Source organism: Saccostrea cucullata, unplaced genomic scaffold (assembly GCF_032062105.1).
Source record: "Saccostrea cucullata isolate Sc308-1 unplaced genomic scaffold, CSIRO_AGI_Scuc_v1 ctg305, whole genome shotgun sequence".
In the NCBI taxonomy this organism is placed as follows: Eukaryota; Metazoa; Mollusca; class Bivalvia; order Ostreida; family Ostreidae; genus Saccostrea; species Saccostrea cuccullata.
The window spans coordinates 810,033-954,211 of NW_026938238.1; the positions used below are offsets into that span (position 1 = coordinate 810,033).

A 144,179-nucleotide genomic window follows, 5' to 3' on the forward strand; every position below is an offset into this window, starting at 1 on the left:
GTTTTTGAGTTCCATCACAGACAAGGAGGTCATCAAAATTTCGATCAAAGGGCGATAACTTCCGACCGGAAGTGAATTTTCAAAAAATGAAAAAAACGTATAAGGTTTAGATAAAGATACACCTTCTCCGAAAATTTGAAGTAAATCGGTCGAGTCATCTCCGAGAAATCTTCTGCACAAAAATTGTAAAGAAAAAAAAAGAATAATAATAATAATAATAATAATAAAAGTGAAAAAGAAACAATAGAATAATAGTAGGGTCTTCCGTTGGAGACGGAAGACCCTAATAATAATAAGAAACAGAGTAAAAACAATATGTTCCCCAACTTCGTTTGGGGAACATAATACTAGTAAATCACAACCAAAAAGTATTATGAAATTAGACTTTAATATTTTCTAAAAAGCTTAAAAAATTCCAATGAATTGACAGAAAGACACATACTTTTCTCAAACCACTACTACACTATTGTTTGTTAAATTGAAATTGCTAATTTTAGATAGTGCATACTCATACAAAATCTGCACAAGTCTGTTTTGAATTTGAATTATAAAATGTCTCCCTGGTGTCAGATATATGAAAAATACTGATTACTTTACTTTTATCATATTCCGAATCAATTAATCTGTCAAAAGGATTTAGATTCCATTGGAATACGTTTTGATGGATCAAAGAGAGCTCTGTATCCATTAAAAACGGCATTTTTGTTTGTTTGGAACGCATTTTTAGATACCTGCGTCTTTAGCATCTCTTTAAGCTCTGAGAGCATTTCCTTAATTTCGCCATAACTTTGCTTTTCTTCTGCATCATTCACAACCCGATTCTGCGAGCGGGGCATAGCTGACTTCTTATTTCCGGATCCCTTGCGAATAACATATGTCTGTGGTTTACGCCGCTCAGCTTTTCTACGACCGCCTGTAGTAGTCTGAGAGTTTGAAATGAATTCATTCACGTAGATTCTTAATTTCTCCAGAAAATCGGTTCTTTGTAGAGGGTCTGCCAAGTAATATTGCACAAAAGATCCTAGAAGAAAAAAGTTTTTTTTATGCTTACTAAAATAATAAAATTAAAGAAGCAATGAAAAATGCTTATTTTAGCTAATTGTTATTGATAAGAACATGTAGGTTAACTAGTTCTAATTGTAACGGGGACCGTTACAGATGTTCCCCAAACGCTCCCCAACTCCCTTTTTGTGCAAATTTCCTTTAAAACTTTTTTCAATATGCTTAGTATCGCAGGATTTCATAAAAGAATTTTAAAAGCTACAAATGTACAATGATAACAACTTTTTCTCATTTAACGCGTTGTTCGCAAACGCACGTGCATGCACATGCAAGGTGATCATGACATGTTGTCTAAACCATTAACATATCTTTATATTCCAGAAATCAATAAAAAGTCGTAAAAATATAAATTTTACCGTTTTTCAAACATATCGTTCATTTTACGCATTACGTGTGCGCATGTGCATGCAAGCACGTCCTTGCATTCAATTTTGATAGCAATATCATGTAGGAATCCACAATACCTATTCATACTCTAAACTTCATCCTGTTTTGTTGAGAAACAAGAAAGATATAGGCATGTAAAGTTCCAGCCAATCAGATTGCAGCACACGTGGATTTATGTGCTTTCATGATAATTTTTATATATCATGCGGTAGATCTTCATAATATGTGACTAAGTTCAAAATTTCAAAGGATTATGACGTAAAACAAGAAAGATTTTGAGACTTTAGTTTCAGCCAATCAGAGCAAAGCGCACGTGCATGCACGTAAGATCTTGCAATTTTGACCATGTCATCTTGTCCATACTTTTACTATATTCATGCATTGTGAGTTTCAAAAAATTCCATCAAGAAATAGAAAAGTTACGGCTTCATCCATATCTTAGTAATTTCACATGTTGCACGTGCGCGCTCTTGCCAGCACACGCGCATGTACGTGCTTTCATGAAAATTATTATATATCTTGCTGTAGATCTTCATATTGTGTGACTAAGTTCAAAATTTCAAAGGATTATGACGAAAAACAAGAAAGATATTGAGACTTTAGTTTCAGCCAATCAGAGCGAAGCGCACGTGCATGCGCGTGAGATCTTGCTATTTTGACCATGTCAATACGTCTATAATACTAATATATACTTATATTATGAGAATCAAAGCATATAATCAAAAAATAGAAAAGTTACGGCTGTATCTATTATAGTGGTCATTTCACGCGTTGCACGTGCGCGCTCTTCCAAGCACGTGCGCGCAAAATGACCTTCGTTCCGCAAATCTACATTACATGCCTACTGACCCTAAAAAGGTTTCACCTAGGTCGGGCGTGTACTTTACAAGATCATTCGCGGACAAAATTTTCCCGAGAAGAAAAATAATAATAACTAGACCTTATTTTTGTCGTTCAACAAAAACGGAGGGCTTTTCGACGCCTAAAAATCAAGAGCTTTAAAAACTTACATGATATAAAACTCATAAGGTTCAACTTCACAAAAGTTCTTTTAAGATAAATACTGAACTGAAAACATATCGATTCTTTTTGTCCATCATTTTCTACTCAAAGAGAAATAACTCTTTCATCAATATTTAAAACATATGAAAATGTTTTTTTTTCAATCCACTAAAACTCATATAAGGGGTCAAAAAGTGACCCCACGGGTAGTATTTTTTAAACTGCACTCTTTATGCTTAATGCAAAACCAAAATAAGTTTAAAGATTGCTTGAAAAATAAAAAAGATATGGAGAAGAGGCTGTTTTCTAAATTGAGCCCTAAAGTCCCTTCTATTTAAGGGATTTTTCTTTCCCTGACATTACCAACTGGAGACAATGATTGAGTCATTATTAATGTTAAATATAACGAGAATCGCTTGCTTCCCTTTTGATATATGGGACATTCTATGATTTCATATTTAACATAGAAATCTCCATAGAGAATTTTAAGGGCCTCATAAAACCGGAAGTACTCTTTATATGCATATCAAAATTGAAACATAGAGAGCATATTAGACTGCAAACAGGTTGACAAAGGGAGATAACTCTTGCATCTTTATTTTTAAAATTACTTAAAAATACATAAATTCAGGTCTCTAAAACACCCATAAGGGATCAAAAAATGACCCACGGACCATTATTTTTTAATTGCCCTTTTTACGCTTAACTCAAAACCGAAATCAGTTTGAAGATCTATGGACAAATAAAAAAGTAATAAACAAAAAAACTATTTTCTGTACTGACCCCTAAAATCCATTTTATTTTAAGAAATTTTATTTTCATGACTTAAGCACCGAAAGACAATGCTAAAGTAGTTTTTCATGAGAAATATTATGAGACTTCCTTGCTTCCCTTTGAAAATAATGGACATCGTATGATTTCAAATTTAACATAGAAATCTCCATAGGCAATTTTAAGGTACTTATAAAACCGGAAGTACTCTACATATCCATACCAAAATTGAAACATAGAGAGCATATTAGTCTTCAAATAGATTGCCAAAGGGAGATAACTCTTGCACAATTATTTTTGAAAATACTTAAAAATACAAAATTTCAGGTCTCTAACTCCTTTAAGGGGTCAAAAAGTGACCCCATGGAACATATTTTTAGACTGTCCTTTGTATGCTTAAGTCAAATCTGAAAACTATTTGAAAATTTATTGAAAAATAAAAAAGTTGCAGGCAAAGGTCTGTTTTCAAGGTTGGCCCCTAAAAATCCCCTATTGTCAAAAAGTTCAATTTCATAATTTGATGAAGTCACAACAGTTTCAGAGTCAATCTGCATACAAAATATTACAAGGAAATGTTGAATACTGTAAGAGATAATGTTCCATGATTAATTTAGCGTGATTTCAAACTAAACATAGAAATCTCCATAGGCAAACTTAAGGCACTCATAAAACCGGAAGTACTTTTCATATGCATACCAACATTGAAACATAGACAGCATATAAGGTTCCAAACATGTGGGCAAAGGGAGATAACTCTTCACAAATATTTTCTAAAAGACTTAAAAATGCAATATTTCAGGTCTCTAAAACTCTTTTAAGGGGTCAAAAAGTGACCCCACGGCATATATTTTTTAGACTGACCTTTGTATGCTTAATTCAAATCTGAAAACTATTTGAAAATTCATTGAGAAATAAAAAAGTTACAGGCAAAGGTCTGTTTTCAATGTTGGCCCCTAGAAATCCCTTATTTTCCAAACTTTTAATTTTCTAATCTAATGATGTCACAAGATTATCAGAGTCAATATGTATATCAAATATTACAAGAAAATCTTGATTACTATAAGAGAAAATGTGCCACGATTAATTTAGATTTAATATAAAACTTTCAAGACCCATAAAACCGGAAGTTCTGTTCCGATTGATATGAAACTTATATCACATGTTCTACTAATTCGTTTTAACATATTCATATGCTCAAATTAATTTTTGTAACGTAATTGTGACTTTCAAAAATTTCATCCCCCCTTTTTCAATGTTTGAAGTCTTATATCTCGAAAAGTATCTGTGGTCAAAAGTTACGTACGCGCACTTTTTTATTGGACTAGGTCTCCAAAATTCATATCTTAAATTTGGGAGTCGAAACACTAAAATTAAAAATGTTTTCGGCTTCTTTAGAAATTTCAGTTTCCCTTTAGTAGAAACCGGAAGTGACTTTACCGGAAGTTGTTCTTGTTTCACGCACGTGAAATTTAAATTTGCTATTCAGTGGTTATAAAATAAAATACCTATTATTAAAGGTATTCCCCAAAAGCTGAACGATAGAAGTGTTCAGTATAATAATAATAATAATAAACAAGACGAAAACAATAGGTCTTTTCGACAAAAGTCGAAAAGCCCTAACTAGATATGAAACTCGTTGCGAGCAACGAGAGGTCTTCCGTCCGATTCCGGAAAGAAGACGTAAAATCGAGCTGAAAAAGTAAAAAAAAGATTTGCACACAAGGAGGATTAAACCCAAGTCACTAGCATGAAATTCCAACGCACTAAATATTACGCTATCGGGACCTCTACTCTTAATCTACTTGTATATATTAACGAATATGCTTCTCTCTTAAAATTATGAAAGGCAGGTCACTATTCAAAATTTAGCGCCAAACGCCACGAGTTTATCTTCGCGCTTTTTCTTTGGAATGTTCTATTAAATAGGTGTGATAGCTTCAATGAAATTAAAAAAAAGAACGTTCTTATAGCATAAGATTCCAGATTTAGAAAGTATATTTAACACATTTTAAAAATTCCATATTGTATGTATGCATGTAACACTAAAGCGATGAAACGGTTATGATTTTTTTTTTAATTTCCTGTTTATCCCCAAACTGAATTATCCCGATTAGTTAATTGAAAAAGGTTTAAACGTTTCGCCGAAAAACATGGCTCGCCCTTTGATGGTCAAGGAATCAGAAATCATTTATGCTCAATAACAAGAATCCGGTCTTTGAAACAAGAATTCTAAAATAAACTCCATGAAGCGATCTTTAAAAAAATCATTTTCTTATTTTTGTCTTATTTATAGTTTAATATGACACAAGTGTGCATAGGAAAAACAGTGGTGAAGATTTATACTGACAAAATTAATTGATATTCTTTTTTTAGAAAGTATTACTTATAAGTTTTTCCGTGATGCACAAAAGATATTAGGTATCGAATTTCATTTGCACATTGTGCGCAATCGTCTTTTGTTTTTCTACTTTGAAAACCAGCCAAAACCAATTATAGAAGACGTTAGTTTGACACAGAACTGCAACGAAACTACGACGTGACAATCCAAGTAATCCTTTACATTTCATTTATTCTTATGTTACTTTCGTTCAAGCAAACGCTCGGCTGCCTCCGTAAACCACTATTGCGAAATGTCGGCGTTGACAGAGACAGCCGCCATTTTGGACCCGCTTCAGATTTTTGAATGCTAATATCTAGACTTTAGATATATTAACATTCAAACAAATTAAATAGTAAGCATTATACGGAGGGCTTCTACTACCATACCAAATATAAATGAAAAATACTGAAAAACAAAAAAGTTAGAAAATACGATTTTTTTAAGTTTGCAATTCGTATCGAGCGGAAGTACTGACGACGCACGAAAAGGCAATTCTGCAAACCACAAAGTCATGATCTATCATCTCCAATAAGTCTCCATTTCATATCCTTAGCCATTTTCGATAAAAAGGGGCGACAAAATCGCATTTTAAAATCAGGAAATTGTCCATAACTTGGCACCAGAAGCGAATTTTCCAAATTTCTCTTCGGATGTAACAACTTCATATAATGACACATATTTGGTGAAAGTTTCATGAAAAACCGCTGAATAGTTTTCGAGAAATCGCCTGCACAAAATTTTGTCAAAAAAAGAATAATAATAATAATAAGAATAAGAATAAGAAACAGTAGAATCACTATAAGGTCTTCCGTGAAGACGGAAGACCTTAATAATAATAATAATAAGAAACAGAGTAAAAACAATATGTTCCCCAACTTCGTTTGGGGAACATAATAATGCATGAATAAAGCCTTGAACTATGCCAAAGACAATGATCCGAATATATTACATTTAAGTGCATGATAAAGCTTTCATTTCGATCATTTCGGTTTGGTAGTTTTTAAAACATGTCTTTCCTGAATTCTTTTCTAAATATAGTTTTCAAAAAAAAAAAGTTTGCCGAAATCGCACATTTAACTGGTTATTTTGACACTTTCTCTATCTGGTTTCTGATAAAATGAAATATTCAATGTATATCTGCTTATATGCGCATAACTAATATATTTAGATGTAAGGAGTTTAAAAAATCATATTTTTCTGTGAAAGTTTCCTTAGATTTCATTCAGTTGTAAAAGTGTTTCGGATAAGAGATTGATACCCCAAAGCGTAATAGACGGACGGACATAAGGACGGACAGACTGAGATCCCGATCACTATATACCCTCCTACTTTTCAAGCGGGGGTATAAAAATGAAGTTTTATTACCTTTAATTAATGCAATGAATTAAGAAAAATCCATTCTTAGGGTGTAAAATATAAACCATCAATATAGATTTAAATATAAGGTGAATAAAATACATATACTTACTTAGTTCAATGCCTTTACCATGCATGCGCTGAATATCGTGGGCTGTTTTTAAGTATTGATAGCCAGACAAGGCAGCATAACGTTTTGGCTTTCCAGTTACATTGATTTTTTCCAAGAGTATTTTCAGATCATCTTTAGAAATGTCTTTGTCCAAGCGTTTGAATACATATTCGATGCACTCTACAAAGGAGAAAGAGTTTACTTATACTTTTAAATTACCGGTGTCCGATATATCCATGATTTATACATAATTTTACAATTTTTTGGCATGTTCTTTATTCAAACTACCAAGTATCGCATGTGAACTGGTGTTAAAGTGATTTTGATAAAAAAAAAGAGATATTTTGACCTAACATATAATTCTGATTACCTTCTTTTGCATTTTAACATTGATGGCGACTTATTAATTTTGTGATAATTGAAAAGGTAACTGTATTTTTCCAAGTGATCCGAACCGTTTACATTAATAAGGCATACAAAACGTTGCAACATTCAATCTTTTCTGTTTGTATTGTATGATTTTCTTTTCTTTCCTTTTTTTTTTTTGGTATAATTTTCTTCTGTAGTGTATAATTTTTATTTTTTTTAATTTTTATATGTATTATGTAATTTTTCATTTGAATTTTATCATTTTCTGATTGTATTCTACATTTTCTACTTCCAGTGTATATCAAAATGTATTGAATAATTCCTCCTTTATGCGATGATTTAATTTTTGTATGCGATAATTTTTTCATTTTTCATAGTAGATAATGAGAATATTTTGCCTTACAAGTAATAGCTTTTCGAAAAAGCTTGCCTGACTAATGCCATCAATATCTATAGAACTTATGACTGTATAAGCATGATAAGTTATAAACCTTTACATGGGGGAGGGGGGGGGGGGGTAAACTGATTATTTCACTAAAGTTATGAAGGCGTTACACAAAACATCTTGCATTCATTTTAGGCTGTTTGCTACTCATCAGAGCAATGGAAATGGAACAAATTTTATATAAAACGTAAAATTGAATGTACAGCACATGTACATGCATTAGGTTAACATTTGAATTATAAATATGAGTATAGTTATGATACATGTAAAACATAATATTGAAGATTTTTAAAAACCAAGAAACAAAACAAGAAATTGGGAATTGTAACGGTTATGACTGGCATTCAGAATATGTTAACTAGTTTGTTGGGTATGCCAAAGCATCAACGGTTGTTGAAAACGTGGTGTAAATATGCATGAATGACCCAACAAACTAGACGGTAATATATGAATGGCGAAAGGTGCGGATTCAGTATGTTTTTTTTCCTTGGAGGGGGGGGTCCATATCAAAATATTAGTACGAACAAAAAAGAAATAAACTTCCTCAATCCTGAAATTTGAGGGGGCACTTTTCGAAGTCTATTTTCTGCTTTTGTAGGAGGAAAACCTGGAAAGGGGGGATATGATCAGATGTACATGTATATTAGCTAGTTCATCCTCTAAAGAAGTTTTTGTTCGTTTCGTTTTTATAACTTTTAAATGATGTAACTTCTAAATTACTTCACAATATTTTTTTTCCAAAGCCCGATCGAGATTCCGATAAAAAGAATAGGTTTTATATAATTCATGGAGTTTTCATTTCAATAGAATAGTCCAGGAAAAGGGTGAAAAGACTTACACGTGATATTTGGCGCGAAATGATTGTATCACCCCTTACCTAGAAGACAAATGGACTAATCCAGTAGTACAGAAACGCAAAACAAAGGTCAAACGGACATGTCCGTATGGGAACTTGCATGAAATAATTAACTGCATACGAAAAACTAATGGAAATTAACACATCAATATAAATTGTATCAGTAATATGGTTATTTTTCTGCGAACTGTTGTTGTTGAAACGCAGGTTACAAAATCCGATGATAATCAGCATGCACAAAATTTTGCTGGCTAACTGTGACCTCTTATAGCTTCGCACCTAGGAAATATTGATTCTTAGTAGTGCCTGATGCTGTGACGTCAGGCAATTACTTCAAATAAATGAACCTTTTAAAAATAGTCCATAAGAAGCCACTTGTTCACAAAGTGGTTGACAATTCCACATTTAATCTACATTGACATCACAAGGGTCGACAGTACTTATTGATTATTCAACAGTGTCATCACAAAGGTAGACAGTCCATAATTGGTTACATCTTCGTGTAAACCCGTCGACCTGTCCGCCATTTAACCCGTCCACCTGTCAACCCGTCGACCTGTCAATCCATCGATCTGTCAACCTGTCAACCAGTCGACCTATCTATACTTGTCGATCTGTCTACCCGTCCTCCTGTAGATCTGCAGGAAAAATTATTCTAATTATGTTCCCCAAACGAAGTTGGGGAACATATTGTTTTTACTCTGTTTCTTATTAAGGTCTTCCGTCTTCAGCGGAAGACCTTCTTGTTATTCTTAGGTTTCTTTTTCACTTTTATTATTAAGGTCTTCCGTCTTCAGCGGAAGACCTTCTTGTTATTCTTAGGTTTCTTTTCCACTATTTTTATTATTTTTAAGGTCTTCCGGCTTCAGCGGAAGACCTTCTAGTGATTCTTAGGTTTCTTTTTCACTTTTCTTATTATTATTATTGTTTTTTTTCTTACCGATTTTGTGCACGCGATTTCTCAAAAACGGCTCGATGGATTTCTATGAAACTTTCAGGACTAATGAGGCATTACTTGAACTCGATTCATTTTTTTTCGTTTTGATGACGTCACTTCCGGTTCGGAGTTTTCTGCGATTTTGTGATTTTTAGAGGGTCAATTTGTCCGGCAGTTTTCTCAAAAAGCACTCGACACAGCCGCATGAAATTTTCAGTGATGCTAGAGCAACCTTTGGAGAAGAGTATTAGGTATATCATAACTACCGGAAGTACGAAGCGCCGACGCTCGCTATGGTCCGAAAATAGTCCTATCGCGAATTTCAAAATTTTTAGCACATTTTCTACGATATCTTTTTACCTGGAAATATTTTGTTAAAACGTTTAGAACAAAAGAAGTGTAGAATTTTAAGACCTTTCAAACGATATCTTGTAAAAGGGGCTGGCCCCTAAAATGAAGGGCCTAGAGGGAACGAATGTTTTTTCTTTATATCTCAAAAAGTATTGAGAATTTGTAATACGTCAAAGAAGCAAAGTTGTTTAAAATGTCAAGCTTCATCTATTGAAGTCATCAAAATACGGACGTCGTCGTCACTTCCGGCAAAACCGGAAGTGGTCGGAAAACGCTTTTGTTTTTCCGTTCTTGACAAGTTTTTGGGTTACATATGTCTCTGAGAGCATAAAAAGAAGTTTTTCCGTCCGTTGTCGTCACTTCCGGTCAAACCGGAAGTAGCAGAAAAAGGCTTATTTTGAAGGTTTTAATGCAAAATTGAAATTATTAAGTCACTGGAGACTACTTAGCTTATTGCTGTCTTTTGTTCCGTCACTTCCGGCACTACCGGTCAAAACTGGACGGAAGACCTACTCGTTGCTTTGCAACGAGCTTTGCTCTAGTTATTATTGTTTTTTTTCTTACCGATTTTGTGCACGCGATTTCTCAGAAACGGCTCGATCGATTTTCATGAAACTTTCAGGACTGATGGAACATCAATCAAACCTGATATATATATTTTTTTATTTTTATGACGTTACTTCCGGTTTCGAGATTTCCGCGATTTAGTGATTTTCAGAGGGTCACATTGTCCAGCATTTTTCTCAAAAGTGCTTTTAGATAGAAACGTAAGATTTTCAGCGATGATAGAGCAACATGTGCTGATGTGACATACACCTTTCTTATTCTCCGGAAGTGCAGCACGTCGGCGCTCGCTATGGCTCGAAAAAAGACCTATCGGGAATTTAGAAATTTTTCACACATTTTTGGCAATATCTTTTTACACGTTAATATTTTGTAAAGACATATAGAACAAAAGTTGTGAAGAATGTCACGATCTTTCGAAAGATATCAACGATAAGGGGCTGGTCCCTATAATAAAGGGCCAAAAGGGGCCGAAAGTTTTTCCTTTATATCTCAAAAAGTATCGAGAATTTGTAATATGTCAAAGAAGCAAAGTTGTTCAAAATATCAAGCTCTATCTAATGGCGTCGTCAAAATTCGTCCGGCGACGTCACTTCCGGTCAAACCAGAAGTAGTCAAAAATTGCATATTTTTGCTGTTCTTGACAGGTTTTTGGATATCATATGTCACCGGAAGCTTAAATCTTAATTTTCCGTCAGTCAACGTCACTTCCGGTCAAACCGGAAGTTCCCAAAATGGCTTTATTTTGCAATAATTAACATAGATTTGGAAGATTAAATCATTTTGGGACTTCATTACTCTTTAATATTTTTCAAATGAAAGTTACTTCCGGTCAAACAGGACGGAAGACCTACTCGTTGCTTTGCAACGAGCTCGGCTCTAGTTATTATTATTATTATTGTTTTTTTTCTTACCGATTTTGTGCACGCGAGTTCTCGAAAACGGCTCGCTCGATTTTCATGAAACTTTCAGGACTGATAGGGCATGGAAAAAACTAGATATATATTTTTTTGTTTTGATGACGTCACTTCCGGTTTTGAGATTTCCGCGTTTTAGTGATTTTCAGAGGGTCACTTTGTCCGGCAGTTTTCTCAAAAAGCACATAACACAGAAGCATGAAATTTTTATTGATGCTAGACCAACCTTTGGAGAAGTGAATTTCGTATATCGCAACCACCGGAAGTACGAAGTGCCGACGCTCGCTATGGCCCGAAAATAGTCCTATCAAGAATTTCAAAATTTTTAACACATTTTCTACGATAACTTTTTACCTAGAAATATTTTGTTAAAGCATGTAGAACAAAAGAAGTGTAAAATTTAAAGATCTTTCAAATGACATCTCGAAAAAAGGGCTGGCCCTTAAAATTAAGGGCCTAGAGGGGCCGAAAGTTTTTTCTTTTTATCTAAAAAAGTATTGAGAATTTGTAATACGTCAAAGAAGCAAAGTTGTTCAAAATGTCAAGCTTAATCTATCGAAGTCGTCAAAATATGTCCAGCGTCGTCACTTCCGGCCAAACCGGAAGTAGTCGAAAAACTCGTATATTTGTCGTTCTTGACAAGTTTTTGGGTTACATTTGTCTCTGGGAGCATAAAAAGTACTTTTTCCGTCCGTCGTCGTCACTTCCGGTCAAACCGGAAGTAGCAAAAATATGGCTTATTTTGAAGGTTTTGATGCAAAATTGAAATCATAAAGTCACTGGAGACTACTAAGCTCATTGCTTTCTTTTGTTCCGTCACTTCCGGTCAAAACCGGACGGAAGACCTACTCGTTGCTTTGCAACGAGCTTTGCTCTAGTTATTATTATTATTCTTTTTTTCTTACCGATTTTGTGCACGCGATTTCTCGGAAACGGCTCGATGGATTTCCATGAAACTTTCAGGACATATGTAACATTACTCAAACCTTATGCATTTTGTTTCGTTTCGATGACGTCACTTCCGGTTTGGAGATATTGTCGATTTTGTGATTTTTGAAGGGTCAGGTTGTCCGCGAACGTTCTCAGAAATGGCTATAGATAGAAACGTGAAATTTTCCGATATGATAGTCCTAAGTCTATAGATATGGGAAAATGATTTCATTTTTTTCGGAAGTGCCGCACGTCGGCGCTGGCTATGGCCCGAAACTTGTCCTTTCGCGAATTTCAAAATTTTTGACACCTTTTCTACGATATCTTTTTACCTGGAAATAATTTGTTAAAACATTAAGAACAAAAGAAGTGTAGAATCCCAAGATCTTTCAAATGAAATCTCGAAAAAAGGGCTGGCCCCTAAAATTAAGGGCCTAGAGGGGTCGAACGTTTTTCCTTTATATCTCAAAAAGCATTGAGAATTTGTAATACATCAAAGAAGCAAAGTTGTTCATAATGTCAAGCTCAATTTACTGAGGGATTCAAAATACGTCCGGCGTCGTCACTTCCGGCCAAACCGGAAGTAGTCATAAAACACGTTTTTTTGCCGTTCTCGACAAGTTTTTGGGTCACATATCTCTTTGGGAGCATAAAAAGTATTTTTTCCGTCCGTCGTCGTCACTTCCGGTCAAACCGGAAGTAGCGAAAATGGCTTATTTTTAAGGTTTTGATGCAAAATTGAAATTATAAAGTCACTGGAGACTACTTATCTCATTGCTTTCTTTTGTTCCGTCACTTCCGGCACTTCCGGTCAAAACCGGACGGAAGACCTACTCGTTGCTTTGCAACGAGCTCGGCTCTAGTTATTATTATTTTTCTTCTTCTTCTTCTTCTTCCTGGGTACTTTTTGTCCGGGAGTGATCTTGTAAACTACACATCCGACTTAGATAAAACCTTTTTAGGGTCAGTAGGCATGTTATGTAGATTTGCGGAATGAAGGTCATTTTGCGCGCACGTGCTTGCAAGAGTGTGCACGTGCAACACGTGAAATGACCAATTTAATTGATATAGGCGTAACTCTTTACATTTTTGATGAAATGCTTTGAAACTCATAATATAAGGATATATTAGTAGCATAGACAATATGACATGGTCAAAAGAGCAAGATCTCACGCGCATGCACGTGCGCTTCGCTCTGATTGATTGAAACTAAAGTCTCAATATCTTTCTTGTTTTTTGACGACATCCTTTGAAATTTTGAACATAGCCATGCATTAGGATATCCTACAACAAGATATATAGCAATTATCATGAAAATACGTGCATGCACGTGCACTGCAATCTGATTGGCTTAAACTTTAAATGGCTATAACTCCCTCGGTTCTCAACCAAACAGGATGGGATTTGGAACATAGATATATATAATGGACTTCTACAAGAAGGTATGGTCACCCTGCACATGCATACACGTGCGTGTACGTGCGCTGCAATCTGATTGGCTGAAAATTTAAACAGCTATAACTCCCTTGGTTTTCAACCAAACGGGGTGGGATTTAGAACATAGATAGATGTAATGGACTTCTACAAGAAGGTATGGTCACCATGCTCATGTATGCACGTGCGTGCACGTGAAATGAGTAAAATCAAAAATACACTTAAATGAGCGTATTTTTTGATACTTTTGGATTAAAAACCTAAATATTTAATATACAAAAATATAAAGATTGTGTAGACAAGATGATATGGTCATTACGCACATGCATCTACATGCGCACGCGTGAATTGCTAAAATTTGAATGAACTTGGTAGACTTCTGGGTTAACGTTGTTAAAGTCTCAAATGCATAGAGTTTGTCTTATTTAATAAAGCTTACAGGGAATATGGCACCAAAAGGGAGTTGGGGAGCGTTTGGGGAACATCTGTAACGGTCCCCGTTACAATTAGCACTAGTTTCATATTACATTATAAAGCAACGCGCATTAAGGAGGCTAGGAGGTCAACTAATTATCTTTTTATTAACCACCAGATATAACTTAAATTTTGGGATATGATATCTTAAGCTGTCAACTATCATTTGGCAAAGAAAAATTTCATAAATTTTAGCTTTAAAATTTGATCATTTTATTATATCTTTATATGGAGCTCTTCTTGTAAAGGCGATCAAAATAGTATAAAAATTTGGCGTATGAAAATATAAGTATTTACTGGTACAACTTATCCATATATCCTAGTTGAGCAACAGGAATATCTCGTTCGTTTTCAATACGATCTTGACCAATATTCCGGCTCAATATGCCTATTGCCCAAAGCCATGTGTTTCGATGCTTTATACACATAGGGGACGGTTATTTGAATCTGAAAAGAGAACGCTGGCAGAGGGCATTTAATTCAACTTACTCAGAAATATTAAATTAGAAGCAATTAAATAAATTAACCTTAACTGGTGATACCCCCCCCCCGATATAGTTTTCGGGTTTTGTCAGTTTTTTATTCATGCCCCCGGTCATTTAGAAAAGATGAAATATTCTGATTTTGAAAAAAAATCAATCATTTAACAAAATCGCGACTCATGCATTTATAAGCTATCCCTCAGATACAGCTAACAAGTTCTTTCGGAGGAAAACTGCTGTGCACATGTTTATTCGTTTGTTTTCCCGAACGAAATTGGTTCTGAAATTATTTTTATAAAGCAAAGTAGTCATTAAGCAATGTTATTATACAATTAAATAAATGAAATACATTACCTTCAGGGATTTCCATTTCAGTTCTTTGCTCAATCATGAAGGGTATACCAATATTTTCCCGTAAGGCTGAAAAGCAATATTCATCTCTTTTTGACATCACCTTATCCTGAATCCCGATACCGTGATAATATGCAAGTTTGTCTCTTTCCCAAGAAACCATGGCAAGTTTTCTTTCAAGTTCTCTGATGGTATTTGCAAGATCTACTATAGTTATATCTGATTTTTCATGTTTTTGCCATTGAAAAACCAATGCTTGGGCATCCAGCAAATCGTAGACAATATTTTCATCATAACCCAACTTTCTTACTTTTTCTAGCTGATATCGAAATCGTCTAAGGACACATAATTTCTGAAGACTATCAACAGGATCCAAGGCACACTCTTTCATAAATTTACTTGCTTTCATAATGTTTATATAAACATCATGCATTTGTTGAATCAAAACAGCCAAAAAATACAACATGCATTGAGACCGATCATTTTTCTTCATATCATCAATTTGTGTGGTCAGAGTGGCTATTTTACTGTGTGCCTGTTCTAACTCTCTTTCCATTTGATTTTGTCTGAGCATCAAACTTCGTGCTTCTTCCCCCATATTGTCTTCTGTTAATAGATGAGTATGTGCATCCTCTGAAATGATATCAAAGATCTAATAATTTACTGGATAATTATTTTGAAACACGTACACTCACGTACAGTATAAATTTATACATTTTGTCTTGTTCATTGATATACCTTGCACCCAAACCACATCCTCGTCTAGTCCTACGTGGCTTACAGACACCTCATTCAGCATAGCTAATTTGTGTGGATCTGAAAACAACACTCTGCTTGCAAATTCTTCTGGTACCATTATGGTGATAACTAGGCTGTTTGAAGGTTCGATTCCGGATATGATGATAAATTCCTTTGGAACTAAAAGCAGTTCTGCTACCATTGAGCGAAGCCTTTCCAGTTCTGTTCTTCCATAGTTGTTGAGGTTCTTTCCCCGTATGTGAAATTTCAGATATTTGAAGCCGTTTTCTATGTATATACAGATATTTTTATTTTTAATACAGGAATAAGTAAATTGAATTGTATTATCTGAATAAGCTAAATACAAAGATAAGAGAGAGAGAGAAGGAGAGAGAGAGATGGTAAAAGCACCTGGTGTTTCTTTCGGGACGACAAAATGAATGCTTGAGTCAAGTGAATCCGCAAATTCAACAAATCTCTTTTGAAGATCTTTCCTTGGTAGCATCCAGAGCATGCTTTGAAGTGTTATGATGTTGTTTTCATTGAGCAGTTCTTTCTCTCGTAGGATTTCAAATAAATCCAATGCAGATTTAACCTTTTCAAGCCTTGCCTTTCCAATACCATATTTTCCTGTAAATATTTTTTTTCAATGATGGTCTTTTTCGAAAATGATTTACATCTGGACAATGTACATTGCATTTAAAAGATAAATGTATTAACAAAAACAAATGCTACCTCTGCAAAGAAATTTCAGTTTTTCCAAATCACTTTCAAGCAACTCGTCACTTATTCCAATCAGAAATGAGTTCAATGCATAATCAGCTGAAGGTTTCAGGTCAGCGAGGTCTGTAAGTTTTGAGCCCATTTGTATATTATCCTAGTTTATTTACCATTCTAAAATAAATGTAAAATAAGTAAAACATCAAGTTCGAAACCAGTTATACTTATTCAATCGATATCTGTAATAAAAACAGCCTTGGTAAATTCCACCGAGTGGATTACGTAATGAACCGGGTTGCGCGAGTACACATGATTTATGAAAAGGTCATCAAAAGGAAGAGAAACTTTCTTACGTACACTATTAAAATCAGCGACGTACGCTTAGAATTATTAAGATTAAACATTAATGTTCCATCTATGAAACAAATCAAAAATAGAAGAAATACCATGAAAACTAATTTAATCATTAAAGTAAAATTTCCTTGATCGTTGTCGAAAAGTATGGCGGACCAAGCTATCGATTATCTCAGCTATTGAAATATCAAATAATAGAATGTTCTAGAGTAATGATGATATACTATTACACATGAACAGAAAATTATTATGTAATTTTACATAACTAATATATTTTTAATAAAATACAACGTAAATTAAATAACAATCGGTCTTCATAAATTATCCTACTTTACCAGGACACAATATTTTCAATATCTTACCTTTGATGAGAAAGATTCCTTATCTATGTAAAATAAAAACTGTCTAATGGATCAAAATAAACGTTTTGAGAAATTAAGATTAAATTTTAGAAGCAAAATGAATAATGAAGAATGGGTGCCATGATGACCTAGTGATGAATGGGGTGTAAATCTCATATAAGGGTTTGAGCTAAAGTTTGAGTCCATTGAAAAGGATTCCTTGAATATCATTATTTATAATTTAAATTTTTTACATTTGCAGAACAAACTTGAAGATCATATTTTGAACTGTGTAACGTTTACATGACTGTTTTAGGGTCAAATATTATATTTTGATTTATATTTCTGAATAACAATTTCCCTATGATAACTTTCATAAAGTACTGTACCTAGAGATTCATTATTTCTTCGTAACGATAACGAAACTAACTCGTCAACCAATCATTTTACATTAACTAAATTTAAATAACCAAAACGGTTATTTATGTCAGTTCACAATAAAAACTATCATAGAGTTTTGGGTCTCTTTCAAATTGCTTTGTTTTTGTGCAGTATTCATTTCATGTAGCACTTTCAGTAGACAACAATGCATTGAAAATGTTCAGATATATTTTAACAAAAATATTATAGGCATGTCTATATCAAAGGTACGTTTATGGAATACCTGTACAAACAATGTTCATTCATAATGTGTAATAATTTCTTCAGCTGTACCAGATTTCCATCATGTATCTTTTTAAGCGTTTACAGTTGCTACAACTTAGTTTCTAATTGATGTGGCTTGGACATTCGTTAACCACGTTGTTTTTAGAAATTTATACACTGTACATACATAGAGCATGCTCTTGCGTATCAAATCAACAGAGAGAAATAAATTCCATATGCAGATGAGAAGCCTTATGGTATATTGCTTCTTGAGTAAGGGAAGTTGTGGAGAGAAAAGTTAAAGTCAACGGGTTTAAAATTTGTCATAAAATTGTTATAAGGCTACCATATATACGGTTTTTTCTGGTAAAGTATCTTAAAATAAACGGATATATCAGACTCGGTATCTTTTTTTCAAGTTAACAAGTCGAAATATGAATGCACCTTACTATTAGTCTTCTTCAATCTTTATTTTGCGATGTAGGAATAGAATTGTACAGTTTTGGGTATCGCTGTTCATCGAAGCGTATAAGCATGCCGCATAGAATAGAAGAGTTGCGTACCATTTGACCCACAATTCAAGATAAATATGTCAATTATTAAAAACAAACATTACCTATTAAATATGATTCCTTGATGTTGCCTTTCTGATGAAGACATGCATGTATGCCTTTCTTAGTATTGATTCTATTAGTAAAGCGTTTCCAGAATGCATGAAAAATAAAAGGGTGCTTTGAAACATTAGTATTATCATCTACAGGAAGAATTAATTCAGATGGCTTCCCTGGTGTCTTTACTTGATAAATGGCATGTATAACAGTGTCTGGTATAAATGAATCTTATCAAACGCATAACCTGTCTTTTATAATTGTGAGTTGATCTGTATTGCGAATATTATATTTTGATATCTTTCCTCTTTTCTAAGGCAAACTTAGAACAATCAAACTTGAGTCTTTGAAGTAAATCAACGTAGAGTAGATCACCATGACCTATTCTGTAATTTTAATGGCATATTTAAATATTCCAGATCCTAAAATTATCAAATTTTGTCGATTAATGCATCACAAGTCCTCACAGTGTTTCAACTTAAAAGTAGGTCTCTGTGACCTACTTTTGCTATTTCATGAGTATAGATATTTCATATATTAATTGGCTTACAATCATTAAACTTTGTCATCGTAGACCCACAAAGTGTGTCAATTTAAAAAGTAAGTCATTGTGACTTACTTTTCGAATTCCGTGGCTCTATTTAGATACTTCAGATTTTTTTTTAGCCAAGAATCAACTAAATGGTTGGTCATGGTGAACTCCTCTTAAAATTTCTTGCCTTATATGTATTTAAAATAAGAAAAAGCTTAAACTTTGTTATTTGATCTTGATACAGGTCAATGTTGCATTTCCACCACCCAGAGCTTCACCTACAGCCCGCCAATTGTTCTGCCCACTACTCCACCCGCATATTAGGAGATATCTAATTTTTCAAAATAATAAAACAATTTATTATATAGTCTATTTATAGTCCCTATATAATCTATACAAACGCAAACAGTTCATAACACTACATATTCACCGGATTCGCCTCGGTCAATATGAATATTTTTCTGGTGAATAACAAACCATATTCAACACCAAAAGAGTCCATAATTGTATAATATTAATTTTTTTATAGACAACTTTGAACAAATATATGACTACTGGTATTTGTTAATGTGTATTTGGACACTTTTATTTATAAAAAGTAGGGTTGCTTTTGTTTTGAAAGGAAACCCTCATCTTCATGAATGTTTTAAAATGATACCTTATTATCATTGACACCCATGACAGGGAGGACAGCAATCAATAATCAATAAAAGGGGAACAGCTACAAGAGAAGGGACATACACCTGGTCTGCAGACACCGATATAATGACGAGGAAAATAGTGACTGGGATCTGTTTTATGTTGATGTTAGTGTATACAATTCTCAATGCAGGAAGTATTGACAGGAAGAAAGAAACCATGACATCAAATTATAGATGATGTAGGTATCGACAAACTTAGCACAGAGGATAGGGAAAAGTCACGAAATGGTAAAAAGAAACATGGCAAAAGATGAGCCAAGACCTGTGGCATCTTTGTAAGAACATGTAGCATGCAATACGTCATAATTGTTGTTTGGAGGAGAAGTTATATTAAGTAATGACCTGGTTTAGAACAAAGAGCTTTTTTATTTCAAGAAGGAGAAAGCCGAAGTACTTAAACAATTTAAGACAATAAATGTATCACTCCTAAAACTAGAATGAAATATCGGTATGTCCAATTACATGCTCGATGAGGGTCATAAATGAAGTTAGAAATACACCAGTCACATGGAAGTTATTTACTGGTCGACATGACAACCACAACAAAGACATTTTTAAAGCAATACCGAAGATCGGGAAGAATAAAAGTGAAACCGAGAGAGATTCAAGATTGAAATGGAGATAATACCAACACACTGTAGAACAGACATCTCCATATGAGTGAAAAATTCTCGAGAGGGACGTTAAACAATATACAATCAATCAATAACTGCAGGACAGGCAGAGTGTGAAGGAGACCTACAGTCAGCTGTATGAATAATGAAAGTTGGTTGTCTGGTATACACAAGGTATCATGGATTTACCGACATGGGGTACATGAACACTATTGGTGTATGATGTACCAATGTCAACAGTAGAGGGAATGGATACAACAGCAAGCAGATATCCGAGTAGATGCCTGGTGGTACCGCAAAGCTTCAGCGACATTGATTTATATAACTCTATATAACTCGGAGACAAAGCTACCTCTTTAGTCTATTAAATAAATGAAGAATTTAAAGTAGCAAAGAACGTCATTAGTTAATGTTAAAGAATAGCAATGATCAGAAAGTACGAATAGCAAGAGTAGAAATCAAGATATTTGTCAATAAGGAAAGGAGTTAAAAGATCGATAGGCATGATGTTACACCAAAAGGAAAATTGGGGACAGCTTCAGTGAAAAAGAAAACGAACTTTGGTCCAAATGAAATTACTGACGATGGAGAGAAATTTTAGAATGGTGAAAGCAGTTGGAATAAAGATGCAAGGGAGCTGGTTGAAATGGGGACATACAGTATACGACCAGGGAAGTTTGAATGGAATGATATTTAGAAGACATGGCACCATCCAGACTTCAATTGCAGCTAATATCTGTTTACGATGTTTTTCCCAGCCCAACTATTCTTGTAACATGGGTAATAACAGATAATAGAAAGTATGTTCTCTGTAGAAAAATTTGCAAACTTGGAGTACAAATTATCAGCATGCTCAGAGGCTTTTAAAAGATGGCGGAGACATGATGAAGGTCTAGATAGCCAGTTTACCTGATATCTGGGAAAAAATTATCAAGAATCAGAGTAAAACGGAGAAAGTCTTAAATTTGTCAACTTTGTGAATGAAGGTGAAAAGTACATACATAATGTGTTGAAGGCGATGGTCTGCTGGGGACTGGATACGGACGGTCCTTAAATATACTCGGAAGATTAGAATTTCCAGCCTGAGAAATGAGTTACAAACAGAGGGCTGACAAAGTTATTTTGTAGTTGGCAACAAAATTGACAACTCGCATTAAATTGACATTCATTGGAATACAGAATGGTCAACAGAATGGAAAGTCAAGGGCGATTCGAAACACTGCATTTAATGAAATGGTAAAGAATCAGTAAACAAAAGTGAAGATAGACGCTACTATAAAACTGCGGCAAACTGCAGTTAAGAATTCCGAAGAAATGTTAACTGAAGTATGTGAAATTTGGACACATGAGCCGGTGGATTTCAATGATCAAAAAGATAAAACGGTCGTCAGAAATTTGCACCGTCCTTGGCGACAAGGTCTTACAAAAAGCAATGTAATATTTGCCAAAATAAAACAAATTATCACTGATGATGATGTCTGATTGATTTTAAGACGCAAATATGTTAGACATAATTTTGGGGTAGTTCACACTGTTTTAAAGCAAAATTTTTAACAGTAAAAAAAAAGCTTGGTACGCAATGATCATCCTATGTTTTGACAAATGAGTGAAAACGACAGCGTGTAAGAACATCCAAACAATTATTTTTTTAAAAAATCAAAAATTGTAGCTATCCACATTTGTCTGAAATTCTAAAAGATAATGAAACCTGAATCCACTAATTTGAAACCCAAAGAAATATTTACAACAAGATGCACTTGACCAAAACCAAAACAGCAAAGGTTTGAAAACGGCAAAGAATTGAAGGAGCAAAAAGAAAGTTTTAAAATGCATTTTTCTATAATAGTATTGGTCTTGTTCACATTCTTATATGAGGAGCCGTTCAATTACTGGGCGAGTCTAGAAAGCAAAATTTGCGAAAAATCGCAAGGTTTCTGGGTAGACGGAACCACAAACAGTAATTTGTTGCATTCGTTTTCTTCATGACAACGTCCAAACCAACACGTCATGAACAGGTGAGGAGTTTGGGGGATAAATGTTTTGTTCAGAAACAATATTCGCCAGATCTTTTACCCTTCGACTTGTTTCATTTTCCAAATGTGAAGAAACATCTATAAGAGAGAGAAACCAAGTCCATATATCATATGATCTGAAATATTTCAGTATACAAAGGGAAGACTCAGAAATTGTGTTCTAAAGCGATCAGGAATTGGATAAAAATGTTACAGACCTGTGTTTCAATTAAAGGAGAATATTTAAGTGAAATCATTAAGACGAAACTTTTCCTCTTTTCCGATCACCGAGGACATAATTTATTTTACAATCCTCGTACAAAAAGATTGTCGATTTCTGTCCCGATCACTTACTTTAAGCTACATACATGTTTTTATTTCTTTTTCCAAAACTATTTTGTTTCAGCGCGTGGAGATAGGATTAACCTTTCTGTAGACACGTTTCTTTACGTTTCATTGTGCATAATGGTAATGTCTGTAGTCTTAATTCTTTTCTTGTTTTCTGTTAAAATACATTTCTATGTCTATAATAAAACATGCCAATGTAAACAAAATACATGAATGAGATCCAAGGGCTCGAAAGTCGCGTATCTACTTGAGCGTAATGAATGAACTTTTCAATCGTCAACTTCCCTTACTTATGCAGCAATATACCTTCATCACCTGCATACGTTTATATCTCTTAGTTGAAAAAGACGTTAAAACATTCTTACGAATAAACAATTTCTAAAAATGAGGTAAATTATTGACAAACAAGTTAATGAAACAAGAATATCAGCAGTCTCGTTTAAAGTCATCATTTCGTAAGTTCTACGAACTAAGTTCTACGTAACTGGTTGTTACAATGACCTTGTCAGTAAATACAATTTATCATTAAGTCAAATGCTGACTGGTTTTTCATATTCATTGTTTGGCAATTATTTACACACTGAATTGTCGACGGATTTTTTTTTTATTTATTTCTAGATCAGGACAAGAGGTACACGGCAGGTGTGACGGTCGGCAGGGGATGCTCTCTCCTCCATCCGTTTCATATCAGCAGTCTCGTTTAAAGTCATCATTTCGTAAGTTCTATGGTTGATACAATGACCTTGTCAGTAAATACAATTATCATTGAGTCAGATGCTGACTGACATTTTTCATACTGATTGTTAGTCCATTATTTATACACTGAATTGACAACGGATTTCCCCATTATTTCCCGATCATGACAAGGAGCACACGGCGGGTGTCAATGTTGGCAGGGAAAGCTACATCCTCCATGGCACTTGATCCCACATCTGATGTTTTGGAGGTCAGTGTTTGCTCTGTTCCAATTTTGTATTGTTTAATGGACTTTTGAGAGTGAAGACTGTTCGTTATCTCAATATATTTCATCTGCAATAATTAAGATGGTAGTCTCTCTAATAGAATTAACATCTATTGGGTTACAGACAGGAAGATCCCTTGTCCCCTTGCATATTCATTATATGTGCAGAAATATTAGCAATCCAATTAGATTAAACAAAAATATTAAAGGTATAAACATGTCAACACTGATGAAAAAAATCTTAATTAACCGATGGCAGATCTCTTATCCTCCATGGCACTAAAGAATACTTTACAGAAACACAATTTTTTTAAAATGTACGTATGTCCATGGCCAGGTTATACATTGATTAAGCCCAAAACTCATATAACTGTGGATAGGCTACAAAAAGTTTAGTGATGAAATGTTATTGCCAAATAAATTACAATCTTAACCGGGGAACAGCTACATTTACCCTTTTGATGTGGAAAAGGATAAGATACTAGTATTAGTACTACAACTAAATTATCTCATTTCTACAAATAGGGATATGTAACACTACATCCCAAAATTTAACTTAATAAACTATGTGATTGATTATGTCACACACTTTCTGAGAAAAAAAAGAACAATGTGCTAGGTAAAAGCAAAAACCAGTTCAATATTGAAAAGTTAAAATTTATTATAAAAGTGGGTTCGATGGAGGGGGGGGTGAACAAACTTAATCTACGTTTCTTAAGAATGCTTTTGAATTAATATGACACAAGATATCTTTGCTGTTTATGAAAACTTTTATATATAGCCAAAGTCTTTATATTTCTTTGTTGCGATCAACTTAAATGGCTCCTCTATTCCCCTGAATGATTTGAACAAAAAATCTACAATACCTTTTTGGTGCTTTTAAATCGATCAATCACGTCTTTGTGAAGAATTTTAATGATTTTTCTCATGTATTCCTCTGTAAAACCTTGATCAACCATTCTGGCCCCACTCTACCCCCGTGGGTCATGATTTGAACACCCTTGAATCTACACTACCCGAGGATGCTTCCATATAAGTACATTGTATAACCAATCAAAACTTTGCTGTTCTCAAGAAGAAGAATTCTAAAGATTATTTTCTATGTAATCCTACTTTGATCACCCATAATGGCCCCTGCCTTGCAGAGGTCATGATTTGAACAAACTTGAATCTTCATTACACGGATGCTTCCATATTACTATGACTAGTCATGGCTTTGTTCTTCTTGAGAAAAAGAATTTAAAAGATTTTTTTCTATGTATTCCTATGTTAAACTTTTGTCCCCCATGGTTCCCCTTACCCCTGAGGGTCATGATTTCAACAAACTTAAATGTAGATTTTCTGATGAAGCTTCCATATACTAAGTAACTACAGTGTATGACCAATCATGGCTTTACTGTCTTTGAGAAAAAATATTTTTAAAGGTTTTTCTTATGTATTCCTATGTTAAACACTGATACTCCATTGTGGTCCCATCCTACCCCTGGGGGTCATAATTTTAACAAATTTGAATCTTCACTACCAGAGGATGCTTCTACATGAGTTTCATCTTTCCAGGCCCACTGTTTCTTGAGAAGATTTTTTTAAAAAAAATTCTGTGTATTCCAATGTTTAACTTTGATACCCAATTGTGGTCCCATCCTACCCCTGGGGGTCATGAACTGAAGAAATTTGAATTCACACAATATGAGGATGCTTCCACACGAGTTTCATCTTTCCTGGTCCACCGGTTCTTGAGAATTTAAAAGATACCATCAATTTATCAATGATTCATAATTATCTCCCCTTGAAAGAAGGCGTGGCTCTTCATTTGAACAAGCTTGAATCCCCTACACTCAAGGATACTTTGTGGCAAGTATGGTTGAAACTGGCCCAATGGTCTTAAAGAAGGAGATGAAAATGTGAAAAGTTTACGACAACAACGACGCCAAAGACAACAACGACGACGACAGACAACGGACAAATTTTACCTCTTGACAGAGAATTGAAAACGTCTATCCAAAACTTCTATTTAGTTCACCTGAGCCTTCTTAGAGGAAACCTAAGGTGGCGTTAGCATTATTTGAGATGTTACTTATATGCTCTTTCCATTTAAGGTCTTCGGATATTTGTAATCCTGGGTAAGGATTTGATACCTTTTGGTGACTGTTCTAGAGTGTGGTTTTCAAGGGTGTATTGGCTATTAATTTTTTTCGTAGTATATAACTTACATTTTTTTGCATTGAATCTCATTCCCCAGTCCGATGCCTACTTTTCCTGTTGGTTGAGGTCCTTTTGTAGTATGCTCCGATCTTTACTGGATTTGATTTCTCTGTACAAAAGACAATCATCGGCAAAAAGCCGTACTGGTGATTTTTACAGCATCGGGTAGGTCGTTTATGTGGCAGAGGAAAAATATTGGACCCTCATTGTCATTTTTTTTTTAAGATTTAAAAGTTTGTAAGCTAGGTGTTAATGTCCCTTCGTATCCTATATTGGTTAAGTTTGTGAAGGAGTCTATCATGGGGAACAGTGTCGAATGCTTTGGAGAAATTGCTATGTCCACCTGATGGCCATTATCGATATATTTAAGCTGAGCCAGTCTTTCGGTAGATCCCCAGTATTCCCAGATTCCCAGTAGATCTAGAGAGTTCTGGTATATGAGCGACAGTGATTGTGCTACATGTATGTGGTCTGCACATTGTTCTAGGACTTTGTTTGGGATGTTAGATCAGATCGATCTGCTTTTGATTGATTGATGTTTCTCAGCAGTTTTACCATATCTTCTTCTCTAATGATGATTCTATTTATTCCTGCTTTAAGGTTGATGTTTGTTTACTTTCTCCAGTTTATAAAGACTGCATGATGAAAATTGTCTCGGAGCTTTGCTTTTTTTTGTCTTTAATTAAATGCCCTCTTTGCTGTCTTTAATTAAATGCCCTTTGTCTTTAAGAGGTGTTAGGCCCTACTCCAATATTGTCCTGTTTCCGTGATTTGACTGTGACATATATCAAGAATGGCTTTGATCGATTTGTTCTTTTCCACACCTTCTAGGATTTCTTTGTCTATTTATTTATACATCATATTGTATATAAATATAATAACTTCAATGTAAATAATAATGTAAAAAAAAAAATGTGAATAAAAGAATTAAAGAAACATAAACAAACCCCAACACTAGCTTATAAGACATCATTCCGGATATTTGAAAGCAATGCGTAATAGGCTCTGAAGTTTAGTTCCCTTTACAAGCTTCCTATGTGATTAATCCAAAAAAAAATCTATAAATCGTAAAAAAGTATTTGGAACATATTACGCAAACTATATTAAAAAACATGTGGTAAGTATATTTTGTTTATCCCCAAAATTCGGACACTCCCTTTTCATTTTCTCAAATATCAAATGTTGGTTTTAAAGGTAATACAACGGTATGATGAATTCATCACCTAAACACAAGGATTTATTGTATACTGTAATGACCAGTGACTATTATGTCCAGTCCAAAAACTATTACTACCCATAGGCGTCGGAACCGGGTGAGGGGGGCTTAGCCCACCTCCACTTTTTCGCAAATATATACAGTATATATAGATATTGAAAATTGGGGTTTTCCTTGTTTGGTGGATTAGCCCCCCCCCCTCCACTTTCGATTTGCTTCCGACGCCTTATGTACCTGCGTAGAAATTAATAGCTACATAGATACTATTATTTAAACATAAAAGCTGCTCCTTTTTACTTACTTTTACAAGTACTTTTCCTTGAAAAAAGAAATACAATTCATTGTCAATGCACATCTGAATTCTTTATAAAAGGTCAGATTTGTTTTTTTTTTAATTGTGTTAAGCAGTAAGTTGCACTGCAAAATTTGGAGTGTTGATTTTGGAGAATGGAGGGGGTAAATGCATAAAAATTGTCTCAAAAACCTGTAATTTAAGAGTACCAATCTAATTAAAATTAGATGTTAGATCCGCTCGTGTACTCACTTCACTAACATCTAACAACATCCCATCGAGAGTCACGTCAGAGTTCAAACTCTATCAACCAATCAAATCGTCGCCTGCAAAAACATCATAGAGTGTTGAAACGAATAAGTCTAGAGTTGTTCCGAATTTGACCTCTGATGTGACCCTCTATGGGATGTTGTTAGATATTAGTGTAGCGAGTATGCGAGGGAATCTTACGTTTAATTTTAATTACATTGTTAAGAGTCATGAAGTAATTTTTTTTAAATTGTATAGATTACAAATAGGTTACTTAAGTTACCACATTGCTTTGATCTTATCTCCTAGAAAATGAAACATGATTGAGTTATTGATGCAAAATTGCTGATTTAAAAAATTGCTGATTTAAAAAGTAATTTTAGTCCAAAATCTTTGACATTTTCATTGTCAGTGTGACTGTATCAATAAATTTGGAACTGTTCTTCATAAGTGATAAAGGTGTGATATTCAATTTTGAAGCTTTTTTTTTATTGCATCTATGGATAGAAAGGAAAGTGCTTGTATAACATGTATATCTTTGTCATTAATAATGATATTAAGTTCACTTTTTGAAATCTCAACTTTCAACTACTGGTGACTGAAAGTTTTATTTATAAAAGGTGTTTAGAAATATAGTAAGTACAATCAATTTGAAATGAAGACATAATGCATGTTTTTAATACATGCAATCAATTTTTTTCAGGTAACTACCCCAAGATGGTGATTAACATTTAACAATTTAAGTGGGAAATGAAAATACAGAGATTTGAGATTCACGTGGACGGTCAGACTAGCAGTAATATAGTGGTGTTATCAGGGACAGATCTTAGGGGCACAGTATACATAAATGTTTCCCATTCACTCAAAATTCAAAGTAAGCATTTGAAACCTAAACTTGTTTGTAGCTCATTTATTAGTTGCTTTCAAACATTTGCAAGTTAAATTATGAATTTTTTAACAATGAGGTTATTAGTTTCTCACTTGAATACGGTCCTTAATGAGACAACATAAAATCATGTAAAGCAGTGCTAAATTTCATGCATTGAATGATAAACATATTCTGATGTAAATTTGTTTAAAGAACTATATGCGGTATTAACCAACATTTGCCCCCCAAAATCAAACTTTGATGGAGTAATATTTAATTAAGTCCTTAAACAGGGGAGTATATGCTGACTTCAAAGCACTGAATAATTTCATAAGTAATGACGTCATATAAACGTAATGACGTCACAAATATGACGTAAATTTCATTTTTTTATGAATTTTGCAGAAAAATGTACATATTTCGTCTATATTTTTCACCGAGCGCATGTGTGTTCAGGATAAATATTTTGATATAATGTGTAGAATGATAATAAATATGTCATTTTCTAAAGCTTAAATTGTGAAAATTTGTGAAAAAGGATATAAAAATTTGCAATTTTCTGCTTATATTTCTGTACAATTTATTGTCAGGAAGTTTTCAAAATTTGATGTGGGGGCAAACATTGCAATATAAAAATGCATGTGTAGATATGTTTGTTAAAAATGATGATTTTTGTAGGCATCAGTGTCTATGTATTAGGAAAAGCAAAATGTAAGTTTGATCGTAGATCAGATAATGACAAGAGGGAATTTACAGCCAAAGAAACTTATGTCAATTACAAGCTCTACTTGTTTGGAGGTAGGTATTATTAATGTAAAAGATATTAATTTATAAACAACATAATATATATTCACTTAGCTTTACTAATACTAGAAACATGTATGACGTGTGAATATCTTGAATATAATAATTTTTATTTAGGATCTCAAACCCAGGCTCAGACTCTAGAGGCAGGGGACCATGTGTACCCCTTTGCTATCCCCCTCAATACTGCTGGGGAGCTTCCCTCATCATTTGAGGGCAGGAAGGGCTATGTGAGATACACCCTTCAGGGGCAGATAGCAAGGCCATGGAAGGCAGATGAGAATGTGGTTCTACCATTCACTGTCATTAATCATCTAGATCTCAACGCTTTCCCTGATTCAGTGGTAAGAGTAGCAGCAGATTTAAAGCTTGTGAAATTTATACTATACAGTGTTTATAAATATCAAAATAGAAGGTGATATTTTCAAAGTAGAAGCCTGTTTTGGATTCCTTCTTTGGTGGTGGTTGAGAGAACATTGCCAGAATAACCAGGGGATTATGTTATTTTAAATGGGAAAATTTCCGAGTCATTGGGTCTATGCACAAACCTGCTATGCAGAAAGTTTCTCAAAATAATGTATCCTGTTGACTCTCCATGTACTGGTAGTGGCAATAATATATAAAGATTTTAGCAAACAGCTGTTTGAACATTGAAGAAATCATCGCGGGTATGTTAAGGAAGCATATAAGTAATTTCTCGGAAAATTTAGACTTTTTGAAGAAAATTTAGTTTAATAAATTACCAAAACCACTGATAAACGTAACTGTTATTTACTATTGCATACAGGTAAAAGCGTGTCTAACGCAAAGACGTGCATCACCGCCACGACATCACGTGACTTCTATTAATAGCAAAATTGTCCTTAATAAAAAGGCTTACAGAACAACAATACCCCGGAGTTTGATAATTTCTTTTAGTATGTAATATAGCTGAAAAACATCTATTTTGTCTAAAAAGTGCTGCTAAAATCCAACTATCATGTCCGTAAAATATTTATTCCACACATTCGCACGAAACCTTACCCTTTGTTTTGAATTTTATACATATGAATCGAGATTTTTCGTACAACCATGCTTAACTCGGGATTCTAGCAGCACTTTCCAAGTATGTCAAAATGCAAACTTTCAATCTGTACAAATCGTATGTTTTGAAATATCCAGCTTATTGTTGTTCTGTTGCATTTTTTGGTCAAGAATGACAGACGATAGGCCGACCGGGATACTTAATATAGCTGACTGTCTTCGAAAGAGAATATAATTGATGAAAATAAATTAGCATACCTGTTTAATTAATTGAACTCCATATGAATTTAACACAGTATTTCCGATATTTCCTTTTAAACTCCAGTTTACGTATCTTTGAACATGCCGTCTTAGCCAAATTCTCTTTACAAGACATGATCAATTTCCAAGTTACTCGATGTACACATATGACGTCATCGGTGGTAGATTTCAATCATAATAACTGTTACAGCATAAGAAAATAAAAACATTTTATTTTTGTTAATGTTTACACGTTTCTAATCATTTTCTAGAGTTAAATTACATCGCTAAATACCAATATTCTGAAAACCTGATTTCTAAAATTGACGTCATCTTGCCTACTATGACGTCATAATGCAGCACTGATTTAGCCAAGGTAGAATATTTTGTATGCTTCCTTATTCCCCCTGCGATTGAAATCTGTGTCGTTAGTGTTCCATATGTCACTTGAGAAAGGTATGGATATTATTGTAACTTTGACATAAATGCGGTACAGTTAAATTTTGTGTCATTCAGATGCCAATCATGCAGTACAGGAGACAAGAAATATCAGGGTGTTGTTGCTCAGAAGGGGAGATAATTGCTCAGATGAAGGTGAATAAGTCGGGTTTTGTCCCTGGGGAACCTATTGTTGTAGAGATGGACATTAACAACAAGAGTGAGAATCCTGTGCAGGCCTGGAGTGTAGAACTTATACAGGTCAGATTTTTAAAATTTTGGCTCAAGTCTAAGTTGCTTCAAGATCCTAGGCTAACTGGTATTTTCTATTGTAAACATATCCTTTATTTGACAGTCTTAATCTTTTGCCATTTAATTTGTGCTGGAATTGCTTCTTTTTTGTTGTTGTAGATAACCTTGATTTTCTTTTCAGGATGTGACTTACACAGGATTTTCTAACAGTTTGTTTTCCTCTGGCAATCCAAAGTACAAAACTAAGAGTGAGACTTACACACTGTACGTGAATCGAACATTGGCAGTGGGGGCGGGGCAGCATCAGGTCTTTACCCGGGCAATGCCTGTCCCCTCCCTCCCTCCTTCCTACTTAAAAGGCTGCAACATCATAGACATTCAGTATACTCTAACAGTAAGTACATCATAGTCATACATATACACTTATTGTAGGTAATAGGGTAACATCATAGATGTTCAGTGCAAACTTTTGTTGGTACATGTATCTCCATAGATGTTAAGTATTAACTTACTGTAAGTAAGTTAATAATATCACAGACATTTAGAATGCTTGACTCTTTGTATTTGCAAACACAGAAAGCACTTAAGGTATGTCACTCGTGAAATTTGTTAAATCAAGGATTTTTTGAGAAGTATATTTTGGATAAGTACTCATATAGTATGACTCAAAATCGCAGAGAAAAGAGGGGGTCAGTGCGCGTCTAACTGAGCTACGGTACAATTAAGGTGACCTTTTTGCACTTAAATTTTAACCCTTTGGTTAATTACTTTAAGCTTTATAATATTTTATAAAATGTAAACATGGCAATAAATGTAATCTTATTTTACCTAAAATAGTTTGAATAATATTTATCATTGAACAAATCTTGCAAATTAATTCTCATAAATTATTGTGTGACCTTTTTGCACTAAAAAAAATTATATATTTTGGGTATTAAAAATCTATACAGGCAATAAAATATTTTGTTATATCAAACTTTTTACGACTTAAGTGTTGATCAGTCACAAGTATTGAGTAGTTTAAAATAATGAAAGAAAAAGATGGGGTCAGTGATGTTAATTTTGAAATATTGGTCAAAACGTGTGATTTTCAGACGAAAAACGGTGCAAATTTTATCTTGACTTCCTTAGCATATCTTCATTTCTTGTCAAAGTTTGTTGAGGGAAGGTGTAAATTTTGTTCTAAAAATACAAATTGAGACCTATATTAAATATTCCTAGCATATCTTAACGGAAAATATTCTACGAGTAAAAGTATGTGAGACTTAAGTTCCAATATGTTAAATTTAATAAATGTTCAGATTTGCAGAATTTTCTGCTAAATATCCTTCCACCACAAGAAATAGTCCCTCGTAAATCTTGCTTCTTTGAGGATTTTTGAGCAGTTTTTTCCTTGAATCTTGAATAATATACATTGTTTAATTCAAATATGTTATAAAAATTGAATTATGATAAAAAGTTTTGACATAAGAGGTTCTATGTGAACTTTTCTAAAAAGATGACGAGTGACATACCTTAATATAACATTATAGATATTACCTTAACACTGTACATGTAATTTCATAGTATATGAACATTCTCAGTTGATATTTACGCTAGATAGTTTTTTTTTTAAACTATTAATATTTCCTGTAGTTTAAAATATCCACTGGTTGGAATACAATCTCCTTGGATAATACAGTCATCATAGGGAGTATTCCATTGAGAAACATATCCTCCCAGGTCACCCAGCCAGTCCCCACAGCCCCAGAGGTCCAGGATTATCCCCCACCGGTAGAAAATCAGGACTTCTCACTCATGGCTCCCTATCCTGATGGTAAGTGTATCAATGAACCCTTATATACTTTAATGTAGAAAATAAATGTGCATCTGTTGAAATTTTTTCTTCAGAGCAAGTGGAACAATTACTATTCTCATATGTTTGCCTTTCGTGTTTCTTAATTTTTTTTAGTTCACGTAAGCCAAAGGCTTATGTGAGCTTTTCTGATTTAATAAAGAGTGTCCAATGTTCACATTTCTGTTGTGCTGTGTGTCTGGTAATTTATAACATTCTCAACACCTTACTCAGAACCACAGCTTAAATTCATCAATCTTTGGGTGAAGGGGACTAAGTTTTATTGAGATATTTTATTTCATTTTAGATATAATTTTTAACACTGTGTGTGAAAACAAAACATAAAAAGACATATTTTTTCTTCTTCAGTTGAAACCTTCATTTTTATTTTAAGGTTATATTTGTTAATCATAAAGTAGGTATCAGTTTAGGTACATGTAAAAATATAAATTGTGTAAAAGATGAAAACAAAAGTTGAATATTGGAACACAATTTTGTTCAAGTGAATACAAATTTTTAGAGATAAAAGCAATCTTTTGCACACTCTTTGTTTTGCAGCTCCCCCTTCTTATTCGGAGTGTGTGTCAGGGCCCATCAGACTGGAGGGGGGTGAGGAGGATGAGGATAATGCCGCCCCCCTAGCTAACTGGACCCCTGCCTACCCAGTGTATGACTACACAGCCCAGGTCAATCAGGTCAATGCTGCCATGCCTTCACCTACAGCCCCGCCCACTGCTCCCCCCGCCTACGATGAGATCCAGTTCTCCACCATTAAATAGTAAACCAAGGAATTAATGTGGACAGCTTTGAACAAATGCATGACAATGCGTGGATATGTATTAGGCATTTTTATGTGTCAATGAAGGTTGATTTTTATTTAAATGGGAAACCTTCTGAAGTCAATGTTTCTTTGTTTGCTGAATTATTTATGATGTACATTTATTTTGTGTTTTATCCATTGTAGAAGATAAAAATGTATTTATATATAAACATGTATACTGCTTTTATTATTCTTTACCAATATCTTAATTGGTTTTTTAAAAATATTTTTTTAAATGTTAAGTTTGACCTTTTCATGAATGAACGATATTATTATTTTTATGTAAAGTTCAGAATACAGACATATGAAGTCTTTTTTTTGACTTCCAGGAAGTAATTGAACAGAAAGTGTGTGGGAAAAGGTCATTAAATGTATTTTGTGAAGAAGCATTAAGTTTTTAGTTTGTTTTATTTGAATTTGGGCTTCCCAGTGTCTCAAGGTTTCTGTGTTACGTCCAGTTACATGTAGCTCATCATGTTTTAAGGGTTTTTATGTCACACTCCATCATCACCTGTTTGTTTTATTTCAAAATATTGAAAATTTTTAAATCCTGTAAACCAACTTTTATTCGTGTGCGTTAAATATTCGTGAGTTCTGCAACTGAGGTGAGTTTGCAAATATTAATTGCCATGAACCCATAATTTTCCGTAGTATTTGTAGAGAATGTTTCCTAAGTAGCGAAAATTAATTTCCACAGATTCATTTTAAGCAGATGAATCGGGAATAAAAGATGACACAAATGATATTGGTTTACAGCACTTTAACCTTTCTCTATATGAAATCAAGTTATACATTGTGATATTATGGCTTTAGATGACCTTTTTATGTTTTTGGCTTAAATAAAATGGGAACAATTTTTTGATTCATACTCTTTATACCATGATTATGGGTATTATTAGCTACATAAAAGTGCTCATACCATGCATTGATGAACAAATGATTACCTCATTCATTGAAAGATGATTTTTAAAAATGCCTCATTTAATTTTGATTGAATGAAATTTATGTGACTTTGGGGAAAGGGGGTTAAAAAGGGTTACATATCACCTAGAAAGATGAAAAAATATGATTTTTTTTCAGATTGTTATAGATACTTGAAAAAAAAAAGCTTTTTTGTGCATTGCAATATTTAGTTTTACATAGTGTGACATGTAGTTAGAGTAAAACCAGAGGTGACAGAAACTGTTTCCTTGTGTTCTTAATTTTTTTGTATCCAGGCTTTAATTTGTTATTGAGAGTTGAGAGAAAAATAAATGTCGCTTTGCTCTAGGAATTCATCTTTGCTATGAACTTGTCTAATGAGAGCCAGACACAAAGAAACATCCAAACTTAATTTTTATTTCGTATAAAACTATTTTAATAGGTAGTGTCTTTATCTGAAAATGATTGAAAATTTGAACTTATCCTTCCGGTAAACCATATTACTTTGTTCAGCAAGTACAAAATATCCACACTTTGAATAATCAAGAGTTTTCATTATCTGATGATTAAAAGAATCTCTTATGAATGAAATGTTTTGAAATAGAATCACGTCATGTTTTTAGCTGAGTATTGTTAAGAAGTCATTCAGTACTTATTTATATGTCTTTATTTTATCAGTGCTAGAGACGCCATATCTTTGATACAGATAATTGTGTATTTATTGCTTGCATATCATTTTATTTAATTTCTTGTAGTTTTATATGCTATATATCAAGTTATAAGGAAACAATTTACACCTGATTCATGTTACGTTTTATTTTTTCCTCGAATTGCCCCAAAATGGGGTACTGTATTATAGAGGAAAGGTGCAATTAGATGTATTTTATTGTTTACAGTAATTGTTACATTTGATTTGTTTTGTTTTATGTGTTTGAGGATTAGTCTCAGAATTGTGTCACATAAAGACAAGAACCAATAAAGGAAAAAAAAAGTATTTGTATTAAGAGAAATGCAGGGAATTAATCAGTGTGTGACCTAATACCACAGGGTTAGTGAATTTGTGTGAAGTTTTGTAGGAGGAATGTGTACCACAGTTTCTGTATATCTTAATTAGGTTTCCTTGCAGTTGACTCAAAACCCCCAGAAGTAAATGATATAAAAAAATTATTAGACCGTGCATAAATTCACCAGTAGAATACATGAATAGTTTGCATTAATGATAGTTGTTTGACAGACCTAGAGACCTAACAAACAATTCGTAAAATGAGAAAAAAGAAAATCAGACTTATTCTGACCATTTTGCTTTCTTTTTTTTTGCAAGAAGTTTTTATATTTTGTAAAAATCACATTTTTGGCTAATAAGAAAATATACTCTATTTGCAAAGTATTTTCTCTATTTGCTAATTATACCTAAAATGTATTCAATCAACACTACTTGAGTATGCTTCCATATAAATAATTTAATCTACCTGAAAATGCTTCTGTAATAATAAGATTAATAATGTACGAAAGCTGTATAGGCTCATTTTTGACAAGATAAAATATTATTTAACTCGTTTTAACGAGATAATTATCTTGTTATACCGAGTTAGTTATCTTGTTATAACGAGTTAGTTTTCTCAGGCTCATTATAACGAGTTAATTTTCTCGTTATAAGGAAATAACTAACTCGTTATAACGAGTTAAATATTTTTTTTATCTTCACAGAAATGAGCCTTTGCGGTTTTCGTAATGATGGCTCTGCTGTTCCTAGGAAGATTTTTTAATTCAAATTTTCCTGTATATTCCCATGTAAAATTTTGATCCCCTGTTGTTGTCCTGTAAAATCATTGGGGTCACGATGTGAACAAACTAGAATGTACACTACCCGAAGATGCTTCTGTTTTACTTGGACTAATTATGGCATTACTTTTAATTTCTTGACAAGATTTTAAAAAATTTTCCCTATATATTCCTATGTAAGTGTTTGAACCTCCTCCCGGTTGTGGCCTCATCCTACCCGCATGGAAAGAGTTTTCATTTATTCTTGATTTTTTTTCTCCACTTAGAGAGGGCTTGATCCTTCCTGTGAATACTTAAAAAGTCCCTTTTTCTAAAAATGCTTTGTGACAAGACCCATAGTTTTTGAGAAAAAGTTGAAATTGTGAAAAAGTTAACATACAACACACGACAGACGGACGCCGAATACTATTCGATCAGAAGAGCTCATTCGAGTCTTTGACTTAAGTGAACTAAAGATAGGTTTAGAAATTCTTTCTTGCATCTAATTTAAATTCTTCTAATTATATTTTAACATCAGCATGTTACGATTTGTAATTTAATGTAGTATGTAATTAACACTTGTAAGCGTATTCAGTTTGTCTTTTTCAACATCATCATCAAAAGTAACATTCTATACATCCATGAGTATAACGTCTGTCAAAGCTGTCTTAATTAACAAATACAAGAAATCAATTAAATCACACATTTTCTAGTTGAGGGGGGTTTTGGTTGGCAGCACTCCTTCGCTTCCATCTACTGATGTATCGTTGACCACCATCGAATATGCAGGTGGTGAAAGAGTGTAAAGTGGTGGTGCCTGTTTAAGTGAAGGTGGCACAGACAATACTATCCCTGGTGACGCCATCTTGGTGTCGTTAAACGGCATAGAATGAATTCTGCATTTCTGTAAAATATGTTGATAAAAAGATTTGTTATGAATAAGCAAGATAATTAAGTTAATTCATCGATATCTGAAGAAATAATTCGTTCTTTTTCTTTTCTCTTCGATTAAATTAAGACAGTTACATCACATTGAAACGTCATTTCTCTTCACTGAATTCGTGATGTAAAACACTACATGATTATAAAAAAATACCGTTGATCTACGTTGTATCTGTCCACGTGTTTCCGATTTGTTGCAAAATATGCGATACTTTGGGCAAACATAGCATAGAACGACGATGGTGAGTAGTGATCCAAAACACGTGACTCCAATAATGGCGGCCACCAGTCCGGATTTCCGTTCACACTCGTCCGAGTCGTCCCCACATTGGTCATGGTCGTCACAGTGCAGAGACTTATCGATACACGGTCCTTTGGCACACCGAAACTCGTCATCCCCACAAATACCTACAGCAGAGTACTGCAAATAACCTCAGACGTACAGTATGAAGGTAAACTGCTTCAAATGCACTATGCAAGGCTACCCGTAGAAGCAATATCTTTTCAAACTTTAAGTAGATAAAGTGCATGAAGTGGGTTTTAAACAGTAGATTTTTACCTAAATGGAAACGTGTGATGTACAGTTCAAATCCGTCGTCATTTCTAAAAGCGTCACTTTCAAAGTTTACGATTAATTGAGAAGCGACGGTGTACATGGCCTGCTCTGGTTCGTGTTTTCCACAATAGTATAATGCTGAATAAAATTTAAATAATTAAGCAATGAAAAAGTCGAATATGACAAACATTGATAAAATCTAAAAAAAAAAAAAAAAAAAAAAATAATAATATTTTTGTGAAACACCGATGACCCCGTATTCCAGCTTATGGCGATGGTTGAAGTTTCTCAATTGCCAGTCAAACTTCACGGTCAAGGTCAAAAGGTCAACATTGCTGGTAACAAGAGAGGGCATTTCACAAAAATACACAAGTGATACATGAAAGCCCTAGTACTATCTGCGAAAAAACGAGGTTCGAGTTTTTTTTTTACAAGGGTCAAACTCAAAGGTCAAGGTCAAAATGTCAAATATATTTTTTACTAATTGAAAAGTCTTATCACAATTAATACACATATTAAGTATATGCCCTAGCACCAACGGTTCAAAACTTACGGTCAAAATTAACGTTCTGTATTTCATTGTAAAAGTGGGCTATATTGCAAGTTCGAGGTTAAGAGGTCAAATCTGCTGGTACTCAAATAAGAGTCTTATCACAAGGAATACTCCTGTGAAATATGAAAGCTAAGGCCCCATCCATGCAGTCAAAAGTCATAGTCAAGGTTAAATTTTTTACAGACAAACAGACAGACAGACAGATTCATGGACATGACCAAAACTACATTCCCCCGTATCTTCGACTACGGGGGCATAAAATCTACAAAAATATGTGCACAGGACCCCGGAAATTATGGAGATAGACACAGGTGCCTAGGAGTAGTAAGATTTCCCAGCTGTTGACTCGTCACTCCCATCGTCAGCCCCATGCATCGATCAAACAGACAGTGCATTCTGTTAGTCAAATTTTACATTAAAACAAATGCCTAACAATTGGTATGAAACAAGTCAGCCGAAATAAAACCAAGTGATAAGTTTTATATGCTGAAAAGCTCATTGTTACGATCATATAATTTAGATATGTTGAATTTAAACAAGATTGTCAAATACTCAGTAACCTGTGGCATCAATTAACTTATATGTGAGTAGCCCGCCTGCTAATTAAATATACTAAATAAGTATAACTGTATATACCCATTATGTAGAAAGAATTGGGTAAACATAACATCGTAAGCAGTATTCTATTTCAAACCTTTCAGAGGGGTAGACGTGTTTCCATCCAGCAGTCTAAGTTTATCTCCTGGACATATGGTCTCCAGTTTGTGGATAACCACCATCAGGCGCGAGGGATTTCCCGAGTACGTCATTTCGGAGGTTACAATAGAGGCCGTGCAGTTAAAATTGTCAGGATATTCATCCCTTCTGGTCAGCTTTAGACGGGTCCAGGACCCTTGGATGTTTAAGGTCTTCCCACAGTAATCCTCCAGATAAACTAGGACAATATCAATTTCACTAAATAAGACACTTTTTGATATTCCGTTCATATTCATAGAAAGCCAAATAACACGATACTCAGTAATTGTCTGCCTCTGTTAATTTTCTGTTTCTTTTTCTTACTTATGATGTTTATAGACCAAACGTTACTCATTCAATTGTTTTAACTTCAAACATATTATCCCTTATATTTTGCTTATCATATACTAGTATATCTTTATTTACACAACTTCGCTAGCTCAGAGTCTTCGATCTCTCTGCTCGTCATGTGAGCAGTTTGGACAGATAAAACACCGGAACGACATTTAACAGTTTCCGTTTGTATTTTAGATAAGATTATAATATCTAAAGATTTTCGATATATATTAGGTAGCAATTTATTAAAATTATAAATAAATAATAAAAATTATTACCTTTATTAGTACCTTTACCTTTATGTGAATGCCCATTAGCTATCATCCATAAGGATAGGAGTATAAAACTCCTAATCACTATATGTATCATCTTCCTTCTATGTAATACAAGTACAAACTTAACAGAAAGAGTATGATATCGGGGATTCCTTTAGCCGTTTTCGTCATATGCAATAAAAACCCCCGTTATCAGCTGGTCAACCTAGGTACAGGTAAACATACTTAAATCTGTCTTTTAATCAACACCTGAACGATTTATGTACACTCTTACATGCCAGTAGTCCTTGAGATATTGTTGAAACAAATACCCGAAAATTTACTGTAGTCACTTTTAAAATATCTTGATAACAGAACTCTTCTAGATTTACCATAAAATATCTATAGCATGTCTGTTTTGATGAAAATAACAATGACCAAGCGTTTCCTTTAAAATAAAAAGATTGTCCTTCTATTAAGGACTCCTAATTATCTGTAAATAATTTTTCAAAAGAATTTACAAATTCTTAGACTTTTGACTTTATATTGCTTACTTTACAATTAATTCTAGTAGACACGTATTTCTTTTCCCGGTTGAACATTCAGAATAAAAAAGCAATAGAAATGCAAGTCAGTTTAATACTAGTCAACACAAATTCACATTTAGGGTACAAGCTCTGGTTAAATGTGTGAAAAAATAAAAGTTATTAAATTCGCTTTCTTGTCGACAGTTTTATGCCTGCGAGGACTTTGGACCGTCGTGGCTCATCCTTTCCTCCATACGCCCCCTCTGTAGGTGAGGCGGAAGACTCTTTCCAACAGCAGAACTGTAATATGACAAGGGTGTCAACATGGCCTGGATCTGCTCCTCCGACAACACAGTTCTTCTGCTTAGTTGGTTTTCGTCTATATTGAAATCTTGATCATTTTCAATTTCATGCAGGCTTCCAGATCCACCCTTTACCTCATGCCCTTTAGTGCCAAGTCGTTTAAAAAATAACCGCTTGTTCTTTGTTTCCGTAGCGACAGAGTTGGCTGGTTGTGCTGTCGATAACTCAGCAGTTAATGTATCTAGTGGAAAGTCCTTTGGCTCAGAGTTCTCTCGAGTCATATTTTCATCCCTGATGGAAACAAAATTTTAATTAATTTAAAATGTACGAAAAGGCTATGATTAAACATTTGAAAGTATACTGGTTAGTTGCCCATTTTTTCCCTTCGGATTCCTTACAAATAATCGATGCAGTGCAAATCAAGAAGAGCTCGCATGAATGGACACGAATATGTTTTTATTTCTGTAATTATACCGTTACTGAATAGGTTAATTGTATGTTTGTTTCTTGTTTAACATCCCTCTCAAAAATTTTTCACTTATACGGAGACGCCACCACCTGTGGGAGGACAGCAAATTTTGACCAATACTCGGCACTTAGGGCCATTGAGCAGTGAAATCACCCTCAGGTCATATAGATTCAAATTTGTGCCTATAATGACCCAAAGGGATAGGGTTGAACAATCTTTTACCATAGGGATATATGGGAACATTCTTTATATAAAAAAAAAAACAACAGCATTTTGTCATGTAGGTCATAATTGCATGGAGACATCTTTAGGTAGTGTAGATTCAAGTTTCTTTTAAATCATGACCCTAAAGTTAAGGGTGGGCCTGTGATTGACGAGTTTATTCCTAAGAAAAATTCTTCCAAAATATTCTTTTCAAGTACAACAAAGTATTGATTATTCATATCAATATGAAAGCATCCTCAGGTGGTGTGATTTCAAGTTTTTTTAAATCAAGACCTCCGGGGATGGCGTGGAACTAAATGTGTGATTCATGTTTTACAAACGAATGAATAGGAAGAAATCAAAGAGCGAGGCCTTCGTTATGCAGGTGAGCGCTGTGGTCTAGGGGCCTTTCGTTTAAATAAAAACTGATGACAGAAGGAAATAAAGAAATTATGAATATAAGTACATGTAATCAAAAGGTAAACAACTTATATTTTGGACTGTTTAACGCCTGCATAGTTACCACGAAGCCCTTACTCGTCTCACAAAATATGCATAAGATAATCATAACACTTTTCCAAATAAGATACCGGCAACTTACCAGATATTAATTGGTGCAATTTTGTTATTCAGAGGTCGTTTTTGAATGCATCGTCGGATCAGAAGGACAAGTGTAGCCACAATAACAGTGAAACCTATGGCAAGACCAAAGGATTTAGGACCATTCAAGATGCATTCGTACCGTCCAATCAAATTGTTACAGTCATAAAAAACAGAACAGGGATTTGGAACGCATTCGTTAATGTCTACTTGACACCAGTCACCTCGATATCCTGGATAACAATCACAACGGAAATTTTCGAAACTGAAAGCTCGTGATTTGTCCTTGCAGGGAACATTACTTTTATTCGCACAAATACCATGGATACAGGGATTAATTAAAATGTAAGTACTGATTCTAAATTCCTTGCTGAAAGAAACTTTTCCTCCGTCAAATTCATCATGAGCACGGGCTGCAAACTCTGCAATCCCACTGAATGATTTGTGTATATCTTGCTTGATGCTATATTCCCTATGAACGCCGTTATGACCAAAATTCGCCACATTGTGCCGTTGTTGTTCAAGCACGAAATGATTATTGGGGGTATTATTGTGCATAGTCCCTAAATGTACAGTGTTATTGCTATCAATATCGTCCAATATGAGAATTCCATAGAAGATATGTCTAGTTTCATTTCCATTCAATAGAACTTCCAAGGTGATGTTATTTTTGGTGCATTTCATTTCATGGTACCTTTGTTTAAATGATAAAATAGGTTCATCATTTTGGGGAAGAACTCTAATTGTGATGTTTTTTTCGATTTCGAGAGGCGTCAATGGAGATGTGACATTGACTTCACGGACTCTCACGGTTATGACGTCATCCCCATAGAAATCACGATGAGAGAGGTAAGTTAAGACACCATTTGATGTGAGGTTGGCCGATCCATGTTTTGGTGGCATAGTTAATCTGATAGATAGTGAGTCATTCTCTGGATCACCCATCTTGATCAACTCTGACGATGTTTCATCTTCTTTGTACTGCATTTCAGTTGTTGTAATGAATGGCGGGTTATTTGGGACGGTCTTTGATACCTTTCTTAAAGCAAACATTCTTGGGGATTGCATTATTCCTTTTTCAGCTGTGCTCCGTTTTTGCCTCCCTTCATGCCTCTTGTCAACGAGAAAGATATCGCCGCATACCTAAATTCAAATTTGAAATTCCATCAAATTGACATAAAGAAGATCGGTGTATTTGTCGTGTGTAATTGTGTGAACGAATCATTCATAAATTAATTGTCCTTTCAATATGGAGATTCCATGAGTTGACCACAGCTGGGCAAACTTTACAAAGAAACCACATAGGAAAATGTTATGTCACATTAAAAAATACAGGGAAAAATCGTACTAGAACTCTATTAAAGACGTCTTGTATTAACACATTTAGATACAATAGTATAATTATACTTCACAAAATAAATAATCAAGCATTATAATATAAAAGGGTATAAATAAATGCAAATGTATTTAATAGAAGTGGTTTGGGGTTATTGCTTTTGCTCATGGTACAACAGAAAAAATAGAATTTTCATGTAAGTTCAATTCAGTAAACCGAAATTAATTCTGAAATAAATAAAGACATTTTAATTTGTAAACAAACCAGCTTTGCAACCTTGTACATATTAGCCATAATATGAAAAAAATCCCTTACCTTCATCAAGGAATCTGATACAACGACACTTTAATATCACGTGATGGAACAATGAAATGGTACACAGAACTCTTAAGTTGAAAGAGATAAATTCATGTCGATTATCAGTCAGAAAAAAATGAATTTTCATGTAAGTTCAATTCAGTAAACCGAAATTAATTCTGAAATTTTTTATTTATCACATTTTAAGAATTAGATAACTTGGATGACTAACGTTTTAACAATTAAATTATAAGATGACCATAATAAAAATAAAAACCTCTATTGTCATTGTTCCTGTCTGGTAATCAATGACTGATGATGTCTCGCAGTTTGTCTCAACATCTTCCCATTTCTCATTTTCTATTTGAAAAAAAAAATATATATATATATAAAGAAATTACTGAGTTTATATATCTCAGTTAATTCGATACGTAAGAGCATGCTCTATGTATGAACAGTTTTTTAAAACGAGGTAAATTATTGTAAAACAAGTTGATGAAACAAGAATTTCAGCAGTCGCCTTTCACGTCATCATTTCGTAACTTCTATGGTCGATACCATGACCTTGTCAGTAAATACAATCTATCATTGAGTCAAAAGCTGACTGACGTTTTTCATGCTAATTGTTAGTCCATTATTTATACACTGAATTGACGACGGATTTTTCTGTTATCTCAATATCATGACAAGGAGCACACGGCGGGTGTGACCGGTTGGCAGAGAATGCTCACTCCTTCATGGCACCTGATCCCACCCCCGATGTTTGGATGTCCGTGTTTCCTCTGCTCCTGTTTTGTATTATTTAAGGGATTTTTTTTATCTTGAAAACTGTTCGTTATCTTCTATGTTTCTTTAAGGTAACATACAGTTAACAACTTTAGCACTTTCATTATAATCTTCAGACATAAATGTGACGTACCTTTGTTCCAGAAGATCAAAAGGGGGCGCTCCTGATTGACATCGTATTTGTGATGGTTGAATGGCAAATCTAATATAAACTTGGTCTCGATATTCGTTATTGGTGACAGGTAAAACATATGCTCCGTATTGCCAATAAATCTGTTTTCAAAGCATTCGGAATAAACACTCTCGTTCAAGAAAATGAAAAATGTAAAAATATTTCAGAAACTGATTGCATTTTACATTGTATATTCATTGCTTACCTTTTCTGAAGAATTCTTTCAGTGTTGTTCTGAGTATCAGTTGGATCCACTATATAACGCTTATAACGATCAGAAGCTGCAGTACCATAATCACGCATGACATCGGACTTTGAAAGCATTCCAGCAAGAATTACATTATCTTTACCTTTAATTGAAAATATTAAGTTTTGAAACATATAAAGATAATTTTAGGCTTTCAATCTAGATAACTTTACATAAAGGAACAGATTTAACGATTTTTGAGTGTCAAAAAAGTGGTGGTAAACAACCTAATCATTACCAGTAAAAGACAATGCAGGCATTAAAGTCACTGGATCTTTTAACGTTTCCTTTGTTGTTTTGGTAAAATCAATCTGTTCATCTTTGTCACCTGTAATTAGTTCATCAATCAGAAATAAAAATCGGAAATAAACATTTTCCTTGATAATTATATTTGAGTAAAATGCAGTAATGTTTTGACATTCCAAATGCATGTATTATTGTGCTTACGAATAACGCATGTCGGTTTAGGATTTACGCTGCTCGACAGATGTGATCTCCCAACAGCAAACAATTTAATATGCAAACATAATCCTGGCTCCATATTGAAGAACGACTGGTTTGGTACATCTTTTTGATTAGTTTTGTTTTTTGAGGCAAAAACACCCACTGTTGCATTTAGAGATATATCATCAATCAAAAGTTCACCATTCTGAATAGATGCTTTCTTGGAGTCCGCAAGCCCAACTTTTATTCTTGGAAATATGTCGTCAGTATCTTTCTCAGATCCAATTTGCCATTCTAAAGTAGATGTAAGAGTTTACATGATATGTATACTTACACAGTTACAAAAGGCATATTTCTATAAATTTAATTTTATTCTTACCATAAAATTCAACGTCGTTTGTTCCATTTTGCCATTGAAGTCCAATTTCGTTGGTTGACAATGAAACATCGAAAGTTTCTTCATCATCTTGAGTAAACATGTTTTGCACAATTAGATTTTCGACATTAGGTGGGGATAGTTCCACTATAATATTGCAGGACCCCTTTCCGACCATACCAGCAGAATTCACAGCCCTTACAGTAATATAATACGTTTTACCGTGTTCCAAAGGAGTCTTCAGATTAGAGTATAAAAACTTCCTTCCTTTTCCGACTGGTAGGTCACTCAATATGTCATTATTTTCTGCAATCAATTAATTCATGAGAAACAAACATTCAATAAAAAGAAGAATTAAGATGTAAAAAATATGTATCTTCATACCTGGTGATGTGCCAGCATCTATTTTATAGTCGACAATTTGACCAACATCTTCTTTGCAATCCCAGTAGGCTCTTAAGCTATCATTTGATCCCTGATATAGAGAGGGTTCCTCTGTTGATGACAGGGGATCGACACATCGGACATAATTAAATTCTGGTGGGGTGTTATCAATAATTACACCCTTAGAAGCGGAATGAGTAGTGATGCCTGCAGAATTGACAATTAGAGTATGGATGAAATAAGTTGTAGAATCGTATTGAACGGCGCTTCCATTTGTCCTGTCACCAGACATTTTTGATGCTGTCAGGTTAAGATTTTCAATGGTGAATTGCAATATTTCAAACTCTGTCATAGAGGGCTTGCAATCTTGCCTACATCCAATATTACAATTTTCAGTACATTTCTGGCAGAATGAAGCATATAACAAATAATCATCAAATGAAGTATCTGTCTCATTCTCATACTCAGACACCTTAACCCAAAACTCTTGAATAAAACTGTCCTTTTCAAAAAATGACGACCCGAACATACAGGGCTTGTCAGCCGGAATCGGTTCTTTCATTATCTCTATGGTACTACTAGCTTCAAATGCAACAGGAAAATCGATATTTTCTATAGGTGGCACGTATTCATTTTCGTTCCAGTTATAGACACCAAATGTTCCATATTCTTCAAATCGCAAGCCATTAAATTCTGCAATCTGTTCAGATTGTATGAAATATTTAACATTCCAGACATTTTTTCCAACAAATGTGCTGTTTGTTAATTGGATGGTATATTCTACATTTGAAACGGTTGGGTCAAAGTCTATTGGTATTTGTCTAGATGTTGAGATGTACTGGTCGAATACCCATACGAAAACAAACCACTGCTTATCTTTTGTGTATCCTGGTATGTGAAATCCAATGCCAAAAATATCGTTTAATCCTAAAACAGAACTCTTTTCGACATTTGATGTATGGTTTATATTTTTGGACATGCCGGAGTTCACTGTACTTTTATTCAACATTTTCGAATCATTTAACATTTCCATATTGGAAGTTTCAAAATTTGTTATGTTTGAAAAGGAATCAGATAAAGTATTGTTTAAATCATAATCGATGTCAGTTTGATTTTCTTTAACTTGAAAATCTAATTCTTCTTTAACAAATTGACTTCCAGTTGCAAGAAAAATTGAAGTCACCATCTGTTTACCTCTAGCAGTTGTGAGTTTACTGGAATAATTTCCTGCTATTATTTCTTTCTTTATCGATTTTACACCTCCTTTAATGATGCCACGTAAATTATCATCATGACGGATTTCAATTTTCACTTTTGAATCTGACGTAATGACACATTCAGTTCGGAAACGTCCTTTCATAGGTTCCAGTTCATTTTGTGCGTCCAATGGTCTTTGACTTTGACACTGATATGCCATTTCGGAATGTGCTAATGCGATTGTTCCATTTAATTTATCTGTAAAAGGCTGGAATGCAGCTTCTTTGAACCAGCTGTCACCAACTTTAACTGTTCCTTTCGTCGGTGGAGTTGTATCGCATTTGATGTATTCCGACAAACTTGAAGTCTGAAGTCCAGCTTTACTTTTAGCTGTCACTTTGACAATGTATGTTTTAAATTGCTTCAGAGATAATTCATAAAACGTAATTTTGTTCTCAGTTTTGACAGTTACAGCTTTTTCTGGTGTATGAATATCTGTATTTTTTTCTGGGTCACTACCGTCATCATAGCATGTTGTTGAAGAATACAACTTTATTTCATATTCCAATATACCAGATTCGTTATCTTGAAATCCATTCCATTCAATAGTTATCTGATCATAATGTTTGATGTAAACAATATTATCAGAATATTTTCCTCGGATGGTAACGTTTCCCTTTTCAGGGGGTGATGTGTCAATAATGACCGCTTTGCCAGTGCTTCCAACACATTTGCCTGTAACATCTGCCGCAATAACAGTGACGAAGTAACTGTGACCGTGAAGAAGAGATAACTGTTTTAAATCTTTGAAAGTGTCTTTCCCCACTCCTTCCATCTTCTTGGTGTTAAAAACCTCATCGAAATCCCTAAATGTATAACAGTCATGTGTTCCATTAGGATATAATGGCGGTCTTGATGAAATACCAACCTCAAAGTGATCAATTCCCATATCTGCCTCAAAGCCTGACCAGGAAACGGATATTTTGTCAGTCATATATTGGGCAGCATTATATTCGATATTACCTTCTGTTAACACCTCTCTGAACCCAACCTTAATTCCATCAGAAATCCCATCTTGGAAACTTCCAGCTTGGCTATATGCCCGAACTGTTGCGTAATATGTCACAGTTTTTGATGTAAGGTTAAGTCCTTTGAAAACATAATTGTTTGAAAGTCCTGCGTCAAGAAAATAATGAACATTACTTCTAGTCTCTTCGAATCGAACATCATTTCCCAGAGCAACCTCGTACCTGACAATTCTTTCTGTTGGATCTTTACAATTCGGTTTACCAAATGAGTCCCAATTGATCTGCAATTCGTTAGTTGACTCTTGATAGTCCAAATCGTCGTCCGATCCATCCCTCACGGTTGCAGGGGTTGGAGGTTGAATTTTTACAGCCAGACCATTGGATCTACTCTCACGAACCCTTCCAAGTGCATCAATGGTTCTAATAATGTTTATATAAGTGACGCCATTTTGTAGGTCTATTAGATCCGAATAGAAATGATGTAAGGCGGATGGCACAGGTTGAAATTTTTGAATGACTTTACCGTCGATACTTTCCACTCCCCATTCAACCGATTCGATGTGACAATTATCTGAATATCGCCAATTCCCCTCAATGGAAGACAGTGACTTTTGGTAGTCTATATCAATTTCCGTTGGACCATCATAAACATACAGTTTGGGATTTGGACTTATAATGACTGGATCGGATTTCACTTGTCCATACAGCCCTGCTTTATTGAACGCCCTTACAGTCACTACGACCCTACTTCCTGTTATCATATCAAGATTAGGAATTAATATGACGTCATTTATAATCCAATTACTAAATTTGAGAATATTGGTAGATTTTCCACCACACCCAACAGCTACTTGATACCTAGAAGAAAAAATGAAAATAAAACAGGTAGTCAAACAACTAAAATACTAAAATCTGGTTTAAAAAGAGAATTCAAATTAATTTCATTTCACGCTCATATCAAAACTAAATGGTTTTTTTTAATTCTCTATAAGTTTCTAAGAATTAATCTTTACATAGTAAAAGGGAAGGATATTGTTTTTGACCTACTAGTATTACACGCCTAAATTTTAGCAATTATCTTTTTTCCCATAATCACAACAAAAATTATCCCTTACTAGTTGCCACATATTGTCTTCATTTGCAATAAATTTACAATTAACTCGAGCATGTAGTGACTAGGAGATGACCCCCCCCCCCCCAAACCTTACACATGTAATTAGGAAAATGTGTTCAGTAAATAACTTTTAGAATAAACTCAATAAATTGTTAGGCCATTATTTACACACTGAATTGTGTAAGGATTTTCCCGTTAATTTCCCGATCATGCCAAGGAGCACAGGCCGGGTGCGACCAGTCGGCAGGGGATGCTCACTCCTGCATGGCACTTGATCCCATATCTGATGTTTTGTAGGTCCGAGTTTGTTCAGCTCCAAAATTTTTCATTCTTATCAAATGGATTCTTGTACTTGAATAGTGTTGTGTTCATTATCTCCACATATTGCATATAATGGCCATAGGTCTGTTTGTCTTAAAGATAAGTTCATAACTCAGCCATGATTTCGTTTTAAATCATAACTCTGGTTATACTTTTTATTGATTACAATAAAAAAAATTAAAAACATTGCTTTAAATATTGTTTTCAAGAAAGTTCTATCGGAAGGCTGAAATCGAGCAGGGAGACAGCTTTCTAGTAGAAAAAGAGAAGGATAACGGATAGTGATTGATCTCAAAATAATCTTTAAACAATAAAAAATCGTGGACTTGGAATAAAAACGGCCCCCTGAACTTCCATAGGACTCCATGGTGTCTTTTTATCACATTTATTTGAATTTATAAACTGAAAATTACTGTTGTTAATTAAGCAACTAAAAAATAATGTAGTCATAAAATTAATGTAATATGGAGATATCGAATATTAATCAAGTTAAAAAGTCAAATGAAAAATACAAATTGGGAGCAGAGTAAACATTGACCTCTAAAACACCAGAAAACGATGAAGTGCCATATGCATGGAGTAGTAGGCATTACCTGTTGACCGATCACATCTGCTGTGTGTGTATTCCTTGTCATCGTGCAAATGGAAAGTTTATATACAATCGATGACTGTTTTAAGATTCTTTTCCACTTCAAAATGGAATAGTTTACCTTATATTCTTTTCATCCCCCGAAAATATAAAGGTACCATAAGAAGAATATGTCCCAAAGCTTCAAGACATACTGAGTAATCAATAACGATTTTCTTAAGCAAAAGTGTAAAAATGCTGCACTAAATGTTTTAGATTCGAATAATTATTTTTATTTTAAATAAAATCAACCATATTCTTCATGATGTTTTGGGACTTTTTTTTACTCTTTTTTTTACTCTTTACTTAAAATCATAAAATCATAAAACAAGTTTTGGATGATGGAAAACCAAACCATTGCCTTGGAGGATTGTGACTTATAGCAATACGTAGTGCTTAACATAATTTCAGATTCAGTACTGCTCCTAATATAAGATATACAAACCTGTCAATTCCAGATTCAGCATCTCCCCAGCTGGCAACTCGAGCTTCTAAATATGTCTGGGGAATTTGGCATCGTTGAACGTTTCTTGATGCATTTGTTGCTGCAGTTGTGGTCACAATTTGTACAATTCCTCCAGATGGTGGAGTTGAATCCACGACTATTTTGAAAGATTTGTAAGTCTCTAAACCAGCCAAATTTTGCATTTTAACTATTATATGAATATGGGCAAAGTTGTCATTCTTTAACCTCAAGCGAAGATCTCGAGTCCAGCTTCTCGTCAGTTTTGAAAATGTATGGAATTCTGATATATCCGGATAGGTTTCGTTCCTACCGATGCCAATAGCAGTGTTTGCTAAAACACTTTCCCATTCTTCTATCATAGCCCAGGTGCAGACGACTAAAGACTTACGCAAAGAAATAAAGGGAGTACATGTGAAATTGTGAATTTCAGGAGGAGTGGTATCTATAGTAATCGGAGGTGAAGACGTAATCATTTCATTTCCAGCTTTATCCTTAGCACCAACATTGACATAAAATGTTTGTCCATGAGACAATTTCAAAAATCCACTAGGAATAAAATTGTCCATGGTGTTAATTTTCTTCGAAACATCTTCTTGTTTTGGAAGGCTTCCAATCGACCACCACGATTCTGAGATCTTTGACGAATCCTTGATCTTCCACTTTAAATTGACAGAATCCATACTGGTCTGATAGAGAGGCATTGAATTTGGCGTAATTGTGTTTTCTTCATAGCTCATACCAATCTGCGGTTTTGTGGTGTCTAATTTGATACCATCGGAACAAGATATGACGTATTCACCCATTGGGCAATTGAAACCAGTTTTTGCTCGAACAGTTATGAAATATGTGGAACCCTCGTATAACGATACATGTATTTGAGCCTGACCAAAGGTTTGATTATGCATCACAATTCCATAGTCGGTAAAAGGTAAAACATCGTAGGTAAATGGCTTGTATCCAATGGCCCATTCATACTGAATAAGATTACACGCCTCACTTTCGAACCCATTGAAAGACATGGCTAGTGATGTTCTATCATAGGTAAAGTCTTCATCGGATAATGCTTCACGTCCATCGAACACGGTTCCGGGTACATTACTCTTCATTACGTAAACTGGTTTAGAATTAGCTTGTAATGACAACAAACCTGCTCCATTCATTACTTTTACCATTACATAGTAATACTGGATTTCTGTGTCACTGATCGATGAAGGAGTTAAGGAAAGGCTATAATAAAATCGAAAGAAAAATAAAGAAGAACCATGGAGACCTTAAAATTATTCAATATGAGCAATGTCATCATATTAAACAATCAAAATGTTATTAGAAAAAGATTAAATACTCAGAAAGTCGCGCCACATTTCCATCTTCAAATTCTTTGAACCCGTTCGTTATTGACGTGTCGTTAGTATTGAGTCCAATTGCTACCCATGCCTTCACAATTCCACTCTGATAGTCTGCAGCTCTCCAGCTGACTGTCATCGCAGACTGATCTGCATGCATCACTTTTCCATCTTCTTCTTCCTCCTCGACCCCTGGTAGTCCGATATGAACCTAAATATGTCATTATACATTACATATCTTAGTTCTTAAATCTAATATTTATCAAAACTGTTCAAAAATTTTTTTTTTTTTATAAATCAGGCGTTAAAATCAAATATACACAATCAGAGTTCAAAATTTTGCCGAAATGCAGTACAAACTAGAGGTACTGTGAGCAATGAGCTCTCTAAATGATATCCCCACCTCTCATATGATTATATTTGCAAAGTGCATGTTCTGCTCTGGGAAACCCGAAATAAGTGTCAGAACAAAAAGTAAAATAGGAGGTACACAATGGCATTATGTAACAAACATTCTATAAAAGTCTCATTTAATTTCATTCATTGGTATAGGAGGAGTTGCGGATAAGATATGGGTACCCAATAGTGAAACAGACAGATGGATGGATGAACGGACGTACAGACAGACGGAAGGACGGATATCCCGATCACTATATACCCTCCCACTTTTCAAGCGGGGGTATAAAAAATATGTCATATATTTCACAAGCACACTCATATACTGAGTATAACAGTTATAATAGGAGTACATCTATACAAAAGGTTTTAAGCAAACGGGTCTCTCTGTAGTTTATTTTCTTTAGTTATATTTTCAACACTGTTGTATCATCTAGTCTGGAGGATGAATATTAAAAAAAACCTAGAGGTACTGTGAGCAATGAGCTACTAAATGATACCCCCCCCCCCGCTTCCCATAATGTCAATGTTTCGCTATATATTGTTTTACGGTAATGTGTAAAGAGGAATAACTCGTCGTATCAAATGTTATCCAGAAGCCGGCATATGTGACGTCATAGGTAAGAATATAATGACAATGTCCATGTTTTGCTATGGGAAACCTAAAAGACAAACGTTAAAACAGACTACACTAAATTAGAAAGTTTCGTGTTAACATGTGGATAAGCAATGCGACTGACAATTGGCAATTGATTCTGCTAATGTGAAATACCCAACTATTAAAAATAAATCTCCGTGAGACGCTTATCCTGTCTCTCAATTTTTCATCTACAGATTCAACCAACCTTATGTTTGCAATGCAAAACTTGTAACTTGTTTTTTTTCTTAATTAGTCAAAAACTGTAGATAGAGTAAGACACTTTGAGAGACATTTTTGAAAGATTATTATTTGTTGCTCTATTCTTTTTATAGATTTATAGACAGAGAAGGTATATCAACAAGGCACAAATTGCGATGATGATATTGGAATGCTATACTTTTTGTGTCTATGAACCAAGCTACAGTGGATGTAACGATTCTACACGATTGGTTTGTCAACAATAACGTTGCAGCCACTGTAGCACAAAACATTTTTTTAAATGTTCTTAAAAATGTTCATAGTGGGAGAAAACAGAGAGAATGCAAATATAAGAAATTGAATTTACCTGTGAGATGACTGGAGCTGACGTATCAATTATCACGCCCTCTGATTCATGTGATACAGGCATGTCGGCATTATTGAAAGCAACAATTTTGACGAGATACTTTCTTCCATTTTGCAAAGAAAGACCAGATAAAGTAATATTTTCTGCATTGGTACAAATAAAATCTTCGTTTGTCGGGTAGAATTTAATTTTCATTCCTTGATGCATTTCAAATACTGTAAGACGATATTGTTTTATGCCTGACTCTGGATCTAAGAATTTCCAGGCATATGAAAGGGATTGAGAGTCACTTTGATAGGATAGTCCATTTTTTGTGTCATGAATGTATTTCAAATTTGGCGGGGTTAGATCAATGATAAATCCACTTGATTTCATTTTCACTGACAATCCGGCTCCATTATATGCTGTGACAAGTGAATAAATACGATCTCCTTGAGCAAAACTCATCGAGAAATCATCCAACGCTTTTTTAATACCAACGTCAAAAGTTCTAGCTTTTACATCATTTACGAAAACATCTACAACGTAATGATTTATTTCACTTTCTTCATCTGAGAAGTTTCCCCATCTTGCTGATATCAAGGCAGATTCAGAGGAGAAATTCTGGTCCTTTTCTGGGTCATCTCCATCATTAACCCATCCAGCGTTTGGTTCAGTCATATCCACAAGAACTACAAAAAAATCCAAAAAAATAAAAAGTAAACATTTTTAGCTCACCTGAGCCGAAGGCTCAAGTGAGCTTTTCTGATCACATTTTGTCCGGCGTCCGTCTGTCCGTCTGTCTGTCTGTCTGTCTGTCTGTCTGTCCGTCTGTCTGTCTGTCTGTAAACTTTTCACATTTTCGACTTCTTCTCAAGAACCGCTGGGCCAATTTCAACCAAACTTGCCACAAAGTATCCTTGGGAAAAGGGGATTCAAGTTTGTTCAAATGAAGGGCCACGCCCTTATTCAAGGGGAGATAATTGGGAATAAATGAAAATTTAGTGGCATATTTTAAAAAATCTTCTTCTCAAGAACCACTGTGCCAGGAAAGATGAAACTTATGGGGAAACATCCTCAGGTAGTGTATATTCAAATTTGTTCAAATCATGACCCCCGGGGGTAGGGCGGGGCCAAAATGGCCGACCAAAGTTTTACATAGAAATATATAGGAAAATTCTTTAAAAATCTTCTTCTCAAGAATGACAAAGCCATAATTCATCATATTTATATGGGAGCACGCTCATGTAGTGTAGATTCAAGTTTGTTCAAATCATGACCCCCCGGGGTAGGGCGGGGCCAAAATGGCCGACCAAAGTTTTACATAGAAATATATAGGAAAATTCTTTAAAAATCTTCTTCTCAAGAATGACAAAGCCATAATTCATCATATTTATATGGGAGCATGCTCATGTAGTGTAGATTCAAGTTTGTTCAAATCATGACCCCCCGGGGTAGGGCGGGGCCAAAATGGCCGACCAAAGTTTTACATAGAAATATATAGGAACATTCTTTAAAAATCTTCTCAAGAATGACAAAGCCATAATTCATCATATTTATATGGGAGCATGCTCATGTAGTGTAGATTCAAGTTTGTTCAAATCATGACCCCCCGGGGTAGGGCGGGGCCAAAATGGCCGACCAAAGTTTTACATAGAAATATATAGGAAAATTCTTTAAAAATCTTCTTCTCAAGAATGACAAAGCCATAATTCATCATATTCATATGGAAGCATGCTCAGGTAGTGAAGATTCAAGTTTGTTCAAATCATGACCCCCCGGGGTAGGGCGGGGCCAAAATGGCCGACCAAAGTTTTACATAGAAATATATAGGAAAATTCTTTAAAAATCTTCTTCTCAAGAATGACAAAGCCATAATTCATCATATTCATATGGAAGCATGCTCAGGTAGTGAAGATTCAAGTTTGTTCAAATCATGACCCCCAGGGGTAGGGCGGGGCCAAAATGGCCGACCAAAGTTTTACATAGAAATATATAGGAAAATTCTTTAAAAATTTTCTTCTCAAGAATGACAAAGCCATAATTCATCATATTTATATGAGAGCATGCTCATGTAGTGTAGATTCAAGTTTGTTCAAATCATGACCCCCCGGGGTAGGGCGGGGCCAAAATGGCCGACCAAAGTTTTACATAGAAATATATAGGAAAATTCTTTAAAAATCTTCTTCTCAAGAATGACAAAGCCATAATTCATCATATTTATATGGGAGCATGCTCATGTAGTGTAGATTCAAGTTTGTTCAAATCATGACCCCCCGGGGTAGGGCGGGGCCAAAATGGCCGACCAAAGTTTTACATAGAAATATATAGGAAAATTCTTTAAAAATCTTCTTCTCAAGAATGACAAAGCCATAATTCATCATATTTATATGGGAGCATGCTCATGTAGTGTAGATTCAAGTTTGTTCAAATCATGACCCCCCGGGGTAGGGCGGGGCCAAAATGGCCGACCAAAGTTTTACATAGAAATATATAGGAAAATTCTTTAAAAATCTTCTTCTCAAGAATGACAAAGCCATAATTCATCATATTCATATGGAAGCATGCTCAGGTAGTGAAGATTCAAGTTTGTTCAAATCATGACCCCCCGGGGTAGGGCGGGGCCAAAATGGCCGACCAAAGTTTTACATAGAAATATATAGGAAAATTCTTTAAAAATCTTCTTCTCAAGAATGACAAAGCCATAATTCATCATATTCATATGGAAGCATGCTCATGTAGTGAAGATTCAAGTTTGTTCAAATCATGACCCCCGGGGGTAGGGCGGGGCCAAAATGGCCGACCAAAGTTTTACATAGAAATATATAGGAAAATTCTTTAAAAATTTTCTTCTCAAGAATGACAAAGCCATAATTCATCATATTTATATGGGAGCATGCTCATGTAGTGTAGATTCAAGTTTGTTCAAATCATGACCCCCCGGGGTAGGGCGAGGCCAAAATGGCCGACCAAAGTTTTACATAGAAATATATAGGAAAATTCTTTAAAAATCTTCTTCTCAAGAATGACAAAGCCATAATTCATCATATTTATATGGGAGCATGCTCATGTAGTGTAGATTCAAGTTTGTTCAAATCATGACCCCCCGGGGTAGGGCGGGGCCAAAATGGCCGACCAAAGTTTTACATAGAAATATATAGGAAAATTCTTTAAAAATCTTCTTCTCAAGAATGACAAAGCCATAATTCATCATATTTATATGGAAGCATGCTCAGGTAGTGTAGATTCAAGTTTATTCAAATCATGACTGCCGGGGGTAGGGCGGGGCCAAAATGGCCGACCAAAGTTTTACAAAGAAATATATAGGAAAATTCTTTAAAAATCTTCTTCTCAAGAATGACAAAGCCATAATTCATCATATATATATGGAAGCATGCTCAGGTAGTGTAGTTTCAAGATTGTTCAAATCATGACCCCCCGGGGTAGGGCGGGGCCAAAATGGTCGACCAAAGTTTTACATAGAAATATATAGGAAATTCTTTAAAAATCTTCTTCTCAAGATTGACAAAGTTATAATTCATCATGTTTATATGGAAGCATGCTCAGGTAGTGAAGATTCAAGTTTGTTCAAATCATGACCCCCGGGGGTAGAGCGGGGCCAAACTGGCCGACCAAAGTTTTACATAGAAATTTATAGGAAAATTCTTTAAACATCTTCTTCTCAAGAATGACAAAGCCATAATTCATCATATTTATATGGAAGCATGCTCAAGTAGTGTAGATTCAAATTTGTTCAAATCATGACCCCCAGGGATAGGGTGGGGCCAAAATGGCCGACCAAATTTTTTAAAGAGATATATGGGAAAATTCTTTAAAAATCATTTTCTAAATAATAGCAAATCCATGATTGGTCATGGGACTACTTTTGGATTTAAACTTTACAATAAAAAGCCATTTTCTACTTTTTCCTACCCTTAGTGCTCAGGTGAGCGATGTGGCCCATGGGCCTCTTGTTACACGTATTATCTCGTTTAAGTCAATTGATAGTTACCTCCATTGGATGATTGCTTGATCGTTTTTGAGTTCAGTGCACTATTTTTTGCTTCTATGACAGAGTAGTAAGTTGTATTGTGAGCAAGGTTTGCAAAGGAACATTTGTTTTTAGTGCTTCTTGATAATGTTTCCATGGCAACAATGTCATCAAGCCCCGGGAAGGTTCCAACACCCCAGTGATATCTACAAAAACATATATTTTCAGAAAAATGACAGTAGCTTAAAAGACAGTTTGAGTAAATTTGAATTTTTTTCTCACATTAACCATTTTGTATTTCGATACAGCCACCAAACTGTATATTTTGCATCTTTAATTACATATATAAATATTAGATATATGTATCTATTGCTAGGTACTCTTCGATTCCAGATTCTGGGTCATAAAAGCCCTTCCAGCTTGCACATATCCGATTATTTTCAGGTTGATAAGTTTGGTCTTGTCCGATAGTATTTCCATCCAACACCTCCCCTGCTATAGGATTGGTTCTATCAATAAGTATAGGGTCATCACTATGCCCAGCTTTTGACAATTCGACTACAAAAGACAAAAGCTTACTTATCTTTATAAATAATTATTATCAATAATGGTGTATAATCTGATTATTCGGATCAAAATTTAGAAGAAGGCTCATAGCTGCGTGACAGATTAGTAGGTATACATGTAATTGATTTAAAATTTACCATTATTTACAGCTCTAAGTCTTATCCAAGCCGGTTCTCCATCTGTTATGTTTAGATCAGTTATCAAAATGTAAGGGTTCTCCCTTTTTGGATACGAAATTTCCGAATAACCTCGAACCTCCACATCATGTTTTGTTTTTCCGAGTCCAAAATCAATCCGCGACAAGAATGATTCTTTGTCTTCTGCTTCAAAATATATGGCCATAATATTAAAGTCTTCGTCAAATAGTATATCGGAGACACCTTTAAATAAAGGCGGTGTTGTATCAACAACTATAGGGGTTGAGTGACAAACTGTGGTTACTAGGGAACCACCGTGAATAACATTGTTGATGGCCTGCACGGTGGTGTAATATTTTCCGTCAGGAAGATGTATATCTCGAGCATATCCCGTATATGTCCAAAACCTCTTGTCGGAAAGATGCTGATGAGGATTTTTGAAGTCAGATATGTCTGTTCTACAAACTGATGTACCAAATGCCCACGTGTATCCCGATATCCCACTTTCTTTATCAGTGAAAGGTCGCCAATTCGCTATAAAATAATAAAAAATATTCATTTAGTTCTACACGAATGGGACCTTTATTCATAGAAATGGAGACGAATGGACAACTATCAAACCTCTTTAACAAGAGGCTTATCATCTGAGCACTGTGGCTAAGAAAAAGGCAGAAATTATTTCAATATTAAAAAGCACAAATGCATAAGTGCCCCCGACCCACCCCTAAAAAAGGGGGGTTCTGATTTGTCATTTCTTTGCCGAACTGTAACTTTTTTCCATATGTCTTTTAACTTTTGTTGTGGCTTCAACCTATTCCCAGAGGTCATGATTTAAACAAATCTGAATCTACACTATCTGAGCAGGTTTTTATATAATAATCATGGTTTTGCTATTCTTGAGAGGCCGATTTGCATAAGAATTCCTTTTTATCCCTATATATAACTTTGTATGTCCATTGTGGCTCCACCCTATCTCCCGCGGATCATGATTTGAACAAGCTGGAATCTACAATACCTGATGAGGATGCTTGCAAATAGTTTACGACCAGTCATGGCCTTGCTGTTTATGAGATTTTTTCATGTATACTCTGTTTTCTTTTGTTCATTGTGGCCCCGCCCTATCCCCCGGGGTTAATGATATGAACAACTTTAATTTACACTACTTGAGGAAGCTTCCATATAAATGACCAATCCTAGATTTGCAATTCTTGAGGACAAGATTTTTCTTATTTAGTCCTATGTAAAACTTATTGTCTATTGTGGCCCATTCCTACCCTTGTGGGTCATGATTTGAACAAGCTAGAAAGACTGGAAGGTAAATTACCAGAGGATGCTACCATATATATGGCAAGATTTGTAAAGACGTTTCCTATATTACTAAGAATTACTTTGGTCTTCCATTGAAGCCCAACCCTACTCCCGGTGATCATGTTTTGAACAAATCTGAATCTTCACTACCTGAGGATGCTCCATATAAATATAACCAATTATGGCTTAGAGGTTTTTGAGATGCTGTTTTAAAAACAATTCCTATCTATTCCTTTGTAAAACTTTGCATGTTCATTGTGGCCCCGCCCTACCCCGGGGTGGTAATTTGAACAAATCTGAAAATACATTACTTGAGGATGCTCCACATCAATATGAAAATCATGGCTTTGCTGAGTCGAAGAAGATTCCATCAATCTATTGGAATTCCCATTGGTACCAATTGTGCCCCGTTATTAGCAGACCTATTTTTGTATTCATATGAAGCAGAATTTGTGCAAAATCGTATGCGTAAAAAGAAGAAAATACTTGTTGTAGCCTTCAATTCGACATTATATAGATATATCGACGACGTATTTTCAACTAACAATGGTAATTTCCATTCTTATGTCGATAAAATATATCCTAGTGAGCTGGAGATAAAAGATATCACAGAGTCTGACACACCTGTTGCATATTTGGATATTTTACTTGAAAAAGACGTTAATGGTAATCTAACAAATAAGCTCTATGATAAACGGAATGACACTAACTTTCCTATCGTCAAATTCCCTTACTTATCCAGCAATATACCTTCATCACCTGCAAACGGAGTTTATATATCTCAGTTTGATTCGATGCGCAAGAGCATGTTCTACGTATGAACAATATCTAAAACGTGGTAAATTATTGACACACAAGTTGATGAAACAAGAATATCAGCAGTCTCGTATAAAGTCATCATCTGGTATAAAGTCATCATTTCGTGCGTTCTACGGCCAATACAATCACCTTGTCAGTAAGGAACACGCGGCGGGTTTGACTGGTCGGCAGGGGATGCTCACTCCTCGATGGCACCTGATCCCTCCTCCGATGTTTTGGATATGTTTTGTTTGCTCTGCTCCTATTTTTTTTTGTTTTATGAACTTTTGATCTTGAATCCTGTTTGTTACCTCCATATGTTTCCTTTCAAAATTTTTCCTATCTATTCAAATGAAAAACTTTGATCCTCCAGCGTGCTTCCACCATATATCGAGGGTCATAAATTAAATCGGCACTACCTAAGAATTTTCTACATAAGGCTTATCCTTCCTGGCCCAAATGTTCTTATGAAGAAGATTTTTAATAGATGCCAATCACTTTCTATTTATTTGTAATTATCCCCCTATGAAAGAGGGTGCGACCCATTCATTAAGCAATTTTAATCCCATTTACCCAAATATACTATGTGCCAAATTTGATTGAAGTTGACCCAGTGGTTGTGGAGAAGAAAATGAAATTGTGAACAGTTTATGACAACGACGACGACAACAACGACAGATTACATACAAATTTCGATCAGAAAAGCTCGCTAGTACGGCGCCGCTGGAGGGCCAAGTAAAAAAAATATTTTTATTTGTTAGGACAAATTAGAAATTCGTTCGGACGAATTAGATATTCGTTCGGACAAATTAGAAATTCGTTCGGACGAATTAGATATTCGTTCGGACAAATTAGAAATTCGTTCGGACGAATTAGTTATTTGTTCGGACGAATTAGATATTTGTTCGGACAAATTAGAAATTCGTTCGGACGAATTAGAAATTTGTTCGGACAAATAAGTTATTTGCTCGGACAAATAAGTTATTTGCTCGGACAAATTAGATATTTGTTCGGACAAATTAGAAATTCGTTCAGACGAATTAGTTATTTGTTCGGACGAATAAAATATTCGTTCGGACGAATTAGAAATTTGTTCGGACAAATTAGTTATTTGTTCGGACGGATTAGATATTTGTACCTCTCCAATAAGGACAGGGGGCTATAATTATGCACTGTAAATCAATGGACTAGGGAATATACCAGATTGACCGGTTGACATCTTAATTCACCGGCTCGCGAGTCATAGGAACAACCTGAGATCAATACGAACAGGTTCATTTTTGTGAAGTTTTCTTAATTCACAAACAGGAATATTTAATTAAAAACCCATTGAGGACCTTTTTTTCATTTTATACACCGCATATGTACCGATTGATTGATTGAATGTTTTACGCCGATTCGGCAATATTTCAGCTACATATCGGCGACATATGTATCAGAAATGTATTTCATAAATCATTTACATGTCATGATTAATAAATTGCAGGGTAGTGAATATGTACATAAAATTATAAGAAGGAGATCAACATTAAAACGACTTATCTTCAAAATATTTATTGATAATGCTGTTCATTAAAGTTATTTTGCAAAGAATCAAAGTAAAATGAACCATCTTGGTGCAAATCGCACATTAATCGCGGTGTCCTGAAAGTTGTTCACATTTTCTCTAATTTAACTAATTCGTCCGAACGAATTTCTAATTCGTCCGTACAAATAACTAATTTGTCCGAACGAATTTCTAATTTGTCCGAACGAATATCTAATTCGTCCGAACAAATAACTAATTCGTCCGAACGAATTTCTAATTTGTCCGAACAAATATCTAATTTGTCCTAACAAATAACTCATTTGTCCGAACAAACTTCTAATTCGTCCGAACGAATTTCTAATTTGTCCGAACGAATATGTAATTCGTCCGAACAAATAATTTATTCGTCCGAACGAATATCTAATTCGTCCGAACAAAAGACTAATTCGTCCGAACGAATTTCTAATTTGTCCGAACAAATAAAAATATTTTTTTACCTGGCCCTCCAGCGGCACCGTACGCTAGAGCCTTCATAAAAAAATTGTGATGTATAATTTGACAGCAAAGTGTGTTAAAACCTGGATAAAATCAATGCACTTTGAAAAAAAATTCAAAGTGCTTTAAATTTAGGATACAGTGTACACTAAACGCACTTTGTAATTTTTTTTCCAATTGCGTTAAGAGTGTACCTCGACACCTTTTTACCACTGAAATATTTAACGCACTTTGAAAAAATATGCTTAAAACAAAAATTCTAGACTTAGATTTTAGTAATTGATTTGAAATCAATTTGTAATAATTATGTCTTTTGAAAAACGTTTTAATTTACAAATATTGATTAACCCTCATGAGAACAAGGAGACGACGAATAGAGGGTCTCTCAGCCAAACTCTTTATTTTCTAAAACATATCCGTCGGTAGCAAATTGAAAGTGTACCCCCCCCCCCCCAACACACAAGGTAAGCCCAAATTTTCAATGCCTATATTATGTATATCTTTGCAAAATATTTTTGTGCCTAAGCCCCCATCCACCCATCCCGTACAATGCTTATGCTACAATCAAATATATACTCAACAAGAAAAGAAACACACAAATTAAACATGATAATCTAAGTTTTCAGTTTAATCCTTATTTTATTAAAAGTGATTTTAGAGGGTTTTGATTAAAATCAAACATGTCCTTTGTTGCAAGTAGAAAAGTGAAGTTTATGTTATTGTCGACGCCTCAAAATTCTAGGGGCATACCGTCCTAACCAATCCATATGTCTTTGCGACGCGTAAGCGCTGGTGGATTTCCAATGTATGGATGCCGTGCACAAATAACAGCTCCTCTCAGTCTCTTGCGAAAAATTTATGAACTTTAATGCTGATTTTTTCACCCAGCAATTATAGCAGCAGTTTTTACAGCGTTTCTGAATCGCTTGTGGTGCTGAAAAAGAGGGGGGAGCGGCGGTTTGACGGTCCTGCATGGGTGTGGTTACCTGTGAACGGCCAGTTCTTGGTCTTTCGACGTACGTATATATGCTGCAAAGCCCACTGATGTATTCCATATACAGTTGCAACTTCCTGTTGCGTAGCTCCGACTAGTATCATCGTTAGCACGGTTGCGTTCATCTTTGTTGAGGCGTGGAATTGCAGCATCAACATTGAAATCAAATCTTATATATATGGGTTTAAAAGGAGGGTTTATTGTGTCTCTAAATTCAAAACATCAATGAAAATAGACATCCGATTTAGAAGAAATCATGAAAAACACTACTTTCACAAACACGTTTAATAAAGGGAGATAATTCAACACTTGGGATTTAAAACCCAATACTGTCCATTTAATAGGTCACAGGTATCCAATGATAAAAAAGATAGTTGTTCCATGTACATTTTCAAAATATCTTTGACGAGTAAAACAATATGCGTTTCTTTTTTTGTTGAGTATATGTATTTGCATAACTGGCATGACGTTGAAAATTTCAATAAATTTTAGTTTACATAAAATGCATGAAACTGTAAAACTTTAAGCAGAGTAAAACATTTGAGAGAGAAAGAATTTTCAAAGTATGGAAAAATCAAAATCGCTCACTTTCACACCCTGAAGTGACCTTATCAACGAAAAATTATCCAACAGGTTCATCATTTATCTATCTATCATACCTAAGATTTGCTAGAATATTGACAAAGCCATACCCATTTTTTTTTCTCAATGTGGGCAAATACGGTCGATGTTAACGCACTTTGAAAAAAAAATTATTTTTTCAAAGTGCGTTGATATTGTCCCAAATTTAACGCACTTTGAAAAAAATTTCAAAGTGTGTAATTTTTCAAAGTGCTTTGTAAAAATGCAGGTATAACATTGATATTGGATTTGCAAGGACTTACTTTTTAATTTAAAATCTTTACTATTTTTTTTTAATCTTAACTAATTTTTTTTAACCCTAGAATATTATTTTTTAAAACCTTTTAAGAACATTTGTTTTACCATATACATTTTAAGCTGTACACAGCATGATTTTGATTGGAAATTGTTATTGATAATTTAAAAAATATACATGTATATATGATTAATACTTTGATCTTGATAAAAATAAAAGGGATAAACAATTGTATGCATTAAAACATGGGGAATATATGGATTCAAACAGATTGTGCTTCAGATGATCTAATAACAGAAGAATATACATGTACCTGACGCAAAGTGATTAGTCAATGTAAACTTTGTCTCTTTTTCCGGGTGATGCCCATTATATACAGTAGCTGCGTCTTTCCCGTCTACTATTTTTCTGCCAAAAAATAATAATAATAAAACATACATGTATACAGAAAATACTGAAGAAAGCAAAATAAGAAAACTTTGTAGTGGCTTCAACTTGACATTTAGCTACATGTATATCAATGACGTATTATAACCAATTACCAATAGTAACTTTTATTCATATGTCGACTTAAAGTGAACTTGAAATAAAAGGTACAGCAGAATCTGACAATATGTTTCTTATTTTGATATTTTACTAAAATAATTACGTAAAAAGTAACCTTACATGAAAACATTATAATTATTATGTTGGCTGTAGCTTTTATTTTTTTTTCACAAACCTTCTTTACTTTAGAAGGGATATATACTTATCACCTGCATATATATTTTACGTCTCCCAGTGGATTCGATATGCAATAGCATGCACTGCGTCGACCAATTTATAAAACTAAGCAAACTATCACAGAACAATTTGACGTTACCAGACCATCGAGTCTCCTCGCAAATTCTATGGTCGATGCAATGGCCGTCTCAACAAATACAATCACATTAACTTTAATGCTGAATGACCTCTTATACTAATAATTAGGTCATTATTTATGCATTGTCTACAGAATTTTCCCGATCATGACAAAAAGCACAAAGCCTTTGGCAGGGGATGCTTACTCTGATGTTTTTACAGGTCAATGTTTGCTCCTGATCTGTATTTCTTCTATGTATTTTTGAGTTTGATAACGATTTATCTCCCTGTTCGGTTCCATGGCTGAAGAAAATCATGCGTTAACATTAAGACATGAAAGAATATACCTGTGATTTTGTCTCCAGGTTACTTCCTCACAGCTTTGGAGTATTGATGCATGACATTTATCAGCAAAAAGCTCGTCTTGGGAAGCATTGCCAATAAAATGAGGTTCTGGAGGAGTGAAGTCAACAATAGTACCTTTTGATGACAGAAGACTTTTATACATCAATGAATTTGTTACTTCTGCGTTTATGTAATACCTTTCACCATGTAGTAAATCAAAAGAGTATTCAAAATTATGAGTATTTCCGACGCCAATTCGTTCAAAATGCTTATATGTCCCGCTAACTTTAAGATCAGCGCTTGGTCCTTCAATTACTTCGTGAACATCACAAGTTTCAGAATGGAATTCGTAATCAAAAGAAATACACTTTTCACCAGTATTGACACATACTAGAGCACACTCCTCATGATCTTTGGTTTTTAATGATTTCATTGGTGTAACACTCAGTTTACCATCTTTTCCTCTACTGAAAGATTCAATGTTATCAAAATGTTTGACCACTTTTGTAAAGTTGAAAACAGACCAATCTAATACTTGATTTCCCTTATAACCTGGCGCTAATCCAATTGCATAAGTATGGTTTTCTTTTAGAGGGGAGTCATCAAACACGATAATGGTAGCTGCAATCCTCTTTGGATGACTGGTATAGGGATATAACACATCTATGCGTCCACTCGGAACTGTATTGTCGTACGTTGAAAGACTACATGACCTTACCATCGAATTGCCATCAGTTGTTACTCCTTTAACAGACCAGTATAGAGGAATTCCGCTAGGTAACTTAAGCGGAGCAAGCAGAACAGGTTTAGTCATTTTAGACCAAGGAAGAACATCCGTGCCTCCGGGTGTCGTACCGACAGAATACGATAGGGATAATTCTCCAAGTGAAGCTGCTAATTCAGTAGACAACAGAAAGGCAGGATCTGTGGGATCTCTTCCATTAACTTGCTGCACACTGCATCCATCATTTATGCTTCTTTTTCGTAAAAGCTTTGTTTTATAATATGAAAATTCTGAAGAAGGTTTCTCTATTATGGCTGGTTTTCCTTTCTGTTTAATAACCTTTATCAGGTTGGCATGAAATGGAAAGAATTTTATGCTCCAGATGTTTTGATCGAAAATCCTTTTTTCCACAAAGAAAAATCTGATGTAAGCGACAGCACTTAACCTTAGTTCCAGAGGAACTATATTAAGATCAACAGAAAATCTGAAAGTAGAAAAAAATTCTGTGGTACACAGCTTAACCAGATGATGTCTTTAAACTACAAAATTAAAAAAATTAAATTCGATGATTAATCCCAATTCTTAATCCAGCTACGTCTAAAGCAATATCAGTGGAGGGTATGGGGCAACTTAACGGAAAATCTTGACAAAAAAGAGGTCCATGGGCGTGAAGGGTCACCTGATTATAATACAATACTCTAAGGAATCCATTAGAGTATTATATAAACAAGTAACAAACTGGCAGATAAAAATATTTTGAACAAAAGCAAGCGAGATAGGATAATCAGGGATAAATAAAATCGTCTAGTACTCAACGCAACTTAGTATGTAATTTTCCAGTCGCATTGTAAAATTTTCCATTTGTAATTTTAAATTTTATTTGTACTCCGTAATTTTCCATTTGCATGGCAAGATATTCGGTTTCTGTTGTATAATTTTCCATTTGAATTGTATATTAATTATTTTATTTGTTTCTATATATGTAGATTTGTATTGAAAAAAAATCATTTGAATTGTATACTTTTTCATTTCCATTCTATATTTTCTATTTGCATTTGTATTATTTCTTATTTGTAATGTAAAATGTCTTATTTGCAATGTAAAATTTCTTATTTGTAATGTAAAATTTCTTATTTGTATTCGATAATTTATCAAAAGATAGTTTATTAATTTCGTTTACAAGTACTTTATTGGTCAAGATTTAGCCCATCCTTTCATGCCACGGTCCAGAGTTCGCATTAGCTCTCTCCAAGTACGGAAGATAATCGTACATTTTGGACGTGGCCTGCGACGATGGATTTCGTCTGTATCCTGTTGAAAACGAGCAAGATATTCCGGGTGCTCTTGAAAAGCAGACTATTCAAGACAGATGCATGAAATTTTAGCAAACTCTATGTTAAGCCATGTCATACAGTGGGATACATTGTTGTAGGAATCCATACGTCAACTTCCTGTTTATCAGTTTGTCTTTCCATACTCATTCCAATCAAAGCGCGGGTATTACTAATGAGGATTGGCTCACAGACTTTTTGTTTAAAGATTTTCAATGGTTATTGCGAAATAATATATAAGTGATGTTAAACCGGATGCCATGGGCTTTCGTCAAGCTACGCATGCGCGATAATGCTAGATAGTTTGCCAACCTCTAACGAGAGAGCGCGCTCTGCAATCTTTACCTTCACGTGTTGTACAGAAGCGTAAAACGCCCTCTGGTGAGAGATGGGATAGTTTGACTCTAAGACAACTTGCCCTTAGAACAATTCACCCTTTCCAAAATAGATTATGCCAATCATTGGCAAACTTCGCTCTATAATGTCTGTACATCGAATTTTTGTATTCTTTGGCGTAACCAAGATCTTATTTTCTCTTTCATACATACATTCTTATAATCATAGATTCAACTACTAAGTGTTAAAAGATTGCGTTTACCATGTTTACCGGTATTAGTTTTGTGCATCAAGGTTTGCAAAATAATTTGAAAGACAACAATCCATATACATGTACAGGCCTGTAGCAACATTTTTCCATTTGGTGAATTCCCGAGGGAGAAGCGTAAAAAAAATCTTGTTACAACAAATCTGTGCTAAGCGTGTTTTATTTATCTTTCTGGTGATAGAATCTTCCGTATAAATATAGTACAAATGCCACGTCCCAGCCGTTATGGGCTACTAAGAACATGTATCGAAATATCCCGATTTTAAATGACAAAACTGTAGGCCAGTTTTACTATGAAAGTAATATCACATCAGTGTAGAAATGTTTATGATTAAGGTAAATCTGTGCCACCTTTCAGAGTAACCAAATAAACTCGCGCATTAATGCATCGTTGTTACGAGAATAGATATGGGTAATCCCATATCCAAGAAAAATACGAATTTTCATTGTCCTCGGATGATTTTTAAGGAAAAAAAGCTGCACATAACTCATGTTACGAAACTGGTGTAAATGCTTCATATCCGTAGCAAATATTATCACCAGTCTAGGCGTCACTAGCAAACAGAACACAAACCTGTGCTTGTAAGACCAAATAGCTCTGGACATTTAGCGATGCACCTAAACTAGCAGACATTGCTTTCCGCCAAAGGCGCTAAAAGAGTACATGACAAAATGTAATACGTTTAGGGTAACTTGAGACCCTCTAGTACTCGAGAACAGGGTCGTATTTATCAGTTTTTGAAAAAGGGCATGGGTTCTAGGTCACAACGGGGATACTTAAATTCAAGATTTTTTAAAAAGAAAAAGTGAGCTCCCTCCCCCAAAGACTACGGGGACATTTTGAACTTTTCTATATCAAATAATATCAGGAGAGAAACATTACCTTATGCATTCTTCCTTTCATGACTTTTTATTATCTTCCGAAATAATCAACGTGAAATCTTTCATGTTACGTGTGTGTGGTCGAGGCCCGGGGCCGGGGTTGTGAAGGTACACAGAAGAAAGCAATACACAAAACTCTATCTAGAGACAGACAGGGCAGAGACTGAAGTACTTATCTTATATTTAAAAAAACACTAGACGTAAAAATATATATGTTTCAGAAAAATAATAATTCTCTCATTCTCTCCCTTTCTTATAAAATAGGGGGAGTTCCAACGCTCAGAACTCTCCTCCCTTCCCTTGATCAGCCAATGGAGTTAAAATTCAACCATTTCGATACCTGCACGCTTTTAATTCTGTTGTTAATATTTAATAAGCCTACATTAGACTTGTGATATATACCTAGATCGACATGTCATATTCATATCAATTCAAAGTCAAGTTTTTTTTTTCTCATTTCCTTTAAACTATACTCCATGTTAACTCGGATCAACCACCCTAAACCTCTTTGCAATGATTAGCAGAAATTTGAACGTACATATTTTGTCGAAACATGCATATTCATATGTACTGCATCCTGTATTTTAAAAGATATTCTAAAATTCTTTTGCTATATACATATATCCCCAATTAATTGATTTCTTAAATTTGCGCAATCCTATCCACGGGGTCATGATTGGAAGAAATTAATCTTCATTATCAGAAAATTTGCACTATTGCATGATTAATCATGGCCTTACTTTTTAAAGAAGAGGTTTTCCACAAATTTTCTATCGAATCCTACGTAAGTCTTCGTGCTTGTGCCAAATTCTATTCCCTAGTTTTAGCAAACTTGAGTTAGCACTTACTAAGGATGTTAACATATTAATATGACTGATAGAAATAGAACATACGTAACGTTCAGAGACGGACCGACATCGATAGAACAAAAAGGAGGGAAAGACAGACAATGATGATCAGAAATGTTCACTTGAATTTAAAGCATGGTTGGTCTTAAATGTGGAAAGTTTATACCAGATATGTAGTATCCATGCATGGAAAAAAAATCAGATTTGTATAAAGAATCCTAATCAATAAAATATTTCAATACTGAAGAAAATAATTTTTATCATCAATGATCCATATTCCCATTTATCAAAATTTAAAATGTAAAAGTAACATATGTGATTTTGAAAATTTACATGAGAGTTACGGGTGGTTTATTCCAGGTAAGTGTATTCGAGATGTCAAGACTTATTTGAAGAATCCGTCCCTCAATCCGTATACCACCAAATGCAATCAGTATATCAATGCCAAATTCACCGTAGGCAACCCCACCGAGGAAAGCAGTTGCTCCAATCTTAAAAAAATAAATGTATTACTTTTTTAAAAATATTTAAAATGATACTATCTTCTTTGATAATGTATTCTCTCTTTTGCAGAAGTTCAAAACCGAAGGAAATCATCTACACGACAGTTAAGCAATGGCGAAGTGTGTAATGTCATAGCTAAGCTATTTTTAGATTGAATATTGAACATTTTGATTTTGAAATTTTATATATATATATATATATATATATATATATATACATATATAGATACAAGGTCACGGATGGATATTTATATAAAGCACTAAAAATGACCAACGACACGAACAATAAAAATTGTCAAATTTTCGGGACGCCCTGTCCCTTCCTCAGGACAAAGAAAAAAGTTAAAAAGTCATAAGAACAAAGGAAAAAGAGAAACAAAAACAACTAGCACAACTAGCACTACTACTAAACTACTAAACACTAGATATTTACATACTTAATTACATGTTGAATTGGAAATTTTTTAGATTTTTAAGAACACTAATAAAGAAAGAAATTCGGACCGCTATGAAATGCGTCCGGTCTATCGGATACCCGATAGACCGGACGCATTTCATAGGGCGTCCCGAAAATTTGACAATTTTTATTGTTCGTGTCGTTGGTCATTTTTAGTGCTATATATATATATATATATATATATATATATATATATATATATATATATATATATATATATATATATATATATATATATATATATAAGAAGTATTTGAAAAGGATAGTTTTAACTCATACATTATATAATCACTTTGATAATTTGACATTTCTCCTCTTTTCATTTTAATGCCACATCTCCGTAATAAAAACATTGCATTAGACATTAATGCCAGGGCAAATTTTTGAAATTTCTTAATTTGAATCTTCAGATAAATGTTTTTTCTCATAAACTTATCCTTAACGTGTTCGACGATATCGTTTTAAGGACAGATTATACAAATAAATTTTTGTCATAAAGATTGAAAATAATTAACAACCATGGTTCAATAAAAAAAAAAAACTGAACAAGTTTAGCCGCGTAGTTTGTAATTTTTCATTCGAAGTTTCAAAAAAATTGAATTTGAAGTGGAAACTTCAAAATTGTTGGTATCTAAAGAAAGGCCTTTTCACAGCGAATATACCTGTGAATTGTGAAAGCATTTATGCTAATTGTTTAAAAAAATGGCACCAACAATTCAACAGTCATGTCCAAATTAAAGTTGTCAATGGATATTTTTTGCAAAAGTAGATCAAAGTCTAATACCATGGACAAGAGGTCAAATATGTTAGATCCAAAGAAAGACCTTTTGAAAAGGAATACACAAGTGAAATATGAAAGCCATAGCTCCTAGAAATCAAAATTAAAGTTATTGGCAAAATAAAGTTTGTTCGGACAAACCGACAGAGAGACAGACAGATGGAGGGACGGACAGGACAAAAAGCTATATACCCACAAATCTTCGATTACGGGGGCATAAGAAAAACTTCAATATAAATTCTTTTGTTGTCAAGTTGGTGTTCTTATACAGTTGAGATAATTCATAAGCGTACAATATACGCGGTGGTGAAGGGTGAGGGTGTGTGTGTGTGTGGGTGGGTGAGGGTGTGTGTGAGGGTGTGTGTGTGTGTGTGTGTGTGGTACGTGAGGGTGTGTGTGTGTGTTTTGATATCATTGATATTTTTTCGACAAACACTCAAACTTTGTACAATCAAAGCAAGACTTTTTAAAAAACTTTTTTATGATTTAAAATAGAAAAACTCACCCTCCAATATTTTGAATATAAACATGACTTTGTATCTGCTGAAAATCCAATACTTGCGTCTGCACCAAGTCCTTTTACCAAAAAAAAATCACCATATTGAATAGAAATGGGAACAACTATCGTTTTTTAAAGAATTTTTTACTAAAGAATATATATATAAATATACAAGAGTCTCATGGACCTGAGCATCATGTATCAACTTTCCAGCAATTGAATGTGGTTCGTGTTTTAATCCAAATTCACAATTTTGAAAGAGGCACCATTGTTTATCATAACTATGCGCTTAGAATACTTAATTTGGTTACTTAATACCCATAGGCAAATTAGGGGAACAAAATAATCCATTTTAACTAATCAGTATAAATAAGCAATAATCAGTAGTGTCTCGAGACCAAATGAACCCCTAAATCCAGGACCATACATTTCACAATTTTGGAAAAGGCACCCTTGCTCATCATGAAGGTTTGCTCAAAACAAGGAGCACATTTCAAAGCATTAATTCATTTTCAGTGTTTAATTATTAGAGCCCCCTCTACGGTACCCCTGAACCAAGGGCCTTAGAATTCATAATTCCGGAAGAAGAATCCCTGCTCAGCATTACTATGAAGCTAGAATGTTTAATACACGGAAGCAGATGAGATTTAAAAAAATCAATAAATAATCAATAAAGCCCCAACCTAATATCGGAAACCCTTACCCTGGGACAATGAAATTAACAATTTTGTAAGAAACATCCTTGCTAATAATAACTTTGCACTTGGTTAGTTTATTTGATACCTAGGAGCAGAGGAGACGATTTTTAAAGACTTTACACTTTCACTGTGAAATCAATAGAGCCCCACGCCTACACCAGAATCCCTGGCCTGACCCTGGGGCAATGACATTCACAGTATAAATTTTGGAATAGACATCCTTGCTCATCATAACTATGCAGAGGAGAAGATTTTCAAAGAATTAATGCATATTCCATATAAGCAATATAAGCCCCACGCTTACACCAGAACCCGAACCTGGGCGGACGATGAAATTAACAATTTTGTCTTGTTTATTATATCTTTATAAGTTTGTTTGTTTAATTCCCGAAAATAAGAGAAGAAAATTTTAATGCACTTTCACTATACATTGTATAATCTATAGAGCCCAGAACCTGGGCCATGAATTCAACAAGTATGGTAGAGAACTCAGTGCGTATTAATATCCTGCCAACAGTTTGACTGCTGGATTTTCAAGATTCCATTGATTAGAGTGGTTTGATCCACCCTTCAGGGTCTAGGATCAGGGACCATGATATTCACAATTATTGTCCTGTTTTACCCATATATGCTATATGCCAAAATTTGTATTTGGTTGAGCGGTTTTAAAGAAGAAGCTGAAAATGTTAAATGTCAAATATATCGTTTTTGGCTGAAAAATCTAAAGAGAAAAAACTAGGAAAACTGTTCCCATCGTCTGTCCCTACTAAAACTTTGGTTGACTTTGGTTGATTGTTTATCAAAGAATGACAAACCATGGATTAAGCATACATCAAAATATGTTAAATATTTGTCTTTTCTTTTATTCTCCCTTTTATTTAGTGCCACACAAAGTTAAATAGTTGACCAAGAAATGTTTGACATAACATTTTTCCAGGTAAATATATTTTAGGTACAAATTTAAAAAATAGAAATTTAACTATGATAGCAGATCTTTTCTTTTATAGGAAAGCTAACCTTTTTCCCACCTGTATTCAGTCAGTTTCAGAGGCAAAAATGATATTCAAATTATACCACATATGCTTACGAAGTGCACACTAGCGTTCAAGCTTCTTACATGGCACAGATACTATATATATATATATATATATATATATATATATATATATATATATATATATATATATATATATATATATATATATATATGTATCTGTGTGTGTGTGAGGGTGTGTGTGTGTGTGTGTGTGTAACACAAAATTGACAAATAATCACTTTCAATGACTTTTGTCTGATTTATCAAATGAGCTGAATTACAAAAAAGTATCATAGCCTGCACTTCATTAACATTGTGAACAAATTCAATAATACAAATTTCATTTAGCCTCTAAATACCCTTTTTTGAAATATTTTTATATAACAAAAAGCATTTTAATTTGTTATGTAATTTGTATCTATAATATCTCTTCTATGGAAAGCAGTGAAATAAAACATTTTTTGTCAGCTTCACAACTATGGTTTGCAGGGATGAAACAGGTTATAACAATGTAGTCTAATATTTAAAAAAGGTTGCCAATGTTGAAATGATTTCTACAAATAATGACTTGCTTTTAGCACATATTTAAATTCCTGGAGTTATAACCAGATTTGAGCATTTCAACTGAGATAATTACAAATTTGTGGCATTTAAAAATAGAATGGAAGAGTGAAAGAAAGAACAATCTGTAACAAATTCACTGATTTATGAATATCCAATGCTTTATAATGCTTTAGATAAACAATCAGAAAAATCTTTTTTAAGTGTGAATTGAAAACCATATATTTACAAACACAACTTTGGCTCCACTTGGACGAAAAACATACATTTTCAATTACCTGCAATGCATCGCAAAATAATTATACAGGAAAAAAGTGTCGATTCCAGAATATAAAACTAACAAGAGGCCCAGGGGCCACATCGCTCACCTAAGTACTGTGGCTAGGTTAAAACAAAAATCAGTTTAGTATTAAAAAGCTTTATGCATGAGTGGTCCCGACCTACTCCTAAATGGCAGAAGGGGTAAGGGAGGATACAGTTTCATCAAAAACTTGAATCTACCCTATCTGAGGATGCTTCCATATAAAATGGACAAACCATGGCTTTGCTGTTCTTAAGAAGAAGATTGTTCCTAAATACACCTATGTTAAACTTTGATCGTCCATTGTGGCTCCACCCTACCCAGGGGGTCATGATTTTGAACAAACTTGAACCTACACTACCTGTGGATGCTTTCACATAAATATGAACAATTATGGATAAGGTGTTCTTAAGAAGAAGATATTTGAAGATTGTCCCTATATACTCCTATGCTATACTTTCATCGTCCTTTGTGGCTCCACCCTACCCCAAAGGGTCATGATTTGAACAAATTTGAATCTACACCACCTGAGGACACTTCCATATAAATATGACCAACCATGGGTTTGATGTTCTTGAGAAAAAGATTTTTTAAAAGATTTTTTACTATATATTCCTAATTAAACCCAAGAACATCCATTGTGGCTCAACCTTACCTCCGGCGGTCATGGTTTGAACAAACTTGAATCTACACCACCTGCAGATGCTTCCATATAAATATGACCAATAATGATTTCACACTGTTCTTGAGAAGATTTTCTTAAAGATTGTTCCGATATTTTACAATGTAAAATTCAATCATCTATTGTGGCACAGGTAACGGTAACCTAGTGGTAGAGCGTTCGCTTCATGATCGGGAGGCCCGGGTTCGATTCTCGTTCGCGGCGCCGCGTCATTCCTAAGACGTAAACTTTGGTAGTGACTGTTCCTTCGCCATGTGCTCGACACTAGAAATGAAAGACAGGTCTTTCGAATATGACCTTAAAAACGTAGGTCCCGTGTCACGGTAGGTGTTGGCACGATAAAGAACCCTCACTGCTCAATGGCCCTGAGTGCCGAGCATAGGTCTAAATTTGAAGCCCTTCACCGGCATACGGTGACGTCTCCATATGAGTGAAAAATTCTTGAAAGGGAGATGTTTTGAACAAACTTGAATCTACACCACCTGAGGATGATTCCCTATAAATATCACCAATCATGGCTTTGCTGTTCTTGAGAAGAAGATTTTTAAAGATTTTTCTTATGTATTCCGATGTAAAACTTTGATCAGCCATTGTGGCCCCGCCCTGACCCCAAGGGGTCATGTTTTGAACAAACTTGAATTTACACCACCTGAGGATGCTTCCATATAAATATAATTTATTTATATGAGTGTGTTAGCGCTATGACATGGCAGCTCCACCTCTGACTATTTAGCTTGTTTTCTACTTTATTGCTATAGTTCCAGTTTTGTTGTGCATTTTTGCAATAGACGTTTTAATCAAGAGCAGATTTCCATTTTTCTCAAAAACATTGCTTTTTTTAGTAATTTTTTAAAATAATGTTTGGTTATTATGTTCATTGAACCGTGACTTTATTGCAATTCTATTGGTACGAGCTATCTTGTTCTTGTGTTCCTGTTGTGTTTTAAGTCGTTCCATATATTTTCGTACTCATTTTAGATATATATGTTCTGTGTGACTTTATTCTGGCTCTACTGGTACGAGTTATCTTATTCTTGTGTTTCCATTGTGTCTCAAGTCGTTCCACATATTTTCGTACTCAACTTAGAAATATAGTTGTCGTAGGATGTGTTTTGTAAGACCATGTGTTGCTAGTGTACCAGGTCATACGGAAACTTCTCGTTTCAGAAGGGGGACGAAGGCTGGACGCAGGGTCATCAGGCATATCCACACTGTCTGTGGTGGGCGGTTGAGATACGAAGGACATCAACTGGGGGTTAATGGAGATAACCTGGTGTATATCTTCGATGATATACTAAGGAATCCTTCATCTCCCTTGAAAGTTTCTGCTGAACCATGCGAAGCTCTTCCAATCCCAACATTGATTCAAAATCGAGTAAAGAGAATTGACTATCCGAACAGTCGTAATGATTCGAATTTGTCAAGACCAAAGATCTTTGACCTAAACACTTCCTACGGTACGGATGCGGTGTGTAAGATAAACAATCGCATTACGTATGGTAAACCAAGAAAAGTTGGTATGGAAAACAGAATTCAAACACTCACGAAAGTAAAATTGAAAAACATAAGACCAAGTTCAAAGCTGTTTTCATTTTCTTCTCTTAACTGCAGATCAGTTAAAAACAAATCACTATCAATTTTGACTATATACTTACAGAGGACTTTGACTTAGTCGCATTGACTGAAACTTGGTTAGGTTCCTCTGTTGATGAAGCTGTTGTGAATGAACTGAAACCATCATGCTACGAAATCATTCGTCAAGATCGCAACAGTGGACGCCGTGGTGGTGGAATAGCTCTTGTCTTTAAGAAGGGAATTGATGTGACCGTTCTGAACACAAGCTCGGATATTTTCACTCAATTCGAACATCTAGAAGTTACAGTCCGAATAGAAGACATGAGAATGAATCTATGTATCATTTACAGACCGCCACCTTCTACTGTGAATGGTTTAACTACCAGTCAGTTCTTCTCAGAATGGGACACCTATCTTGATCAGAATACTATATTTCCCCAAGACCTAGTAATCATAGGTGATTTCAATTTTCACGTCGACAATCGTAGTGATCCTGAGGCAAGCAGGTTGTTACAATCCCTTGATGATCGCAACCTTATACAACACGTGGACGAGCCGACCCATGTTCACGGACATATCCTACACTTGCTTATCACACGATCATCTAGTGAAATACTACATTCACGTCCTCAAGTCAAAAATCCTTCATTGAGTGATGTGAAAGGAAACTTGTGCTGTGACCACTATGCTATACATGCAACGTTCAACTGCAGAAAGCCACAACATCAACGTAAAGAGATTACATTTAGAAGGCTCAAGAATATCGACATACATGATATGAGTAAAGATATCAAAAATCAACTACAAGATGAATCCGCACGAAATGAGAACACATCTGTTGACCATTTAGTACAAGGGTACAACAAATGCCTCTCGCATATTCTAAACACTCATGCGCCTCTTGTTAGCAAGTCAATTCTTATAAGAGCTAACACATAGTGGTACACAGACGAGCTCAAGAAAGCGAAACAACAGAAGCGGAGAACGGAGAGACTATGGCGTAGATCTAAACTAGAAATACACCACCAGCTTTTTAAAACGGAATGTAAGCAAACAGGTCAATTACTACGCAAGGCAAAAGAAGAATTCTATTCTGCTAAAATTCAGGAATGCAGATATGATCTGAAAAACTTCTTTAGGGTGACGAATTTATTGTTGGGTAAGAATCAGAAGAGTCCCCTACCAACATCATCATCAGATGAAGATCTTGCAAATAAATTTTCAACGTTTTTTATAGACAAAGTAACATCCATCAGAGAGACACTTAAACAAAAAACAGAAAAAGAAGACAGCTATTTAGGCACAGATGTATACTATCACGGGCCTCTATTAGCTGCTTTTGAACGTACCACTGAAGATGAAGTACGATCCCTAATAATGAAGGCACCCAGTAAATCATGCGAACTGGATCCAATTCCAACAAAGTTACTGAAAAAGTGCCTGGATCCGGTAATACCGCTTGTCACAGAAATGGTTAATGCATCTCTCGATCAGGGAATTTTTCCGTCTGCATGGAAGGAGGCCATAGTTCGTCCACTTCCTAAGAAACCTGGACTAGATAAGGAAGTGTTGAAAAACTATCGGCCCGTATCAAACTTGAGTTTATCTCAAAAATATTGGAGAAAGTTGTGGCTCGTAGGATTGATGCCCATTTGGATGCGAATTCTCTTCGCGATCCACTTCAGTCGGCATATCGTCCGAGGCACTCCACGGAAACGGCCCTCATCAAGGTCCACAACGATATTGTGACAGCCCTAGACCAACAATCTTCAGCAGTCCTTGTCCTTCTGGATTTATCCGCTGCTTTTGATGTTATTGACCATAATATCTTGTTCCAACGCCTAACTGTGTCTTATGGTTTCCGTAATGGAGCTCTTGAGTGGATCAAGTCTTACCTCAAGAACAGAAAACAATGTGTCACAATTGGATCCGTCCGATCAGAGTCTAGACAGCTGCCTTTTGGTGTCCCCCAAGGATCTGTACTCGGACCGAAATTGTATTGCCTCTTCTCCAAACCCATTGGAATCATATGCCACCGACATGGAATGATATATCACTGCTATGCAGATGATACACAAATCTACATGATCATAAGACCACTGGAAAATTGGAACAATTATTTCTCTCGACTTGAAGCGTGTCTTAGTGAAATTGGTTCATGGATGACATCAAACCTACTCAAACTAAACCAAGAAAAGACCGAGCTAATAATCTTCACCACAAAGCAACACCAGAAGTATCCGCCAACATTACAACTAAAAGTTGGTGATAATATCATTGAAAGCGTGCCATGTGTAAAAAATCTAGGTGCATTTTTTGATCAACACCTTACTATGGAAAAACAGGTATCCTCGGTCGTCAAGTCATGCTATTTTCAAATAAGCAATATTGGACGAATACTGCGCTTTCTTACAGAAGAAGTCTGCAAGACCATAGTGAATGCCGTTATCACCGCCAGGCTGGACTATGGGAACTGCTTTCTATATGGAGTGTCAAAGGCCTTACTAGACCGGATTCAAAAAGTCCAGAACACGGCAGCTCGTTTAGTTACAAGATCATCGAAACGGGAGCATATTACACCTATCCTAGCTGATCTTCATTGGCTACCTGTTTCTTTTCGTCCACAATATAAAATCTTGACATATGTCTACCAATCCTTACACGGGTTAGCTCCATCTTATATCAAAGATCTTATAATGGAATACAAGCCTACCAGGTCACTGCGATCTGAGTCAACATCACATTTAGTTGTTCCTAAGATCAGGACGAAGACATGGCGCACGTCGACTTGGTTGGGCAGCAGCATTTTTGTGGAACGGCCTTCCTAATGATATAAAGCAGGCCCAGTCCCTGGATATTTTCAAAAGACAATTAAAGACGCATTTTTATAGAATAGCGTTTTAAATTTCAGGTGCTCAATTTTTAGCAGCAAATCATAAATCACAAATGAAGTTCTTTTATTGAGTTTTATTGATGGCGTAATTGTATTTTGTGTGTAATTTTTAGTATTTTAATGTTATAATTTCGAACACATATATGAGTATGGGTTAAGTTTTCATAGCTTTTAAATTATGTTTACTGCGTTTTATTGTACAGCGCTTTAGAGTTAAATTATTAATATTTAGCGCTTTATAAATTCATATATCATTATTAAAATTCATATATTATTATTATATCACCAATCATGGCTTTGCTGTTCTTAAGAAGAAGATTCTTAAAAAATTTTCTTATATATTCTGATGTAAAACTTTGATCGCTCATTGTGGCCCCACCCAACCCCAAGGGGTCGTGTTTTGAACAAACTTGAATTTACACCACCTGAGGATGTTTCCCTATAGATATCATCAATCATGGCTTTGCTGTTCTTGAGAAGAAGATTTTTCCTGTATATTCCTATGTAAAACTTTGATCAGACATTGTGGATCTACCCTACCCCCTGGTGTCATGAATTGAACAAACTTGAATCTGCACTACCTGAGCATAATACCACATGAATTTCATCATTCCTAGCCAGTGGTTCTTGAGAAGAAGATTTTTAAAAGATGCTATTAATTTTTTGCTAATTCATAATTATCTCCCTTTGGAAGAGTGCATGTCCCTTCATTTGAACAAACTTGAATCCCCTTTTCCCAAGGATACTTTGTGGCAAGCTTGGTTGAAATTGGCCCAGTGGTTCTTGTGAAGAAGATGAAAATGTGAAAAGTTTACAACGACAACGACAGACAACGGACACATTTTGATCAGAAAAGCTCACTAGAGCTTTGGCTCAGGTGAGCTAAAAAATGAAAAGGGAATAGGAGTATTTCATGTTCTGAAAAGTTTTGCTTACTCATTGAAAAAAGTATAGGACCACATGGGTACCACAAGCGAAGCATGAAGACTGGATAATCATAACTGCCACCAACAGCAGCCCCTGCACACACATCGTGAAGAGAGAAAGTCAAAGACAAAGTTGCAGATGCGCTAAACTTGGCTTTCTTCAGAGTTTCTGAATCCTTTATATTTTCCTCATCACTTTTCGATTTATCGTCTCCGGCATTATCCGTCTTTTCGGAGTTATCCCATTGTGTTTGCAGTTGCATTCCTTTTTTCGAATTGTAGAATTTCCATTTAGCTTTATATGCGTCTGTAAACTTTTTAAAGATTGATCTGTCAGCTTTACCTTCAACAGAACTGCTTACTTCTTGTGCCTACAAGTTATAGAATAAAATCAGTCACAGGAAAAAAAATTACATTTATGTTTGCAATTTTGTTCTATTGGATTTTTTTCACACTATTTAAAAATGTTATACGATATAAGGTCAATCTTTTATCCAATCAATTGATGTGGATAACTAAAATTAAATTATAAAAAATATATATAAATATTTAAAATAAAATATGTTGGTCTGTATATTTAAATACATCAGGAAAGATTAAATTTGTGGGGACTAGAATTCGTGGTAGAATAGTTGTTTAGTAAATATGAAATTTTACTTTTTCTGGTGGACTTAAACGCGTGGGTCTCTTCTAAAGTTCATACCTCAAAAACGAGGAAATTTCAAGTAGAGAAGCTAATTTTAGCTTTCGGTTCAGATGAGCAGAAAATGATTAACGTACTTACAGGCGGAAACTCATACAAAGTAGTTGTTTGTGTTATTTCAGAGGAGTCCAATAATTCATTCATGAATTCCTGGAATGTACCACCTTTTTTCAAAATTTGGTAAAGAGCAGAATAGTTTGTACTATATGAATATTTCGAATCTGTAAAAGAAACCAAACCAGTTTAATAATAATAATAATAATAATACTTTATTTATAGAAGGTAACCCGATTAGTGCAAGCACTAGTCTTCCTCGGGGCCCTCTTTATAACACATATACAATGTATATACACAATAAATACAAACCACAATAAGGAGACAATAAAAAAATGGACAGTACATGCATGTTACCAAATAGATAAATAAATAAATAAAACATATACATTTAAGCATAGAGAGAGAGAGAAAAAAGAAAAATCACGTAGAACCATTGCGTTTCACGAGCAAAAAATTTTTAACACTTTTTTTAAATATTGTAAGGGATTGGGAATTCCTTATACTTATTGGTAGCTCGTTCCAGATTATAACTCCTGAATATTGTAAAGAATTTTTAAATAAGTTAGTTTTATATTTTGGTAATCGCAGTTCGGAGTTTGTTTCAGAGCGTAACGTGTATGATCCAGAGCTTTGAAATTCAAAAAGATTATGCATATAATCCGGAGACATACCATTAAGTATTTTGAACATTAGAATGCTTTTCTGTAAATATAAAAGTTCATAAACCGTTAACCAGCCTAAAGTGTTAAATAAAGGCATTGAAGGTGTATCATATTTTTCATTTAAAATAATCCTAGCCGCTCGTTTTTGTAATCTGTAGACTCTATCCACGTGCGTTTGAGGACAGTTGCCCCATATGGACAGACAATATAAAATTGATGGTAGAATAAAAGCATTATAAAATAGTTGTCTAGTATGCATTGGAAGAAACTTTTTAATTTTTCGTAAAGTGAATATTTTATATGTAAGAGTTTTGCAAACTGCATCTACATGACAAGTATATTGTAGATTATGATCGATGTGAATGCCTAATAATTTGTGCATTTCTACATTTTCAAGAGTATGTCCGGAAAGTTGTAAATGAAAATTAACATTTTCTAATTTAGATTTCTTTTGTTTTGTTCCCATTAACATACACTTTGTTTTATCAGTATTTATAATCATCTGATTTTGTTGGCACCATTTTTGTAGTTGATTGAGTTCATGATTTAGAGTTGTTTCAATATGTGAAATACTATTGCCATGAAAATGCATTGTAGTGTCATCAGCAAACATATCAATATTACAATGTTCAACACATAATGGTAAATCATTAATATACAATAGAAACAACAAAGGACCTAAAATAGAGCCCTGTGGCACACCTGCTGTGACTGGCAGTGATTCAGATATGTATGCACCAATTTTTACACTTTGTGTTCGATCATATAAGTATGATTGAAACCATTTAATTGATATTGGATCGAAATGATAGCATTTAAGTTTTCTAATTAGTATATCGTCTATAGTCTTATAATACTCTTTGAAGTGACATGAAGTCAATGGACCAAAACGCTCAACAGAGTTGAAAGGGTCCTGTTATTCATCAGCAGATTTTCTTCTACATACTCAATATGTTAAACATTAATTTGACAAGAAAATTGCCCTCGAAAAATTCGTCTCATTTATATAATAAATTATAAAGTGAAATAGATAAATGAGACAATAGGATGCACTCGAGACAAAGATTAAGTTTCACCTTAATCTTTGAATTGGAGACTTATCTAAGTCTCTTTATACATTCCAATGAAATGAAATGCTTCTTTAAATTCAAAAAGAAAGAGCAAATTAAAGAGAAAAATTAACTTTTCGCATGAAAGGCTAATTGAACAAATAAATATACATGTATTGATCTACAGTGTATGTGACTTTTCATTCCATGTTCTTACAATCAAAACTAATTAGTAAACAAGAGACCCATGGGCCACATCGCTCACCTGAGTAACTTGGTTGATGCAGTTCTTTACCAGATTTCCCCTCTTGCTATACCTATCGTGACTCCCTACCCCCTCCCCTTTCATGATTTTAATATTTTAGAATCTACATTACCCAAGGCTGCTTTCACATAAGTTTCAGCTTTCCTGGCCCAATGGTTCTTGAGAAGATTCTTAAAAGATTTTTCCTAAATATTTCAATGTAAAACGTGTGGCCCCGCCCTACTCCCGGGGGTCATGCTTTTAACAATTTAATATCTACACTACCCAAGGATGTTTCCACATAAGTTTCAGCTTTCCTGGCCCAGTGGTTCTTGAGAAGAAGATTTTTAAAGATTTGCTCTATACATTTCTATGTAAAACTTGGATTCCCTATTGTGGTCCCGCCCTACCCCCAGGGGTCATGATTTTGAGAATTTAATATCTACACTACCCAAGGATGCTTCCACATAAGATTCAGCTTTTCTGGTCCAGTAGTTCTTGAGAAGAAGATTTTTAAAGATTTGTTGATCTATATTTCTATGTTAAACTTGGATTCCTTATTGTGGCTCCAACCCTACCCCCGGGCCCGGGGGTCATGATTTTGACAATTTAATATCTACACTACCCAAGGATGCTTCCACATAAGTTTCAGCTTTCCTGGTCCAGTGGTTCTTGACAAGAAGATTTTTTAATTAGCCCACCCTATTTTTTTCTTGATTATCTCCCCTTGTAAGGAGACTTGGCCCTTCATTAAAATAATTTAAACTCCACTTTACCCAAGGATGCTTTGTACCAATTTTGGTTAAAATTGGCCCATTAGTTCTTGAGGAGAAGTCGAAAATGTGAAAAGTTTACAGACGGACAGACGGACGACGAACAAAATGTTATAAGCCTTAGGCTCAGGTGAGCTAAAAAGTTTATAGCGCTGTTTATTATTTGTAAATTTATGTTTTACATCCTTTAATATATTGATCAGCTTCCAAATTTTACTTACCTAATCCATCCTGATCACCACTCTCTGCTTCACGACGTTGACGATGAATTATATCCTGATTTTCCAGTTTTGAGTGTTGAAGATCTTTAAAAAGTATCAGCTCTTCATAGCATTCAAATTCAGATTCAATGCACAATTGTCCTGATATCGATAATTTCGATACATTCTCCTCTTTCATTATGGATATCATAAATATTGCATGATAACTGTCGTTAAATTGCACAGTTAATGCGTAAGCTCCTGGAAAATAAAAAAGATATAATTTTTACAAATTTTCTAATGTAGTACAAATGTAAACATTAAAATTGAGTATGGGTGCTTGTTTAGTATGGCAGTTTGTTACAATCAGATCTTTTGATCCGCTCACCTAGATCGCTACCCTTGTATAGCTGATTTGCTCTGATTTTAACCAGACTGGGTTCGGTTACTACGCACTTGTAACAACTAAGCACTTTACAAAAAAATGTTCAAATTGCATTATATTTGGGACAAAGTTAACGCAGTATGAAAAAAATAATTCTTTTCAAAGTTCTTTATTATCGACCAAATTCACAACCTTTGACAAAAAGTACACATATTGTTCAGTATTCTAGCAAATGCCTCAATTATGTCAATATTTGCTAAAGAAAAAAGGCGGACCCCCCTTTGCCCCTCCCTCTCCCGTTCAAAGGCTTAATGCAGGTATGAAGACAATGAACACTAGTTGACTTTCAATTTTAAGAGAACTTAAATTAAATGTACTTATGTGGGATCAGGCGCCATGGAAGAATGAGCATCCTCTGCCGACCAGTCACACCCGCCCTGCGCTCTTTGTTATGATCGGGAAATAAAGGGAAAATCCGTAGTTAATTCAGAGTATAAATAATGGACTAATGATTAGTATCAAAAATGTCAGTCAGCATTTGACTAAACGATAAATTGTATTTGATGACAAGGTCATTGTATCGACCATAGAACTTTCGAAATGATGTCTTAAACGATACTGCTGATATTCTTGTTTCATCAACATCTTTATCAATAGCTTACCTCGTTTTAGAAGTTGTACATACTCAGTGCATACTCTTGCATATCGAATCAACTGTTAGATATAATTCTATATGCAGGTGACGAAGGTATATTGCTTCATTAGTATGGGAAGTTGACGCGTATGATTGTAAAGTTTAAGTCATCACATTTATGATAGAGCTTAGTTGTTAGATTACCATTACGTCTTCTTCAAGTAAAATATCCGAATATGAAATAGATGTGTCATACAATGTTGTATCTATTTGAAAACATTGATATAATATATTTTCTCCAAGTTCAAAAACACTTTTTCATTTGTGTTTAGAACTTCCTTAAAGAAATGATTGTTGGATTACAATGGTTTTAATACTGCAAAAATATTATCAAACTAATATCAAGTGGTAAAAAAACTATTTTTATATTATACAGAAAACAAGACAGGTTCTCTAAATAAGAATCAAATTTTGCATGGTAACATGAGCCTCCACCAAAACTTATTGTCTACGATACTGTTTACAAGCTGAATTGTTTACTGATTTTTTCGCTTTTTTCTGATCATGACAAGGAGCACACGACAGGTGTGTAGTCAGTGTAAATCACCACATCACTTTCACTACAAAACAAAGAGACTTGTCACAGAAATCCAAACAGCTTCCTATACACAGTCACTAAACAATCAACTAAAATTATAAGAAAAGGTTTTATAGATGAATTAGAAAAATTCAAACAACCAAAAAAGATATGTGAGAGAGGATTTTTGGAATACAAAATACACTGCAGCTGGCTACGAAACACCGTTGAACGCCTTGAAGAGAGCTAGCAATTATTCATTAATGAAAAACTAGTAAAGGAGGAAAATTTAAACAACAATATATATAAGAGTCAAAATCAGCAAGCATCGAGCATTTAGTTAAAAAATGTGGAAAGTGGCATAGAAACAGATTTGGTTAAAACTCATATATAAATTTTCAGAACAAAGGGTATGATAAAAAAAAGCAAGCCAAAAATAATTTTTCGCATTGTTGCTATGGAAACCACGCGCCTTTCAAATAGCGTGTTTTGTACGTTATCATGACACTTGAATTTATGGTTAAACAAATATTTTTTATTACTAGTCATTAATAAAAGCTTTTTAAATTATTATTCTATTTATCTAAAAATACTCAATTTTAACAACTGTTGATTATTGAAATTCTCTTCACCTTTTGATAAATAAAACTAGTTTTTGGAGGTTTATTTTGATTTAAAAAAACAGCAAATTTGCAGTACTCTATAAGAAATCTACAACCACATTAAAGCTTATCAACATAAAATATATATTAAACAGTATTTGTCCTACAAGAATCAAGAAAAAAATCTGCAGGCAACTAAAGCATTTATATATGATAACTGATTTAAATCCATAATTTTTCTGTCTTTTTTGCTTCAAATTACCTCCCTTTGGTATAGCTCTCTAACATAGGAGGAATAAACGGTAGTTTGCTTACCTTGTTTTCAATAACAATGTACAGAAGACTAGAAGAAAATAACAAACTTGGAGCAGTCTGAGCCTCAGTTTTGGCGTTTTCATGAGTCCTAATTACGGTTAGTGACTGAATTTTTTACAATTTACCATTACAACAGTTTCTGAAGAATGCATAACAAAAATTAAACATGCAGGAAAATATGTAACACTTGGCAAGTGTTTTTTTTGCACATTTCAATTTAATTCTGATTGATTATATATGTTAGCATTACTTTAGTATTTTATAACTAAAAAGAAAAGATTAATGCATGGCCTGAGGAACCAAGAGAAGGGGGTATGCCCCCTCTCCCCGATAATATTGCCGATATTAAACTATAATATGATAAAATGAAATTAAATTCCCCAACTTAGATTGTTTATGCGGGCCGAACGTGAAAAAGTTGGTCATGATCAGTTACATAACTGTATCCCAAATTATAAAGTTTAATTTGAATTTAGTTTAATTTTGATTTGTCTTATTCACAGCATGTGTGTAACCAAGTCAAGGTTTTTGCTGATGTCATCCAGTGTTTACTTATGAAAGAAAATTCATATTCAGCTAACATTTTCACCGGTACCACTGAACTAATTTAAGTCAACTAGGTTCAAATAATAAGCATCATTAGAATTACAGCACATAAATTTTTGAAAAGAATTTCTATACTTAATTTTTTCTTGGGGGGGGGGGGGGGTATTGGAAAGAAAAGAAAACCACAATTTAGAGTTTTGACAACCAATTGACCTTTTTATTACAAGTTTATGAATTTAAAGAATATCTAAAATCAATACCGTCTCAACTTTGTGTTGTATATTTCTGTTTTTAGAATGAAATTCGCCACTTTGAAGCCAAACTCGGAAAGAAGCAGAAACAGAATTGGATGAGCTGATATAGAATTAGACAGGAAAAACGTGTAAATAATACATTTAGTAAAAACGTTAACGTTTTAAAATAAAATGATAAACTAAACCATTGAGATCTCTTGGAATTTAATTGATTCCAATAAACATGCTTTGCATTCGTCATCATTGCTCTAGCTCAACTAGAAATGGTTCTTAGTATTAGTATCTGAAGGCAAAGCTGTATAATATTATTACATTTTAATTTCATCACTTTTTCAGATTATCGTTATGAGAACACATCATTACAGTACAGACCATTGATGCTGGAAGTGAGTTGATAGTGTTACCGGAGACTCAGGGATCCAGAAAATAGATCCATAAATTGTACAGTGTATTCATGAAAGTGGATCAAATAAAAATGTTCAATCCAAAAGTAACATTCTTTGTCTGTTAGCATTTTTTTATTGATGTAAATCTAACAAGCTAATTCAGAGAATTTGTGTCCCCCGCTTAGGGAAAAAGTAAACCATGCGCAGTTCGGGGCGGGGTGGGGGTGGGGGGTGGGGGTCGGATCCCCCTAATTGAATTTGTAGAATTTTTAAATGTATACATGTATACTGAAGCAAATAAAATATGTCAATATTGATATAATGATTTGATTATGTGTATAGAAGATTCTTTTTTATGTGGATTATTTATCACAACGTAATGATGATTGCATGAGTTTGTACAAGCTAGACCTCATAATTTTTTTTCATTTCACATGCTGAATACTATCATTTAGTAAAAAAGAATTTCGCATGTGAAGCGGGAGACATACCACTGCGCCACGGAACTGCTGTAAAATTTCGACAATTATATGCAAATATGAAGTCACATACATGTATATATTCACGTTTGATATCGTCAAAAATTTACACAAAACATGGTGTCTAATTCAACCTTTATTAACCAGTTCTGGTAGATGTGATAGGAATATAAATTCTGCCGTGAACCTGTTTTATACGCAATAACTCTCCTCATGCCCCTGTGCTAAAAATAGCGACATGTAATACTATAAATACTAATAAAACAAACGAGGCGGGACACTTTGAGAGAGGTCCTAGGAAGTTTTGGTATAAAATACATTGCATAAGCTCAAAATCTTCTTGAAATATCGCCCGGAAATGATAGTGTTACACACAGAGAGAATGTATAAATTTACGACCTTTAACTTTGACCTTTTGACCTCAAAATCAATAGGGGTCTTCATAATGTCACGGAAAGTTGTTATGTAAAATTTCATTGCAATAGCTCAAATGGTTCTAGAGATACTGTGTGGAAAGGAAAGTGTTATAACAGACAGAATTTGTTTATTTATGACCTTGACCTTTGACTTTTTGACCACAAAATCAATAGGGTTCTTCTTTAGTCCATAGGGAGTAACTGTTGCTATGCTAAATTTCATTGCAAAAGCTCAGAGGGTTCTCGAGATATCGTGTGCAAACGAAAGCGTTCCAGACAGACAGAAAGACGGCTAGACGGAAGGACAAACGGACAAACTCGGGAGGGGGTGTGTGTGGTTAAACATTAGGGTACGTTGAGAAAAAAGTTGGGTGGGGGATGTCATCCCCCCTACCCAACCCAAACCTGATGCTACATGCCTGATTGACATGGTTTTACTTTATAATTATGTGAGCTGTCATAGTGACTCTCTTTCATAAACAAGAATTATTGTGAGCAAGCTAATAAAATGATACCAACCCTCCTGCTATTGCATTAAATGTTTTTTATTACAAAAAAGGTCTAAATACTAATTTGAAACCTTTTAAAATTTTACTTGTGCAAATATACTTACCAAAAATGACTATGACAAATACTCAAGTCATAGGTAGTAAAACCGATGTGTTGAGCACAAACTTCCAATTTCCATTCATTCGAAGTTAAATATGTAAATGTGCCAAACTCATATAGTACACTTTTACTGCAGTGACCTTGAAAAAGCTATGTCCTTGAGTCAAGGGCAAACATGTTCAAATGAATTTTGGTCAAGGTAATGACAAACCTAAAGCTTAAAAATAATTCCCAAGATGAAACCAAGTCTTTTCATTAGAATGTTACAGAATGGGCAAAGGTTGCACTTTTCTTCTACCAATGACCTTGAACTTGTTCAAATGACCTTGAGTCAAGTTTTTGACACATCTCTCGATCGCAAGCAATCTTAATATCAAGTATGAACTTTCAGTGGCACTTCATTGAAATGTTATGGACAAGTCAAAATTTTACATACATATGGATCGGTGAACAAGGTGATTCCTAACCCCCCCCCTTTTTTTTCCAAGTTTCGTTTGTGAGGAATATAAAATTCCTTTTGAAATTGAATGTGCATTTATTTATTAACAATAGTAAAGTTATGAGTATGCTTTGATCAGAACCAATATGGCCAATATAATGGACACTGAACATGTATTCAAATTACCCCCACCCCTTCAAAAAAGCTTATAAATGCCAGATTTTCACTCATTTTAACCATTTGTAACTTTTTTCTGCTAAATTTGCCTGCAAATTTTATTGTATAGATATGACATATAGATAACCCCTAACAAGATCATACCATTCATTTTTCCAGCAGTGGTTGTAGATTTTGTAAATAAAGTGATAAACATATGTAATTTTTTTCAAAAATAATAAGCATTGACGCCATGTTCTTTTGCCGTTGTCATGGCAACAATATGACAACAGAAATTTTGTTTTTCCTATTTTTGGATAATTAAATAATTCCATCTTTTAACAAATAAAGTAACCAAAATACCTTATCTTATCACGTTCAGAAAACATACTCGTAGAAAAATGTCTAAAAATCATTGATTTTCATGAGGATTTATGAACCCGTTGCTAAGGAAAAGAATTTCCTTGGATACCAGTCCCTTCATACGTTCGAAAAAAATTTTAATTGTGTTTTAGCATTAGGTAGGACAAAATCTTTCATATACCAAAAGCTTTTGAAAAAATAAAATTTTGACTTTCCATTCAATGCTCGATGCTTGCTGATTTTGACTCATAAGAACTTTTAAAGACAAGAGGCCCATGGGCCTTATAGGTCACCTGAGCATTATGCAACAACTTTCCAGTGATTGAATTTGATTCGTGTTTTAAGCCAGATGCTATGACATTCATAATTTTGAAAGAGGCACCAATGATCATCATAACAATACACTTAGCAGTTGCTTAGTTTGTTTACTTAATACCCATACGCAGGGTAGGGGAACAAAAATGCATTTCAACTAATCAGTAGTGCCCTACCACACATGAACCTCTAACTTTAGGTCTTGATATTTGATTAATACTAAGGAGCAGATTTAAAACCATTCATTCATATAAGTACAGCCCCCGCCCCCCTCTATGGTACCCCTGACCCTGGGGCCTTAAAATTCACAATTCTGGAAGATTACGGCCCTTGTCCTTCATAACTATATAGGTAGTTCATCTCCTTAATACCCTGGAGCAGAGAAGAAAATTTTCAAAATTTAATGTATTTTCACTATATAATCAATAGAGTCCCTTACTAACACCAGAACCCCTGACCCTGGGGCTACAAAATTCACAATTTTGAAAGAGGCATTCTTGCTCATCATAACTATGTACTTAGTTAGTTTATTTAATTCCTAGGAGCAGAGAAGAATATTTTCAAAAAATGCATGTATTTTCACTATATAATCAATAGAGCCCCGCCCTAACACCAGAACCCCTGACCCTGGGGCCATAAAATTCACAATTTTGGTAGAGGCACTCTTGCTCATCATAACTATGCACTTAGTTAGTTTATTTAATACCCAGGAGCAGAGAAGAAAATTTTCAAAGAATTCATGTATTTTCACTATATAGTGTAAAACGAGAAAATTTGGCGCATATGCGTATTTTAGCGCAAGTGCAAGTGGGAATGCATTGGCGCAAATAAATTTTAGCGCTTGCACTTGTCAGTAAAATATATAAATGTGATATTTTGTTGTTTTTTTTTTATTCACATCCGTATTTGCCTTTTTGGTTAGTCAAGCACGGAAACACATTAGTACTCCCGTATATCAGTAAACATTCGTTACCTTTACCGCGGTACGTGTTGCTAATACGTGGACGTTGTACAATGTTAAAATTTATTTTATTTCTATTTTCAATTAAAAGAAATGGAGTATTTACTCATTTAAATCACATTAAAACAATGCATGCATCGACAGAAAATTACTTAGACAAGAGGCCCACGGGCCTTATAGGTCACCTGAGTATTGTGTAACAACTTTCAAACAAATAACTTTGGTTCGTGTTTTAAACCAGAGGCCATGAAATTCACAATTTTGAAAGAGGCACTATTGCTTATCATAATTATAAACTTAGCATGCTTACTCTATTTACTTAATACCCAGAGATTGATCGGAGTATAAACAAAGAGAAAATGCACTTCCACTTTATAACCAGTTTTGTATCTCACCCCAAAAGAACCACTGACCCTGGGGCCACATATGTCAAAATTTTGCAAATTTTATCATAAAATGGTTGATTAATGCCAAATAGCAGATTTCAAAGCATAAATTTAATTTCAGACTATGTAACACCCCCGGGGGGGGGGGCATAAAAAATAACCATTTTGCTAGATGCACCTTTCTTCATCAGAAATACATATACTTGGATCACTGGCATATAACCCAAAGGAGCAAAGGAAAAGATATTCAAAGAATTAATGTATTTTCACTATATAATCAAAAAAGCCCCGCCCTAACACCATAATACTGATCCTGGGGCCATAAAATTCTGAATTTCGGAAGAGACACTCTACCTCATCATAACTATGTGCTTAGTTCGTTTATTTAATACCCAGAAGCAGAGAAGAAGATTTTCATAGAATACATGCATTTTCACTATATAATCAATAGGGCCCCACCCTAAAACCAGAACCCCTGACCCTGGGGCCATAAAATTCACAATTTTGGTAGAGGCACTCTTGCTTATCATAACTATGTACTTAGTTGGTTTATTTAATACCCAGAAGCAGAGAAGAAGATTTTCAAAGAAATACATGCATTTTCACTATATAATCAATAAAGGGCCCCGCCCTAACACCAGTACCTCTAACCCTGGGGCCATAAAATTCACAATTTTGATAGAAGCACTCTTGCTTATCATAACTATATACTTAGTTGGTTTATTTAATACCCAGGAGCAGAGAACAAGATTTTCAAAGAAAACATGCATTTTCACTATATAATCAATAGAGGGCCCCACCCTAAAACCAGAACCCCTGACCCTGGGGCCATAAAATTCACACTTTTGGTAGAGGCCCTCTTGCTCATCATAACTATGTACTTAGTTGGTTTATTTAATACCCAGGAACAGAGAAGAAGATTTTCATAGAAATAATGCATTTTCGCTATATAATCAATATAGGGCCCCGCCCTAACACCAGAACCCCTGATCCTGGGGCCATAAAATTCACAATTTTGGTAGAAGCCCTCTTGCTCATCATAACTATGTACTTAGTTGGTTTATTTAATACCCAGGAACAGAGAAGAAGATTTTCAAAGAAATAATGCATTTTCACTATATAATCAATATAGGGCCCCGCCCTAACACCAGAACCCCTGACCCTGGGGCCATAAAATTCACAATTTTGGTAGAGGCACTCTTGCTCATCATAACTATGTACTTAGCTGGTTTATTTAATACTCAGGAGCAGAGAAGAAGATTTTCAAAGAAATAAGGCATTTTCACTATATACTTATTTAGCCCCGCCCTAGCACTAGAACCCCTGACCCTGGGGCCATGAATTTCACAATTTTGGTAGAGGACTCAATGCTGATTACAATCATGCAAACAGTTTGACTGCTTGATGTCCAGGAGTAAAGAAGAAGATTTTTAAAGATTTCATTAATTTTAGTGGTTTTTGCCCCACCCCTCAGGCCCCAGGGGGGCAGGGACCATGAAATTCACAATTTTTGTTCCCCTTTACCCATAGATGCTTTGTGCCAAATTTGGTTGAAATTGAATGAGTGGTTGCAGAGAAGAAGCTGGAAATGTTTAAATGTTAACGGACGACGTACGACGACGGACGACAACGGATAGCAATAGGTCACCTGAGTTTACTCAGGTGACCTAATAAAACGGTAATCCTAATCAGGTATTGTCTGCAAGCTCAATCGCCATGCTTGATTGCACTGTTTACCTCGAGGCGATAGATGATTGACACACCGAGAAGCCAAACTTTGAAGGTGCTAATGATAATAATCGGGTAACAACTACCGGGGTAACAATAGTTTAATTAAATTATAATTTGGCAGAACTTTCTGTCTTCCGAACATGTGCAGTGCTAGTTTGTATATAAAATCCAGTGACCCTTCGACATTACGTAATTGCGTGTTCCGGTTTACATGTACTTATGTAAAAGCTTTGAACACACACAAAAAATGATATTTAGAAATCCTTTAGCGCACAATGAATTTTAGCGCTCAGGGGCTTTTCGCCAAAGGCGCTAAAATTAGTAGTGCGCTAAATATTCTCGTTTTACAGTAATCAATAGAGCCCCGCCCTAACACCTGAACCCCTGAACCTGGGGCCATAAAATTCACAATTCTGGTAGAGGCACTCTTGCTCATCATAACTATGCACTTATTTTATATGATACCCAGTAGCAGATAAGAATATTTTCAAAGAATTAATGTATTTTCACTATATAACCAATAGAGCCCCGCCCTAACACCAGAACCCCTGACCCTGGGGCCATAAAATTCAAAATTTTGGCAGAGGCACTCTTGCTCATCATAACTATGCACTTAGTTGGTTTATTTAATACCCAGGAGCAGAGAAGAAAATTTTCAAAGAAATAATGCATTTTCACTACCTACTTATTTAGCCCCGCCCTAGCAATAGAACCCCTGATCCCAAGGCCATGAATTTCATAATTTTAGTAGAGAAACAGTTTGACTGCTTGATGTCCTGGAGTAAAGAAGAAGATTTTTAAAGAATGCATTAATTTTAGTGGTTTTGGCCCCACCCCTCAGGCCCCAGGGAGGCAGGGATCATGAAATTCACAATTTTTGTTCCCCTTTACCCATAAATGCTTTGTGCCAAATTTGGTTGAAATTGGTTCAGTAGTTGCAGAGAAGAAGCTGAAAATGTTCAAATGTTAACGCACAACGCACGGCGCACTACGACGGACGAAAACAGATAGCAATAGGTCACCTGAGTTTACTCAGGTGACCTAAAAATAGAGGAAGGAATATCAATTATGGTTGAATTACAATTATGAAATAGTCATATTTCGATTATCGCTTCGTGATCGGGAGGCCCGGGTTCGATTCTCGTTCGCAGCGCCGCGTCAAACCTAAGACGTAAACATAGGTAGTGACTGTTCCTTCGCTAAACCCTCGGCATTAGATGCGAAAGTCACGGGTCTTTCGGATATGACCTTAAAAACGTAGGTCCCATGTCGCGGTAGGCGTTGGTACATTTAAGAACCCTCACTGCTCAATGACCCTGAGTGCCGAGTATAGGTCTAAATTTGAAGCCCTTCACCGGCATAAAGTGACGTCTCCATATGAGTGAAAAATTCTCGAGAGGGGCGTTAAACAACATAAAATCAATCAATCAATCATATTTCGATGGACAACTAACATATTTTTAGTCATCTCAAAATACAATCTTGATGCACATCAATAGAATCTTCCAACCTCAAAATATAGCAGCTAGGATAATCTTAAATGAAAAATACGTATCACTTTAGATGCCCTTATTAAACATTATGCCCTTATTGAGGCTGGTTGATGATTTATGAACTTCTTTATTTACAAAGAAACATCCTCCAGTTCAAAATATTTCATGGCATGTCTTCTGCCTATATACATGTTTTTGTTTAATTTCAAAGTTCTGAATACTCTCAGAGACAATTTCAGAACTTTGATTACCAAAATAGAAAAAGTTCCTTACAATATTCATGGGTCATTCACTAAAATTAGTTCTCTATTAGTAGCAGGAAATCCCAATTAAAAGTATTGAGGAAAAACTTTAACTTAAAAAGGTATTGGTTGTACGTGAAAATTTGTTACTTTTGATAAAAAAATCTTGTTTCGTGTATTTTGTTGTATTGTAATGCTTACATGGTATTGTCAGATATTGTGATTTGTTTTTATTGTATAGATACATTGTATAATATATGTAGAAGGCCCCGCTTAAGGATGATAGTTCTTGCACTAATCGGGTAAGACAATTTCAAGTTTTTTTGTGTTAAGCGTCTGCGTGTGCCTTGGTTTTGAAAACGAACATCGGACAAGAAGCCCAGGGGCCCATCGCTCACTTGAGCAACTGGTTAGGAAAAAGCAAAACTTAGTTTGGTATTGAAAAGTTTAAATATATAATAAAAAAGTGGGTTCCGGGGAGGGGGCGGGGTATTTAAACAAAGGTAAATCTACACTTTTTTAGAATGCTTTTGACTTAATGTGACACATAATAGTTTTGTTGTTTATAAGGTGAACATTTTTATTGATATAGCCTTTGTATTCCTTTGTTATTATCCAGTTTATGGCTCCTCTATTTTATGAATTCCAAATCTACATTATCTTTTCTTACGATTTTAAAATGATGATCAATAGAAAAGGAAACTATTAAGATGAAACTTGTGCAGAAGCATGCTTCGGTAACGAGATTCATGTTTGTTCTGAAAAGTTGACGACGAAGACAACGACAACAACAACGCTAACAACGACAGACAACGGACAAATTTTGATCATAAAGGCTCAGGTGAGCTAAAAAAGCAAACAAAATCAGGAGTGCTGAAATAGATTATTCTAGTCGAAATCTTTTACTACTTTCATTCTCTTTTATGATCTATTCAAGATGTTTCTAGAGTTGGGTATATTATTAGCATCCAATGCTTTGATTTTGTTAAAAATGTTTTTCTAAGAGAAAAAAACTGTATTTATGAAATCAAATCCTTTGAATGATGTCATTTTTATGATTATTATATTTGTGTTTTATTTTTTGCTTCGTGTGAAATTTGCGAATAGATAGGTAGGTTTTTGAAAGAAATGTGGACGCTAAACAGAGTAAAACTTGCTTTGTTCTTACCTTCTGTCAATAAATTACTATTATCATTTTTATTATTTGATGAGACCATTTATCATTATTTTTTGTATAATGTTCAAATTTTCTCAAAAACTGTCGTAATGTCTTATGTTCTCCAAATCTTCTCAAATTCATTTTTATGTTCATATTATCTAAATTACGTGCCATTTAAAGCGATATGAGCTGCATTTTTGAAAATTTAATTTTGCTGTTAAAATGTATTATTTTAAGAAATCTGTACGTAACTTAAACCTTTATGATCAATTAGACTAAAATAAAGCAGAAGAAAGACTTCTATATGCAATCCCATCTACAGTTTTATATAAGAAATAATTATTGTAAAGGATGACGGTAATGTAATTTTTATTCAATCGAAGCTTAAAAATAGTTCTTCCATCGCAAATTTGAATAACTGAAGTTTATTAACCTTATCTTTTTTTTTGTCATTGAAATAGTTATTTACAATTTCGCAACAAAAAATTTTGACATCAAAGTTGCAGCTCATTTTGCTTTAAATATAAATGACAATTATTTAAACTAAATTTATCTCATTTTATCTGGCAAAAACCATCCCAATATAGTCATTAGGAAAAATGCATGTTGATCTAGATAAATCTTGTTTATATTACACCGGAAAAAGAAAGGCACAAATAAATTTCAATCATTGCACTTAAAACCTTATAAAATAGATTTGTTGTGAGACAGTTTTTGTTCATTTTATACAATAATTAACCCCATACATATCTCGTTTTACCTGAATCTTTTTCGATTACATGCTCGTCGTTTACATTCAAAGTAAATATTCCACTAGTAGCATTGAATCTGTAGGAAAGTCTGGTTTCAAACATCTGAACTTCATTTAAAAGAGCAACCCTACACGTCAATCCATTACAATCAATGTGTGTTTTACACACAATATCCGTGGCATGAGTGAAAGAATCCAACAACGTTGGGCATCCTGAAAAATGACAAATAATTTAATGTCAAAGTCTGTAATCGCATAACAAGATCTCCGATCTAATAATTCAATTTATCATTCAAAAATCTAAATTAAAAAAAACAATGTTAGAAAAAAATCAATAAAACCCGAATGAATATTAAACGCTTAATCTGACATACATTTGTTCAAAACCTAACTTTTTGAAAACATTAATCAAAATATAACTGATAGACTAAATAAATGATTTTATTACCAACGGAATGATTTTTTTTTTTGACAAATTAACAAGATGAAGAGTGATGACAAAACAATATTTCTATTATTCTAGAAATTTCTTTCCATAGAACCCACAGTTTGTTAGAGAATAAAAAATACAATATTTTAGAAATGTAATATGAGTTTTGGAGAGAGAAGAGAGGAGGAGAGAAAAAATATTTCTAATATTTTTTGTAGAAAAAGATAAGTTTTAGCACATCGATTATATTGTAACTTACTTTTTTCAATGGATTTTAAATGTCTTTCTATGAATTCAACTTTTTGAGACCTTGTCATAATACTGAATAAGCTATCGTTTCGGAATGCTTGTTGGTCTTCTTTCATTTTATGTGCTAAGAGTGAGGTTAAAGTGTCAAGGAATTCAGTTTCTTCGTTTTGGGGTAAAATTCCAAGTAATTCAGGCAAGGTTAGGTTTTCAATGTCACTGAAAACAAAAAGAAATCTACAGGTAGAATAACTTTAAATACTATATAGTAGAGAATATTACATACCCTTTTCCATATCACATCCTGTATCAGCCCGAGACACCAATATCAGCCAGAGGGCCGAAGGCCCGAGGGCTGATACTGGTCGAGGGCTAAAACAGGATGTGATGTGGAAAAGGGTATGTGTTATTATGTTTATTACATACTTAGTAATAAAATACAGTACACATTAAGTTGGGAAGAAGATAAGTAAATAATCATGCACGAACTTCTACATGTAAATGGTTTATTGTCTCATACGGTTTGGGTTTGTTTTTACATGTACTTTTATTTCAAATGATCCGTAATTTGAAAATACATGTAATCTATTAGTTGTCAATTATTAGATTATTATTAAAAAAATTAAAATTAAGAGAATATGTAATCCCCAAACTATGTGTATGATCACAAGTACGGTTTTTTGAGGTTTAATTTTCAAGGATGTGAAATTGATCGGTATCAGCCCCGCAAACCATATCAGCCCTGCAGGGCTGATACAACTATTGTGACGTCAGGCATATCGCATATGCAATAATCCTGTATTAATTACTAAGTATGTAATAATAAGTAATATTGTAGTGGTTAATTAGTTTAAAATTATGATATACCTGAAGTTCAAGTTCATATCATCTCTGGAAAGTAGTTCAAAAAGGTTATTCAGAAGGCGCTCCGTTTCCGGTGGTTTGTTATTTACATTTCCAGACCTTATGACTGTGATGTTATCCCATTTTTTACCATGAATATCTTTAGTTATACTATCTCTGACCCCCTCTCTGGCAACCTTTGAATCTTCAGACGTTGGATGTGCTGATGCATCACCCTCTTGTGCGACATGCCCTTTTTGTTCAAGAGTAAAATCATTGCAGTGTTGTTTCCATTTTGGAATTGGAAACCGTTTTAGTAAGAAGACAGATGGATCTATGTATCTATATTCATTATATTTGTCTTCCAGAATGTTTCGCTCTTGTACTGCTATACTTATAAAAGGCTCACAATCACTTCTCATATTTGGTTGAGCAAGGTATGTCCCAGCTTTAAAAATAGTGCCAACCTTGTCTGACAAACGATTATTTAAGAATTGGACATTAGAAATAAAAATTGTATACATTTGCATGCTGTTTGATTCAGGCATAATAGCAATGGTGTTGTTTGTAACAAGATATGCAATTCCACTCACTGGTATGACAACAATCTATGAAAATAAAAAAAAAATGTCGTGATTTACAGAAGAGAAAGGAATTGCATTTTAAGAATGATTATCGAACACCCCTAGATACACCTGAAGTAAGCCATCGTAACAATTTTTTGAACGGTCAGTTATATCGTCAATGCCTTTGATGGACGCAGAGTCGAAATATGAAATAAAAGATCTGTTTTTGGTTCACGTGATTCTGAACCAAAGCTTAGGCAAACACGCTCATTCTCTTTTTCATGAAATATATGGAGATAAGGAGTAGTATTCAAGCTCACAATGCATAATATGAGCAATGAAACAGGGACCTCCAAAACATCAGAGTGAAGGATATGGAGATAACAAACAGTATTCAATATCAAAGTCCATAAAACAATGCAAAATAGGAGCAGAGCAAACACGGACCTCCGAAACATCAGAGGTGGGATCAGGTACCATGGAGGAGTGAGTATCCCCTGCTGACCGGTCACACCCGCCGTGTTCTACTTGTTATGATCGGGAAATAACGGAAAACCCGTCGTCAATTCAGTGTATAAATGATGGACTAATAATTAGTATGAAAAACGTCAGTCAGCATTTGACTCAATGATAAATTGTATTTGCTGACAGAAGTGAGATCAGGTGCCATGGACATACTTTAATATCAGATGAAGAACAAAAGAACTCTGTCGGCAGGGAATACTCATTTGTAAGCAACTGAATAGTGGGACAGCTCTATTTACAGTAAAAGGAGGAGAAAACATTGATTAATTACTTACGAATATAAACTTACATTATCTGGTTGATCAACAAGAAGATCAATACCCCTTGATCTATTCCTCTCGTCAAAAACACCACATCCACAACCTTCTCTGCAAGATGCGATTTTACGAGGAAACCCACCGTGGAATTTTGTTCCAAAAATCGATTGTGTTTGGAATCTCCCCATTTGAACACTAAATATCAAAGAAACTTATGATAATTCAAAAAGGATGTACTTACATGTACAATATAAATTGTAGTAAAACTGTTATTTGATTTTATGATTAATTATAAATCGTATTACTTACGAGTCTGATAATGATAGAAATCTAACTTTGGCTTCTCTTGTAAAATGGAAAAGCTCGTGAAGTTTGGAAAAGAAGTCCTTCGCTTTCGATTTAAAGTTCAGAAGCTTTGACACTGTGATTTGCATTGTCTGGCCTATCACTTCCGTTATGTTATGATAAACCTTTAACATGACATGATATTAGGCAAATATATTTATGAATTATCACTTCTAACAGAACTCTACGTTTCATCTATAAATAATTTCATCAAACCTTTGTTTTTTCGTTTGAACTCCATCCTTTAAGAAAAAGATGATCGCTCTTCAATAGTTCGATTATTGCATCAAAGTCTTTCTCATTTAAAATCCAGGTAGGGTGTTGCTCTGAAAAAAAAATCAAGGTAACATTTGAGTTAACCCTTTGTGCAAAAAATGAGGTTGCTTATTTGCTTTAATACACGTCGAGAGAAAAATTAGATATGCATGACTTTGTAGTTTTATTGCGTGGACCCTGCGGTCCACGCAGTAAATATATAAGCGAAGTTAAACCGGATGCCCTGGGCAAACGACAGGCTACGCATGCGCGCGAATGCTAGAGCGTTCGGACCTTAGGTAACTTGCCCGTAGAATAATTCGCCCTATTCGGATTAAAATATGCCATTCATTGGAAAATCACGCTTTTAAATCTGCATATCGCTTTTACATATTTATTGGCAGATCCGATTTCCTCTCTTTTACATATACTTTTATACTAAACATTGATTCTATGGTACAAACATTTTAAGAAGTTACAGTATAGATACATGTAACTTAACAACTTGAATAAGAAACGTCACTCAACGAACAGATATACATGTAGCTTTTAAAGCTTTTAAAGTAGAGCAAGTTTTCACCGGCATTAGTTTTGTGCATCATGACTCGCAAAATAATTTAATATTTCAGCAATCTAATTATTGTTTGATAAAGGTCTGTAGCAAGGGCTTTTAATGAGTGTGTGTGTTGGGGGGTGGGGGTGGGGGCTCCGACAAAATAAAAAAAAAACAAATCTGCGTTGTACAGAGGTGTGCTACACGTGAACCATCAGATCTCCATTTTTCCCATGATAAATTTCTTCCGTAAAAATCTAGAACAGGTGTCAAGTCCCAGCCAATATGTGTTACACGTGTCAAAATAACCCGATTTTATAAACATGTTAAAACTGACAAAACTAAAGATCGCTAATCGTAGATAAAATTTCACATTTGCGCTTTGAGACAACGATCAGTTATAAGTGGCAGATAATTTTAGAATAAGTGAACAAACCTTACATGAATATTCCCTACACCTAGAAATTTTTTTAATTGAATTTCAGTTAGAAAAAACAAGAATATGGTCCACGTATTGCAGTCCTTTTTTAAAGGACAGCAACTTGTTTGTATTTAAATGCAAGTCGTCACTTTCAGTGATGAAACACGCTGAACTCTCAACAGAGTTTCTCATTATTTTTTTCCATTAGCATTTTGATGTCCTATTTCAATTCAAAACTAACAGATCAAATCCAATGGATTAAAGTAATGATTGTTTTATATTGTAATATTTTGCCTCGGAAAATTTAATTCCTCAATGACAAAAACAAGAATGAAGACTCAGATTTTAAGGCTAAGTTTGAACCTACAGAGGGAACTCAAATTTTAACCGTGCACAAAATATGACTTTGCTTTAAATATTTACGGGATAACTCCTTATTGCTAGGCATATCTCTCCCTTTTTATGCCATGATCACAGGTCTGTATAGTTTTTTAAAATATTTTTTTTCAAATTGATTACTGTCGTTATCTTCAGTTATTTCATATATTCATGAAATACATGTATGAAGATAACAAACAGTAATTAATCTCAGAAGCCCATTAAAACAATACAAATTTGGGGAAGAGCAAGCGTAGGACCAGGTGCCATGTCGAATTAAAGTTAGGAGGATCACAATTCGCTCAACATTCTGTCGCAGGGGATGATCACTCCTCCATGGCACCTGATCCCACCTCTGATAATTTGGAGGTCCTTGTTTGCTATGCTCCCATTTAGAATTGTTTTATGGACTTTTGAGTTGGAATACTGTTCGTTACATCCATATATTTAGTTCTCAGGAAAATTTTTACAATTTTTTTTTTGTTTTTGTTTAAAGATGTCGAATATCTTTTTTGTATGAAGCGAGGTCCGCGACCCGACATTTTGTTAGGATATTATACATAACTAGATATAGCAGGTGAAGTCACGTTATTACTATTACTCAGCCTTACTTTCCTTTATCCTTTGTTGAGCTGAGATTTTAAAATTCGTATTTTCGGAATCATTATAACCTTGGCTGTAAAGGAAAAATATATCTACATGCATATAATATGTAATATTAAAAAAGACAATAAAAAATTGACATTGTCAAAAAACAAGTGTTATTATTGATTAAAGACAGACATTTTAAAATGTTTATAAAACATATATGCAATATAAAAAAAAACATATTAAGATGCTACACAGTGTAAAAATAAACATACCATTAGTACTGTACATGCTCTCTTCAACATTTGTTTGCACTTGTATTAAATCAGAAACTGACTCTCTTAATCTGGTAAATAAAATTGAAAAATTCTTCAAAACATGCAAAAACTCGTGTCATTATAGAAATTCCGATAACCCTCAAGATATTTCATAAAAGTTTTGCTTTATTTACACAAAAATGAACATTTACTTTAAAAGTACCTTAACACTTCAATTTCAATTTTTTGAAATGAAGCTAAGGGGTCTTCAAAGAAATTCCATGACTTCTCTAACCCAAGAAATAGCTGTTTCATGTTTTCATAAATCAAGGAAAGGGTTGTATTCACAGAGTGTATCACTTCCTACATAAAAAAATAAAAATAAAAAAATAAAAAAAACCCCAAAATAATCAGCGATCAAACGGCCAAAAAATTCAAATCTTAACAAAACGGCGAAATTCTATCATTTTACGTCGGTTATAAAAAAATATATTAAAGAAATCCTGGATTTCACTTATTTTTCCGTTAATGTAATATCATGTAATTGTTGTATATTTCTGGAGAGGCTAGGGATAATAATGTATTTTTTATTCTTTTGATAGATTCACATTCACAAGTTGTATATACTACTTTTATTTTAAGCCTACCTCATGAAATAGTTCTACGTCACTTTTAACGTCCTGTACAAATGACTTCGTTTCCAAGATGACATCAAATGATTTCTTGACGGCTTGATTGACATTAAACTTGATAATAGTTGATAAATCTTTTGTGATTTCGTCATTGATGCGCAAAATTGACTGTTGGCATTGTTGTAAATCCTCTGAAATATCATTTATTGATTTTCTCAGTTTATTTTCAGTAGATGGCCCAAAAATAAGATCATTTAATCCTTTCACTGCCTCTTTTATGGGCCTAATAATTCTTCTTTGCGCTTTATCGTATTCAGTCATGATATCCTGTGCATCTTTAAAGCCGTAATCCTGTAAGTATATGGAAATAATTGTTGTATTCATTTTTTTCTGTTTACAATGTTATTTTAAAATAACATATCTACAGACAGTATCAATTTGTGTTTACTCATAAACAACTTTTTTATGGGTGAGTTTTACCTTTTTTTAGTCCAATTCCAAGCATTTTCTAATCTTGCTCTACACATTTGTTTTTTCATGATTCAAACGTTCACATTCTGTTTAACGATTCTGAACACCACATACTTTAATTTAAAAGTTGAGCCAATTCATAAACTAACTATATAGCAACATATTATCTCTCATCAGTGCTGAGTGACGTTACCTGCAATTTATTGTCAATTTATGTGTATTTTTCAACCATGCAATGAAACAGTTAAGAGTAAATAACGAAATTTAATTTTATAGCAGAAATATGTCATGGATCAAACAGCGTCAAGCAATCTGGATATTTAATCCATATATCATCAACCGCCGTTAAAAATATTTCCTAGCCACCGTTTTCAAACTAAATGAAGAAAATAGTATCCAAAATGGGCATAAATTGTGAATTTTGCAATTATTATACCCCAGAGCCCCGGGGCGTTGGAAAACCTGCTGAAAATAGCCAATTAATTAAAAATCCTCTTCTCTTCTCATGCACATTTTGAGAGTAATCTGAGTGCATGGTTAAGAAAAATGCAAAGTTCCCTACAAAATATTTTGTTTTTTCTTGACCAACGAAGAAGGGATTCTGTCTCAAGTGTCGTGCTAGAATAGTTATACAGTGAAAAAATACCTAATCCTTAATATCTTCTTTTCTTATTATACATATCTTGAAGGAAAAGAGAATGCATGGAAAGGAAGCATAAGACCCACTTTAAAATTGACAAATCTATGACTTGTTAAAGCCTTTCGATGGGGTTAGTCTGAAAAACAATGAAAAAGTCATGAAAAGTTTGAAAAATTTCTTTAACTCAATCCCATTGAGCTAACTCTTTTGCCAAATTGAAAAAAGTGACATTGCATGTATCTGTAAGAAAGCAAATTCTCGTTATTTGCATTCCTAGATGTAAAAATCCGTACAAGTTTAGTTTAGGTAGAAATTACAGAGACTTTGGTATAACTTGGGAATCGCTCTATTATAGAAAACAGTTTACCGGTAATCATCAAATCAAATCATTTTAAAATCTAGCATATGAATAGTCCAGGTTGAGTATGCTTCTGATACATGCACATCATTAGTTACTTTGAAATCGGTGTGTTCCAAAAACATGCACCTGTTCAATCAAAAATGTATGTCCTATCCAACATCTGTTTGTCTGTTTGTCCGCAAAAACTTTAACTTTGCCCATAACTTTTGATTTAGTGGAGCTATGACTTTCATATTTCACATGTGTGTTTCTTGTGACCTTTCTTTGGGTACCACCAAATTCGAACTTTTGACCTTGTCCTTGGAGTTTGACCCACTTTTACTTCCCATATGTGATCTTTGAGACAATGCCTTTCTTTAGAAACCAACAACCTTGATCCTTTGACTTTGACCCCAGAGTTTGTCCTACCTTTAAAAACGTTAACCTTGGTCATAACCTTTGAACAGATGGTGCTAGGGTTTTATATTTCACATTTGTATTTCTTGTGAAAAGGCCTTACTTAAGGTACCAAAATACTTGATCTGCATTTGAGAAAGCTTATCCTCCGCTATGTTGCCATACGGGGGCAAAAGTGTTTCACAAACTCAACGTGTTTATTTACTTATGGACATCGAGCGGTCAAATTGTTAACATGACAGTAAAAAGTAGCTATCCCTCTACAAAATTAAAATTCAAGTCCTTCGGGTTTAGACATTAGTTAAAAGTTGCCGTTTGGTATGGGACCAAAAAGGTCATAGCTCATGATACTGTGGTGACTGCAAATACTGTAGAGACTCTTTAGTTTCTTGTTCAAAAATAAATCTATGTACATATTTAATTGTATTGAAAGACGTTTAAACTTACATTGAGAACATTTAAATCATAGTGATATGACTTTTTATCGCATATCTTTGTTCTATGGTTATCGAATCTTTTTTTTGCAAAGCCTGCATTCGCCTTTGAATGGGTCTGTTTGTCTGCCTTGAGCGTTACAATGCTTTCAACTTCAGCTGCAAAAAATGGGAAAAAAATTCAAAATATTTTTTTTCATCTGAAGATAGCCGAGGAGTCAATAATTAATTTCAGTAATTTTTTCTTATATTTGTTTGCACAGTTAAAGGAAAATAGATATCAAACGCCATGCAATACCTTTTTTTAATTCTATTTACCAATTATATACTATTAAAGTAGTATGTTTATAACAGCTTGCGTTAGACTGTAGTTGTAAATGTCAAAAAAAGAGAATACTGCAAAATCACATATCTTCTTGGGGTCAAATTTTGAGGAAAGTATTGATTTATGGGAATTTTATTTCAAAGTAAGAGAATGTTTAGTAGTAATGCATATGAAGATTTACATTTAGTCGTGGTCATGGATTAGTGGGTCTCTCCACGCCTCAAAAACATTGAATGTTAAACCCCCACGAAAAAAAATGATTTCACAGTAAAAGAATAGAGACGAACAGTTGTCTGCTAGCTAAATAAGCAAGCCATGTTTAAGTCCCTGTTGATTACCTTTTCAGATAAATCCTTTCAACTGGAACTTTACTTGCTTGACTCACGTATAAACTTATGTACTTGTACTCACTCATATGGAATTTAGCACTTTGATCAGAATCCATTCCCGATGATGATCCAATATTTCCTGATCCTTGATTTTTACCCCAGTTGTATTGAGAAAGTTTGACATCAAATTCATTTTCTTGCAACAGGTTTTCAGCAGATCTCTTCCGAATGCGACTGATTACAGGGTAAGTGTATTTTCTCCTTGAAATTTAAGCACTTGATTTCTTTTATCTTATCAAATAAATGGATTTAAGTGGCAAATGCATAAAAAAAATTATATACTAGCAAGATGCGAGGTCTTTTGACCCCAACTTCCTTCAACCCTGCTTTTCTTGATTTTTTTGTCCCCCGCTTTCGCGAAAGCGAGGGGACATTAAATCTCATTCGTCTGTCCGTCTATCCGTCTAGCTGTCCGTCCGTCTGCCCGTCAGTCTGTCTAGCTGTCCGTCCGTCACAAAAACTTTAACCTTGCCCATAACTTTTGATTCAGTGGAGCTATGACTTTCATATTTCATATGTGTATTCCTTGTGACAAGACCTTTCTTTGGGTACATCAACTTTGACCTTTTGACCTTGACCTTGCAGTTTGACCCACTTTTACACAAAATTCCAAACTCTTACTTTGGCCATAACTTTTGAATGGTAGGTACTGGGACTTTCATATTTCACATATGTATTTTTTGTAGCAAGACCTTTTATTGGATACCAACAACTTTGACCTTTTGACCTTGATCTTGCATATAATTCTTGCGAGAAGACCTTTCATTGGATACCAAGAACTTTGTCTCTTGACCTTGGAGTTTGACCTACTTTTCAAAAATTTGACCTTGTCCACAACTTTTGAAAAGTAGATACCAGAACTTTCATATTTCACATACTGTAGACGTACTTTTTTTCACGGGGTCATACTTCCGCGGAATCTCAATTTCTGTTTAATCTGCGAGTAGAAAATTACGCGGATTTCCTAGACTGTCGCTATATGCCTTACATTTATATTAAGTACGCTTGGACAAATTTCCGCGGAAAATTTGTGACCGCGTACATAGCGTAAATTAATACCACGCGGAAAAATGTACTTCTACAGTATGTATTCTTTGTGACAAGACCTTTCATTTGATACCAACAATCTTGACCTTTTGACCTTGACCTTGAAGATTTTTTGTACTTATGAGAAAACTTTAACCTTGACCATAACTTTTGAATGGTAAGGGCTAGGTCTTTCATACTTCACATATGTAATTCTTTTGAGAAGACTTTTCATTAGATACCAAGAACGTTAACCCTTTGGCCTTGACCTTGGAGTTCAGTGATAATTTTTAAATAGATGACTTATGATAGGGCGTTCATATTACACAATATCATACAAAATGACATCTCACCCAAAAAGACACCGAAAGCGGGGGACCACAATTCTTTGAATTTGCTTGTTCACTTTATTTTCCTATGTTTATCTTTAATTGTGTTTCCACTCTAATCAAAAGGGCCATGACTTCATTCTTTTTCCACAAGTTTTTAAATTTCTGTAGATATGAGTTGAATATTTGAAAGTGCTAAATAAATAAGGAATATTGCTTAAAGAGAGGTCATCTTTAATTTTTTAATCACCTATTTCTTAACTTTAAAAAAAAATATCGAAAAGGGTCCCAACGTTCACCTGAGTAAGATATAACAATTCAAAGCATAGAGGCTGAAATAAACTGAAAAAGGAAGCTTTGTTGTCCAAAAGCAAGAGAATAGAATGATCAAGATCAACGAAATAATTTGTAAAGGATTTCTAACAACTCATCAATCAATTTCTGATTAAATTCTTGCATAAGTTTCTCATTCTATTGACCTTTCAAATATATTATTTACAGCAATGAATCATTGAAAGTGAATGGCAAAGGGAAATAACTTCTCTGTATTTGTAGAATATAAACAAATAGAGTCTTGCCCAGGACCAAACACTTGCCAAAATTGGTTATATGTGAAAACAACTAGTACAGATACCCTTTCTAATTTGAGTTTTAACGCTGTTCGCCTCTTATGTATCCAGAAGCAGAGGAGAATTTCACAAGAACAATTTATTTTCACAACAAATTAAAAGAAGCCCTTACGTAACAAAAGAACCCATGACGCATGATCATGAAATACACAAATTTGGAAGACAGGATTATTCAACAAAACTTATGCTTTCCTTTAACTATATCATGAATTGAATCCCATCCTTTCACCAGAATATTTGACCAAGAGGCCATGAAATTAAAAATTCTGGAATGAATTACGAAGATAACGAACAGTTATCTAAAAATTCCGCTGAAACAATACAAAATTGGAGCAGAGCAAACAGGTAGATGGGATAAGGTGTCACGGAGGAAAAAAGCATCCCCTGCCCACCGATCACCAACGCCGTTTGCTAATTATCATGATTTGGCAGACAAAAAATCCGTAGAAAGTTCACTGATTAAATAATCCTAATAAAAGATTTGTGTTTCATTTTATTACTTATCTTTACCTTGGGCTAAAGGTAAGCCAACATTTTACGTCTAATTATGGGTAGACGTATGTTTTGACGTAAACGTAAAAAGCGACTTTACTGATTACCCTGGGTATATACATCACGCACTTTTGAATCTTACTTTAATACAACGACATTACCCATGGATGTGCATGAAACATATGGAGATAATGAACAGCACTCAAGATCAAAAGTCCATAAACAATACAAAATAGGAGCAGAGCATCACTGACCCCTAAAACTACAGGTACTTGTGAACAGGACCCCCCATCCCCCACCCCCGATATTCAAACCCGGGGTTTATTTGACATTTTTCACAAATTATATTTATTACACTAATTCTTATTCATCATGTGTAAAATAGTAAAAATCGTCTAAACCTCAAAATAATCGCCAAACTAATTAAACCCCAATACACATTAAAAGAGGGTATGCCACTCCAGTTTGTTTACGTAATACCCCCACTGGTCTTTCTGGGTTTAAAAAACATGTATTTATTTATTTCAACCTAAAATGTCGATTCACATCGTCTCTACTTATATTTCTGTCTTAGTCCATGCTATCGGATTGACTCTGCATCTCGTTAGAATCCCACAATATCTCCTTTAACAGCATTCCAGTCAGAACGTTAAAATTTCCTTAGTTAATTGCAACGGTAGTGCATGGCGAATCTATTACCTATTATGAAAACACCCGAGAGAGATTATTACGTCAAGCCAAAACTCTATCAGGTTTTATCGTAATAAGTTAAATATTCTAAATGCACTTCCGTTGCGATTACCTGCGGAAATTTCAACGTTCTGACTGGTATGTTGTTTTATGAGATACTGTGGGATTTGGGGGTCCTGTCCACAAGTACCTGTGCCCAACACATCGGAGGCGGGACCTTTGAGGTATTATAGGGACCGTCTCAAAGTACATGTACATGTAGGATTATGTAGTAGAGTGTCAATTTTTCGCACTTTAAGGCAAATTATACAAATACTACAATAGACATTTTGCTCAAACTATAATATATGATGAGTAAAACTATTTTGTAGATTATATGTAAGAATCACAAAATTCTACCGTCATCTTTGCAGAAGGTCCATCTCAAAATGCCAAAAATCAACGATTGTTCCTGTTTTTATAGATATTAACCATAAAATATGACGAATACAAAGGATTTATACAAAAATAAAAAATATTATGGAGAGATTCTCAAATTTATATGTTTTAAATTTTTCAACGTTTAATTTCTTAATTTTGATTTTTTTTCTTTCTAAGTTAGATGAAAAATTTGCTTATAAACAGTAAATATTCTTCATTTCACTAAGATGCGCGAAATAGCGCGCAATGGTAACACTAGTCGGCCCCCTTCAAATACGCAGTTGCGTTCTGCGTCCTACTTTTCAACTTTATACGAGAAATGCCATTTATCTGGAGAACATTCTTATAATGAAAAAATCCCCCCCAAACCGTCAAAAATTTACATCTCAGTAAATATTAGTGCAGCCAACAAACATCTATATATATTCATCAAAATACAGTATGCAGGGTTACATTTTCGCCCTTTTGACACTTTCAAACAGATTCGTACCATTTTAATTTGCCCAGTTACAGTTTGTACTGTATTCTTTGAATTCTCCCCCTTTGAAATTCGCCTGATTTAAGTAAGGGCGAAATTATACGGGGGCAAAATTCTCCCTGTATACAGTAACATCTTTTTTTCAATAATTTTAAATGACGAATGGTTGATCTTATCTCTTAGACACAATAACTTTGCAAATATACATGATATACTCTCAGTTTATCGTGCCAATACTTCGATGTTATATTTTATATCATTTTTTAAGTTTCAGAAATTGACCTTTTACGGTATATAAAAAAACATGTACCAAAAATGAGGCCTTATAAATTAAAACTGAGAATCCTTGTCCCAACAGGCGTTGGCACGAAAAAGATTCCTCACTGCTCAAGAGGCCTGAGTGTCTATTAAACCATCAGAATCTGCTGATTTCTAAACAACTTAAAAATTACTTCTTGAGAGACTTTGATTCTTTATTTAAATTGTTTGTATTTTATATGTAATTTTTCTTACATTTTTACCAAACAACGCCATTAAATACATTTATGTAAACTTTAAGATAGGTGTTAAATCAAATAAGAAAAGTAATGACCGATTGTTACATGTACATTGCTAGATGGGACTTATAATAGCTTTAAAGAAGGGGTTACAACCCCCTTACCCGCTCTGATCGAAACTCGCTACTTGATTCTAACACAATGTGTTACAATACTTTTTTGTATAGTTCTGTATATACTAGTATTTCTAATAGCCTCCTAATACATATCGCCAATAATAATAATAAAAAAAAAAATATGTAGACTGACAACTTTTTTTTATAATGCAAACATTTGGTTTTATTCTAGTGATAAAGAAAACCCCCTCAAATCAAGACTAGTAACTAGAAAGTGTAAAAACGATACTACTTGTGTCAATGTTTGGTATATCTTTTTATTAATAATTTTTTATGCAACAAACTTCACTTTATCAAGGTTTTCAAAAAACGACAGACGACATTGGTAAAGATTTTAAGCTAATCAGTCTTTGTGTCTCTGGTATAAGAGCAGAGATAGTTCAATTTAGTGCTTTTTCGCTAGTTAAATCAAAGGTTAAACGTTGAACTTCTGAAAAAAACTAAATAAATGTTTTAAGAATTTATTTCGATTTTTGCAAATTATTTACCAAGGGTAAAAACAGAGATTTACAGTTATGTTTTTTTCTCAGAGTTTTTCTTCTGACACCAATAAAGAAAATGACATTATTTTTTTGAAATAAAAATGACAACTGTAGAAAATTGCTGTGTAAAATTTGATAAACAAATCTAAGAATGCGTGTATCTTTGCTCTTATAGCCTTTAGTACATCGTTTCCTTTCATGGAGATAAACAGTCGTATTTTTTATGTTAGATATAGCCATAGACTTAAAGCTTTATAGGTCTAGGGTAAAGTTTCAGAAATGAACACCAAATCATAAGGCTGCTTGATTGTACTTCAAATGCATTCGATTAACAAGGATACTCCTTCCAAAACCTAATTCTGTTTTGCATAAAAAATGCCAAGGGGTCATTTATTCTACGGGATCATTTTTCTACAACACACACGGAGAAAAACGATCCCAATGCTATGATTTGTACAAAAAAATTGGTCATTTTTCTACATAGAAAATCCGGTCACACCCGCCGTGTGCTCCTTGTCACGATCTGGAAATAACGGAAAAAATCTTTCGTCAATTCAGTGTATAAATAATGTACTAACAATAGTATGAAAAACGTAAGTCAGCATTTGACTCAATGATAAAAGGACATTGTTTCGACCATAGAACTTACGAAATGATGACTTTAAGGAGGAATGCAACACCAAAATTTTATTTTTGAGATCTCCAAATCATCCCTTTTAAACAATGGTTTCAGCATTTATTATTAGAGATATTAGCTCTGAATTATTTATATGATTTTTTTTTATTTTTGTCTTTTTTTTCAGGTGCTTTACAATTTAACATTTGCAGTAAATAAATTCATGATATGTCTTATAAAACATGTAAAGAAACGCATGCTCTACTTATGAACAATTTCTTTAAACGAGGTAAATTATTGACAAACAAGTTGATGAAATAAATATATAAGCAGTCTCTTTTAAAGTCATCATTTCGTAAGTTCTATGGTCGATACGATGACCTTGTCAGCAAATACAACTTATCATCGAGTCAAATGCTGACTGATGTTTTTCATACTAATTGTTTGTGCATTTTTTATACGCAGAACTGACGAGATTTTTTTCGTTGTTTCCCGATCATGACAGGGAGCATAAGGCGGATGAGAACGGCATGCCCACTCCTCCATTGCACCTGATCCCACTTCTGATGTTTCGGAGGTCCGTGTTTGCTCTGCTCCTATTTTGTATTCTTTTAAGGACTTTTGATCTTGAATACTGTTCATTATCTCCATTTATTTTATTATAATATCATAAATAACTATGGCATTTCACACAAAAACATAAATAAAACATATTTTATCTGGAAATTATTGAAAAATTTTATGTGTTTTGATGAAAAATATTAAAATTACAATCCAGAAAATTCAGAGTAGACATTAGAGAGTGCTCGCCGGTAAAGCTAATCCGCGCTCTGTTTTGTTTGCAGAGTTTAACAAATTGAAGACACTCGGTGAAACGTAAACTGATTTTGCAAACAAGACACAGGATCTGCTTTTCTTAATGTTTAAGTTTCATCGGGTGTGTTCGATTTGATAAAGTCACCACACATCATTGCGCACGGACTAACAATACTGGTGAGTTTGTTTTGATTTCTCGCACTTGAATTTTCCTGATAATAGTTTTTATATTTTTCATTAATACAGAACAAAATTTGCACGTTCACAAAGTTAAATTTATCCTTATTACTTAAATACGGATAATTTTAACTTTGTGAACGTGCAAGGATGTGGCAATCTAACGTCCCAAAAAAGTTTTAGTTTCAATAACTTCCAGACAAAATAATTTTTTTTTACATTATATTTCCGTGTTAAATATTATAGTACCAAAAAATCATTAGATTATACTGAACATTTGAGAAAATATTAACTTCAAACTAGCTGCAGAGCTGTAGCGTAATGGTTTTATATATTAGTCTTGACCATCCCGCAATGCAAAAACTAGGCAATTTACGGCGCAAGATTTTTTGCGCACTGTTTAGGAGAATTTCTTCACTATTCAACTTAAGTAAATCATCTACCTTTTACCACTCATTCCAGACACATTCTTAAACCAATTTGTATATATTATCCTAATCTCAACCCTTTATATATCGCCTCTACAGGCTATAAACTGGATTGAATTGAATTGTCAGATGGAATGCTGAAAATTCTAAGTCAAGCGGAAGGTCTATAAAATATACAGATTGATTAAAAATTGCATCTAGAATTATGGAGGGAAATGTAGATAATTTACCAAAGTTGGAAAGTAGAAAAATTCTCCCTAATAGTGCGCAAAACATCTAGCGCCGTAAATTGCACATTTTTGGCATTACGGGATCTGTAGCTCTATGGTCAAAGACTACATGTAATATATAAAACCATAACGCTACAGTTCTGCAGCTAACTTCAAACCTGAGTTTAATAAGCTTTTAAATCCAGGAACAGAGAAAAGAATCTTATTTTCAAAGACTAAATGCATTTCATAATGTAATCGATACCGTTCTTACATCAAAACCCCTGACCCAGGAGCCATGTAATTCAAAACTATGAAAGAATCAGCCTTTTTCATTATACTTATGTATTTAGTTATATTGTTTAATACCCATGAGAAGAGAAGAGGATTTTCAGAAATATTACACTTTCATTATACATGTATGATCTATGCGAATGCAGATAGACGCCGAACACTTCTCAATGACAAGAGGCCCATGGGCCACATCGCTCACCTGAGCAATGTGGCTAGGAAAAAGCAGAATTGGTTTATACTTAAAAAGCTTAAATCCAAAACTAGTCCCAAGACCAATCATGGCTTTGCTATTCTTGAAAAGATTTTTAAAGAATTTTCCTATACATTTCTATGTAAAACTTTGGTCGGCCATTTTGGCCCCGCCCTACCCCTGGGGGTCATTATTTGAACAAACTAGAATCTACACTACCTGAGGATGCTTTCATATAAATATGATCAATTATGGCTTTGTTGTTCTTGAGGAGAAGATTTTTAAAGAAATTTCCAATATATTTCTATGTAAAATTTTGGTCGGCCATTTTGGCCCCGCCCTACCCCCGGGGGTCATGATTTGAACAAACTCGAATCTACACTACCTGAGGATGTTTCCCCATAAGTTTCATCTTTCCTGGCACAGTGGTTCTTGAGAAGAGGATTTTTAAAACATGCCACCAAATTTTCTTTAATTCCCAATTATCTCCCCTTGAATGAGGGCGTGGCCCTTCATTTGAACAAACTGGAATTCCCTTTACCCAAGGATACTTTGTGGCAAGTTTGTTTGAAATTGGCCCAGCGGTTCTTGAGAAGAAGTCGAAAATGTGAAAAGTTTACAGACAGACGGACAGACAGACAGACCGACAGACGGACGCCGGACAAAATGTGATCAGAAAAGCTCACTTGAGCCTTCGGCTCAGGTGAGCTAAAACAAGAGGTCCAGGGGCCACATCGCTCACCTGAGCAATTGGCTAGGAAAAAGCACACATCAGATCAGAACTGAAAGTTTAATGAGGGGGGGTGGAGGAGGCTTCTATTTTAACCCCCTAGGGGGTCATGATTTGAACAAAGCTTGAATCCACACTACCTAAGAATGATTCCCTATAAATATCACTAAGCATGGCTTTAAAGTACTAGAAAAGAAGATTTTAAAAGGTTTCCCTGGAAATTCCTATGTAAAACTTTTATCGGCCATTTGGCCCCACCCTACCCCTGGGGGTCATGATTTGAACAAATTTGAATCTACACTACCTGGGGATGATTCCATAAGAGTTTCATCTTTCCTGTCTCAATGGTTCTTGAGAAGAAGATTTTTCCTATATATTCCTAATTTCCTATGTTAAATTTTGATCGGCCATTTTGGCCCCATCCTACCCTTGGGGGTCATGATTTGAACAAACTTGAATCTACACTACCTAAGGATGATTCCACATGAGTTTCATCTTTCCTGGTCCAGTGGTTCTTGAGAAGAAGATTTTTAAAGATTTTTCCTATATATTCCTATGTAAAACTTTGATCGGCCATTTTTGCCCGACCCTACCCCCAGGGGTCATGATTTGAACAAACTTGAATCTACACTACCTGAAGATGATTTCAAATGATCTTCATCTTTCCTGGCTCAGTGGTTCTTGAGAAGAAGATTTTTAAAGATTTTTCCTATATATTCCTATGTAAAACTATGATCGGCCATTTTTGCCCCACCCTACCCCTGGGGGTCATGATTTGAACAAACTTGAATCTACACTACCTGAGGATGATTCCACATGAGTTTCATCTTTTCTGGCCCAGAGGTTCTTGAGAAGAAGATTTTTAAAGATTTTTCCTATATATTCCTATGTAAAACTTTGATCGGCCATTTTGGCCCCACCCTACCCCTGGGGGTCATGATTTGAACAAACTTGAATCTACACTACCTGAGGATGATTTCAAATGATCTTCATCTTTCCTGGCTCAGTGGTTCTTGAGAAGAAGATTTTTCCTATATATTCCTATGTAAAACTTTGATCGGCCATTTTGGCCCCACCCTACCCCTGGGGGTCATGATTTGAACAAACTTGAATCTACACTACCTGAGGATGATTCCACATAAGTTTCATCTTTTCTGGCTCAGTGAAGATTTTTTAAAAATGCCATTATTTTTTCTCTAATTCATAATCATCTCCCCTTGGAAAAGGGCGTGGCCCTTCATTTGAACAAACTTGAATCCCCTTTACCCAAGGATACTTTGTAGCAAGTTTGATTGAAATTGGCCCAGTAGTTCTTGAGAAAAAGATGAAAATGTGAAAAGTTTACGACAACGACAACGACGCCAACGACGACGACGACAACGACAGACAACGGACAAATTTTGATCAGAAAAGCTCACTTGAGCCTTTGGCTCAGGTGAGCTAAAAAGCCACCAAAGTTTTCATTTCACTTTACCATAGCAAAGAGCTCATGGTGGGTGTTGGCACCTTATTTATTTATTTATTTCTTTATTTATTTATTTATTTATTTTTTTTTTTTTGAGGTTCTTGTTTGCTACCTTGCTCATAATTTGTATTGTTTCAAAGGAATTTTGAGCATGAGCACTGTTCAATATCTTATTATATTTCATTCAATAAATCAAATAATAGTTTCACATAGACCTTCAAAGTAGTGCATTTAATTTTGGATATAAATCAACTTAATATCTTACTCCAGTATCATATCCTCCTGATCTTTTGTGAGTGTTTTTCTTTGTGGGTGCCTTGAGTAAACGTCAAATGAAGTGTGTCTCACAACATCCTCAGGGTCATACAATGAAGCTCGAAGCAAACTAGAGGCACTCTATAAAAAGTTATAACGTTTTTCTTTCCTTTCATATTTTTAAAGTAGTATACTATATTGCTGTTTTTTTAATACAATATCTTAAAATTAATAATTAATTTATTATGTTCTCTCAATCTATGCAAAGAAACTATGATTAAAGTAATACAATCTTTACAAATGTTAAAATCATTTATAAATAAAACATGGTTAAATTCTAAAATCATACTTCCTGGCAAGTATAGTGTCTTAGAGCGTGCGATGCCGCTCTTCTCAGGGAAGGCATTCCCTCGTCATGTTTCATATAGGACTGTAAATAGGGCAGTGAATCAGGGTGTGCTGCGTTACCAAGGGCATGAATTAAGGTTCGCTTTATCCTTGCATGATTGTCCTCCCTCTCATATGATCTGTCCAATGAGCGCTTTTCTCGAGGCCGATAAATCTCTTGAAATTCGCCTGTAAAATTATCAGATTTAAGACTCAATGCTGTTTACTAAAACATGCACTTTTTTATAATCAGCACACTACCTGTTTACATGGGATGCTTTCCATGCCAATTGACTTACTCTCATTGTGGTATCGCAGCCAATCTTCAAGTTTCGATGTTATTCTTTTTGCTTCATTCAATCGGCCCTCGTCGCGCAATGCTTTGGCCAGGGCTCCAATAGTTAAACAGGCTCCTTTTTGTATTTCATTCATGACAGTCATTTCTGAAATAATAATCTACATGTAGTTAAAAGATAGTTCTACTTTACATTCCTTATATGAGAACAATCTTTTTAAGCTTTAAGTATTAGATTAATAGGGTTTTATAGTGTTTAACGATTTTATATTGTTTAACGTCTCATTTGAGTATATTTAACGCATATACAGACGTAGTTTAATGTGAAGCTAGGAAATGAAACAATTTCAATGGAAAATATCCTTTTTCGCTCTGTATGACGAAAATATTTCTTTTTATATTGTTGACTCAGAAGTACGTGTTTTCTCAGAAGTGTTAATCCTTATAGGTTCTACGGGATTTTTGTTTGATTTTTGTATAGCTGGTATTTAAATTCGATATTTTAGACAATTATCACAATATGGTGATTAATGCAAAAAATTCCAGATACACAACTATTGACTACAAATCAATTAAACTCAATTTATTATTGCAGCCCGGAGGACCGAGCTGCTCTATACATACAAGTTTAAGTGTTGGTATATGGGGATTGGGGTGGGAGTAGTTATTTAGAATGAAAGGTTTTCTAAACATTGAAAAGAATGTTAATCAGAATGTTCTTTCCGTTTATAAATTACGAGATTCATAATATATTTACTTCCATAAAGTGAATCTGTAAAAATATATATGTTTTTCATATTTAATATATAAAAGTTGCTTATCATTTCGAAAAAAAACGACAGGTCCCTTTTTCTAGAACATCGAATTTTACTTGTCGGATAAAAACGTACTCTGCACAGTTAGTGTTTTATAAATATTCTAAAATTGGAAATTATACATTTTTAAATATAGGTGATGTGTGTGTCTAACTTCAATTTATATTTTATGCAGCCAACATTTACTTGAGGAATTGATCAAGTTTAAAATGGTATCGTTTTTATTGATTTTTATCCGACTTCAAGTTTTCAAAATATTCGTCTCCATCAATTAGACGCATGCCTTTTCACACATATCGAAGCGGTTTGATGATCAATACTCATTTTCTTTGTTTACTTTATATATTTCCTGGGCGACAATTGATGGTTACATCAATGTTTTCTTGTTAATACCGGAACAGCATTACCATTTCACGGCACGCGTTTTCACAATCTATTTATACATTATATCAATGAAAGTAAACCGGCGGAATCCAGGGAATCGCTATACCTGCCTACCGGGATGCCCTCCCTACTAACCTGGCGCTATAGCGCCCCATCAGGGAAAATAACTGTGGTGGGAACAGACCTTTTGGTACCAATTTGCAGCAAGTGACTGTCACACACGAACAGGGAGTTCAAGTTCTGACTCGGGGCCTAACTCTAAATTGTCTCCCCTGGTATAAAACAACTACCAGGAGATAATGTTCCCAGGGAAAGACCCCCAAAGCCTGCCCTTGGTACCACAAGAATCAAGCTGGTCCCTCAGGTACCGCTGAGGTAATCCCCGAATCTTCCCCAGTACGGATAGTTTATCCAGAGTTTTGAGTCACACATGGTATATCATTGCATCCGAAAAGCTTATTGGCTTAAAAATAAATACAAATAGGTTACAGCAATAATACGTACCTTTCACGCTTTCCATGTGTTTCCCAAAGCAAATCCCTTCTATTGTGTCGATAAGTTCCTAATCATATATGATAATGAAGAGTTATACTGAGTATAAATAAAATGCAGTTTGAGTTTTTAAGCAGCAGATATATTCCACTTGATACAATTATATGTACTAGTAGCTAGATGAATAATTTCACTTTTATTCCTCAACTTCGTTATCAATTGACTCAACCTACTAGTAACTTTTGAAACTATTTGTTAAATAAATTAAATCTTGCAAGGTTCCTGAAAACTTGATTTAGACATGTAAAAAAGAATGCTTTTCGGGAATATGTTAGCAAATAAGCATATCGATGTCAGAAATGCATCGTTCTGAAAAGAAAAACCAAAGCTGGAAATTACGGAAGCTTATTAGTGCTACTTGAATATTTAATTTTTTTTGTTTCTACACTTTAATCTGTAAAATTTACACTATAATCTGTAAATTTTACACTTAAAGTATAAAATTTACACTTTAATCTACTAAAATTTACACTTGAAACTGTAAAAAATGTACATTTTAATCTGTGTATAATTTGCTTCAGTGTTTTAAGTATACACACAAGGAGAAAAAATATTGAAACTTGTAATATCAGGATTCGGACCCAAAAAGATGGATTTCATTCCGCACGAACATTAAAATAAAAAAAGGTTTACTTATTTGAATATGACGTGTTGGATATGATCAGTTTCAAAATATTTCAGTTATAACATTTCATTTGACTTTTTACTTTTTGGGTAGCAAGTTCTCTGTGTTTATTATTTTAAAAAATCTTTGCACTGTGTTATAAACGTGAATATCTTTTGCATATGCATTTTATTACATTGAATTTTTTTTTTTAATTGAATTTTTAAGTACCAGTCCGTATAAAAATCATGCAAAAGTGATATTTGAGTGATACACTCAGGTTCTCAGAATTCAATGATTTTCCACACATAGATTTCTCTTGACCTATGATCCATGTATGTAAAATAAAAATGTGTTGGATCATGGTTACTATGGAAACCTGATCAAAGTAATTTCCTTAGCAACCAGCCAATTTTTCTATTTGAAGGCACTGAAAATCACTGATCTTTAAAGCCTGAAATAATATATAAAAACTTTAACAATAATTCTCATTGACTGGTATGGTAAAGACACACACTTTATTTGTTTAAAACACACAGGACATTGATATTTTATCCGAAGCTAGTACTATGGTAGACATTAGAATATATGTATGTTTTTGCATTTTTGCTGAATCAGCATTTTCCTTGATTTTGACAATATTCAAGGTCAATTTAAAAAAAATACCAAGCTAATACAGATTTTGCATGACTTTCACAGAAAAGTAGAGAACTTTCACTTTTATAGATTGACTTTGAAAGCGTGAGTTTTTTGAAAAATCCTATTCGTTGCCTAGCAACAAAATTGGATGTTTTGATAACTAAAAAGTGAAAAATGGTAAAGGGTTGGGTCAAAAATCTGATAAATTTTTATCTTTTTGTGGCATATACAATATTAAAAGTAATAGATAATAACTCTCATACAATTTTAAAATGAAAGAATAATTCATAATCATAAATCTCCATGCCAACAGAAAATTTTCCCTAGCAACAATGCAAAAACAGTTATTTTTTTTTTTTTTTGGCCTTTTTGGTATAGATTTTGATAGATAGAATAGATATTTTTTCTTTAAAATGTAATTGGGCATAAATTTCAATTTAATATGGGTCTGATAAAGTTATTTTGGTACTTTATTAACCCATAGGTACAATTCTGAACACTTAACGACCACTTTTGTATCTACAATTTACTTTTACATTCAGGCATTTTTTTCGCTAAATTTTTAGGGCTGAAATGAGATCTTCCACAAAAGACGTTATAAATGAAAAATAAATAGCTTCAGATACAATATTATTATGTAACAAAACATTTGTATGGATGACAAGATTCCATAATCAAATCATACTTGGGTTGCCATGGCAACTTAATGCATAATGATCAGACAGCAATCTATCTGTGACGAAAATATTTGAAATTTTAGCTTCCATTAATAATTACTAGTAATACCTTTGCTAGCATTGCAATAAGCAAACAGTCAGAAAGCTTTAAAATTCATAATTTAAGAAACTTTATTTTTTTTATGGTTACCATGCATACGCTTTGAAGCTAGTGTTGCTTAGCAACTGCGTAATATAACCAAAGTTTGAAATTTTTAAATGTTTCGGGTTAAAAAAAATTATCATCATTGAGATTAATTCATCATTTAAAAATTCTTATTTAAAAAATTCTACAGCTTTACTTTCTAGAAAAATTTCATTGGTGTATAAATGCTTTTCTGTTAACATTTTGTTTGTTATCTGCCTGTCTGTTTGTCTGTAGACTTTTCACATTTGTAACTTCTTAACAACCATTTCACCATAACTTTCCACAAGAGGAGTTCAAAGTTTAACGTATGAATGTATAGTAAATGTTTTTTTAAGTCTTCTTCTTTTCGAGAACAGCAAAACCATGATTAGGCATAGAAGAATCCTCGGGTTATGGAGATTCAGTGTTATTCAATTCATGTCCCCTGTGGGTAGGGCAGGGCCACAACAGGTAGTTAAAGTATACAATTGGAATATAAAGGAAATACATGTATCTTAAAAAAATCTTCTCAAGAACCGCTAAGCCAAAATTAGACATATAGAAAAGTATCATCAGGTAGTGTAAAATCAAGTTTCTTCAAAACATGACTCCTGGGGTTGGGCACAGACACAACAGGGCCCAAAAATTTTACATAGGAATATCTAAGAAACATCTTATTTCTTCTCTGGAACAGCAAAACCATTATTAGTCATTAATACAGAAGTATCCTTACGTAGTGTAGATTCAATGACACCTGAGGATAGTTCAGGGCCACAACAAGGGGTGAAAGTTTACAAAAGAATATATTGGGAAAAAGTATTTTGAAAATTCTTCCCCTCAAGAACAACAAAACTGTGATTTGTAATATTGAAATGGAAGCATCTTCAGGTAGAGTAAATTCAAGTTTGTCCCCCATAGACATTTCAAACTGATCTGCAAATGTGCTTAAGTGAGTAATGTGGGCCTATTGGCTCCTTTTTCTACAAAATAACGCACTTCTCTCTCCTAAAAATGAAGAAATTAATATGAAATCAAAATGCATATTGAAAATGACAGTACACGAATAGATATCTTGAGTATCGCTTTTCATAATAATCACACAAATGATTAGACGAATTAATTTTATATAATTATCAAATTAAAAAATAATCAAACATATATTTCTATGTTTCCTTTACAAAGGCACAGAGAGTAATGTAGTGCATATTGACCTAATGTAGTTCTCTGGGGTAAAATATTGAAAAAAATACAATTGTGAAATATAAAACCCAACCACAACCTGTTCAAAGGTTATGATCAAGGTTAACGTTTTTAAAGGTAGGACAAACTCCAGGGTCAAGGTCAAAGGGTTAAGGTTGTTGGTTTCTAAAGAAAGGCCTAAGATCCAAAGATTACATATATGGGAAGTATGAAAGTGCTGGCCCTTAGCGTTCAAAAGTTATGTTCAAGGTTAAAGTTTGTAAATAGAAGTTCAAACTCCAAGGTCAAGGTAAAACTTGCTTATATTTGATGAAAGGTTTTGTCACAAGGATTACATATGTGAAGAATGAAAGCTTTAGCTCTTACTGTTCAAAAGTTATGCCCAAGGTTAAAGTTTTTAAATTGTAGGTCAAAATCCAAGGCTAAGGTCAAAGGATCAAAGTTGTTGATATCTAATAAAAGGTCTTGTCACAAGGATTACATATGCAAAGTATGAAAGACCTACTCCTTACTGTTTAAAAGTTATGTCCAAAGATTTTGGTAAGTATGGAAATGTCCAAGGTCAAGGTCAAAAGGTTAAAATTGTTGATTTGAAATGAAAGGTGTTGCCACAAAGAATTCATATTTGAAATATGAAATTCTTAGTACATGTATTTACCGTTTAAAAATTAGAGCCAAAGTGAAAGTTTGGATTTTTTGTGTAAAATAGGGTCAAACTCCAAGTTCAAGGGGTCAAGGATCTTGATATCAAATGATGGGTCTTGTCACAAGGATTGAATACTTGAAATATGAAAGCCTTTGTTCTAACCTTCAAAAATTATGTTCAAAGTTGTATTTGAAAAGTAGGTTAAACTCCAATGTCAAGGTCAAAGGGTCAAAGTTCTTGATATCCAATGAATCGCCTTATCACAAGGATAATATACATTTATGTGAAGTATGAAAGCCCTTACTGCTCAAACGTTATGGCCAAGGTTAAAGTTCTTTCTTAAGTATGGAAATCTCCAACGTCAAGGCCAAAAGGTCAAAGTTGTTGGTACTCAATGAACGGTCTTGCCACAAAAAATACATATATAATGTATAAAAGTCCTGGTACCTACTGTTCAAAGGATATGGTCAAAGTAAAAGTTTGGAATTTTTGTGTAAAAGCGGGTGAAACTCCAAGGTCAAATTTGGTAGTACCCCCCCCAAAAAAAGATTTATCACAAGGAATACACATGTGAAATATGAAAGTCATAGCTCCACTAAATCAAACGTTCTGGACAAGGTTAAAGTTTTTGCGGACAAACAGACAGACGGACGGACACGACAAAAACTATATACCCCCCCCCCCGAAACTTCGTTTACGGGGGGGGGGGGCAATAAAATGTATATAAAGTAACAGTTACTCATAAATCATTTGATATTCTTCTATATTAATTATCTTCAGTCTTTTCATTCAATTCTTTGTTATTATAATGCCAAGGCTGAAGAGATCAGTCATTTCTAGAATTATAATAAATACCTAGCTTTTACTACCTCACTTGATCAATCTGGCAAGTTCAGAATTACTAGTATAACCAGGGCTATTTTTTTTAGCTTGCTGGAAAGACCCACGAAGATGCAAGGACAAAATGGTAGCGCACTCGAATATCATAAACTAGGTGCCCATTTGTTCTATTGGTCTCTTATTTTTCACCCCAGATTGAAATAACAGTAAAACACAGAATGCTTATATAGCAGAATTATTGAGCTGTGTCATTGTCAAGTCCACTCAAGAATTCATTATTCTGAATTAAGACCACCACCACCCCCTTACAGTAACTTCTTATTAATAATTTATCAATTTAGCAAATTAAAGTTCCAGTGGTTCTGATATCTACCTCAGACTGTGTTTTTTGATGGCTACAGAGCTAACTCACCTCTCTTTTTAAAAGAATTGTTTGTAAATACTAAAAAATAGTGATATGGTAATGTCTTTTTCCATTTCATGATCAGTCGCCCGCGTGGCGCAGTCGTTAGAGCATCTGCTCTAGAGATGAAAAGTAAGGAGCTGATTTTTACATCGCGAGGTCGAATCCCACTGTGGGACGTGGAGACTGGTCCTTTGGATGAGACTGTATAAACCGAGGTCCCATGTCACAATAGTTGCCGGCACGAAAAAGATCCATCACTGCTCTTGAAAGGGCCGTAAGTGCCGAGTATAGGATACAATTAATATTTGCAGCTCTCCACCGGCAAGTGGTGGCGTCTCCATAAAAATGAAAAATTCTCGAGAGAGACCTTAAACAACATACAATGATTCAATCATTCTTCCATTTCAAAGTACAGCGATTGATTTCCAGATACTTTCAAAACCAATAGACCTTTTTACACAAAAAATGTCATAAATAAGTTTCAACCTTTAGAGAAATCTTAACGAGGTTTCACAAAAAATCGTAGAGGTTCTTGCCTGTAAAATTTAACAAATCTTTATTAGAGCCTTTATCTTTCAGAACTGTACTCTCTGCTTGAGAAAATTCGGACACATAAAGCAGAGAGCTACAGATCCTAGCGTTGTAAAAACCTTCGATGTACGCCGACGATTTTTTGTCGCTTTTTCAGGTAATTTATTTCGTGTAGTTTAAACTTTCTCTGGCTTTAAGAATTGTATCCTATGATTAATTATATATTTAACTCTTATTTTTTATAATTAATTAAAGTTTATTTACCTTTTAACGATCCAAAACAGTCCTGTATGTAGTTTTGTAGTTTCATAGTTTGTCGGTTTAAAGGAGTTCCGTTTTGACGTCCGTAACCAAAACAGCTATTTATGTTAGCGTTGAATGGTAAGTAAATTATCAAGAATTTAAGTTAAATGTATGATTATAATTATAAAATATCTTTTTAAAGCTGAGGGAAGTATGAAATAGAAGAAAAAATACCCGAAGTGAAAAAAATCCTCGGCGTAAATCAAAGGTTTTTACAATGCTTGGATCTGTAGCCCTCTGCTTTTTCTGTCCGAATTTTCTCAAGCAGAGAGCTAAAGTTCTGCAGCTAATACAATAGTACCTAATTAAGCTACATTAATTCAATATCACGTTATTATATCCATGGTAATCATAAAAAAAATATACTTTATGTAGAAAAACGAATGCTAAAGGTATTTGAATAACCAGTTAGTTTTGCCCATTAAGCAAGAACTGGGAGCCAAGTACAGCTGTAGTGTACTTTGCAAACAAAAAGTTAGTTTTTTGGCCTGTGTGCAACGTATTACCATGGCAACCCAAGAATAAGTTACTCTATGGAATCTTTTCATCAACAGAGATATTTTGATATATATACTACTTGTATCTATTTGTTTTTATTTTTCATTCAGAAGGCCTTTTTTTGGGAAATGTCATTTCAACTCCCAAAATAAATGACTGTATGCAAAAAGGTAAAGTGGTTACAGAATTGGTTGCTAGGTATTCAGAATTGTTGCTATGGGTTAATAAAGTAAAATTTACTTATTTCAAACCAATATTAAATTGACAATTTGCCCAATTACAATTTTGAGAATATTTGTCGATTTATTTCTAATACACATATTTTTAAAGGGCAAAAAAATAACTGTTTTTGCATTGTTGCTAGGGAAATTTTTCTGTTGCCATGGAGATTTATGATTTTAAATTATTCTTTCATTTTGAAATTATATGAGAGTTATTTTCTATTACTTGTAAAATTGTATCTGCCACAAAAAGATAAAAATTTATAAGATTTTTGACCCAACCCTTTACCATTTTTCACTTTTTAGTTATCAAAACATCCAATTTTGTTGCTAGGCAACGAATAGGATTTTTCAAAAAACCCACGCTTTCAAAGTCAATCTATAAAAGAGAAAGTTCTCTACTTTTTTGTGAAAGTCATGCAAAATCTGTATTAGCTTGGTATCTTTTTTAATTTGACCTTGAATATTGTCAAAATCAAGGAAAATGCTGATTCAGCAAAAATGCAAAAACATACATATATTCTAATGTCTACCATAGTACTAGCTTTAGATAAAATATCAATGTCTTGTATGTTTTAAACAAATAAAGTGGGTGTCTTTACCATACCAGTAAATGAGAATTATTGTTAAAGTTTTTATATATAATTTCAGGCTTTAAAGATCAGTGATTTTCAGTGCCTTCAAATAGAAAAATTGGCGGGTTGCTAAGGAAATTACTTTGATCAGGTTTCCATAGTAACCATGATCCAACACATTTTTTATTCTACATACATGGATCATAGGTCAAGAGAAATCTATGTGTGGAAAATCATTGAATTCTGAGAACCTGAGTGAATCACCTTTTGCATGATTTTATATGGACTGTTACTTAACATGTCAAACTTTTTCAAAATATACTATGAATCAAAACGTACTATATCTGGATTGTGCAGATGGATACAATGTACGAGACATTGGCGAACTTCCTCTTCAGTTGATTTAGGGTTTTTGAATATCAGTCGATTTATCATCTGTTGACTATTTTCCCTTTCTGAATGAACCAAAATACCAATCATCATATGTTTCTCTTTTTGGCAGAAGTGGTCTTCAGTTGAACAATTCACTGACAGAATACGCTTCATTAAATCTTTGAAGTCTTCACTTTTTAGTCCAGAAATATTGTGTCGAAGGTAATGAAGACATTGGATTCTATTGGGATGGTCTAAAATGTTAGAAAAGTAATAAAAACCAGATTTGATGAACAATATATGGACGAAATAAACAGGTCTTCTCAGAAACATGCCTACACATTTTTAGCTCTACTGGTCAGAGACCAGAAGAGCTTATGCGATGGTAATGCGTCCGTCGTCCGTCCGTCTGTCTGTCTGTCTGTCCGTCTGTCTGTCTGTAAACAATTTTTCAAAATGCTACTCCTCCTACAGTTTTGGTCTGATTTCAATATAACTTGGCACACAAGTAGACTACACTAAGATACATAATTCTGTGTATCGGTTTTTGATTTCGATGAACGGTGTTGCCGTGGTTACTAAAAATAGAAATTTCTGTGAAATTCTTTCAAAATGCTACTCCTCCTACAGTTTTGGTCTGATTTCAATATAACTTGGCACACAAGTAGACTACACTAAGATACATAATTCTGTGTATCGGTTTTTGATTTCGATGAACGGTGTTGCCGTGGTTACTAAAAATAGAAATTTCTGTGAAATTCTTTCAAAATGCTACTCCTCCTACAGTTTTGGTCTGATTTCAATATAACTTGGCACACAAGTAGACTACACTAAGATACATAATTCTGTGTATCGGTTTTTGATTTCGATGAACGGTGTTGCCTTGGTTACTAAAAATAGAAATTTCTGTGAAATTCTTTCAAAATGCTACTCCTCCTACAGTTTTGGTCTGATTTCAATATAACTTGGCACACAAGTAGACTACACTAAGATACATAATTCTGTGTATCGGTTTTTGATTTTCGATGAACGGTGTTGCCGTGGTTACTAAAAATAGAAATTTCTGTGAAATTCTTTCAAAATGCTACTCCTCCTACAGTTTTGGTCTGATTTCAATATAACTTGGCACACAAGTAGACTACACTAAGATACATAATTCTGTGTATCGGTTTTTGATTTCGATGAACGGTGTTGCTGTGGTTACTAAAAATAGAAATTTCTGTGAAATTCTTTCAAAATGCTACTCCTCCTACAGTTCTGGTCTGATTTCAATATAATTTGGCACACAAGTAGACTACACTAAGATACATAATTCTGTGTATCGGTTTTTGATTTCGATGAACGGTGTTGCCGTGGTTACTAAAAATAGAAATTTCTGTGAAATACTCTCAAAATGCTACTCCAAATAACAGTTTTAGTCTGGTTATAATATAATGTGGCATGCAAGTAGACAACACTAAGAACATAAAGAGACTTAATCAAGGATCATTATTCTATTTATTGCTGTTGAAAAGTTTCAATTTCTAACTTCTTAAGTACTTTTCTCTTCCTTTGCTATAAGTACAAACCAGTAGAGCTTCAGTCTCGACAGAGACTTCTGGTTTCCTAGGTAAATGACAAGAAAGATAATAGGAAATTAAGACAAATATATTTCGATCTTACGATCTCAACCTACTAGTTTCGTTATGTGAAAGCACGCATTTCGTCAGCCTTTGTATTTCATTCTCAATAGTTGACAAGGGAATTCGAGTTGCAGGTTTCTAAAAGTAAAAATGTAAAAAATGATAACATAATTTTTGCATTCAAGTAATTTTACGATCGTAGAGTTTTTCTTATATTTTTGATATAGATAAAACAAAACAGATGGTTATAGTTATCTGAATATAGTAAGGCGTACTGGACGAAGAGTTGTTTCGTCTCGGCGAAGTCCTTCAAAAGATCTTCTATCTGGATAGTTTTTAGGAAATTTTCTATATAAATATGAAATAAATTTTAAAAATCTCAGTAAATAATCAGTGCTTGAATTTTAAAAATTTACAAAACTTTATCCTTAAAAAACTCACTGTTTGCTTGTCAATCGAACTTGGCTTTCTGCGAATGCATTGATCGTTGGAAAAGCTGAAAATGAAAGCCATTAAATGAGCAATATAAATGCTTCGGTAACTTATAAATATAATTTAAAAATACGCGCTAAAGCAAAAATATGTATAGATTATATAAATTATAAGTAATATGAACAGATTGATACCTCCTGTTTTTTCTGGTGCTTTCTCACTATGTAATGTTCTTAAAAATAAAAAAAAAATATTCAACATATTTTTTTTCTTTGAATATCATCTCATTATGAACATTTGTTACATACAATGTTGTTATATATATACACTGTATATGTACATGATATGTTTCAAGGGAAAAAAGGTACATTTTTGCTTTATTTCAAAAATCTTTTTTTTTTTGTCTGAAAGAAAATTCCACTGAACATTGAAGTCACTTGCAACTTTTGAGATAAAAATATGAAAATATGCACAAATTTATCAAACCAAAATTAACATTTAGGAGGTCATATGAGTAAAACTATTTTGATGATTTTAATACTTGGAATTTGAAGAAGTCAGAAATCATAAGCTGTAATTTCTCATACCATTATCATATTTAAGAGATCTACACGGCTAGATTTTGTTTGATGCCATACTTTCTCCTCAGTGGAATTTTTACCATCCGATATTGATCTAACTTGATAAGTTTTCAAACAGCTTACTTATAAAAGTCATCTTCATCCTTAACGTTATGCGTTGTTAAGTTGTCAGTTGCATGAACATAGTGAATCAGTCCCTCATTGTTGTAGTGAATAGTCTATGAATAATAATGACAGTAAATATCATATCCACTGTGAACTAATTAAATGCACATTTTTGATTTAGATGTTTTAATATCAAATAAATGTACAAATAGAAGATGGCGAAATTTGCAAGTTTCTAACAGCATTGATATCCATGCTAAATTTCTTTTCTAGGATTTAGATGCTCCAACGTTTTTACGAACGTCACCATCTTGCGATTAGTTTTCACAAAACGTTATCAGAATTAAGTGCAATTCCTATATTGAATTGTCTTCAACATGAAATTTCAATGACCACTGGTATGATTTTAACGATGTCTTTGATATGGATTTGTTAGAAATCAATTGATAACGCCTGAAAAAAATTGTGTTTTTGTTTCACGGGGGGGGGGGGGGGGGGGGGGGGGGGGGACGGGGGAGGGGATCAAATTATTTTCTTGTTTCCATTCATTACCAAAATAAAAAAAAAAACACGTGCTACCAAAAGTTTTGTTTTTCTCTTTTCGTTTTCCCAAAATAAATTATATTTTGTTAAATTTTAGAAAAACTATATAAATATAAAAAAAAAAATCAAATTTATTTGCTTTTGAAAACTAACTCTTCTAGGTAGGCGGCAGAACCATACTATCATTCGTAGATCTTTCACTTGAAATATAATTGAAATTAGATCTGTTTTTTATGACCGAGTAAACAAATTTTCGGGGTTAAAAGATTTAGACCAGTCAGTCTGTCTGTCTGTTTGTCTGATTTTGTCTGGGATTTTGGATTAAAAAACTAGGGACAGCCTCTCCCTATGGGTGTAATGACAATGTCGAGATAGTGTTGGAAATCTTTCCAGTCAACAGTATAACAAGGTAAATGTGTTGGGACTTTTCAACCATACACAGAGATATACACATATGAGTGAAAAATTCTCGAGAGGGACTTTAAACAACATACAATCTATGATAAATGTGACGACTTTAACTTTTCTATCGTCAACTTCCCTTACTTATGCAGCAATATACCTTCAACATCTACATACGGAGTTTATATCTCTCAGTTGATTTGATATGCAAGAGCATGCTCTACATATGTAAAATTTCGAAAACAAAGTAAATCAATGACAAACAAGTTGATGAAACAAGGAAATCAGTATCAGCAGTCTCGATTAAAGTCATCATTTTGTAAGTTCTATGGTCGATATAATGACCTCGTCAGCAAATTCAATTTGAGTCAAATGCTGAATGACGTTTTTCATACCAATTGTTAGTCTATTATTTACACGCTGAATTTACCACGGATTATTTCCGTGATTTCCCGATCTCGACAGGGAGCACACGGCTGGTGTTACCGGTCGACAGTGGATGCTCACTCCTCCACGGCACCTGATCCCACCTCTGATATCTTGGAGGTCCATGTTTGCTCTGCTGCTATTTTGTATTGTTTAATGGATTTTTGAGCTTGAAAACTTAGTTATTTCATAAATTACATGTATACTCTGTGTGACAAGATCTTTTATTTGATTCAAACAATTTTGACAATTTGAACTTGACCTTGGTAGTTTGACCTACTTTTAACAATTAAACAAAATTTAGAAATTATAGGCATAAAAATGTAATTCCAATTTTATATAACTGATTTTTTTAACCGATTTTGCAAGTGATAGGTAGGTTGACGTTGCTACAGTGTGTTTTTGACGTTATGATAATCTGTAGATCTTAAAGATAGGGGTAATAAAAGTATTATTAAAGAAAAAGTAATAAACATACGCCGTTGAAATTTTAAACATAGAAATTTGAGAATATCTCCATTATCTTTATTATGTTTTTATGTGAATCCATAGTGTCCGTCATATTTTGTAGTACTCGATAAAAACAGTAAAATTCGTTATTTTTTTTTTTTTTTTTTGCATTTTGAGATGCCCCTCAGGTAACAAGACGGTAGAATTTTGTGTTTCTTACATATATTGTATAATATAGATTTACTCATCAAATATTATAGTTTGAAGAAAATGTCTATTGTAGTATTTGTATAATTTGCTTTAAAGCTAAAAATTGGCATTTTCCTATATAATCCTATAGTAAATGTACCTGTATTTTGGGACGGTCCCTCAAACATACCTGGACGGTAGATTTCCCTCAAACTTTGCATGTACACTTAAGTTAATGTAAGTTATATATGGTATAAAAATGAAGAGTTTCGCTATTGTAGTTTTCACACAATAAAACCATAGTCGGCCCCCTTAAGGTAGGATTCTTCTCTTTTTTCTGACTAGATGGAATATTCAAAGTACATTTGTTGATATGTCTTATAAATTTAGACGTAAGAGATTTAAAAGTCCATATTTTTCTTTCCTCATCACAATTATACAAGTTTAAATAGAAATGGTAAACTGCGTTTGAAAACTAGCAGGGACTACATTTTTTGCGGAATGGTGGTGTATGAATATATATCTTCTTTTCTGTCTCTCAAAATTATTATAGAACATTGAATTTAGTTATAATTTTTATGCAATCAAAAACTAGACAAAATTTTCAAATGTAAGTTAAATTAATAATAAGAGACTAAAGTTTCAAAATATATAAACAAGAGGCCCACGGGCCTTATAGGTCACCTGAGTATCATGTAACAACTTTCCAGCGATTATATTTGGTTCGTGTTTTAATCCAAAAGCCATGAAATTCACAAATTTTGAAGGAGGCACCATTGCTTATCAAAGGGCAGATTTCAAAGCATTAATTTATTATTAGTCAAAGAACCCCCTGGTACCCCTGACCCAGCGGCCCTGAAATTATCTATTTTGAAAGAGACCCCTTTCTTCATTATAAGGCCAGCATTTTTTTTATGTTTAGGTTTAGTTATGAACATGTGAATAAAAAACTCCCGAAGGAGAAGGAAATAATTTTTTTTTTGGATAAATCAATTATTAACATTTATACATTCTTTTTTTATGCTATTCTAATAGGCTCCTTACCACTGGACACATAATGCTTACAAATAGGAAAGTAGAACATTTAATTGCTTATTTCATCATCTGCCAGTTTGGGCCAGTTATATAAATTTTGTGATGTTGGTCAAAATATATTTTAAAAAAACAATTCTTTAAAAGTCTTTCAATATATCTTCATTTTTTAAATATGTGTAGTGTTAGGTGAATGTGTAGACATTGTTCTAAAATTTACTTGATGCCTAAAATTATAATTCCTATCATAAAACAGACAGGGGGTATTGGGAAGTAGGGTGAACATTTTTTCAATTAAGTGTAAAATAATTTTTCTGGCTGATACAAATGATACTACATGCCTGTATATGTTTGTATATTCTTGCCGCCTTTTAATAGTTGATTTTTTTTTATTTCTTCAGGTTATTGTTTATTTCTTCCTCAAATGGACTTAACTTCTCCCATAGTTTTATTCATTACATCTGATGCGTAAGCAACCCTTTTCTGAAGAATAATGCTTAGACTGTAAGCTATAACAGAGACCTAAACTGTAACAATGTCGCTGGCAATATGCAATAGCTACCACGGGCAGTTTAAAACCTGGGGGAGGAAAATAATTTACAGACAGATACTTTTGAACATGTTGAAACGAATATATAATTATCTCACCAGCATGTCATTGTGCAGCAAAGTCGTCAGCATTTTATTTGTCCTTTGAACGGGTGAAACATTTTGAATGGCACTCGTATCGATGAATTTTACACTAAACCAAGCTATCTTCTCAGATCTAGCTTTATTTACCCGCCGTTTCATCTTAAAAGCGGAAGTGCGAGTTCGTAAATTTGAAATCTCGATCCCGACTCAAATTTGACATCGGAAAGAAAAAATTGTTTTATTTTTTCTGAAAATTCAAAATCTTGAGCTGAGGGTTTGTGAAACTGAAAATAAAATAAATCCTGGCCTTAAATATGTAATTAGATTATTAGTATATTAACCAGGAGCAAAGGATAAGATGTTCAAAGAATTCATGCATTTCACTATATAATCATTAGAGCCCCACCCTAAAACAAGAACCCCTGACCCTGGGGCCATAAAATTCACAATTTTGGAAAAAGCACTCTTGCTCATCATAACTACATGTATGTACTTAGTTAGTTTATTTAATACCCAGGAGCAGAGAAGAAGATTTTCAAAAAAATCATGTATTTTCACTATATAATCAATAGAACCCCGCCCTAACACAAGAACCCCTGACCCTGGGGCCATAAAATTCATAATTTTGGTAGAGGCACTCTTGCTCATCATAACTATGTACTTAGTTGGTTTATTTAATACCCAGGAGCAGAGAAGAAGATTTTCAAAGAAATAATGCATTTTCACTACCTACTTATTTAGCCCCGCCCTAGCACTAGAACCCCTGACCCTGGGGCCATGAATTTCACAATTTTGGTAGAGGACTCATTGCTAATTACAATCATGCAAACAATTTGACAGCTTCATGTCCAGGAATAAAGAAGAAGATTTTTAAAGATTGCATTAATTTTAGTGGTTTTGGCCCCACCCCTCAGGCCCCAGGGGGGCAGGGATCATGAAATTCACAATTTTTGTTCCCCTTCACCCATAGATGCTTTGTGCCAAATTTGGTTGAAATTGGTTCAGTGGTTGCAGAGAAGAAGCTGAAAATGTTCAAATGTTAACGCACGACGGACGACGCACGACGCACGACGACGGACGAAAACAGATAGCAATAGGTCACCTGAGTTTACTCAGGTGACCTAATAAATAAGATTTTTCGCACATACTAGAACTATGTTGGCTTTTAAATGGTTCAAATCTAAGTACAGATTTAAGCCAAAAATCTATAAAAAGTGTTTTTCTCTCTTAGTAAACGATCAAAACGTTTAGTTTTTGTATCATTTTGTACCTGTATGTGAAAACTTTACTATATGTGAAAATTGGAAATAGATAAATATAGGAAGCATATCAAAATAACTTATAAATCCTAAGATTTTAAGAAAAGTAGAGGAAATTCGGATTAGCAAATATCCATTTTATTTGAATGTCAGTTTGGTAATATCAATCTTAAAGGCCATATATGGTAGTATCTTTTTACGCAAAAAGAAAAACATTCAATCTTTTGAAATACAAGTAAGAATCGCATGATTGGAAAAAGTATAATTATTTATTCTTAATGTCCAGGAAAAAGGTAATGACCTTGACCCGACCTTGCCTCTAATATTAAACGGTCAAATTAAACAGGTCTGGATGATTTCTAAATAAGGAAGTCAAGAACGATAACTGTGAATTGCTATTAATACACAGAATAAGCTAGTCCTTCTGACCAATCAGATAACAGCATTTAGACAAACCCATGAGAAAATAAATAAAACACATGGTTTTTAAGTTTATTACTCAAAAGATTTTTTTAGAATAAACTTTTTGTAAACTTTACGCGCATTTGGGAATAATATAATATTTATGACAATTCTACCGTGAACAAACACGACTTAAAACCTCAGAATACGTTTTAAGTGGGATAAAAAAAAATCTGTCTCTAGAAGGTAGCCATCCTTAAAGTTTAACTTAAGTTAAAATTTGATATAAATACGGTAAATTTTCAGTTTTTAGAGCCTGACATAAAAATCTTATCGAAAAGATATCAGTCTTTATCATTTTTGAGTGTTTATTACAAAATAGTCCATGCAGTTTCTGATATGCGAGGTAAGATATTGGGATAAAACGCATTCATGTATAATTACAGGATTCTCTTTTCTCCACGTTATACGCCTTTCCTTATGCCAATTCAAAGTCTGCATAGCTAAGTATTATGAAACCCGTGATAATTTAAAACTATATGTGTATTGTCCATACAATAACCACTTGTGTGAGTTGATCTATACACATGGAATTTAAGCATTATCGATGAAAATCGGACGGCTAAACAAAATTATATTTACCATCATAAAATATATTTTAGTAAATGTTATAATACAACTTGATAAAAACTTGCTGGTGCGATCTATACCTCTGTAAACGATTACATTCTACTGTGCATTTTTTTTTCTTTACCGAAATAAAAATGTCAAGGTTGTTCACGGTAAAAATGTGGGGAATACCTTATTCTTCAAAAGTTTTCATCTTACTTCTACAGATTTTTTGTTAAAAAAATCTTTTTGAGGAAAAAAAACCACAGCACGTGTTATCTTTTTGTTCTTTTAAGATATGCTTAGGGGTGTGTAAAAATGCTGTTGTCTGATTGGACAGAAAAAGAATTACGTGTACTTGATGTACATTTATAGCAACTTTCGGTTATCGTTCCTGACTTTCTTATTTAGAAATCGTCCAGACCTGTTAAATCTCACTTATACCATCACTTAGTGATATTGTCCTCTTGATTCTGTGAAAATTTCATTAATTTTTAAATACAAGAAATGTGAGAAGAATCCAACCTTAAATAATTATATACTAGTGTCTTCTTAGCAAGTGTTTTTTGTTTTGTTTTTTTTTTTTTGTTATAAAGGTAAGACTGTATCCCACTCTTTGATTTCTTATGAGAATACTTTTGTCATAATCATAAAAATAATATGTTTTACGGCGTGACCGTTGGGGCGAGCGCAGTTGTACTATCAAAAACACTTTAAAAATAGATCAGCGACTTCAAACATCAAACCGCACGAGATATCTCGGCTAGCTATGACGTCACATGACGTCACGGAGCTCGTCAGAGCTTACGGAGACAACCGAGCGTCTGGTTGAAACTATAGACCTAGTGCAATTTTGTTCGAAAAACATTGCAGAATCATTTTTTGTTTCTTTGAAAGATTTCTACAAACTGAAAGCCTTTTATGCTTTACGTTATTATTTATTTATTTATTCGCGCAAAGAACATTGGGTAGTAAAGGAATTCTGGGAATGTTTCACAAGAAATTTTGCCTGACGTACGTACAGATTTCATTCCGAATTTCTTCTGTTCTTACACGTTAGTCAATTGAGCTCGCTTCTCTAGCGTCACTGCGCTCGCTATAATACTTGCTTATGCACCAGGATTCATTATCACAATACATTTAGAGGAAATGTCCATACCCTGTCATGTTGTCTATGGATTTCATCACTACTTCTATGCTGCTTATGGAGAACAACTCCTGTTCTCGTCTTCAATCCTCTGTAGTTATGTGAAAGCTTTCCTAATATAAAAAAAAATGAATGGTGCAATTATGATTCTTATACCTTTAAATATTATTCCTATACAAATCTATACGAAAAAAAGTCTAACATTTCTAATCTTTTACTGAGCGGGCATAAAAAGTCAATGTTTGAGCGCTGAGTGAGATGTTGGACCTGTAGATGAGATGTTGGGCCACTTAGTCACACAATGGTCGGAGGTTAATCTCATTTTTAGCCGGGCTTATTGCTCAAAGAGCAATTGCCGGCTTATGTGATCCTGTTCAAGGCAGGATGTTGACCCCATAGTCTCCATTTTAAAGTTACGTGCAAAAATATAGTTCTTACTTTCAACCGCTTTTGAGATAATACAAACGCTAAATAAAGCAACAAAAATAAAACAAAGATTTATCTATATAAAATAAACATTAGTAGTAATGACTTTGAAAACTTAGTTCATTAGCGTAAGGATTTTTGATAATCAGTGTTACCGTAGTTCTCTACACATACACAGTAAAGTAGGAGAGGGAACCAGACTGGCCTGTTTGTTTACATTCAGCTGCGATACCAGATTAATTCTGATTCTGACAAAAAACATTCTGATTCGGACCGTGGTATTAGGATTGAAAAACTCACTGTCAGTGTCTTATCATTTATATTGATAGTTTTAAAATAATTTTTTCATCAGAATATAAACGTGATTCATGTAAGAAATCCATTCTACTCTGTAAATGAGCCCGGCTCTCTGTACTTCTGAGTACTTTGATAATTCCTTGGTGTTCAACATCGACGGACCTGATGTTACATCACGGAAGACATTACAAGATACATGTATGTCCACAAAATAAAAAAGTGAAAGGTATAACAAACATTTATTGACTGTGTGTTCACGGGCAAAATGCTTTTTGTCGACCCTCGAACAAAACTGTTTGCTTAATAGCCTCCGGCAGACAGTTTTGTTCATGGGGCCGACAAAACGCATGTTGCCGTCGAACCTAGTCAATAAATGTTTAATGTTTTCCAAATAATGTAATGCGTACAAAAATGTGTAGTTTTGAATTATTCTTAAATTACGTATTAAATTGATTGAAGTAAGTCTTTACCTCCGTGGTCTATTTCTGTTGATTTGTATTCCCACGTATCCTTATTTTCTACCTTAGAAATAAAAAAAAACTAAATCAGATCAAACACTGGGACTTCCTTATTTCTAGATCATGCAATAACTAAATTCAAAATCTTACAGACCTTATAATTTGCTGATAGTGTTCCAGTAAGAGCCTTTTTCATTGTCATTAATTCGAATTCGTCATCGGGATGGACATGGACGAATTGAATTAACCCTGATTGTTCAATCTCAAAGAGGAAGCTAAAATTAAGTCAAATCATTTTAAATAATTGAATTTACAGAAAAATAATTCATTAAATTTATATTTTTAATATTTAATCTTTTTGCATATGCAGTATTAACACAAAATTTGCAGCAAAAGACTCAAATGCAAACCTTTTTGTTAGATCCCACTTCTTCGGATTATCAAAAACTACAAAACATAGTGAAATTGGCATGATACAGCTGTTTGATATTTTCAACTTTTTGTTCAAGGAAAATGTGTTTTTTTTTAAATTAAAAATTTAAATTACATATCGATAAAAATTTATGTGTGATTAATAATAATTTTTTTTAGATAATTTAACGTACAATAACCGTCTTGTGTTCTCATAGTCACAGCATCGAAATGAAGTTGGTGTAGAGAGGCACCATTGTCAGTTCTGTTGACATTCCTGATTCGAAACTATGAACACAATGTAAAGATTTTTTTTATATATAAGACATCCAAATGCGAGTTTTATCTACTGCGAAAACTAGCCCAACTGACGAAATCTAACAAAAATGTATAAATTCTCTTTCGGGATGGTTTAGCTTGAGGACAGCGCCATAGCAAAAGTATTCGCGATTTTTAAAAATGGCGACGGCTCATTTTCGCGTCTCGAGTAGGAAAAGAGAGATAACTCTATGGAAAATAAGAGTTATCTGTTTATTTTTTTAAGGAGTTATGTTAATGTAGGAAATGACGTAATTTTATATTAAATTATCGTCTGCACTTCCGTAGTGAATGTAAACAAGCAGAATTTAACCATGGGTCGAAAATCTTCTGAGCTGAGTGCTGAAACTAAAAATCTAATCGTAACTTTGAAAAGTGAGAATCACAAAACTTCAGAAATAGTTCGTGTGTTGAATATTAGTGAATCTACCGTGAGATCTGTTTGGAATAAGATTATTCAACGGGGAACTGTTAAAAATTTACACCGAACGGGAAGACCTCGAAAGTTGTCACACAGAGATGAAAACTGGATTATGCGGACGGTCAAAAGCAACAGATACAGGACCCTAAATAATGTTACGTTAGATTTAAATGAAGGAAAATGTCCTACAGAAACTGTAAGTAAATGTACAGTCCAGAGATTTCTTAGAAAAAAGGCTATCAAAGAAATTTGTGAGAAAACGGATGGTTGTTCGTGAAGTTAATCGGAAAAAGCGATTATCTTGGTGTTTGGATAAACGACGACTGACAGTGGAACAATATTGGCAAAATGTCATATTTTCTGACGAAAGTCAAGTTGTAATATTGGAGATAATCACCGGGTTTATGTCTGGAGAAGAGCAAATGAGGCGTACCTACCCCAATGCATGTGCCCTCCCCGTAAATGTCGAGTTGCAGTTATGGTATGGGGATGTATTACTTACGATGGTGTAGGGACTTTGTGTCTTGTCAATGGCAACATAACTGCTCAAAAGTATATAGATATACTCGACGAACATTTGTGGCCAGTTATAGCGAGGCATTTTCCCAATAAAACTTAACCTATTTCAAGATGACAATGCACCCGTGCACAGAGCCAGGATTACGTGTGAATATAAGACAAACAACAGCATTCCTTCCATCACATGGCCGGCACAGTCCCCGGACATTAATATAATTGAAAATATTTGTTTGAAAATAAAACGTTCACTTCAAAACACGACCATAGACATCAAAACCCAGGACGAACTTTTTAATGCAATACTTGACATCTGGCAAAACATCGCCCTTGTGTATGTAAGAAACCTATTCCTATCGATTCCCCGTCGGATCCAGGCAGTAATAAGATCCAAAGGTCAACTCACAAAATCTTGAAAACAGTAAATCAGTTTTTCATACTTTTAAAATAGTTTTATTTTGTTATGCGCGTCCTTGTTTCCGGCCGCCATTTTGAAAAATCGCGAATACTTTTGCTATTGCGCTGATATATGCTTTCAAAAAATAGTACATTGTTATTCAATGATTCATTATCGAGTCGACATATGAATGAATGTAACAAATGATACCTTCGTCGATAAATCCGAATGTCAAGTTATTGATACAGATATCTTATTTTGGTTAACATAGTGAAAATCTATGATACAATGTTTTAGCAGTAAGGTATACAATACAACATGCGATCATGATTACAAGTATTAGAATCCAAACTTACCTTAATTACAACAGTAACGTTGTACATTCCTAGAGTGTTAGTGGTAGAGGAGTAAGTATAATGATGATGGTAGCCCTCTTCAAACCAGTAACAATGTGTCATCGCAAGAAACATGAACAGTACGATGAAGACACCCGACTCCATTATTAACTAGGAGTATAACCTGTGAAAGAGAATAATGGTTAACTCATATTACAAGAAAAAAATACATGTGGAATTCCATATAATGGAGCTTTTTAAATGTAAAACCCCTATTTACGATATATCTATACTTACCTGCATCAACTTTTTGCATTTTCCCCGAGCTGCCTACGATTTTGCCTGAACTTTTGAGACCACCCCTGTGGTATCATACACTATGTGTATACCCATAATGCGCTAGCACTTCCGCTTCAGTTTTGTGAGGACCTAGAGAACTAGGACCCAAATAAATAACTTATAAGGGGTGGGTGATGCAGGTAAGTATAGATATATCGTAAACAGGGGTTTTACATTTAAAAACCTCCAGTTTACCTCAATATCTATACTTACCTGCATCAACTTTTTGCGGAATTTGTGCAGAAATAGGGCGGGACAATGATTAAGTTAATTTACTAACTATAAAAATAGTAAAAATAAAGATTGCACTCACCATTACAGGTGTACTTTATTTCTATTCTTTTCCCTTTGCCCATCTGGATGTGTCAAGGACTGAAGACTTGGCAAACCGAGCTTCACCTTTAGGAACATCCCTCATGTAGAATGAAGTAAAAGTGGTTTCTGTTGCCCAATGAGCCGTCTGTAATTAAATTTCTTCTACTGTTGCTCCATTGAAAAGGGCCCATGAAGTTGCCAGTCGTCTTGTGTCAAGTGCACGTATGCTACCTAAAGGTTCACTACTGTCACTGTGTTCATAAACAAACTTGACCAGAGATACAATACATCTTGATATGGAATTCTTTGATGCTGGTTTTTGTAGATCTGATTTGTAAGTTAAAAACAAACACTTTTCATTACCACGAGAAGACTTTGTTCTTTCCAGATATATTTTTAATGCTCTGCATGGACACAAAAGCAAGTCTCGACTGTCTGTTGCAAAGGTGTTGAACTCTGGTATGAACATAGGTTTCCATGGCTTTCCCAATCTGAGTTTTGGCCAAAAACTGCATATTTGGTAAAAGTCGAATTCCGTTCCTTTCTAAACGCAAATGCGTCTCTCCCGTAGAAAGAGCATGAATTTCACTCACTCTAGAAGCTGTTGACAATGCTACTAGAAACACAGTTTTCCAAGTAAGAAACTTCATATCACAAGAATTCATTGGTTCAAAATGATAATCACACAATTTCCATAGAACTGATGGTAGATCCCAATTTGGAAGTAATGGTCGTACATTTGGTTCAGAATTATAGATTCCTTTAATTAATTTCGATATATCAGTATTGTTACTGACAGAACTGTTATTCCAACCTTTGTGAATAGATGCTATAGCCGATCTATAACCTGTAATAGTGTTTGGCTTACAACTGCGTTCTTCATGCAAGTAGATGAAAAAGTCGGCCAAATCAGCTACAGAGGCCTCAAAAGGATCTTTCTGGTTTGAGGTGCACCATTCTCTGTAGATACGTAGTCTAGCATCATACATTTTTCTTGTTGATTCTCTGCGAGAGTTGGAGATGAAGGACTTAGCTTTTTCAGAAAATTGATGCGCAAGTCTTTGTTGTTTGAAATTTTCCAAACGGCCAAATGTAGACTTTCTGGACTTGGATGAATGAACTGTCCCCTCTTTTGTGTTAACAAGTTTGTTATTATTGGTAGTTCCCTTGGAAAGTCTATTAACAGATTGAGTAGGTCTGGAAACCACGACTGTCTTGGTGAGAACGGAGCTATGAGAAGAAGCACACACGTTTCCTGTTCTACTTTTTTCAGCACTTTTGGAATTAGTATTGGTGGTGGGAATGCACATGCAAACATTCCTATCCAGTCTACAGCTAGAGCATCGCATCCCCATGCTAGAGGATCCGGGAAGGGAGAACAAAAAACTGTTAGTTTCCGATTTTCCCTTGTCGCAAACAGATCTATGTTTGGAGTGGAGAAAATGTGAAAAATCTGCTGAACTACTCCCTGATTGAGACTCCATTCTGTCATTTTCGGAATTTGTCGTCCTCTGGACAACTGGTCTGCTATCACATTCCTTTTCCCGGGAATGTGGGCTGCATGAAGTTGAACACCCCAAAGGCGACATCAATGCAGAAGCCTCCATGTCAACATGCACAGGGCTGGAGATTTTGTTCCTCCCTGGCGATTGATGTAGGACACTACTGTTGAGTTGTCTGTCCTCAATAGGATCTGTTTGTGTTTGACATTGTTTTTGAAGTGATGAAGGGCTTTTTCCACTGCACTGAGTTCCAACAGATTTATGTGTGATAGTTGTTGATAGTTGTTCCTCCACTGACCATCTGCCTGACACATTGCGATCTTCTAGGTGGGCTCCCCATCCGTAAGATGAGGCATCTATCCACAATGTTAGATCTGCCTTGAAACTCAGGATAGATGTCCCCGCAAGGACGTTTTCTTGCTTTGTCCACCAAAGTAGATGTGGAATGAGGAATTCGCTGACCTGAATCATGTGTTCCAGGTTGTCCAAATGTGGACGCCACTGGGATAATAGGCAGAATTGAATTGGGCACATTTGTAGTCTGGCAAAAGGTACCAAGTCTATGCAGGCTGCCATTAGCCCAAGGACTCTGAGAAAAGTATGTGCTGGGATAAAGGAAGCTGTAACCATGGTTGAAATTACTCCACAAAGACTGTGGAAACGGTCCAAACTTGGGTAAACCACACCACGTTGGAGGTGAAATAGAGCTCCCAGATAAGTAATCTGTTGAGTTGGTTGTAGTATTGATTTCGATTGATTTATCACCAAACCTAGATCCATCAGCAGCAACAGAGTTCTCTGAAGTTGGTGCATTAATGTCATTTGATCTGCATTTTTCAGCAGCCAATCGTCC

General features: G+C 34.3%; 8 protein-coding genes and 1 long non-coding RNA gene across 11 annotated transcripts; 2 read left to right on the top strand and 7 right to left on the bottom strand.

The window, feature by feature from the left end:
* Positions 1-369: 369 nt before the first annotated feature.
* On the bottom strand, positions 370-17,502 carry LOC134249706 (uncharacterized). Its single transcript, XM_062732053.1, has 7 exons — positions 17,355-17,502; positions 16,654-16,812; positions 16,330-16,548; positions 15,919-16,206; positions 15,184-15,813; positions 7,071-7,250; positions 370-1,021 (listed from the first exon to the last, which is right to left on the bottom strand). The coding sequence occupies exons 2-7, from the start codon at positions 16,781-16,783 to the stop codon at positions 627-629; spliced, it is 1,842 nt and encodes a 613-aa protein (XP_062588037.1). The 5' UTR covers positions 16,784-16,812; positions 17,355-17,502; the 3' UTR covers positions 370-626.
* Positions 17,503-26,982: 9,480 nt separating this feature from the next.
* On the top strand, positions 26,983-36,034 carry LOC134249702 (arrestin domain-containing protein 3-like). The gene is made up of 8 exons (XM_062732047.1): positions 26,983-27,073; positions 28,417-28,587; positions 29,260-29,379; positions 29,503-29,729; positions 31,165-31,347; positions 31,520-31,732; positions 32,974-33,154; positions 33,731-36,034. Exons 2-8 carry the CDS (start codon positions 28,464-28,466, stop codon positions 33,949-33,951), a joined length of 1,269 nt encoding a protein of 422 aa, XP_062588031.1. The 5' UTR covers positions 26,983-27,073; positions 28,417-28,463; the 3' UTR covers positions 33,952-36,034.
* A 1,206-nt stretch (positions 36,035-37,240) lies between these two features.
* Positions 37,241-40,426, bottom strand: LOC134249703 (uncharacterized). Of its 3 annotated transcripts, none has more exons than XM_062732050.1 (5): positions 40,075-40,426; positions 39,420-39,659; positions 38,176-38,310; positions 37,771-38,024; positions 37,241-37,539 (listed from the first exon to the last, which is right to left on the bottom strand). In XM_062732050.1, exons 1-5 carry the CDS (start codon positions 40,163-40,165, stop codon positions 37,384-37,386), a joined length of 876 nt encoding a protein of 291 aa, XP_062588034.1. In that variant the 5' UTR covers positions 40,166-40,426; the 3' UTR covers positions 37,241-37,383. The 3 variants fall into 3 exon arrangements, with proteins under 3 accessions (XP_062588034.1, XP_062588033.1, XP_062588032.1); XM_062732049.1 differs by having other exon boundaries at positions 37,242-37,578; positions 40,093-40,424; XM_062732048.1 differs by having other exon boundaries at positions 37,243-37,578; positions 40,075-40,423.
* Positions 40,427-40,669: 243 nt separating this feature from the next.
* Positions 40,670-48,415, bottom strand: LOC134249701 (uncharacterized). The gene is made up of 9 exons (XM_062732046.1): positions 46,196-48,415; positions 45,815-46,117; positions 45,439-45,729; positions 45,230-45,319; positions 44,950-45,094; positions 44,706-44,845; positions 44,064-44,146; positions 42,155-43,296; positions 40,670-41,171 (listed from the first exon to the last, which is right to left on the bottom strand). Exons 1-9 carry the CDS (start codon positions 48,384-48,386, stop codon positions 40,784-40,786), a joined length of 4,773 nt encoding a protein of 1,590 aa, XP_062588030.1. The 5' UTR covers positions 48,387-48,415; the 3' UTR covers positions 40,670-40,783.
* A 9,449-nt stretch (positions 48,416-57,864) lies between these two features.
* LOC134249743 (uncharacterized) lies at positions 57,865-69,017 on the bottom strand. The gene is made up of 6 exons (XM_062732093.1): positions 68,986-69,017; positions 65,755-66,960; positions 64,881-64,975; positions 58,568-59,101; positions 58,244-58,421; positions 57,865-58,069 (listed from the first exon to the last, which is right to left on the bottom strand). The coding sequence occupies exons 1-6, from the start codon at positions 69,015-69,017 to the stop codon at positions 57,865-57,867; spliced, it is 2,250 nt and encodes a 749-aa protein (XP_062588077.1).
* Positions 69,018-76,761: 7,744 nt separating this feature from the next.
* LOC134249744 (uncharacterized) lies at positions 76,762-80,059 on the top strand. Its single transcript, XM_062732094.1, has 4 exons — positions 76,762-77,173; positions 77,314-78,080; positions 78,171-78,818; positions 78,917-80,059. The coding sequence occupies exons 1-4, from the start codon at positions 76,762-76,764 to the stop codon at positions 80,057-80,059; spliced, it is 2,970 nt and encodes a 989-aa protein (XP_062588078.1).
* A 938-nt stretch (positions 80,060-80,997) lies between these two features.
* LOC134249745 (uncharacterized) lies at positions 80,998-99,878 on the bottom strand. The gene is made up of 7 exons (XM_062732095.1): positions 99,481-99,878; positions 98,627-98,832; positions 97,947-98,150; positions 84,760-84,999; positions 81,835-81,974; positions 81,137-81,421; positions 80,998-81,006 (listed from the first exon to the last, which is right to left on the bottom strand). The coding sequence occupies exons 1-7, from the start codon at positions 99,876-99,878 to the stop codon at positions 80,998-81,000; spliced, it is 1,482 nt and encodes a 493-aa protein (XP_062588079.1).
* A 17,776-nt stretch (positions 99,879-117,654) lies between these two features.
* Positions 117,655-118,476, bottom strand: LOC134249746 (uncharacterized). The gene is made up of 3 exons (XM_062732096.1): positions 118,335-118,476; positions 117,998-118,224; positions 117,655-117,789 (listed from the first exon to the last, which is right to left on the bottom strand). The coding sequence occupies exons 1-3, from the start codon at positions 118,474-118,476 to the stop codon at positions 117,655-117,657; spliced, it is 504 nt and encodes a 167-aa protein (XP_062588080.1).
* Positions 118,477-137,624: 19,148 nt separating this feature from the next.
* On the bottom strand, positions 137,625-138,959 carry LOC134249752 (uncharacterized). Its single transcript, XR_009988348.1, has 3 exons — positions 138,927-138,959; positions 138,785-138,836; positions 137,625-137,704 (listed from the first exon to the last, which is right to left on the bottom strand). It is a non-coding gene; the product is annotated as an uncharacterized LOC134249752 (long non-coding RNA).
* Positions 138,960-144,179: the final 5,220 nt, after the last annotated feature.

Excerpts from the sequence above, each read along its gene's own strand:
- LOC134249744 (XM_062732094.1), top strand. The coding sequence starts at position 76,762 with ATGTGTTTTGTAAGACCATGTGTTGCTAGTGTACCAGGTCATACGGAA. Across the intron at positions 78,081-78,170 it reads ACACATCTGTTGACCATTTA|TGGTACACAGACGAGCTCAA; the intron begins GTACAAGGGTAC and ends GCTAACACATAG. Across the intron at positions 78,819-78,916 it reads TGTTGAAAAACTATCGGCCC|TCGGCATATCGTCCGAGGCA; the intron begins GTATCAAACTTG and ends GATCCACTTCAG.
- LOC134249702 (XM_062732047.1), top strand. The coding sequence starts at position 28,464 with ATGAAAATACAGAGATTTGAGATTCACGTGGACGGTCAGACTAGCAGT. Across the intron at positions 28,588-29,259 it reads CCATTCACTCAAAATTCAAA|GCATCAGTGTCTATGTATTA; the intron begins GTAAGCATTTGA and ends TGATTTTTGTAG. Across the intron at positions 29,730-31,164 it reads ACGCTTTCCCTGATTCAGTG|ATGCCAATCATGCAGTACAG; the intron begins GTAAGAGTAGCA and ends TGTGTCATTCAG.
- LOC134249701 (XM_062732046.1), bottom strand. The coding sequence starts at position 48,386 with ATGACTGACAAAATATCCGTTTCCTGGTCAGGCTTTGAGGCAGATATG. Across the intron at positions 45,730-45,814 it reads AAACGACGTTGAATTTTATG|AATGGCAAATTGGATCTGAG; the intron begins GTAAGAATAAAA and ends CATCTACTTTAG. Across the intron at positions 41,172-42,154 it reads ATTGCACCAATTAATATCTG|GGATGAAAATATGACTCGAG; the intron begins GTAAGTTGCCGG and ends TGTTTCCATCAG.
- LOC134249743 (XM_062732093.1), bottom strand. The coding sequence starts at position 69,017 with ATGTCCAGAGCTATTTGGTCTTACAAGCACAG. Across the intron at positions 58,422-58,567 it reads ACTTAGAGCTGTAAATAATG|TCGAATTGTCAAAAGCTGGG; the intron begins GTAAATTTTAAA and ends TGTCTTTTGTAG. Across the intron at positions 58,070-58,243 it reads CCAGAATCTGGAATCGAAGA|ATATCACTGGGGTGTTGGAA; the intron begins GTACCTAGCAAT and ends ATGTTTTTGTAG.
- LOC134249746 (XM_062732096.1), bottom strand. The coding sequence starts at position 118,476 with ATGACTGTCATGAATGAAATACAAAAAGGAGCCTGTTTAACTATTGGA. Across the intron at positions 118,225-118,334 it reads GCTGCGATACCACAATGAGA|GCGAATTTCAAGAGATTTAT; the intron begins GTAAGTCAATTG and ends ATAATTTTACAG. Across the intron at positions 117,790-117,997 it reads GACACTATACTTGCCAGGAA|AGTGCCTCTAGTTTGCTTCG; the intron begins GTATGATTTTAG and ends AACTTTTTATAG.
- LOC134249706 (XM_062732053.1), bottom strand. The coding sequence starts at position 16,783 with ATGGGCTCAAAACTTACAGACCTCGCTGACCTGAAACCTTCAGCTGAT. Across the intron at positions 16,549-16,653 it reads ACTGAAATTTCTTTGCAGAG|GAAAATATGGTATTGGAAAG; the intron begins GTAGCATTTGTT and ends AAATATTTACAG. Across the intron at positions 15,814-15,918 it reads GGATGTGGTTTGGGTGCAAG|AGGATGCACATACTCATCTA; the intron begins GTATATCAATGA and ends ATATCATTTCAG.
- LOC134249703 (XM_062732048.1), bottom strand. The coding sequence starts at position 40,165 with ATGATACATATAGTGATTAGGAGTTTTATACTCCTATCCTTATGGATG. Across the intron at positions 38,311-39,419 it reads CACGTCTACCCCTCTGAAAG|CATTATACTATTGTGGAAAA; the intron begins GTTTGAAATAGA and ends AATTTTATTCAG. Across the intron at positions 38,025-38,175 it reads CATCACACGTTTCCATTTAG|GTATTTGTGGGGATGACGAG; the intron begins GTAAAAATCTAC and ends ACTCTGCTGTAG.
- LOC134249745 (XM_062732095.1), bottom strand. The coding sequence starts at position 99,878 with ATGAGAAGTGATTGTGAGCCTTTTATAAGTATAGCAGTACAAGAGCGA. Across the intron at positions 98,833-99,480 it reads GATATGAACTTGAACTTCAG|TGACATTGAAAACCTAACCT; the intron begins GTATATCATAAT and ends TTTTGTTTTCAG. Across the intron at positions 98,151-98,626 it reads TTTAAAATCCATTGAAAAAA|GATGCCCAACGTTGTTGGAT; the intron begins GTAAGTTACAAT and ends GTCATTTTTCAG.